This window comes from Staurois parvus, unplaced genomic scaffold (assembly GCF_062004578.1).
Source record: "Staurois parvus isolate SC_StPar_1 unplaced genomic scaffold, SC_StPar_1.0 ptg000988l, whole genome shotgun sequence".
Lineage (NCBI taxonomy): Eukaryota > Metazoa > Chordata > Amphibia > Anura > Ranidae > Staurois > Staurois parvus.
The window spans coordinates 5487803-5631981 of record NW_028318784.1 but is presented as its reverse complement, the minus strand read 5'-3'; the positions used below and the strand labels follow the sequence as shown (position 1 = coordinate 5631981).

Here is a 144179-nt window from a genome sequence, read left to right as displayed (position 1 = left end):
GTAGAATATATCTGCTCTCCTAGCATCCTTCTGATTCGCCAGCTCTCTGGTAGTTGTAGTTCAATCAGCACTCAGAAATACAGGATGTATTGGCTATAGGACTACAGGTTCCATGATCACTGCCGTCAGATGAACTGGATCCACTCTGCTAACATAAAGTGATGTAGCAGTCCCAGTCTGGGCACTAGGTGCAAAAGATTAATCATAGCCTCATCTGTAAATGTCCCTGAATAGCATAATGATGTAGCCGGGACCTGGCTACATAAAGTTGATCCTATTAAGTCGATGTTAAACCAATAATCCAGCTTGGTGTGTTGGTGTCTTATTCTTTGCATGTTTGCTAGATCTGTCTGCCACCTATGGTTCCATGATTATCCCTACACAGTCAGAAAATGTCATGTAACAATATTTTTATGTGGGTTTTTTCTAGTTAGAACAAATACAGTATAGTACTGCTGTATTCTCAGACCAGTTACTGAAATTTAGGAAACTCTAGACCTTAAAGAATATGTTAATCCAACATTTGATATTCCTGATATGTGTCTGCAGTACCATGTACTTGTAAGAAAAAGTATCCTGTTCTCCTGCCAGTCCTCTTCTTTCCTATTAAAACTGACCACACTAGGCATGAGAGCACAGCGTGGTCAGTTTTCTAGCTGTGCTTGGAACTCAATGTGCTCTCCTCCAATAATAAGACTTGTGCTGACAGTCATCCCCATCCCTTTCACAGCCATTCACTGGGAAGTTCATCATGCTGCTGTTTCTCTTCCCCCAGCTCTCTGAATTCCTGAGAACAGATATTGTGTGATCACTTATTAAAAAGGGGGAAAAAAGTGTTAATTATGCTTTTAATATCTATACACAAATGTTTTGCATTTTATTTCTATTTTAAACTGAATGAGTTATTTTACAAGGTAATGGTTCACATATACTTTAAGAAACAGTTCCTGATAATCCTATTCTTAAATCACTATTTAAATAAGATTACGTGTAGACAAACAGAAAGTGGAGTCTAAAGTGTTTGAGGAACTGATAAGATACTGTATGTTCTCCTTTGCATTGGATTAATAGAATATGTCTGCCACGACTGCATATTGTTGGGAATATACATACTGCAGCTCCCAATTTCTGGCAGGGGAGTCTGCTTTATAGGACTCGTCCTTGTTCTCCAGGTGCGGCCATCCCTACTTGTCGGAAGTATGATTATTAGATCAACTTCTGTTGAATGGGAATGTTGAAGAATTTTTCTTGGCTTGCGGCTGCAGCCGTTGATATTATATATTGTTTATTCTGTCAATGAAGAGTCCCAATGTCAGAATACAATGTCCCAGTGAAGAGAATTCTTCCATGGACCTCACTTGTGGGGATGGAGGAATCCGCTAATTTTTTTCATTCAGCCTACTAGCTAATCGATGAAAATGAGTTATCTATTGCCAGCTTGACTTCTGACAGATAGAGCTGGAGCCTGAAATAAAGAATGCTTACTGCCAGGTGATTTACTAAAATATCAGTCCTGGTTGGACTGATACCTTTACTATTTATCATGCATACACCTGTAGCACTAACCCACCGCAGGAGTTGATTGGTACTCTGTACTCTTGCACAACTTCCCCACTCTAACCCCACTCGTTCCTCATCAACATACCTGTGGTTACCCACATCTGTGTAGCCTAAGCGTTAATATTCTACCCCTCTATGTTGGTACACAGAATAGACCACAAGTAATTTACGGATTATTGAGATGAATGTATTATTAAAGGGTAGGCAAATGCAATGCATTCAATAAATAAACAATCAACAGAATATGTTAGATGAACTGATGGGTAAGTTAGCCTCACCTATGACCATTAAATTACACCACAACAAGGCTAAGCCCCATTGCACTAATCCACACAGTATCTATAAAAATAACATGAACAGTGAAAGCATGAATGGCATAAAAGAAACCTCACTGTATTTCTTAACAATAGATACCGAAACAATGCTCCTGAGTGCACCCTATACATACAACCCCAATAGTGTGTGGGTTTATGCATTACTGGCACTGGTCAGGGGTATCCCTGGAGGTAACTGTAAAGTACCTGGCGCCAGAATGTCAATGTTAGAAAGCTTCCGTTGGGACCCTTCTGTCAGTGGTACACCTGTATCTGCCCCTTTAAAACTGCACACAAAGGATGGCCAATGGGATGGTAAATAATGGGCAATCACAGTAAGCATTAACTGTGTTTACAAGGGGTTAAGCCTATAATTCTGCCCACCACTCCAAGTACACAACAGATCAGATCCAGTCCGCTTGGCTGTCAGTTGTCCAAGAAGTCCCAGTCTGCAAGTCTGCATGATAGGTCCCTTATGGTCAGATCCTCGTGATCAGATCCTCTCTGAGATGGTTTTACATGGGAACAGGTCTCCCCAGCTTGGGTCTCAAGGCATAGCAAATCTATCTGTGGCTCAGTCTTGCTCTCTAGTCTTCACAGATACCAGGCACAGACCCTGGCACAGGCCTGCCTCTGTTCAACCCCCATGCTGGTCTGCCTCAGCTCAGCTATTTTTGCATAAGAAAACACTGTATCTCTCCTCCTCTGTATGCAGGGAATTGTGTTCCTGTAGTTTTGTAGCCATTAGTCTCCATTTAGTTGTAATGAGCAGTGCACCTTTAAGGACTATGTATCCCATGATCGACTGCTGCACAGCAAGTCCTCTCTCTGATACCCCCATTGGCTCTCCTGCTCTCTGGCTCAGGTCCACTGCTTGGAGGGGGGGGGGGGTAGTGGAAGTTCACATAGAGCCCACTCTGCTCACACAGAAGGGAAGCTAAGGATATGAGGCAGCTGCTGCAGCACAATGACAAAAGGGAGAGGGAAATGAAAGGAGAGAAACACATGCAGTCAGCAGCACACCCCGATACACCCCTAAGACCATATTTACATGGTCATTCATAGCCATACACCACCCAGATCAGTGTATTTCTGCGCCAATCAGCATCGTTCCCAATTGTCCCTCATTTAAAGGGACTGTCCCTCTTTTGAAACCAAATCCCACTGTCCCTTGTGCAGCCTCAGTAGTCCCTTTTTTTGGTCTGATGTCTACCATACTAAACATGTTATCCAACTTATACGTATATTACTGCTTTTGCAACATGTCTTACTTTTTTACAGTGCACACCAACTGAAGAATTAGAATGTAAGGCAAGTTGCTCTGTCTATGCATTGGGACTGCAAAGTTGTCCAACGAAACCCAATGGGGCTGCTATGAACAATCTGCTTGCTGTCCCTGCATATGTCAAAGACCAGTTTACACAAAAGCAAGGAGTTCATGTAATGTTGCAGCTTCAATGTATTTTCATGTTTTCCTATTTGTTACAGTTTAATGCTTTATTTTTCATGGAAAGCTGTGATGATCTGCAGAAACAAACAGGGAAATGTATCTGCTTTTCAATGAGATATGTCTTATCCAATTACAGGATATTATCCTGACAGACAGGACTGAAGACTTCAGCCATGCTGTAACAAGGCAGCATTATTCCCCATTACAATCATCCTGCTGACTCAGGGCTTTGCAGAAACAAAGATTGGCTCTTAGCACCTAATCCATTCCAGCTCATCATTTTGTTAACTGGAAAAACATCGCTGTGCAATCTGTCACATAAATGAACTCTGATTTTAAAATTTGTACATATTTACTTATTTATTTATTTTCGGAGAATGCATGTTTGCTGACACACTGAGCTATATATTTAAAAAGTATTTAAGACGTATACAAAGAAGATATCTATTATAGCTCCAAGGAGCAGGGCCCTCCTATCCCTCTTGTATTGAACGGTATTGTTGCTGTATTGTCTCCGTTTATATTGTAAAGCGCTGAGCAAACTGTTGGCGCTATATAAATCCTGTATAATAATAATAATTATAGTTAGACTGTTTTACAAGCCCTGGTCTGGTAAAGGAAAATTGTATTGTATGATCAGTGAGTACACATTGTGAATTATTGCAAAGTGTTCACCAATTAAGGTGTTACTAAACCCAGGACCCTGCATTGATTATATCAGGTCTCCCACAGTACACAGAACATGGAAATACAATTATGTTAGTAAATATAAACTGCTAAATACCTTTTCTCATCAACAGTTAGAGCAGTCTTTTGACTTCTATCAGTGTCCAGCAGAGTACTGGTTAAAGCTTGTAGGACGAGTTTTCTTTCTGCTGTAGGAGGATGCAGAACCCCTGACCTCTGTCTGGGCAGTGATGATTGGCCTTGTGCTGATCACATGCAAGAAAAAAAAAACCTCTCTAGCAATACACACTAAACTGAGGATGTGCAGAATGGCCACGGTTCAGTCTGTCTTATCAGGAGATAAGATGTGGACACTTAAACAAGAGGAGGAGCAGATAAGTCAGAATCAAACAGCCTTTTTACACAATGCAGAGGATTAACCCCTTAGGTTCCACAGTGAGTATAACAAGCATGCTTTACTGCATATACAGACTGATTTTATTTTTGTGGGTTTAGTAATACTTTAAGGGACACAGGATTCAGTTATTTTGAAACAATTGGGTCTTGCAGCCACCTTTAGGAGGAAATGGACTCTGGTAAAGAAAAAGTCATTGGCTAGCCACTCCCATCATACTTTGTAAAAAACAAATATTAGGAGTAGATCACAAACACAGGGTGTGGGACCTGTGTCCCTTATTAAGCTCCATTAAATGGATTTTACACTAAGCGTAAAAAAAGCTTGTAGGGGGAGTTTTCATTCTCCCCTGATTGTCCTATAAGGCTACAAGACCCCTGACCCTCTGTCTGGACAGCGATGATTGGACCTGTGCAGATCACATGCACTCTTCCCCCAAAAAAAACTCTCTAGCAATACACACCAAACTGAGTATGTTCAGCTTGCCCCCACGGCTGTGTTCTTTCAGCAGATGGACTGGTGACTATGGAAGAAGGGGAGGATCAGAGAAAACAGGATCAAACATTTTGTATACACAATGCAGAGGATTGCCCCCCTAGGTTCCACAGTGAGTATAACAAGCATGCTTTACTGCATATACAGACTGATTTTACTGTTGTGAGTTTAGTAACACTTTAATTAAATATATTCCTCAGTTGTCAAAAAAGATTTAAATCTGCTTGGTGTGCGCCGAATGCCCATGCAAATCCAGATATTACTGTAAAATGTAGCAGTGACATCATCACTAACTTATTGGATGGATCAATGGGTAATGCAACCATAACTTGTGCAGAGAGCAAAGCTGTGGGAGGGACCCAACAGCTCCACCCAATACAGGCTGCCTGCAGAAAACTACAGGAGGGGGCGGAGACAAGACCAGTCACCCTGCACAAGGAGAGAGAGCAGCAGTGACCGGTCTTTATTACAGGAAGCTCCTGCACGGAAGCAAACATTTAAACTAGATTACTGCCCAGATATGTAAAAAATAAACAAAGCACACCAAGATTCAGGAATAGTAGTAGAATAGTAGTTTTCTACAGGCAGCTTGTAATAGGTGGGGTCTGTTGGGTCCCTCCCACAGCTCTGCTCTCTGCACAGACTATGTACAGCACAGCAATGATGTTCCTGCTATTTTTACAAAATAATATCTGAGTTTGCAAAGACATTTTGTGTACAGAAAGTCAATTTATGTCCTTTGTGGCTATTGAAGAATAAAATGAAATAAAATGTGTCTGGCCAGAGTACAGCTTAAATACTTGTGACAGAACACATCATGCATTTCATTTTTTTATATTCCCTATAGATCTCTTCCAAAAAGGGGGGGGGCTAACTCTTCTTGCACAGCGTCCTTGGTGATTATGTCTGCCATTAGATAGCGAGATATAGTTAGGAAAGTCAAGGACGCACCCACAATGTTCCTTTGCACGGAAGCCCTCTGCTATCTAAGTCTGGTAGGGATGCCTTTTCTACAGCTCCCGGAGAAAAGTGACAGGATCACAGATGGAGGGGTAAAAATGTATTGAATTTTTTTTTAAAATATAAAAAGCAAACAAATGACCCCTTACTAAGATATTGCATTTAGGGTGGTGAAGTTACTATTAGCTTAGAGGGAATGAATGTTCGAGTACACCATGGAGATGTAAAGGAGCTGATTTACTAAAGGCAAATAGACTGTGCACTTTGTAAGTGCAGTTGCACTCATTTTTCCCCAGAGTTTAGTGAATGCGGTGAAGCTCTGCTGATTTCCAACATCCAACCATGTGCAAGAAAAATTCTGTATTTTTTTTATTTTCCTTGCACCTAATTGGGAATTCTTTACACAGTGAAGCTTTACCACATTCACTAAGCTCTGGGGAAATGAGTACAACTGCACTTGCAAGGTGCAGAGTCTATTTGCCTTTAGTAAATCCACTCCAACGTCTCCTGCAGGGCACAAGGCTAGGTATATTTGCATTACAGAATGTAATAAATCTTCTTTGAGTAGTTTTTTTTTCCTTTTTAGAATCCTATGAAGCTTTCCGAAAACCTTTTAAACAAGGAATATGCCCCATAGGCTAACACCCCACCCTCTGCAGTCTGTACTCCACCTCCATGAGACAGATCGCTAAGCCAAAGACAAATCCCTTTTTTATCCTGCTTGTCTAATCAACTGTAGAGTCATATCTGATAATAAGTGCGTGGGAAGAGCCTTGTACCTGAATCCTAGAAACATATACTGCCCATGTTAGAACTTTATTAGGGTTTTTTCACATGAGCGGCCAGGGGACAGTAAAAGCAAGTGGATGAGCTGCAGTTTTACTGCCCTCTGAACACTGACATGCAGCCAGACAGGGCACAAGCACAATGCTGTGCTTTGTGGCACAAATTAAATGGTTAGCACTTCCGCCTGGCAGCCTGGTCATTGGTTCGAATCCCAACCACAACACCACCTGCCTGGAGTTTGCATGTTCTCCCTGTGCCTGCATGGGTTTCCTCCGGTTTCTCCAGTTTCCTCCCACACTCCAAAGACATGCTGGTAGGTGAATTGGATCCTGTCTAAGTTGCCCCTAGTATGTGTATGTATGAATGAGAGTAAGGGACCTTAGACTGTACGCCCCTTGAGGGTTAGGGACTGATGTTAATGTATAATATATAATATATATATGTAAAGCACTGCGTAAATTGACTGCACTATATAAGTACCTGAAATCAGGGCTCTTTTTCAGCAGGAACGCAGGGGGAAATGCAGTTCTGGCACCTCCAGCACTGAAAATATGTAATGGTAAGGAGTTCTGAGATGTACTGGATTGATGCTCACTGCTGGGGGATCAATTGTTTCTTGGGGGGGAATCTCTTGAGGAGGGAAAGGTCTATTGTTGCTGAAGGATCAACTGCTGCTGGAAGGGATCTACTGTTGAGGGAGGGTTCTGTTGGTGCTGGCTTCTGAGAGATCTGTTGTTGCTGGTGGGGGTCGATTGTTCCTGAAATGGGTCTATTGTTGCTGGGGGTGCTTTTGTTGATGGCAGCAGGGGATCTTTTTTTACTGCATTTTATTTTTCCTTTAGTAAATTCCATACAAATGACTTAACACCACAAAATGATACTTGGTTTTGTATTCACTAAAAGAGGTGGTACTGGTAGGTAGGTAGGCAGTGGAACCAAAGGAAGGTGCTTGTAGGTGGGCAGGGGACGGAGACAAGGGGTGACTCAGAAGGGGGGAGTTCCTGCACCTATTATATAGAGAAAAAGGCCCTGCCTGAAATAAATAAATAAATAAATAAAAATATTTGAAAGGACAGCATACTGTAGCAACCAATCATCTTCTTTCATTAAAGCTGAAGATTCATTATGGATATTTTTACATATTTAGCTTGGATCATGTAAGTCTGTCTTGTATCTCTCGCCCCCCCCCCCTCTTAGATTGTAAGCTCTAATGAGCAAGGCCCTCTGAATCCTCCTGTATTCATTTGTATTGTAACTGTACTGTCTACCCTCATGTTGTAAAGAGCTGCACAAACTGTTGGCGTTATATAAATCCTGTATAATAATAATAATGTGCCATACCTGACCCGATGCCCCTGGAAGCTGGAAATCACTGTAGTAGGAACCGCTACTACATGGATCTCCACTAGCTTCCAAATCCCTTGTGCAGCTGCTTCCCCTGCTACTTGGTGCACACAGGAGGTCGTTAAGTAGAAAAGGAGCCATTCAGACAACACTTTGCATTTTCACAGTGACGAGGAAACCCAAAACTCATGGGTTCCAGTAACATTTTGACTGCTGAAGCCGGATTGAAAAGTAGATGTTTATTATACAAGCATGTAGCTAGACCTCCATGCAGGGAGAGCAGAACAATACATGGTGTTGGATTCAAAGAAATGCTCTATCTTACTAAGGTTTTCTAATACAATTTATATGCTCTACAGTGGGTGGTAACTAGCTATCTGATCTTTCTTTGAAGAGTCATCTGTATCTTTGGTGTAACTCATTGAGATGCGAATAGTTAACACATGTTATTGTTACTTCCATTGTCCTTTTGGGTTTAACAGGTCTTCAAAGGCTGTGATAATAATCTTGTAGACAATAGGTGGTATGAATGATGCTGAACTGTAAGTAGGAGTGAAATGTTGAGCCAGCAGGAGAGGGAAATAGGTTGTTAGGCCATCTAATTCAATAAATGGCTGCTCCATTTTCCCTTACAATCCCTCCTCTTGGACATCATATTGTCCAAACAATTATCCCTTCCTAAAAAGAAATTTGAGAAACATGTTTGCTTTACAATTCCTCCCTTAAATTCTCATACATCTCACTTTGTTTGCCTAATATTTCTTTCTAGTTCATATTTCTCCTGATTTATACATCCAATTTACTTCTGCAGAAAAATCTAATTTTGCTTCAGAAAGGCTGAAAAATGCAAAACATTAAACAAAAATTAAAAATCAAAATGTCTAAAAAAAAAAAAAAACTGTGTGTTGGGCTAACTGTTTATGAACGCCAAGTCTGCAGTTGATTCCTCCAATGTATCCCTGACAGCTAGTCCTCCATAAGACTGTACTGCAACACCTAAGAACTCGTACAATGTTCATACATAATATTTTCTTCAGGACCATCGCAGTCCACATGACAAGAAACTTCCGGTAGGTGTGCAGATCTGCTGCAATTATAGCAAATTGAGCTTTGACTTCTATTCATGGACAGCTGAAATGATAAGTGGAAATGTTCTTCAGATACTCAAAAGTTTTGAAACCACTTTTCTCCATCACTGTTGTTTGTGGCTGATGTCAAGAAGTCCAAGAATAAGGGAGGATATTTTTGAAGATGGCGTCATTCAGATTGCTAGACCAACATTAGGTATTTAACAAAAATGCCCATGAAGCCATGGCGTTTTTATTTTTCTGCCGAAGTAAATCTGTGTTCTAGAGACAATAAGACCTAGAAAAAAAAGAAATACATCTTAATATGAGGAGAAACCACTCTCACTTTGTATAATGTGTTACTCAGTCGTCATCTTAAAAAGGGCCTATCATGTATGGCTGGGATCAGTGACCTTACAGTTGACCAGGAACATGTAAATACAGAGACAGGAGACTTGGAGAGCACAGAATACAGGACTTAGAAGAATGGCAGGAGGACAGTTCAGCACTGGGGCACTGGTCTTAAAATCAAGCAGGACACAAAATGCTAGTAAGAAACACTTGTAGCACTGGGGATCAGAAAACTAGGAGTAGGTAGTAAAGCAAGCAAACAAACAGGAGTCTCTAAGAGCAGATAGAGATGTACGGTGACACCAAACAGGAAACAGGATTGAAACACATTCGGAGACACAGAGACAATCTGCTAGGACCTTTAAGGTGTAAAGCCTGAGGCAATGAGCCACATTAGAATGAGAAGAGATGGCCTGGCTGGGCTCATTAAATCAGCAGGAGGTTAAGCAGCCTTAAACACACGTCTTGTGGGACAATAGGCAACAGCAGAACCTTATAATTTAAAGTCATGGAACTACATGTACCAGCATACCCCTGCTGCTCTTTGGAAATAGAGGAGACAGATCTGAAGAAAAGCTGAAGACCCCGACATAGATTTAATTTAAAATCTTGACAATATCTAACTGAGCTTAGCAATCAATATAGTAACACTAACATACATTAATTATATTTCTTAGGATATTATAGGTGTTAAAATAGAGAAACAATTATTCAACTCAATAGTCAAACTTTCACAATAATATAAAAACTTTATAAGATAGAAAACGCTCAGTTCTATTGTCACTGGTATCAGGGGATTTCTGGCTTTGGTTCGTTTGGGGACCTCTCTTAGAGTGTTGAACTCGTTAATACCAGAGCCCATACATGTTAGATCAGAACACACAACAAAGAAGATCTAACACCCAATAAATAGGAAAATAGGAACTTCCAAAGAAGGTACAAACTTAACCAACTACACCGATATCAGCTATTGGGGGTGAAACATTTAAGTATTTACAAAAGAAAACAGAGTAATAAAACAAGGAAGAAAACAATTTGGAACAATGCTTCCATTGGTTGATTTTTTTTATTTTTTTTTTATGAAGGTTGTGATCTTCCGTTCTGAAAGCCTGAAAGAAGTCCTACCAAGGCATTGATCTAATCTGATGAATAAGCATCAATTACATTTAGTAACAAACATGACACTTTCCTTCTAATAAACCAATGGTTAAAGATCTAACAACAAAACATACAATACATACTTTTAACATTTTCTCTTAGTTGTTCTAACAGTGCACTTTTCTAATACCAAAAATTATTGACGTCAAATTAATTATTACCACGTGGATTTTGTTTATGGTATACCATTAAGAAAAAAATTATTATTATACACCATGGTTAAAAATGAGCAGCTCAATGTAAACCTTTTAGTAAGCTACCATTTGTGTGCAAGAGTTATACTTCACCATACTGAACACACTGGAAACTTCCAAAACTGTATCTTCTAAAAAACAAACACAAGATAGTGAATACACATAACAATTCACTATTAACATCTGATTTCCTTTTAGAGTTCACTTGGCTCAGTAAATTTGCATGACCATACAGCTGTTCTCATTCACAAACCATGCAATTAACCTGTGTTAAAGAAAAAGGGGGGTCAGCACTCGGTGGGCTGTCAGCACCTTAAACATATGAGACAGCACTCCTGATTTTTTAAACTTTAAATAAGATCAGTGAAAATGCTTTTTACATGTCACTAATTCTTTTAATATTCCCCTTGACTTTTTATCAATTTTAATAACGGCAATGGGTGTGGCTTAAATGTCCAAACCAATTTTACATGTTTTTTGTTTTTTTTTTTCCTACATTAAATTTATCACATTCCTAAATTGGAAAGTGCAAAACTTCTGCATATTACACTTATAGCTTTACGATTTTAAGTGATTAGTTACCCCAATCATGTCTCAATTTGTTTAAACTTCTAAAAGTCTCAAAAATCAAAATTTAGTAATTTTAAGGTCAAAATGTGTTTATCTTCTAGATGTTGCCATGACCAACATGGTATTGACTCGTTACCTTTACTTGCAGCATCACATCACCTTTAAAACATAAGTAACAAACACAAAACAAATCATTATGCCACTGATATTGAATCAGTATTGTCAAATATTTTGCTGACACGACACTTTAGGCACATTAATACAGTCAACCCAGACAATACAACATACAATCCATGGATCTCACAATCTTATCACAACAACATACTCTCACAATTAGCTTGCTTAAATTCTAGACAAAAATATGAGCACATTTCTCTAATAAGGCTGCATTCTCTCTTGTTTTTTTATTTTTTCTGGACTGTACCTCAAATCTATATATAGATCTCATTATTTCCCCTTTTTTTTTTTTTTTTTACATTCTTTCAAGAGTTTAAGGTGAAATTTCCCTTCTAGGGGTACTAAACCCGTGTGCCTTGGTTCCATTCCTTGAGGGATTCAGCCACTCCTGTTCCAAAGTTATATATCATGTACTTTGGCAATCCAGGAGGAGCTCCCAGTGGTATCACACAGATACCCATTTGGGGTGTACACGGTGGTACAATTCCCCATCTCACACGGTGGTGAGACTTCCTCAAGAATTAATCTATTACTAGGCCCCCACGATCAAATGCAAGATACGATATACCTAGATAATGTCAGAATTCATCTATTACTAGGCCCCCACGATCATATGCAAAGATACGATATACCTAGATAATAGCAGGAACCGTATATCTGGCCCCCAATCCTGGCCAAGGATATATACCAGACTATACTATGCATAAATCAGCCACACAGACTGAACAGGGACACCTCAGTCACATAGGCTGAGGGGATTCGGTTATACAGAGTAAAACAATTCAGGAATGTAAAAAAAAATAAAAAATACTTCTTTCTACAAAAAGAGAGACAGTCCACTTATATGTAAAACACATGGCAGCGCATAAAGAGATCAATACAGTACAACCAAAGCAACCAAAATTTCAATAGGAAAAGATTATAGAACTTTTTAGAGAAAGTATAGTATCTGATAGCTTTGTTTCCCTAAAAAGTCTTTCACATCAGTTTATAGACACTGCTGTAGAATAGAAAGTAGAATAGAAAAGACAGTTCCTCTACTTATGGTGTGACTTTATGGAGAGCCACGCAGAAGAGAAAAAAAGAAGAAAGCTTCATCAATCAAAACTGGTACTAATGTTTCAAGCAGTGCTGTTTTTTAAGCAGCCTGTCACCCATGGCAATGGACCACGTGGCCCCACCACACTTAGTACCTTATCAGTCATACCTCAAGATATTTTGAGTCAGAAGACCTGATCCCTGACCTGCCCAGTCGCCCGGTAACAGGAACTGCAGAGATCCTACCTAACCACACATTGCACCTGAAATAGGGCAAATCATTCAGCAGAACACATTCATGCAAAAGGACAGTAATAAGTAACAGATAGTATAGAAAGTAAAAAGAAAATAAAAAATTCAACAGTCAAGGTTCTTGGAAAGGGTACTTTTCCACAACATCGACTTTACATACAAAGGCACAGCACAAGGGGAAATCATAGTAAGCAGAAAGTTAGCTTACCAATGCCAGCAGAGATGACTTCCCAGGTTGTGCTGTCCTTCTGTGTCTAAACGATGTCTGTAGAGTTTCCCTTTCCGGCTCGAAGGACCAAATTGACGAGGAAACCCAAAACTCATGGGTTCCAGTAACATTTTGACTGCTGAAGCCGGATTGAAAAGTAGATGTTTATTATACAAGCATGTAGCTAGACCTCCATGCAGGGAGAGCAGAACAATACATGGTGTTGGATTCAAAGAAATGCTCTATCTTACTAAGGTTTTCTAATACAATTTATATGCTCTACAGTGGGTGGTAACTAGCTATCTGATCTTTCTTTGAAGAGTCATCTGTATCTTTGGTGTAACTCATTGAGATGCGAATAGTTAACACATGTTATTGTTACTTCCATTGTCCTTTTGGGTTTAACAGGTCTTCAAAGGCTGTGATAATAATCTTGTAGACAATAGGTGGTATGAATGATGCTGAACTGTAAGTAGGAGTGAAATGTTGAGCCAGCAGGAGAGGGAAATAGGTTGTTAGGCCATCTAATTCAATAAATGGCTGCTCCATTTTCCCTTACAACAGTGAATTCAAATCATTCTCTGATTGGACCAGGTAGAGATTGCGATGTCACCACCCCATCTCTCCACTTCGTCCAATCAGAGAACACTTTGCATTCATTTGGGAATATGCAGTATGTTCTCTAAATGGCACCCTTGCTGAACAAGCGACCTCCTGTGTTCACAATGCAGCAGGGCAGCCGCTCAGCACGGGACATGGAAGCATGTGGTGATCATTGGAGTAGCGGTGCTTACTTCTGCAGCATCAGGCAACCCATTCCATGCATATGGTTCCACAGCAAGTACTGGCCAGTCTAGATCAAGCTGGAAAGAACAAATACAGGCATACCTCGGTTTATGAATTTAATGTGTTCTTCAGGACATTTTGTATTGCAAAAAATTCAGAAACTGAAACGCAGTTTCCCATAGGAATGCATTGAAAACCAATTAATCCGTTCCAGAGGTCAGAAAAAAGTAAAAAGTCTTTTATCTGTTCAAAACTCTTTATAAAGTGCACTTTAAAGGCATAAATACTGTACAAGGACATGATTAAAAATGTCCAGAATGGCTCCAAAACTCGATGCAAAAAACGCTCCAAAACCTCCACACTTGACACCATGTGCTACCCACAGACTCCAGCATGCATGGGGCCGGTGCTATAAACCTCCCAGGCGCAATTCATTCCTGGGAAACTTGCTTCGTATTGTGAAAAAAAATCGTAAATGCAGTGAAAACCAATTAATCCGTTCCAGAGGTCAGAAAAAAGTCAAAAAAGTCTTATCTGTTCAAAACTCTTTATAAAGTGCACTTTAAAGGCAAGGGCCGGTGCTATAAACCTCCCAGGCGCAATTCATCCTGGGGAAACTTGCTTCGTATTGCGAAAAAAATGTGGAAACCGAGGCATTATTTTCAATGGATTTTCATTCGTAAACCAAAAATTACTTTACCGAGGCATTCATAAACCGAGGTATAACTGTACACAGGTTTGAAATCCTTCTCCACATAGGCGGACTGCTCATGTCTCTCCTCTCACCTTCGCGTCCGCACACATGCGTGTGTTCAAGTACCAGGATATGGCTCCTGGGAAATACGCCGCAATCTTACATAGGAGAACCCCAGGCACCCATGTGCATGAGGCCTTGAGCCTATCTGAAAGCATAAATATGAAAACTTGTCCAACCAGACTGTGTATGTCATATACCCACTTAGGATATTGTTTCTAATTTGGACTTTGGACTCTATTTTCCTTGGACTCATGAAAATATGCAGTGCTTTTTTTCTGCCAGAATTTGGCGATAAAATCGCCTCTGATGTTACAATATGTATGCACATTTATGCATGCATTTACGCGCCTTTATATTTGTATGGCATTTGAGCACAAATGCATTTTTCTGGCCAGAATATTATTTTTTTCTGGCCATTGAATACATCTACAAGCATTCTCGCACCTTTATGCATGTTTACATGCATTTTTGGCCTCCTGCATACTGGACATTTTTCAGCTGCTCCTAGGGGTATCTGACATTTTTTTACTGCCTCTAAATGCCCCTGCATGCTAGTCTATGTATCCATGCACACATAGCTGTAGTATAAGCTTGTAAGCAGGTTGAATGAGGTGCCGTACAAGCCATGCTGTGACACAGGGATGAGAGCACAGCATGGTCAGTTTTCTAGCTATGCTGGGAACTCAGCTTGCTCTCTTACAATTAGATTATTGTTGACCCCCCTCCTGCACAGCCATTCACTGGGAAGACTAGTGTACTGCTGTTTGTCCTCTCCTAGCTCTCTCAGCTCCTTGTGCAGCTGAGAACAGAGGGAATGTGATCACTTATAAAAAAAAGTATTCATTTTTTTTATATATCTCTACAGAAATGTTTTGCCTTTCATTTGTAATTTAAACTAAATGGAAGTTTTTATACAAATTGAGGGTTCACACACTGTATACTTTAACATTAAAAAAACTGCACATCAGGGGCCCGTTCACAGCCTTGTGTGCTGCCACAAAAATAGTGCATGTTCCATTTCGACGCACATTAGTATTTTGGCTTGTTTTCTCCTGTTGGAAGGCGCATTGGGGTACACGCCTTCTAACAAACCTGCGGTGCACTGCCAAAAAATATGGCATGGTGCAGTATTTTGAGTGCTGGGGTTGTTTCACCCTGCTGCTCTGCGGTTTGGCTGCAGCCCGGGTGCAGCACAGTGTACCCATGGTTTTCACACTGGTTACTCTTGATTTCCCATAGACTTGTATTAACCACTTCAAGTCCGGACACTTTCAACCCCTTCCTGTCCAGGCCAATTTTCAGCTTTCAGTGCTATCACACTTTGAATGACAATTGCGTGGTCATGCAGCATTGTACCCATATACATTTTTTAGCATTTTTTTGAGACAGATACAACTTTATTTTAGTGGTATTTATTCACCACTGGGATTTAATTTTTTTTTTGCTATATAAATGAAAAAGTCCAAAAATTTTGAAAAAAAGTGTTTTTCTTATAAAATTTTGCAAATAAATAATCTTTCTTCATAAATCTTGGCCAAAATGTATTCAGCTATATTTTTAGTAAGAAAAAACCCAAATTAGTTTATAACCAAAAATTATAATTTTTCTAAATTTTTTTACGTTTTTATTTTATTATATATATTATTATTTATGGGGTTTTTTTCATACTGTCACCCTAGCAGTATAGTGTCACCATAGTGACAGTGTACTACTTGTGGGAGGTGATGAAGATTTTTTTTACACTGATTGCTTTTACACACATAAAGGCTATAAAAGCAATAATTTCTCCTCTCTGACTGCATTCTTGCATCCATTGAGAAATACTGTGAGAGCTGTGATTGGTCACAGCTTGTCACATGGTACAAGGCTGTTGTGAATGGCATTGTACCATGTGACCTCTGATCATTCACAGATTTCACAAGTAGTAAGCAATGATGTCAGGAAGTGACATCTTGCGTACTACTATTTTTTGGCCAATCAGTGATCACATGATCAGGAGTGCGCACAGGCTTAAAATGCAGGCTTAAAGTGCCCGCTCCTGCTCTGCTCCAGTCCAGCTGTTTATGTACATGGGCCGGACAGGAAGTGGTTAAATAATGTGTTTTTGGTGCATTTTCTAAAAGCTCACCAACGATGTAGCATGCAGAACTTTTGGTGCGCTTTCTGGAAACACACAATCTAATAGAAGTCTATGGGAAACATACACGAAAACCACAGGTACACTGCTCTACAGATTGGCAGTGGAAACCACCCTTAGGCTTGGTTCACATATATGCATTTTGTGTTTGATGGTTTTTCCAGTGCTTTTATAGTTTGCTTTTCATTTTTAGCACGTTTTGTTCAGCATTTTTTTGTTTTTTGTTAAAGTGGGGGGGTTTTTTTGCTGCTGGGCAGAAAAAAAATGCAAAATGGGGCAAAAGTGCACTACCATGCATTTCAGCAGCTTTTCCATTGAACTGTATTGTAGCAAAAAGGCTGCTTTTTGCTTTTAACTGCCTCCCGCCCATCATATAAGGAAATGACGGGCGCAAGGTGGTTCTCTCGTTCTGGGAGGATGTCATATGACATCCTCCCACTCTAACCGTGCGTGCGTGGCTCTAGGGGCGCGCAGTGCGGCGATCAGTGCTGCGCTGTGTCCACAGCAGATCACCAATCAACGGAAAGAGCCGAAGACTCTGTGTGTTGTTCTATGACAGTCTATTCATGTTGAATGGGCTGCCAACACACAACATTCAAATAAACAGACATGTATAAAGATTTTTTTTTCAACACACACTGCACCCCAATGCACAACTATGCGTTGTAGAGCACCACAATGCATGTACATTTTGGTTAATTTGTTGGGTGCATTAGGGGGTCTTTAAAAATGAATGGCATCTCAACGCATTACACCGTAATTGTACATTACCAAGTGTTGGGGGTAACGCATAGCACACAAAAAATGATTTGCTGTGCGTTACCACATTGCACATGTGAAGTCAGCCTAATACTGGGACAGATAAAATATATGTATGGTGTCATGCATTTCCCAGGTAACCAATCACATATGGAATAATTATTTCCTTGTATTTCCAGTATACCACTCTCGGTATACAACTAAACAAAATCATTAATTATACAATTTTTATCAGGGTTATTTTAGCCTGATCCCGGTGAATCTATCACATCAGTAGATCATGCTCAATGCGCAAAGGACATAATTAGATGTTGGAATGTGCGTTGCTTGCTTTGTGCTGTTTGAATTATACTAAAGCCGTAGGCTATAACAATAATGATATAAGCAGTAAGAGTCTTACTAACCTTTCTTTAAAAAAAAAAAACAGCTGCTTGTTATTTCACAATACACCCACATCTAGTTAGCGGAGGTAGAAGGCAGTTTTGTCTCAATGTGATAGTGTTTTATTTCCAAGTTACTGAAAATAAAATGACAACAGCGTGACATTCAGAAGAGTCACCTCTGATAGTATCTAAGGCAACCGAGGACAGGAGCTGGCTAGATAAATCCCTAAAATATTATTTTGCATAGGAAAACATTATACTACGGAGTGTGTTTAGAAAATAATTCACATAGCTGTTCATCCATTGAAACTGCATGTAAATTGGTTAGAATGGAGCAAAATCAAATGTTCTCACTGTATATTCTCTGCAAATCAATGTTAATAATTAAAAAAAAAAGGAGTGCAAATGGGGAAGATACATCATTATGGCCACTAGATGGTGCTCAGTATAATAGAAAATAAACATGCTACTCAGCTCCATCTAATGGCCATAATGTGGTATTTCCCCATTTTTCAATGAATAACATTCAATCTGCAGAGACTATAACCTGAGAACATTCATTTCGTCCCATTCATACAGAATGAATTTACATGCAGTTTAGATGGATGAACAGCTATGCTAATTTTTTAAACATCCCTATGTATTCAGGCCTGGATCTTTGGGCAGACCATATGACTCTTGGCCCAGGGTACAGGAGTGTGGAGGGGGCCCCATTTGGCTTGAAGACAAATGTTGTCCCCAATCGGTAAATTCTTGGAAACGCTGTGTGCAGCGTTGGATGGTACTGCTGCTGTTCACATGTAACTGCTCACCTGAGTTCATAAAGGCAAATAAAACATCCAACCGACCCTGGATGCAGTTAGTGTGTCCAGGGTCAGAGTTTTGGCCACATACAAATTGGCTGCAACTAATTGGTCCGTTTGTATGCAGCCATAGCACACAGTTTTGCTGTAGCTATTCGGCCGTATCAATGAAGCATTATGCCCCGTACACAAGATGAGAATATTGGACAAATGATTGTCTGTTTTTTTTGTTTTTTTTTTGTTTTTGCATGCTAGTCTCATATCGATAATGAAAAGGTTACTAAAGTTACGAAAATTCTCATAGAACAGAATAAAAATTCGGAAGTGATGTCATGTATTGTAATGTATTTGTATTGTATTTTCAGATGAAAACTGTACTGATAAAATGAAAATTGTACGGTCTAGTCAAATTGTTGTGCTTTTCTTTGAATAGTTTCAGACAAAAGCTGTGTACTAACGATCAGTGTATCATACCATTGCTTCGAAAACAGTATTTTTTATACAATGTTCTCATCGTGTGTACTAAGCTTTAGCCCTCATGCACACGTTAGCTGTGTAAAGTCACATTAAAAACGTGCGTTTTTCAGCTTTTTTAAGCATTTTTGCATTAGCTTTTAGCAGCGTTTTTTTGTGTTTGCGTTTTTTAGAGGTTTTTTTTAACCAAAAAAAAACTTTTTTTGGTCAATATAATGTCCAAAAATGCTGGATTGCGACATTTTACCTCGTTTTGCCTCGTTTTCCGTGTTAGAGCGTTTTTACAGCTAAAAAACTCCTCTAGAAACCCACAAGTCCTGGGGTTTTTTCCAGCCAAAAAACGTTGATTACAGTCTATGTGTGCATGGACATATAGGATACCATGCTGGCGGGTTTTTAATGGATGTAGAAAAAAGCATCAAAAGCTAAAAACAGCAGCTGTAACAACGTCAAATGTGCATGAGGGCTAACAGACGTATCATTGAGGCTCCAGAACATGCTGCGTAGCGTGCTGGGCATGGTGAATGAATGAGCCTGTGTTTTCAGGACAAAGGTGAGCTCCCAGGTGTTGTAGAGCAATAAATCCTTCCAGCCAATAGCCCTTCAGATGCTTTTCACTGCACATTTAAAAACAAAGCCACCCAAAACAGTTTTTAAAGAGCCAGTCCACCCAAGTATGATGTGTCAGCAATACAAAAATGGAAATGATTAATGAGAATTGCAGGCATGATTTTAAACCTGAATCCCCTGGCATGGCAAACTACCGCAACCATGACATGGGAGCAGTGTCAAACAAAATGCTTGAAGATCAAGCCAAATGTCAGATTTCAAATGTTTTGTACGGCCTGCAGAAAATCGTAAAATTCATCCATCACAGTTGCCTGGATTATGAAGCTTTGCATATGTGCATGAAAATATTCAAGTGAACCCAGTATTACTGAATCAGAGATTATCCAGACTTCAACTTCACTACTTGGGAGGTTTTTCACTTGCTTACCAGACCAATTCTGGCATTCCTCTCCTACATGTAAAAAACATCATTTTGTTTCTAGAAATTTACTTAGAACCCCCAAACATTATATATCTTTAAGCAGAGGCCCTAGAGAATAAAATGGTGGTTATTGCAATATTTAATGCCACACGGTATTTGAGCAGTGGTTTTCCAAACACAATTTTTTGGGAAAAAATACGCTTTAATGAATTTTAATGCACAAAAACACAATACAATACCCAATTGGTTGGTAAAATATAAAAGGTGATTTTAAAAATCTCCAAAGGCGACACTTTAAAATCCTTTACTGGTTACCAGTTTACACAGGTCTGGTGCTAGAATTATTGATCTCACTATAACTTTCATAGTATTACCTCACATGTGCGGTGCGAACACCTTTTACATATGGGTGCGGGACATATGTATGTGTTTGCTTTTGTGTGCAAGCATGGGGGAGCGCTTTTTCTTACATTGTTTGTTTTATTTTTTAAAAACATTTTTACACTGTCCCTTTAATTTTTTAAAATCAACTTTATTCACTTTTTTGTTGTTCATCCTTTTTGATTGCAAGGGCCATGACAGGACCTCTTTGTGGAAAGATCTACAGTCTATTAGACCCTGGATCTCTTCTCTGGCCTCCAAAGCAGCAGATCAGACACAGATTGGTCTAATCTGCTCCTTCACTGGGTGGTAACCGGCCAATAAGCACAAAGCTGAAACTGGAAGTGACAAAATACTTGTGTCTTCTGGTTTCTTAGGGCCAGTTCATACCATAGAAACTCAGTACAGATACATTCCAAATGCATTTCTGTATGTGTGTTTTTGCTGCGTTCCAGTGCATTTTTTATGCATTCTAGTTTATTTTTTCCACTTGCTTTTTTCTTCAACTTAAATAAGGACATGTGCCTTTTTTGTGCATTTCGGTACCTTTTTTTGAAGCATTTTACTTTGTTCCAGTACAGTTCAGTGCACTGGAACTGTCCGCACTGGTGTGAAACTATGCCATTGGAAACCATGTAACCTACTATCAATACGTTTTTGATGCAGAAAATAAAACACACTGGACTGCATATGGTGTGAACTGGCACTTAGATCACAGAGATGATTGGGAATGTTCCGCTCTTCGATCATATCTGTGATCAGCAGGCGGAACCATCAGCTGCACTCTCAGGCTACCCAGTGGGACGGGAGAGACCAGGAAAGCATGTAAAAGCAATCCAGAGGCTACTTATCTGCTCTGAATGCTTTTTACAGTGTTCACCATCTCTGCCTGAAAACACTGATACTGGGTTAATGGCTGCAGCTGCAGACATATACCCAGTATCCTTGCTTCAACCAGAGGATGTACAGGTACGTCTTATAGTGTTGAAGCAGTTACAAAAAAAAATTCTTTATGAACCTTAATGAGGAACTTACACCCGGGTGTGTGAAAATTAAAAGCTACAAATACTGTAGTTGCCGACTTTGATATTTACCAGCCCATAAAAGTCCAGCGCTGTATTCCCTACATCCAATTCTTCTCAGGTCTTCGGATCTTCAGTGCTGCCATTTGGCTTCGGAAGAAAGGTGTCACTTCCTGATGATACAGTGTTGGCTCCCCACTTTGTATATTCGAGATTGAGGGGCGCAGAGCCTCCTGGCATGTATGATTTTATACCAGGAGGCTGTGGGCTGCAGTGGCTGAAGCAATGTCATCCTTGCATAGAAGTGGGAGCAGGCACTGTCCAAAAAAAGGAATCATCCCCCCCCCCCCCAAAAAAAAAAAATAGCTGGGATTCAGATAGAAAATGGAAGGAGGAAAAGAATTGCAAATGAAAGAAAAAAACAGATTCCTCCATTCACATTAATGAGATGGATGGAATACCCCCTGCTGGGACATTGTATTCTGATAGCAGGACTCTCCAGAGAATACACTGATCAGCAACTGCAGCTGCTAATCAATAAAAATGTAGCCAGGTGCTTGGCTAAGAATCAAGAGTGAAACACTGGCTACAGCTGCTCTCTGTAGCTGCTGCCATACAGTGCTAAATTGGTTAACCGCTATTTCAGCAAGAAGAAGGAGCGTCTGAAGAGTTCAATAGACTGTGTCAGGCAGCACTGCACTGTGGGAACTGTAGTCCAGAGGAGAGAGACTCTACCATAATCAAGAGCTTTTGAACTGTATTTCCCAGAAGGGGATTGCCAGGAAGAGGGGCAAGAGCTGCATTTTCTCAGGCTGTACAGGATACAGCTCTCTTGCCATGAGGGGGCCCGGACAGTGCACATCACTGCCCAGTGTGCATCACTACTGCTGCATAATGGCTGCCTGAGCAGGATATGGACTGCTGAGTCCTGGTGTGCCGACGGCCAGAGTCACATGGGTGCAGAGCAAAGAGTGTACTAATCATTGTGTGTAACCAAATGGTGAGCTGCAATATCGCTTGGACTGGTAAGCTGCTGCCAGAGAAAGAGACTCTATCTGCTTCTAGATACAGAGACTGAGCCCTTTAGGAACTGACCATACAGCCATCTTGTAGCCCTTTTTGCTGCATGTTGGTGTGACTGGGACTGTACTGATGTGCACCAGTGGCACAGCTGGGCCCCAACACTAGCTATCTGAAGAGTTAGGACTAAAGACTGTCCCTATAAAGCTTCTTCACAGCACTCTTCACCTTTTGCTTATGCTTAGAGGTACCTCTCAGGGGACATTGCACCATATCTTAGTCATTCTCCTAGAGTGTGCACTAAACTAGTTATTGTGTTATTCTTCACTTTGCAGTCAAGGCCGGTGCTACCACTAGGTGAACTGGGCAGCTGCCTAGGGCACAGCCAGGGCAACTGGTCTGCCAATGTTCCCCACCAGAGCCACCATCAGGGAGGGACAGCCCATACACATGGAGCGACAAAGCCTTCAAGAAGTACTCCAGCCAGCCCGCCTCACCAAGTCCCTGCCGGTTCATTCTCAGGAACAGAAGCCCAGTAGTTGTGAAGTTGGAACTAGGGGCTGCTGTTCACTCTCCTCCTCAGCCTCCTGGGGCCCCTCTGCTCAATCCTGACCCACACCACAAGGCTTTTGGAGGCTCCATCCTCCTCATCACTAGCCTAGCACAGCAGGTACATCAGAGTATTAGGGCCGATGCAGGACAGGACCCCTGACAGGACCCCCAGCACACTCAGTCACCAGCACGGAGCCCACATCTCCGCCTCCATCACAGAGCCCTCACTACAGGCTGGGGGATGCATCCTGGCTATACTGAACTCTCGTTCTGCAGCTTTACTCACTGACTTCAAAATGGCTACAATACCATCCCCACCCCACCCTGATCTGCTCCCTGCACCCCTTATTAAAATAAACCTCCATCCAGCACCCTGCTAGAAGCTTCCCACACTCCTCTCTTCAGCTCGCTGGGGAGGAGCTCACTCAGTCATAATGTTGCACCGATCCTCTAACCCCCCACATACCACCTGGACACCTCATACCCCCTATATACTGCCCGGACCCCGTTCCTTATATACCTCACATACCGCCCGTCATATACCCCATATACCGCCCGAGCACCTCATACTGCCTACATACTACTACTCATACCCCACATACTGCCCCCAACACCGCTACTCATATCCCCACATACCGCCCCATTACTGCTCCTCATAGACCTCACATACCTCCTTGACACCGGTCCTCATAACCCCACACATACTGGCCAGACACCACACCTCATAAACCCCTCATACCACCCCCAGTCACTGCTCCTACTAGACCCCACATACCACTCCCAGTCACTGTTCCTCATAGACCCACATTTCACCCTCAGTTACCGCTCCTCATAGACCCCACATAACGCCCCAGTCACTGCTCCTCATAGACCTCAAATACCACCCAAACACTGTTCTTCATAGACCCCACTTAGACCTAGGACACCGCTCCTCATACCAATGCCAATCTGCGAAAAAGAGGTATTCAGCCAATGAGGTGCAGCGCAAGTTCCTCCAAGCTCCCCAGTCTCCACATGCAGCTAACGTTGGCAAGGAGGTGAAAAAGCATCCCTGCACATGCTGCATTTGCAGTCTTTATTTTTCTTTTGGGGGGGATGCAAGTATCTGGTCATACCTAGGGCACAAAATAGCCCTGTTTGCAGTTAATGCTTGTATGCATTGTTATTGCTGACTTTACTGATTCATGAGTTAATCCCAATCTATTGGTACAGAACTCTATTCTAAGTTACCTTGGCTTAGTGATTATACTGGCTAGCGGACTGTGTCGGGACCTACCTTGTGTGTGCTCATTTGCACTCAAACCACCATTTATTCTAAGCTGTACCAATACATTGAGTTCATTTACCACTAAAAAGTATTGTCTGTTTTCTGGTGCTATTTCACTGTCGAATTAAAGGTCTCTGCACTTGTGTTCCTATAAGTGCGTACAGTAACTTTCATTCAGCTAGGTGTGTCAGAGAGGCTGAGGTTGTTCTTGGAGTCAATGCACAGATTTCAATCAGTGTATGGCTAGCTTTAAGCCGACCATACACGGGTCGAATTCCAAAAGAATTTTCTTTCCAAAATCTTTTCTAAGAATTTTCGTTCAAATTTCACACCATTAGTGGGCCACAGAAACGGACGATGTTCGTGTGACCATCGAATTTGAGTGATCGGGCTTGTTGGAAATTTTTTTAAACACTAACCAAATTTCTAATCAATGATGGGAGAATTGTGCAAGACATATACAGTAATCGAAAAAGAAATGAGCATGAGCTGTGACCTGGAAAGAAAAGAAAATTCTTGGCCATGAAAACTCTTTTCTGTAGCAACATGAAGTGAAATTGAAGGCTTGGCTAGTCGAATTTCGAAATCAATGGTGGCACCATCAGGTTACAAAACGCACTAAATGTCCATTTTTATAAAGAAAATTCATTCAGAATTTGTCCAATGTATGGCCTGCATTAGTCCTCATTCACACCTGGGCGATATTATAGATGTTGGCAGACAGCTGATTATCATTGTTTTCTATGGATCTTGTTCTTACCCATGTGTTTCTTTTCTGTTGATCTTTGAAATGCACATATGCGGGAGTGAGGTCATTCTGGCTCAGCCATTCAAGCAGCCGCAGCCCGCAAACCCAGAAGGAAGACCAAGTGAAGATGGAAGCCTCTGCAGCAGTGACAACGCACCACTGGAGGGCTTGGTTTCAAGGTAAGTCTTTCCTAATGTGCTAGCATGCAATGCATACTAGCACATTATGCTATTACCTTGCAGGGAAAGGTTTTTTTGTTGTTATTACAAAGTTTACTACCGCTGTAACTGGTAATTGCGTGGTCATGCAACTCTCTACCAAAACAAAATTTATATAATTTTTTTCACACAAATAGAGAGTTGTTTGGTGGCATTTGATCACCAAAGGGTTTTTTATTATATAAACAAAAAAAGACCAAAAGGTTTGAAAAAAAACTTTTTGCTATAAAGCATATCCAGTAAAGCAATTTTTAAAATTATCTTCATAAATTTAGGCCAAAATGTATTCTGCTACATGTCTTTGGTAGAAAAATCCCAATAAGTGTATATTAATTGGTTTACATGAATGCATAGCCTCTGCAAATGAGGGTATATATATATATATATATATATATATATACATATATACAGTGGGGCAAAAAAGTATTTAGTAAGCCACCAATTGTGCAAGTTCTCCCACTTAAAAAGATGAGAGAGGCCTGTAATTGGCATCATAGGTAGACCTCAACTATGAGAGACAAAATGAGAAACAAAATCCAGACAATCACATTGGCTGATTTGGAAAGAATTTATTTGCAAATTATGGTGGAAAATAAGTATTTGGTCACCTACAAACAAGCAAGATTTCTGGCTCTCACAGACCTGTACCTTCTTGTTTAAGAGGCTCCTCTGTCCTGCACTCATTACCTGTATCAATGGCACCTGTTTGAACTTGTTATCAGTATAAAAGACACCTGTCCACAACCTCAAACAGTCACACTCCAAACTCCACTATGGTGAAGACTAAAGAGCTGTCGAAGGACACCAGAAACAAAATTGTAGACCTGCACCAGGCTGGGAAGACTAAATCTGCAATAGGCAAGCAGCTTGGTGTGAACAAATCAACTGTGGGAGCAATAATTAGAAAATGGAAGACATACAAGACCACTGATAATCTCCCTCAATCTGGGGCTCCACGCAAGATCTCACCCCGTGGGGTCAAAATGATCAAAAGAACGGTGAGCAAAAATCCCAGGACCACACGGGGGGACCGAGTGAATGACCTGCAGAGAGCTGGGACCAACGTAACAAAGGCTACCATCAGTAACACACTACGCCGCCAGGGACTCAGATCCTGCAGTGCCAGACGTGTCCCCCTGCTTAAGCCAGTACATGTCTGGGCCCGTCTGAAGTTTGCTAGAGAGCATTTGGATGATCCAGAAGAGGATTGGGAGAATGTCATATGGTCAGATGAAACCAAAATAGAACTGTTTGGTAGAAACACAACTCGTCGTGTTTGGAGGAGAGAGAATGCTGAGTTGCATCCAAAGAACACCATACCTACTGTGAAGCATGGGGGTGGAAACATCATGCTTTGGGGCTGTTTCTCCGCAAAGGGACCAGGACGACTGATCCATGTACAGGACAGAATGAATGGGGCCATGTATCGTGAGATTTTGAGTGCAAACCTCCTTCCATCAGCAGGGGCATTGAAGATGAAACATGGCTGGGTCTTCCAACATGACAATGATCCCAAACATACCACCCGGGCAATGAAGGAGTGGCTTCGTGAGAAGCATTTCAAGGTCCTGGAGTGGCCTAGCCAGTCTCCAGATCTCAACCCCATAGAAAACCTTTGGAGGGAGTTGAAAGTCCGTGTTGTCCAGCGACAGCCCCAAAACATCACTGCTCTAGAGGAGATCTGCATGGAGGAATGGGCCAACATACCAGCAACAGTGTGTGCCAACCTTGTGAAGACTTACAGGAAACGTTTGACCTCTGTCATTGCCAACAAAGGATATATAACAAAGTATTGACATGAACTTTTGATATTGACCAAATACTTATTTTCCACCATAATTGGCAAATAAATTCTTTTCAGATCAGCCAATGTGATTGTCTGGATTTTTTTTCTCATTTTGTCTCTCATAGTTGAGGTCTACCTATGATGCCAATTACAGGCCTCTCTCATCTTTTTAAGTGGGAGAACTTGCACAATTGGTGGCTGACTAAATACTTTTTTGCCCCACTGTATATATACTTTTTTTTATAGTAGTAATGGCGGTGATCAGCGACTTATAGCGGGACTGTGATAGCGCTAACAGTGACATCAACAGTGGCACTAATACAGTGATCAGTGCTAATAATATCAAAAATGATACTTGATAGCAGTCTGTGAGTACTTACTCATTGGGAAGTGTGTGGCTAACAGTCAGACTCCAGAGCTGGTGGGAACCTTGCGTTATCATTAAGGAGCTGAGCTGGACACCCCTCCTGCATGGGAAGAAAGTTACTGTACAGTGAAAATTAGGTGTACTGGAATACCCAGAACTGAAGTTTGGGACTACACTGGATCTTGAACATCGAGCCATTAGCAGTGGAACTGCCTTTTTGGGTGAATAGATTTGGGATCTGATATGTCTAATGTTATTACCCTTTTGCTGTTTTTGACCACATGATCTGTGATCATTTGTTTCGGTAAGAGGCTGGGAATGGTGATGGTGGAGGATTTTCTATTTTGTCTTCTCATTCGTGGCACATCACTTCTTGAAGATTTGATTTAATTTTGGCATTTAATCACAATTATTAGACTTTTTTGAGGACTCTTATTTATTTATTTATTATTATCATATTTGGTGCAAACATGAATTAGCGCTACATTTCTGTTTTTGTTATTGTTTGCATGTCGCCTGCATTTTGATGTTAGCAGCTTCTTCACTACACTAAGTCTAATTAGAGCAAGTGTATTTCTATATTTTTAGTGCTAATAATATGCACTGTCACTGTACTAATAACACTGGGTTGGAAGGGGGTTAACATCCGGGGCAATCAAAGTTAACTGTGTGCCTAACAAGTGTTCATGAGTTCACTGTGTGCTGATTTTACTAGGGGATGTGACGGTTTTTATTCCCTGATTTGCAGGGAGATAAAAACCGGCACATCCCTGCTATCAGTAGAGAGATCTGTATTGTTTACCAACACAGATCTCTCTCCTGTCATCCACTCCGCCGATCGGTTGGTCCCAACCATGAATCATTGGCCGAGACCCGCTGATCGGCATGTGCTGGACCCAGTGACCCTACCTGAAAATAAACAATCACATATACTGTATATACGTGATTCTACACAGCCGACCTGCTCTGTAGTAGTAAAGCTACAGTGCGCGGTCACGAACTGGTTAAAGATGGGACAACACATTTTAGTGACAATAATAATTTTTTTAAAGAATATGTTACCCCAACATTTTTTATATTCCTGTTATGTGTCTGTTGTACCATGTACATGTGTTAAAAGGTATCCAGCTCTCTTTTTATTGCTTCCTAAACTATGTTGCCAGAAGTATTGGGACACCCCTCCAAATCATTGGATACATGTGTCCCAATCCCTTCCATGTCCACAGGTGTATCAAATCAAGCACCTAGGCATGCAGACTGCTTCTACAAACATTTATGAAAGAATGGGTCGCTCTCAGAAGCTCAGTGAATTCAAGCGTGGTATCATGATAGGTTGCCACCTGTGCAATAAGTCCATCCGTGAAATTTCCTTGTTACTAAATATTCCACGGTCAACTGTTAGTGATATTATAACGAAGTGGAAGTAACTGGGAACAACAGCAACTCAGCCACAAAGTGGTAGGCCACGTAAAATGACAGAGTAGTGTCAGCACGAGTCAATAGCTAAAGACCTCCAAACTTCGTATGGCCTTCAGATTAGGACAACAGTGCGTAGAGAGCTTCATGGTATGGGTTTCCATGGCCGAGCAGCTTCATCTAAGCCTTTTATCACCAAGTGCAATGTAAACCGCCGGATGCAGTGGTGTAAAGCACGCCACCACTGGACTCTGGAACAGTGGGGACATGTTCTCTGGAGTATTGAATAATGCTTCTATGTCTGGCAATCTGATGGACGTGTCTAAGTTTGGTAGTTCCCAGGAGAACGGTACTTGCCTGACTGCATTGTGCCAAGTGTAGGGTTTGGGGGGTATTATGGTGTGGGGTTGTTTTTCAGGGGTTGGGTTTGGCCCTTTAGTTCCAATGAAGGGAACTCTTAAGGTGTCAGCACTCCAAGACATTTTGGATAATTTCATGCTCCCAACTTTGTGGAAACAGCTTGGGGATGGCCCCTTCCTGTTCCAACATGACTGCGCACCAGTGCACAAAGCAAGGTCCATAAAGACATGGATGAGCGAGTTTGGGGTGGAAGAACTTGACTGGCCTGTACAGAGTCCTGACCTCAGCTTGACAGAACACCTTTGGGATGAATTAGAGCAGAGACTGCGAGCCAGACCTTCTCATCCGACATCAGTGCCTGACCTCACAAATGCGCTTCTGGAAGAATGGTCAAACATTCCCATAGACTCACTCCAAAACCTTCCCAGAAGAACTGAAGCTGTTATAGCTGCAAAGGGTGGGCCAACTCAATATCAAACCCTACAGACTAAGACTGGAATGCCATTAAAGTTCATATGCGTGTAAAGGCAGGCGTCCCAATACTTTTGGCAATATAGTGTATATGTGAAATGCCTGGTGATCCTGCTAGACCCTCTGCTTTCCTATTTCAAACTGACCACACTAGGCATGAGTGCACATCCTTTCCAGTGCTGTCCGTTTTTTTGGTTTTCCTTCAATCACCTAGACTTGTGCTGACACGCCCACTTCACAGGTTTGCACTGGGAAGATCAGTGTATTGGTTTCTCCTTGCCTCCTGCTGACATGCCCCCCTGCAGTCTCCACACCCAGCTCTCTAAGCCCCTTATGCAGCTGAGACCACAGATCATGTGATCACTTATAGAAGAAGAAGAAAATTGTGTTTTATAATTTTTTTTATATCTAGACATAAATGTTTTGTCTTGCTTTTCTATTTTACATTGAATGGGCAGTTTTACAAGGTGACGGTTCCTGTATGCTTTAACATGCTGAGTAGGACACAACACACTGGACTGACCACATTGCATCACCTTCCCCTGTCCCAGTTGGTTGTCCTTGGATTAATAGGGCAGGGACGGGAAAAGGGGTCACTTTTTTGCCTTCTTCATGTTGGGTACCAGATGACCTTGTCCTGACAATGCACCCGAACATCTGGATGTTTAAATAAGGATTTATGAAGAAATATGACAACACAAACCAGTAAAAAGTGTTACTTCCTCTTTACTCTAGTGTAAGTATTTCTCTTACAACATGCTTTCTGAATAACTGAATTACTTATAATACTGTCATGAATGACCAGAGCAGGCAACAATCACATGATGATGACATCTCACCCGGAGAGGAGGTGGGATGAGGTCACAGGGTCCAAAAAATGTCTATTAGAAGCTGGCATTCCTAAATAAAGGGAACCTGTAACCAGAGAAATCAGAGACTGACAGTGTTGAGCTGTCTATAAATCTGCCTGTCTGTGCGAACAACACTCTCTGTTTCAGTGACCTAGAACAAGCATGCTACAAGTCAGCATATATCTGCATATTTCAACCAGGGGCGGACTGACAACTCATGGGGCCCCTGTTTCCTTGCCCAAACTCAAAAAAGCCTATGAAAAAGGTACCAGGGTCTTCTCATGTGGCCCCCTACTGACCCTGGCCCTCGGGCAGTGCCCGAGTTTCCAAATGGTCAGTCCGCCCCTGATTTCAACTAGATCAGTGACACCATTGTAGATAGCATGAAAAATGTTATGGCAGCAGATGTATTTCTCACTGTGATGAGAACCCCTGATATAAGAGGGCACTGTGATGGGGACTCCTGATATAAGAGGGTGCTGTGTTGGGACTCCTGATATAAGAGGGCACTGTGATGGGGACTCCTGATATAAGAGGGCGCTGTGATGGGACTCCTGATATAAGAGGTTGCTGTGTTGGGACTCATGATATAAGAGGGTGCTGTGATGGGACTCCTGATATAAGTGGGTGCTGTGATTGGACTCCTGATATAAGAGGTTGCTGTGTTGGGACTCATGATATAAGAGGGCGCTGTGATGGGACTCCTGATATAAAAGGGTGCTGTGTTGGGACTCCTGATATAAGAGGGCGCTGTGATGGGACTCCTGATATAAGAGGGTGCTGTGTTGGGACTCCTGATATAAGAGGGCGCTGTGTTGGGACTCCTGATATAAGAGGGCGCTGTGATGGGGACTCCTGATATAAGAGGGTGCTGTGATTGGGACTCCTGATATAAGAGGGCGCTGTGATGGGGACTCCTGATATAAGAGGGCGCTGTGATGGGGACTCCTGATATAAGAGGGTGCTGTGATGGGGACTCCTGATATAAGAGGGCGCTGTGATGGGACTCCTGATATAAGAGGGCGCTGTGATTGGGACTCCTGATATAAGAGGTTGCTGTGATGGGGACTCCTGATATAAGAGGGCGCTGTGATTGGACTCCTGATATAAGAGGGCGCTGTGATTGGGACTCCTGATATAAGAGGGTGCTGTGATTGGGACTCCTGATATAAGAGGGCGCTGTGATTGGACTCCTGATATAAGAGGGCGCTGTGATGGAGACTCCTGATATAAGAGGGCGCTGTGATGGAGACTCCTGATATAAGAGGGCGCTGTGATGGGACTCCTGATATAAGAGGGCGCTGTGATGGAGACTCCTGATATAAGAGGGCGCTGTGATTGGACTCCTGATATAAGAGGGCGCTGTGATGGGGACTTCTGATATAAGAGGGTGCTGTGATGGGTACTCCTGACACAAGTGGTGACACTTTGGTGAGGTTCTATTTCTTCACAGACATACACTGACTACATAAATGAATTATAACGCGGACATGATATTCGGACTTCTGCTGGAAAAATACTAATGTGATCTCCTAGAAGTGAATACCCCTTCTCCTGTATAGATGCACTATAACATACGTGTCATGGTCTGTGGAGTCCCACAACTGCACTATATATATATATATTTCCAAAATGTGTCCAGCCAACACTACAGTCCCATGTATGTTGTATCAGGTGCACACAGGTGGATCCGAGCCTCTCGGTCCCGCCCCCCCGGGGACACACACTGTACCGGGGTCACCCAAAAGGTGATCAGGTGACAGGTGTCCGTCCTCTCTTCCCTTCCTCACTGGACACGGGGCCGAGGGGGCGTTCCCACCCGGATGTGACGTCACCATTCACCTGCTGCTGGCTGGGCAGTGCTGGAGGCAGCGGCGAGGAGGGAAGGAGAGGATCGGAGGAAGGCACACCCAGACACAGCGAGCGGAGGCCGGGATGGAGCTGCGATATCTCACCGTCCTTATCATCGGTCTGTCCTGTTGGGGTGAGTACACACACCTACCTACCGCCCGCCATTGGAAGCCCCCTCTGTGCTCCCGCTCCGAACTTCTCTGTACCACTTGTTACTGATCAGAGACACAACTAGACTCCGAGTCCGGGAGAGAGAGACCTTGACATGGGATGGGTGCATGGAAGGAATGTCTCCCGACAGTGTCAGATCCGATATATCCGTGTGTGTATATACTGTATATATGTATATGACCCCATAGATCGACCCTCCGTCCACAGCAACTTTATACATTGTATCCTCCTTCTCCAGATATTATGTAGCTCTGCATATAATATGTACACATAGGTGGGTAGAGGTGTCTGGGTGCCTCCAATTGTACAGGAAAGACATAAGAATAAATGTGTGTATGTGTGTGTAAAATATATATATATATTTTTCTGATCTGTCATCTACGATCCCTCTGTGTAGTTGTTAGTCTAACACATCAGTGAAGTTAAGTTCGGTCTGTGTGTCCAGTTGTATAGATTGGGGTGATTGTATATAGGACCCCCACCTATACCATCCGTGAGTCTGTCCCCCATCCACAGCGACTGCACAGAGAGCGACTTTATACATGTCTTGTCATCACCTTCCATGTATAGATCTCCTGTAGATCTTTCTAATGTCTGTAGAGATGGACTGATAGATCCGTGTGTGTACTGCAATTGTAGGGGATTGTTCTATATATAAACCTTTCCTTACCTAGATCTTCTATTAAGCTGCCCATAGCCTTATGTCCGGTTCCCACCAGATGCAATCTGATGTTTTTATTCTGCATCAAAAACACATGGACAGTGTGTAACATGGATTCTGATGGCCCTAGTTCACACCAGTGCAGTCAACAAAAGTAGAGCATGTTGCATTGTTTCTGCATGGAGCGCACATGGCCTGAATTGAGATGATGGGACACACACACACACACCAGAACACATCAAAAATGTGCATGCAGAAATTGGAGTGTGACCTGGCTTTTACTCTGTACTGAGAGCAATTAAATACACTTTCTTGAGTTTTTAAGCACTTTTCCCAACATATGTCTGGTGTGTCTTTATATATATATTCACACACTGATAAAGCGAGAGATATCTGTCCATAGTGCCCCGCAGTGTGAACAGGTTGGGTCGGTTGCACTCTGTTTACAGTCATAAAGTGACAACTTCTTCTGGTTGTGTTCTGCCCTCCCACTATAATCCTTCCTGGTGTGAATTGTCTGGATAACTCTTCTATGGATCCATCTCCTGGTCCTCAGTAATAGCTGACCTCTATGTGTGATCGTTTTTATATGCTCATATAATGTATTGATTTGTATCGGCTGCTTATGCTGGTGCTTTCCATCCCGTCTGCATGGAATGATCTAAAGCCTTCATTTTGGCTTTTCTAGATCATTTATGGACGCTTACATTTCTATATATCTGTATGCAAAGTGACCCCCTCACTTCCGAGCTTCTAATCCACATCCCCTGGCGTAGAGCAAATTTTAAACAATTTTTTTGTAAACTATTCTAATGATTGAGGCTAGACATTCGTAAGTTGGTGATTCCCTGTGGACATACTGCTGATAAGATGTATATCTGCTGTACATACTTCTAGGGGTTTATAGAGTTGTACACATTTCTGAGCTGCTTCTATGACCCCCTCAGTCATATAGGGTAAACTTTAAAATAAATAGAACCCCCCCTTTTAAAAAAAAAAAAAATTTAAATAGTATGTTTATGGATAGTCTAGCCATAAGCTGGTTATTATATATTGCTGCTGAAGATTATTGTTGTACAGGACTTAGGCTGGCCATACATGGGTCGATTTTCAGATGATTTTTCATTTGAAAATTGGACCTAAGAATTTTTGCTTTGTTGGTGGGGCAATGGCACTGGCCGGTTTTCATGGTTCCTCCCCATTTCGTTTATCGGGCATGCTGGAAAATTCGTGAAAAACAACCGATTTTCAAAATCATTGGTGGCACCATCAGATTACAGAACAAACAATGTTCTCGATCGAAAAATCGTTCAGAGTTCGACCCATGTATGGCCCGCTTTATATAGCGCTAACAGTTTGTGCAACACTGTACAATATAAAGGGTGCCCGTACAGATACAATAAAAAACAAAAGGTTTAATAGGACCCTAGTCATAGAGCTTACAATCTAATAGATGTATACATCTATATAATTTGCTGGCCATTAGTTGAAGGGGAGTTTCCTAGGGAGAGAAGTAAAATCAGGGATGTGGGAGGAATGTATTTCTGTGATAACGGCGGTTGTATTCCAAATTGCAGGTCTGTTTTGCTGTCTGATGGCTCCGGACCCTCCCCAGCAGCCTCCATGTGCTTTATCTCTTTCTCACCAGTTAGAGACATGGGGGTTGCTGGGGGGGATGGGGGCTGAGACTTGATCCCATTAAACAATAAAGAGAGGGTCTTCCCATGGAGGCTGGTGGGGGCGCAGGCGGTCAGCCCTTCACTCCTTTCTCTTGTCTCTCCAATTTCCAGGAACAATTAGTTGATTAGCTTTGGTGGCATCAAAGCCAGTTCCTGTATTCTCAATGTGAGTGAAGTAATATGTGAAGTTGCAGGCTGTCAGTGCATTGGGTCTAGTATAACCTGGGCAGCCTTTGTGGATGGGATCCCGTCCTCCCCACCAGCCCGAAACAGGGGATTGTTTATCCAGCTCAGTATTTGTTGTTTAGATTTGATAGATTTGATTATTCGCTGATCTAATCTCATCGGCAGGATGAAGCTGCAGTCTCCATTAGCAGTGAAGCATGGCTTGTCGTTATAAACAAACGAATGCTGTGTGTGGGATTAGTGTTAGTTTATATCACGTGGTGCTGTGTGCTGGGCGGCTTTGTTTAAAAAAAAAAAAAATCTAGTTTGACTTTTTTTTTTTTTTTGATTCACTTTAAGTGAGACGATTTCTGATTGGTGTGAATTTTCACAGCAATCTATTGAGAGCTTTATCTGTGTAACTTTTCCAAGGGGTCTTAAAGCAGTATTAAAACTGTAATATATTGCAGCCTACCAGTCATTAGATATGGTGGCTATGTTCGGTTTCTTTGAGGTTTTACCCTCTTGTTTTCACCTGGTGATCTGGTCAGCAGATAGCAGAATTGTCAGTCATGGGGGGATAGTGTTAGGGCCCTTTCAGATGGGATGGACCCCTCAGCAGGGGATCTCTCCGCTGATCCCCACTGAGCAGGCAGATGACAGGTCTGTGTTCACTCCGCTGCTGCACACCAGACACAGCTCGCTGACTTCTATGGGGCGGTCGGATGGAAACGGACCGCTAGGCCGCTTCCAGTCGACTGCCATCCGATCCTCCGGATGGATGGGGAACCGATCCCCATCCGTCTGTTTTTAGCGTACAGGATCAGGTCGGATGCCGGCGGGGGTCATCGGACACTTGTCCGCTGACATCTGCCAGTCTATAGATGGTCCAATCGGGTCTGCCTGAAAAACCGACTGGTGAACCCGATTGGACTGTCAGTGTGAAAGGGGCCTTAGATGTGCTAGCTGATTTAGATACACTAAGCCAAACTCCAATTCACGCTTTATAATCAGTTACAGCAAACCGTTTTCTCCTTTTGGAATAAAGATCTTGCATAAATAAAAGCTGATCATTGTAAGCCCCCCCCTTTGGTATTAATGGTTTGTCTCATCCATGTAAACTGACACATTCTTCTGGAGAGCTTGAGCTGTTGAAAAGCAACAAACTTACTGGCTGGATCTCCTGATGAAAATGCATGAAAGCCAACAAAAGAAAACTAATGCAGCCATCTAAGAACACATGGTTGTTGGTAGATCTAAAGCTGGCCATACACTACACAGTCTGATTTTACAATTTCTGTAGAATCTCCTTTATACTTACTAAAACTAGTGGTAGGACAAACCTAAAACAATCCATTGCCTTTTGCATTTGTATCATACTAGGCAGGCCCTTGCACTCCTTAGTTGTCGGTAGATCTAAAGAAGATTGTACAATCAGATTGTATAGTGTATGGTCACCTTTATCCTGTTCATACACATTAACATCTGACGATGCAATTTTTGTACAATCAACTTCAGGTCTACTAAAGCTATGTAATAGGTGTTGTACTTGATGCAATGTCCTTCAGGCCTGGTTGATACAAATGCGTTTTTTTTTTTTTTTAGTGCTTTTTGCAGAAACGGACTACAGTCCATTTAACATGGTTTCCTATGGGACACGTTCACATCTATGCTTTTTTGAGCCGCTGCATTTTGGTTCAATAGACTTCAATAAAGATGCTGCAGAGAATGCATGTAGTGCGTTTTTAACTTGTTTTGCATTTTTAATTTGCCCAGCAACAAGTTGGTCCTCAAAAAAAAAAGACGCAAAGTACGTCAAAAACGTCTGTGAAAAATATGCAAAAGGCACTGCAAACTGGACAAAACGCAATTTGCATTGGTGTGAACTAGGCCTTAGCTCTACCAACAAGTATAATCAGATTGTAACGTGCGGTGAGCACATCTGATGGGTGACTGCTGATAGCTTTCCTGCTGCTGGCAATTTGTTGAGATCACAAGTGGCAGTATCACTAAGAAGTTGTCCATTTGTTCCTCTGGAATTGCAGTCTCTGTAGCTGAGGCGGTGAGATGTGGTTCCCATCACTAACATCTTGCTGTGTCCGGGCACAGAGGGAGCGATTTGTTAGGGACAAACAGGCAGATCCAGCCATGGGTGATGCATCGCTAGCAGCAACAGCACTCCTTGGACTTCATTCATGAATTTTTGGCGGCCGATAGATCAGTTCATCACTACGAAATTATAAGCTTGTCTGAGAATTTAGAATAGAGGGGCAGAGAGCTGAGATTACATTCTGCAGAGCTCAGTGTGGCGATCTCTGAGAGCAGATTGGAGGGAAAGGGATACACCGCCCTCTACACAGCTTGCAGGAACAGAACTGATCTGTCAATCTTCTGCTCCATCCCCTGTCACCATTTTAGATCTTGGTGTCAGTAAAACTTGTCAGAAGTGATTCATGCTGATAGCAAAGGAACGAAGCAGCAGACAGTAATGACACTTGATGCTTTGGACTGAGAGATGTACACACTATAGAGGGATATGTTTTGTTCATATTTCATGTCTGACGTTTACAACCACTTTAAAGATTTTAAAAGATTAAAGGATTAGATCTGGCTTGCTACTGACAGTTTCCTGTATCAGATCCACTGTTGGTCTTTTCTGTTTCAATCATTTATTGATTTTTTTCAAACGTGTAAAAGAATTACAGGATACAAAACTAACAGTAGTATTCGTGTATACATCCATTACAACCAGGAAATAAAGTTGGGTGAACTAGAAAAAAAAACACCCCCAGAGTTATTACTGCTAAGCTACACAAAATGTATACCTGATATCGTACAATAGGTTGAGTGTTTACAACTGTCTCCTATGACTGTAAATTTATCAGTAATGCAGTGAGAGCTCCAGTGGCGCAATCGGTTAGCGCGCGGTACTTATACAGTAATGCAGTGGCCACATACCAGCAGAAACCAATAGACCGGAATTGTTAAAAATAGTAAAGTAGGCTGGTGGGAGCAATTGACCATAAAGCCAGGCCCCAATCATGGAAGCTGCTCACAAAGATTACCAATACATGCCTACCATTACACAGGATATCCCCCCTTCAGTCTACTATGAATGGTGCTGCTAGACTTATACACCTTACCAACCGATCAGCGACTGCTGCCCCTCTCTGCCAATCCCTTCACTGGCTTCCAATAACCCAACGTATAAAAGTCAAAATACTAACCACAGCATGCAAAGCCATCCACAACACTGCCCCTAGCTACATCACCAACCTCATCCGCAGATATTGTCCAAATTGCCCGCTCCGCTACTCCGAAGACATCTAGCTCCCTCGTCTTTTCTTCCCACAGTTGCCTCTAGGACTTCTCCAGAGCATCCCCCATCATCTGGAACTCCCTACCCCATTATGTCTGGTCAGCCCCCACCCTGTTTGCCTTTAAGCGATCTTTGAAAACTCAATGATTCACGGAAGCCTACCCCACCACCACCTAAAAACTGTACTTGAGTCACCTCCATCAAATCATCGCCTGCATCAATCACCTTTTGTATCACCTCCCCCTTCCTTTAGATTGTAAGCTCCACAAGCAGGGCCCTCCTATTCCTTCTGTACTGTAATGTATTGTAATTGTACTGTCTCCCTTTATATTTCAAAACGCTGCACAAACTGTTGGCGCTATATAAATCCTGTATAATACCAATAATGCCTAAAGGGAAGGTATCGAGAACTACACTGTATGCAGTGTTGTTGGTAGGAGCAGGGGCGGACTGACCATTTGGAAACTCGGGCACTGCCCAAGGGCCCGGGGTCAGTAGGGGCCCCATGAGATGCCCCTGGTACCTTTTTCATAGGCTTTTTTGAGTTTGGGCAAGGACACGGGGGCCCCATGATCCCCTATTGCCCGGGGGCCCCATGAGTTGTCAGTCCGCCCCTGGGTAGGAGCACTGTTGGTCTTTTAGTTGCCGAGTCACCAGTCTTAGTGACCATATAATATGACTGTAGAATGTATTGCAAAGGCCACCTGATTTGATACAAATGAAATGGATTTATAGGTGTGTCCTAAAGGAGATTGTACAATTAGATCTTTTAATAGGTGACCACGTTACTGGGACCCATTGTACTGTTTAAAGACGAACTGCAGTCACACGCATAATCCAAAAAGATACAAAATTGTATAGTTCTGACATTTTAAAGCTTAATTAGAAATTTGGTAATATTTTAAACCTTACTCGTTTCTCATACCCCATGCTTCTTGTGCAAGCAGCCATGTTTACAAAGGGCAGTTGAAGCTCTGGCAGCAGTTTTCCTGCAATAGCCTGTAATAGGCTCCACCTCACCAGCCAATGAAATCTCTTCAATGCGTAGTATGATGCCTCCTGGTTGTACATGCGCGCTAAGCAGATCGCTCCCGATCCAATGTGTACAGGTTACTATAGCAGAGCAGCCCTTTGCTTACATGTTGTCAAAGCTGCTTCTGACCAAATGTATAGTAACCTTTACACATCGGATCAGAAGCGCTCTGCTTACTGCGCATGCACGACCAAGAAGCATTGTACTCCTATCTCTGCCCTCATCCAGCCCCCTCCAGACCCGTAGCCCTCCTCCATTCTCCCTGCCCTCCTCGCCTGCTAGTAAACGCTCACGAGAGTGAGAGAAAAAAGATACCTGAAGGGTCTATCCTGGGAGTCCTCGCTGTACAACACGTCACTCGACCTAGGCGAATTACAAGAACAAAAAGCAGAAGTAACAAAAATAAGGTATTTTCTGGCACCAAATTTAATGTTTTACTGTCCAAAGTTAACACATCAAGGGCAGAAGATTTAATAGCAGCAAGGAGAAAAAAAACTGAAGGTCTGCTTTGTTATATGGCCAAATATAGCTAAATGAATGACACAAGATATAAGGTGAGCGCAGATAACATGGTAGCTGCTAGCACAAAAGGCAAGGTAACAAACCCACAGTAATCAATTCAAATGTAAGTGCAGCGCTAAAGCATAAGTGACAAATGCAATCATAGAGTGCTTATGTGAATAGAAGTGTTCATACAATAAAAACGTCTCAGATCATAGAATCCTAAATAAACTCTAAAAATCTGAACATAAATAGTCCGTGGCACTACAGGTCACAGAAGTGCGAAGTGATACGTGTGTGCTTTTTAGCAATATTAGTGATTATACATAATGCAAAGAGTGCAGCGCTAATAGACAAATGAGTAAAGGTATGCCTGAGGCTCACCGTGAGATCGTACCGGAAAACAGTACAAATAAAAGGCCACAAAGTGTTAACTGACAGTTCTTTGATACTTAAATGAAATTATAAACAGGCTGGTGACTCCAATATTCCCATCAAGGCGTGAACCTTGGTGCCGTGCAGAAAATGTTAAAATTGCGCACTCTCCAGATGCACAATAAGTAAGCGCAATGATCAGCCAGATGTTCCCTCCTGTCCTGGAAAAAGGTGCAGCTCACACTGGGTACTCTCCCTCTGTGTTGGAGTGACGCCTATAGAGATCCTCTCTAGTTGTGGACTGTAGTAGGGGTCAACAAATTGTGTCCGGTGGCCACACAACTACCCCTGTGTGGCTCCTCCTTCATGGCGCCTAGTAAGCCCATAAATAGCACTGTAATTGATGTCCAGGCTGCTATGGCATCACCCCTTTTGTGAATGCACTAGATGTGCGAAACGCGTCGAGGAGCCACACACACCTGTGGCGTCACGCCACCGGATCAAGGAGGTCCGGTGGCCACACAGCTACCCAGCTGGTTAGTTTTATCAAGCGGTTTCCCGCCGCATGCTACTTATCTATCTTTTATCTGCTAGCGAAGGCCTTTTATGGTTTTATTATATGTGTTCACTTTTAATTCATTTTTTACATCCATTAATAAATTATTTGAATACTTAAAATACTACACTATGGATACTATTTTTTGCTCGACGTCGAGCATTTAATTCCCCAGGACCCATTGGTGACCGCCCTTAAGGCCCAGAGGAGAACACCACAATTTGCTGACCCCTACTACAGCCCACAACTAGAGAGGGCCTCTATAGGTGTCACTCCAACACAGAGGGAGAGTACCCAGTGTGAGCTGCACCTTTTTCCAGGACAGGAGGGAACCTCTGGCTGATCATTGCGCTTACTTATTGTGCATCTGGAGAGTGCGCAATTTTAACATTTTCTGCACGGCACTGTTTTCCGGTACGATCTCACGGTGAGCCTCAGGCATACCTTTACGCATTTGTCTCTTAGCGCTGCACTCTTTTCATTTTGAACATTTTAGAAGGTTTTTAGGTTTCCTTTTAGTGCATTTGCTGCTCCAACTGATTTGCTTCTAGTGCTCGCTGAACCATTCCTTATATATCAGTGATTTTACATAGTCCGCGGCACTACCGGTCACAGCAGTGCCTGGTGATCGTGAAACTACAAGGTGTTCGAGAGTGCTCATGGTCCAACATGGGAATCCACCACCTTATTATTGTTGCAGGTGCTTATATAGTGCCATCAATTTACGCAGCGCTTTACATATATATTGTACATTCACATCAGTCCCTAATCCTCAAGGGGCGCACAATCTAAGGTCTTTAATTTACATTCATATACTAGGGCCAATTTAGGCAGGAGCCAATTCACCTACCAGCATGTCTTTGGAGTGTGGGAGGAAGCGGGAGTACCTGGAGGAAACCCAAGCAAGCACAGGAGAACATGCAAACTCCAGGCAGGTGGTGCCATGGTTTGGATTCGAACCATCGACCCTAGTACTGCCAGGCGGAAGTGCTAACCATTTAGCCACTGTGCTGCCCTATATGGATGTGCACTCCCCAGAACGCTACTTGTTAAATAGCGCTAATTCTGATCCTTTTGGGGGTCTCAGGAAGCCATAAATAGGGACCGGACTTCTCCAGGGTCAGGGCTATGCAAAACCAGCCAAGGATCCTCCTAGGGGGAGACGCTCACCACAGGAGCTGAAGGTATGGCAATTTAGAGTAGTATTTGATTACTTTTATGTAAATAGATAAAACTAATCCACGTGGATACAGCAAAGCGTTAAATGCATAAAAGCACACCAAGATAGCCGCCGCTCTGAACTCCGACCGCGTGATGGCAACAAGTAAGGCTCACCCAACACATTTGTGCGCATGCGCGTCTTCAGGGGCATGCATACTCATGCTAATTTAATATTTATTTAATATAGGTATTTATATATTTTCATCAATTTATGCAGCACTTTATATAACACTGTACATTCAAATCAGTCGTTTCCCCAAGGAGCTTACAATCTAAGGTCTTTACCTCACCTGCATACACACATACTAGGGCCAGTTTTGGACAAGAACCAATTAACCTACCAGCACCTTATTAAGGTACCTGAGGAAACGGGCACAAGCACAGGGAGAACATGCAAGCCCATGCAGATCAAACTGAGGACCCCAATGCTGCCAGGCAAAAGTGCTAAATGCAAGTTATCTTCTATAAGGTTTAAAGAAGTTGTAAAGGCTCAAGGTTTTTTTTTTTTTTTTTTACCTCTATGCATGAAGGTAAAAATCCTTCTGTGTGCAACAGTCCCACCAGCCCCCATCCCCCCCATACTTGCCTGAGCTCCATCATGATCAAGAGGTATGCACTATAGCCTTGGCTCTCCGGGGACACTCTCTCATCATTGGCTGAGACAGCAGCCAGATCCATTGGCTCACAGCCAGTGAGCCAATGAGGAGGAGCAGGGCTTAACCACGGCGCTGAGTATGAATTGACTAGTGTTCTGGGGGCACTTGGCAGGAGGGAGGGGCCAGAAGTGCCCGTGGCGGCACCCGAGAAGAAGAGGATTGGGTCTGCTCTGTGCAAAACCACTGCACAGAGCACGTAAGTATTTCATGTTTATTTTAAATGACTTTAATATCTCGTGTATCTAACACAAAAATATAATATTGCATCTAACTCCCCCAGCAGCTACATAAGAGGTTATGTGAGGAGGGGAGGGTGGAACCTGGGTGTTACCTGGGCCAACACAGAGAGGTATAAGGCCGGCCATACATGGGTCGATTTTCGAACGATTTTCCATTCGAAAATCAGACCTAAGAATAATCGGCTGAATTTCACTCTGTTAGTGGGGCAATGGCAGCGGCTGATTTTTGTGGTTCCTCCCCATTTCATTCATTGCGCATGCTGGAAAATTCGTGAAAAATTACTGATTTTTGAAATCATTGGGGACACCATCAGATTACAGAACGAATTGTATTTTTGATCAAAAAATCGTTCGGAATTCAACCCATGTATGACCTGCTTAAGACATTGCCAGAGTAGGAGAGGGTTATGATGTGCAGAGTGAGGGGACTGTGTTAGGGAATTGGCTCTCCTGGATTAGTCAAATTTCAAAAGGAACATTGCAAGTCAATAAAAAAATATGGAAAGGAACAATGCTGTTTTTAGGTTGGTGATAGGGTCTCTTTAAAGGAAACCTTTTTTTAAAGGAATATGGAGGCTGTTGGTGCTGATCTACCCTCTAAAAATGCTAATTTCTTGGCAAACATTAGAACATATAAACTACCTACAGATTGTGTCCCTGGTGGGGATTGAACCCTCAACTCTGGAAGGTGCCCCCAGGTGGGGATTGAACCCTCAACTCTGGAAGGTGCCCCTGGTGGGGATTGAACCCTCAACTCTGGAAGGTGCCCCAGGTGGGGATTGAACCCTCAACTCTGGAAGGTGCCCCAGGTGGGGATTGAACCCTCAACTCTGGAAGGTGCCCCAGGTGGGGATTGAACCCTCAACTCTGGAAGGTGCCCCAGGTGGGGATTGAACCCTCAACTCTGGAAGGTGCCCCAGGTGGGGATTGAACCCTCAACTCTGGAAGGTGCCCCTGGTGGGGATTGAACCCTCAACTCTGGAAGGTGCCCCTGGTGGGGATTGAACCCTCAACTCTGGAAGGTGCCCCTGGTGGGGATTGAACCCTCAACTCTGGAACTTTTTAAGTGGTAGGAACATTTTTAATTTTCTGATTCAGGTAAAATTAAGTATAGCTGGCATTACAGATGTGAGGTTTGTTTGCTGAAGTGTACATGGCTGCCTGTCACTGGATACCTTCAATTCTCCATCTGCTGCTTGTGAACAATCATTGTGAAAGCAGCAAACTTGTCTTCTGTTGAGCCTCTGGGGTTTGGGTTTTTTTTTACACTGTGGAAAGCTTAATTTTTTTAAACTTTGTTAAAGGTAAAGCAGTCCACCTGTTGGCAGTTTTTGTGTTGTTGCTGGTCTGTAGAACATGGAGCCTGCGGGGACGTTGATCGCTGGTGTCATGCAGGCAGGGAGCGCCCTTTGTACTCTTGCAGCTATAGTTATCTTCCCGGAGAAGGGATCTGTTGACTTTCAGTCAGCAGCACACCGTTCTACGCTGACAAGACTCCCTGCACTGCCTTATCTGTACTGCGCTGATGTCAACCATGAAACGAATGTGCTGTCTGCTTATTTACAGTGCTTTGATAGTATCTGCCAAGAATGTGGAAAGCTGTATTTCTAAAGGGATGTTCCTGGTAGAAACTGTCTTCAGATGCAAATGAGCCCATCCTCCACATTTACTCCCACTGCTGGTGAATATAATAGACCTTGGTGGGTTTTTTTTTTGTTTTTTTACAGTGGAACTACTACGCATTGTGTACCCTGTCCAGTGAACTTTCTTAGACAATAGGTCTCCCATGAGGCTTTGTTCCTGGGATGGTTGGTGGGAATGGTTAGCAGATACTGGGACTATTAATGACTTCAGGAAATGACATGTTCAGCCAAAGCTTAGAATTTACATACAAACTATTAACTTTTTTTTTTTTTTTTTTGGTGACAAAAACACATTAGATGGCAACAGGTCATGTAGACATTACCGACTTCCAAAATGCCTTGCTTGCAAAAGATTTTTCCCAACACCTGGGGTGAGGGGAAGGAAGTCGGTTGGTGGCAATCTTGTGACTGGCAAAGCCCGGCCTGGAGCAGACCAGTGTCCTTGATGGTGATACCAGAATCCACAGTCCCGGGCCAGGATCATCACCATAGGATAAAATAGCCAGCAGTATGAGCGTTGGGCACCATCTTTTTTTTGGCGCCTGGGTGGTCATGGAGGCTGCTCAAGACCCTGACCCCAAGGTAAGGCTGAGATATGAACCCCTCGCTTTTACCCCCCTGGTGGAGGGGGGGGAGCAAGAGCCTCAAGTGGTCCTGTTCCTCAGACACTAAGGAACCTCTTTCTACCTTCCTATGGTCTCTTACCTGTTAATGCTGGATTCTTGCTTGAAAAACATACTTGCCCAATGATTCCAGTGGTGTTCTGCCACTAAACTTGGGTTTCCTGTGGTCACAACCCCGTTTCCCTGCTGCCATCATTTTCAGTGTCATCCGAAGCAATTCTGCAGCTGGCCACCAGTGATGGATGTCTAGGTCCAAAAGGTCAACCGTTTCACCAGACAGGGAGTGATGCAAAATCTGCACAAGGAAAAAAGGCTAGAAAGTAAGAATCTAGCAGGAGGTTTAGCCTTCATCTAAATATTCTTATTTCTGTCTTCAGCTAAACAGGCTCCTTTCACACGGGGCAGGATACGCTTTGCTTAGCAGGCAATCTGTCTGCTGATCCCCCTGAGCAGAGCAGGCAGATGACCGGTCCATATGCAGAATGGCCACCGAGTGTACTCTGTTGTGGGTGGTTGGGGATTGACATAGAGCCCCTTCTGTCTGTCCTCTTCTTCCCTTTTTTTTTTTTTTTGTGGATTAGATTGGAGGTAGGCAGGTGTAGATGGAGATATGTCCATAGGAATACATGAACCATCCAATCAGGTTGACCTGAAAAACCGACGGATCAGATTGCCCGTGCGAAAGGGGCTTAAGTCCTGAAATTTCTCTAACCACACAACTGAGTGGTTACATACAAACAGATGAGCTGCCATGGACTCAGGATGGTCCACATCCCTATATGCATGTAACCACTTGGATGGGCAGCTACAGGAGTAGAGCCGCAACCTCTGACACCATGTCATTGCTGGCCAAAATGGTATGCCATCATCTGTGACACCTGGGAACAGAGACAAACTGAATTCTTGCAATGTTTTCAGAAATGTATCTGTTAGAATGCATCACTTTGTTTATTCCCTTAAACTTTTCTGAAAGTGTCACAAAATGAAACTTAAACTGTATGCACTGCATTGTGCTGTGTAAAAATACATACATGCTGCAATTTTACACAGTACACACCTGTGCACATGTACGGTGCATGCAGGGCATTGCATTGAGCCTGTGTTGATCTGTACAGATAGATGCAGCTCAATGGACACTGCGTGAACAAAGAAATACATTTCATCTTTTGTGTGCACACGCAGTAGCCCTGCATAAACCTATATTCTGAATATTTTCCTCTCCAATTCTTTGTTAATCCGTGCATTGTCCTGGTAGATGATTTAATTAGCCTGCAGCTAAAGAAATAACTGGAGCTTTGCTGATTTACCATAGCAGAGTGAACAACAGAGGCGATTAGATCCCTATCATGTGAGACTCTTGCTCCAATTTTCTGCTCTGACTTTCCCATTTGCTGGCTTGTAACACATGATTGCCAGAAATAATTACCATTTCCCTTCTAGGTACGGACCGATTTCGTCTGATCTCTGTGACCTGCTCGGTAAACACCATGTTGTACAAATTGATGCTGAACACAGGCTTTACAGGATAGGGTCACCTCACCGAGGAGTTATTTTATTACCTCCATTTCACCTCCCAATATTTATCATAATTAATATCTTGTAGCTTTGAAATCACTATTTTGTGCATTGAACTGTTAAAAGTCCAATTTTGGCAAACATAATTTTAATGGTATCTCAATACCCCTTTATCTGATCATCTTATTGAAACTTTAAAGCAGAGCTCCAGGCAAAAATAAGTCGGCAGCTACACAAACTGTAGCTGCTGACTAAAAAAAAAAAAAAAAACCACAGCCACTCACCTGTCCCTCAATCCAGGTGTGTCCTCACCGTAGCCAGTTTTACATGCCGCCCTCTCTCCCCGGTGCCAGGATCTTAACTGTGGGCATATGGCTGCAACAGCTTGCAGCTTCACAGTTGGGTGCCCACTGCGCATGCGCAAGTAGCGCTGCACTGTGTGACTGGTCCTGTTGTCTTCTGGGACCTGTCACGTGTCTGACTACGGGGACAGAGCACAACTTCTGCTTTTGATCGCCTGGGTGAAAGTGGGAGCGGGTACCTGCTAAAATCAGGGCGAGTACAACTGTGAGAATCAGTGGCGGAGAGGGATCTGTGTGTTCAGGTAGATCACAAGCTTAATAATGGCATTCAATGCCAAGCTGCGGTTTCCAAAGCGAGCAAAATCCTCTCTTGTATTAAGAGGAATAGACTGCAGAGAGACGTGGTTTTACCCCGGTACAAATCATTAGTAAGATCTCATCTGAAATATGCAGTTCAGTTTGTGGGCAACCACACTGAGGCATGGAGGAGCTCAGCTATGTGGAAATATTAGAGGAACTGAATTGATCGAGGGAATATCAGATTGCTCTTTGTGGGATTAGGAAGGAATTTTATTTTCCCTCACTGGAGTAAGTTGGATCATGCGTTGCTCTCCCCCCCCCCCCCCCCCCATTTGGATCTACTGTGGTTTTGAACTGAAAGGACTTTTTTCAACCAGAATAACTATGTAGCTATGAATTGGTAAACAATGAGTCAGCCAGGCAGCTGACATTTTCAGGCTTACATTTTGCTATGGTTTCTTTTGGCCTGCCGCACACTAGTGGTGTGTGTGGTTTTTTTTTTTGTTTGTTTTTTTTAGATCTTAGAAGCTATTACGGACATTTGTATTCAGTTCCTAGAAGCTAATTGTGTTATCTTAATGTGTCCATGCACACTGATATGCTAGAAGCGGTTTTAAAGCTTCAACGATTTTTGTAGAGGTATTTTTTTTTTTTCCCTCCATGTACTGTAAAAACGCTAATAAAACGCTAATACTCCTATACGTTACTATAAGCCTATAAGCCTCCCCAAAAATATCAGCGTTTTTTTTTTTTTTTTGACCTTCTAAAAAACACTAGTGTGCGGTGGAGCCTTCTAGGACCACTATACTCCAAAGCAAGAAAGAGAAGTTCTGTACATTGGATAGGGCTGCTACTAGTATTACATATGAGGTGCATTCCTCTACATGAATAACAGGTTTGATGTATAATGCTAGTCAGCTACGTATTAGCAGAAAGGCATCATTATTAAATGTAATACCGTGCCTATAGGCAGTACATATTTGAGCACTAATTCTAGATTCTTGCAGGTCTTGTATAATACAACTTGTATCATAGTGCTCTCCCTGGTTCTAACTCTGGGGCCGTATTCTCTCCCTAATTTGGTGCCTACAGAAGGACCAAGACTAATTTCACAGATGGGTCAGATCAGCGCTGATTCTTTTTTTTTTTAAATCTACTAAAAGGCTAGTCAGGTTTGCACGGTTTACCTGCTACATCACTTTTCCCTCACTTCCTTTAAGGGCAGAAAGTGAGAGAGACAGAGGTAACTGGCTTTATAAGAGTAGAGAAGGACGAGATCCCCTGTCATGTTTTATTGTGTCCAGGTTCCCCCCATACTTTGTCCCTTTCACCCTAACAGGGGCACAGATATGCAAGGTTTACTTCCATTTTTTTTTTTTTTTCTTTTGTCAACTGGCACATGACATTTCTTCCAACTCGCTCCTTATTTCAGATGGGTAACAAATGTCCCCGGTGTGTCTCAGACAACAAAAATCTAACATGTTAAAGCATAACTATACTCTCCAATATTTTAGAGCCAAGGAAGTTGCCATCTTAGCCTTTGTTTGATTTGCAATTGCCATGGTGCTGCATATGTGATTAGTTAAGACACCAGCCATTTGTTGGCTTGGTTTTGGAAAACCGTTAAAGAATTCAGGTTTTTACAAAGCAACTTTGGACCCGCTTGGACCATTATAACTATGCATATACCATACCTGTGGGATCCCTCTAGATCACAGGTGTCAAACGCAAGGCCTGTGGCAGAATCTGCCCCTACAAGCCATTTCATGTGACCCTTGCACCTCTACTGCAGGTACCCCCTTGTCTCCACCCCTACTTTGTCTCAGCAGTCCCCAGCAGAGAGGAAAATAGAACAAATCTGCCAAATCCTCTTCATCCCCACACCCCTCATCTCTGCCTCCCCTGGTCTCAGCATTCAGCAGACTTTTGTAACTGACTCCACTCCTCTGGTCCTTCTCCAGATCCTGCACTTTTTGCTTTCCAGCTGTGTGTTATGGAAGGTGTGGGATTCTTGACATCTGATGTAATGGGGGGTTCTGGACATCTAGTCTTACAGGTTTGAGGGCAACCATAATGCTGATATGGCCCGCGATGAAATGAGGTTTGACACCCCTGCTTTAGAGTGTGACATACCACCCCACCTCCATCAAAGAACATATAGTGGGCAACTTCCTGGGAAGCCGCTTGGCAGGGGTCACAGAAGCAAGTGGAGATCACTGTAGTGTCTACTATGGTGATTACGGCTGCATTCAGACTTGAGCGTTTTGTACTTGAAGCTCCAAAAATGCTCAAACTTAAAAAAATCAATAGTTCTTAATGGTGCCTGTTCACAAGATCAGGTGTGAACAGGCACCATAGAGAACAATTGATTTTTTAAATCTGAGATTTTTGGAGCTTCAAGTTACAAAACACTCAAGTCTGAATGCAGCCGTAATCACTATAGTAGACACTACAGTGATCTCCACTTGCTTCTGTGACCCCTGCCAAGCGGCTTCCCAGGAGGTTGCCCACTATATGTTCTTTGATGGAGGTGGGGTGGTATGTCACACTCTCCACCTCTTCCAATCAAAATATGCGTTAGATTAATTGAGAATGCAAAGCATTTTCTGAATGATGTTCATGCCGAGTTGTCCACCTCCTGGGTTTACAATACAGAAGAGTAGGCACTCTGCATGAGACTCGGAAGCTATCACACTGGAATAGCAGTGCCTACGAAGATGATTCCAGCTTCTAGAGGGATCCCACAGACCTGGTATATGCCGAGTTACAATGGTCCAAGCTGGACCAATGTAACTATTTTAAAAAAATATCCATACCTAGAATTTCTCTATAAAACGATGGGAATAGTTCTATTTACAATAATTTTTCCCAGTCCACTTTTGGCTAGATTTTGGGTTTTTCAGTGATTTGTAATGAGAGTTACTGAACTCAGTAATTTTATATATTGTGAGACCAGGGACCATCTGGCTGGTATTCCATGGTGTCCCCCGGTTTAGGCATGCCCTCACCCTGCAACAGCCAGACCTCTCAGTTGGTAACTCAGGCACTAGGTATTGAACTGTAAGTTGACTGAAACATATGTATGTGTGACAATCGCTCGGGAGTTCAGTAGGCAGTTTGTGACGTTCTCGGGATGTTATAGGAAGATGGTGGTATAGAACACATTCACAAAGTGTATTTCATAATTGGCTGCCAAAACATTTTTTTTTTTTTCCAATTCCTGAACATGCCAAAGAAACAGTTGTAAAGCAGTATACATTTTGCTTTAGAACTCATGAACACTGCTACACTATATTGTATAGTATGTGCCTGTTTTGCTGCATTCAGCTGAAAAAAATCAAAGTAAAAAATTCTGAGTGTGTTTAAATTACACATTAGGGCTCTCCATGCACACAAGTGTTTTTTAAGCTCCTAAAGTTATCAGCATTTTTTTATTTTCTCTGCTCCTAGAAGATAAATAGTGTCATCCTATGTGGGCACGCACACTACTTTTATGATATTTTCATTTTATGAGCTTCAGTGTCTAGGAGCAGAAAAAAAAATTGTTTTTGTAGTGTTTTTTTTTTTTTTTTTTTTTTTGGAGCATTTTTCCAGTGGAAAAAATGCCAAATGCTCCTTTTTTTTTTTTTTTTTCCCCCCCCCCACTCTACATGTACTGTAAACACGCTAATAAAACACCAACACTACTAACTTCAATGTTTTTGAATGCTACTAAAATCCTCTATTGCCAGCGCTTTTTATAAAGTTTTTTTATTCTGTTTTTTACAAAAAACCGCTAGTGTGCATTGAATTAAAAACCGAGCTAGGGGAATGTATGAAGACTTTTACACGTGAACATTTATGAACGTTTAGGCGTCTAATCGCATGTAAGTGGAAAAACTTTACATACATTACACAGATTATTCTGTCATCAAGATCCTGCATAGATGTCAGTATTTTATTACACCCGTGTACATGAACTCCTAAATGTGTTCCAGCCAAACTCATTGGAATGACCTCAAATCCAGGAGGATCTTATCAGTGGCATTGTGCTGGGGAAATGGTTATCATCACACTGTCTGTTGGCTGCTCAATGGGTTCCTCTTCCACATTCCTCTTCTGTTTCCTGTGAAGCTCATCCCATCAGTATACTGCTGGGGCAAAAGAGTGCAAAGGTGGTGGAAGCAAAATGATTTTATATTCCAAAAGAAGGCAGAATGAAATTCAGAAACTTGGGAAACTATTTACTTATCTTCTCAAAAACGTTCAGTGTAGTAGTAGAAGGGGTCAGTATTTTATAAATCGCTTACAATACACAATGTAATTTAGTCTATCTGTAGTTCAGTCTGGCCAAACCTGAGAACACCCGTATTGAAAATCAGCTGTGCGTACCGCTGTCTGCTTACAAACCATTCTAACGACTGGCTTCCGTCAAACAGGCATGCTGGAAAACCAACATTTGATCAGCGCGTTTGGCACTGAAAAGTGTATTCTGTCTGGGGAGGCTAGATAGATTTTTAGATGGTCTGATCCTCTAAATCAGAGGTCCTTAACCTTTCTACGGTTATATACCTCCAATGGATTGCCAGATATATCCCCATACTCATTTTATTTACAAATCATCATCCTCATACCCCCTTCCTCTTTTCTTTAAAAATAATCATCACCAGTCCCATTAGGTAGCAGTAAGACTGCAGATGATCTTGGTATCTAGGGTTTCCTTTACATATAGTTAGCTAGGAATAGAACTGTAAGAACACCAAAATGATTTTCTCCTTTTTATATAACATGGCAGTCCAACGCTACCCCCTTGAGATCTCGCAGATCAACTCAAAGAGCTCACTGGGGGGCACAAGTGATGTAAATTTCCCAGGTGTAGCAGTGGAAGGCACCATCACCCCAGGAGAGGTGGAAGTGAGAATAAAAACAAATGGGAAGTGTGCATAAACCTTAACCATTTGGAATGGCAGAGGTGCATGCAAATGTGGTTTTACTGCTGTGGTCATCAACCAGTAGATCGTGATCTACTAGTAGATCTCGGCCAGGTGACTGTCAGGACTTGCTGACCCGCCATCCCAGATCATCAGAGTGCAATGCAGAGGACTACTTGTAAAGTTGGAGCTGTAGTAGAGAGCAAGAGCCGCATAAGCCGATGTCTCCTCTGTAGTGCCGGCTCCTACACCCTGTCATGGTTGGTGGGTGTAGCACCTGCAAGCATGACCCATTCAAGTGAATGCAACCTTGTGCAGTACAAAGAAACAAGGGGTTAAACAGGCAGCGATGTTCTGCTTTCTCATCACCTGCTTTAACCCCTTGAACCCTGCAGAAGCATGCAGTTACGGGGCACTTGCAGAGTGACCCCATTTTCTTGAACGGGCCGCTATTGACAGACGATGGCATCAACCATAAGCGGTGTAATTCCTGCTGCAGCATGTGCACACCTTTTGGCTGCTGCCTCAGCAGGTAAAGGGGGGGGGGGGGTAAGGATTGGGGGCTAATAAACTGTGACTCAACTGCAGGGTTTTGCACCCCCCCAGCTTTACATGTGAACGAGCCCTAAGAGTGCTGCTGCCGGATGCAACTAAGGGCTCACAAGTGCAGCAGGCACTGTTGATCCTCTGCAAAATGATCGAAGTATGTTTGACAGGTGGTGAGGAGGTGATATTTTGCCTCCTTACCACCTGATTTAAACCCATGAATGCCGTGCAATGCACGCGATTGTGACATGGTAGTACAACAGTTAGAGGTTTAAATCCGTTGTGAGGAAGTGACACTGGGCCCGGTGATCTTTGACTTCTCCAATGTTGTTCAGATGGATCACCTCTTAAGGTTGCCTACCCCTGTTTTAATATTTATGGGTAGAGGTGTGCTTTAATTTTTGGCCATGCCAATATTTTACCGTGCCACACTTCATAGTGGAAACATGTCGGTGTTGAGTGATCTGATTGTTGGTCTTTCTGTCTTAATCTGTATTGATTAATAATCTTACAATCCATGGTTAAGACCTTCTGCTCTAAACATATACCTCAAGTGAGCATGTAATATTGATGAGAAGCTCTTCTCTTTGTGATTGATCTGTGATTCTTTCTTTGATGGTTACACAAGTACTTTTTCAGAAGCATCATTGTGATATGGAGCTGCATTCACTAGATAAGTGGATGGGCTTTGTGATGTTTCCCGGTTGGGAAGCTGTAAGCTCTGACCGGTCTTATCACAATGGTGGTAGTAGTAGGCCTTGCATGCTGGTGAATGGGTGTACTTTTTCAGGCACTATTTTTGTGTTTATGCAAGCTCAGCGTCCTTACAGAAGGCAAATTACTAACCTTAGAGAAGAATAATGTGCTCAGAAATAGAACCAGCCGAATCAGTTGTTCCAGTTATCTGCTTGGTACAGCTGCATTACCATGCCAGCCAATCAAACTGCTGCAACCTGTGAGCCTGGAAGGAGGACCGCGTGAAGATGGAAGCCTCGCGGAGCCGTGACCGTGCTCTAGGAGGGCTTCGTTTTCAGGTAAGTCTTCATAATGTGCGATGCATAATAGCACATTATGCTTTTAACTTGCAGGGAGAAGACTTAAAATTTTATTTTTTGCGATTTACTATTACTTTTACGTAACATGTCACTTTCATGAGGCATTGACGCTTATCAGCCGCCTCCATTGAGTTCAGTGGTAATGCTCTGTAACCACTTCTGACAGCACCTAAAGAATTTACGGCGTGTTGGTAAAATATCTATAAAGTGCTAGCTGGGCGCTGGGGGAAAGAAAGTGGAGGTTCCCGTATCCCCGAATACAATGGTAATTAATAGGGAAGTAGGACAGAGCAGCTCCAGCCATTTTCTGTTTGTACAGGCCCGTGTGGTAACTTTTTGCTGCTGTATTCAAAAACATACAGCAGTACTGACCGTGCCCGATAGGAGCAGAGGCATTGAACATTATTGCCAGCGGCAAAGCTTTTGTCTCAACTTTTTGTTGAGGTGGACAGAGCCAAGTGCCAAAGAGTTCAAAGTATACGAGTACATCTCACAAAAATGTCTATCACACCACAATCTAACCACCCCTCAAAGCAGATCACTTCCCCTTTAGGTACTTCCCACTAGAAAAGAAATACTTCCATGGGCATTTATCATGCATTCTTGACGCTACAAAATACGTCATAAACACATCATAAATGCTATAGGCACAATAATCAGCATTGCTTCATAATTAATGTGTGAATAAGCCCTTAAAGATGAGCTCTTCCCAAAAGGGGAAGTTCCACTTTAAGACTTCGTCCCCCACTCCCTGATAAGGAATGACAATTTTGGGGAGCGGGCACCCATTTTTTGACAGGTACCCACTACAAATTCCACTGCGATCACCTAGGTCCTCTAGTTTTGGGTACTGTGGAGCACTTCATTCTGAGAGTTAATTGCAGAAGCACCGTAAGCATTCCAGTTGTATTAGCATGGCTTCCTCACCCTCCCCTTCATCCTGAGCTTGTTGTAAAAAAAACACCAGGTTGACATGTCTGGTCTACGTTGTAGAGTGCACCATGGCCATTCACAAATCTTTTGTTTTGGACTCTTGGAATGTATTTATATTGTGTGGCAGGAATATAATCAAAAGAGATGCATCAGTCGGGGTAGATGTGACACATTGTGTGACAAATACATTTTATTGCTGACTATCTTTTAAATGTAGAAGCTGCATAGAGAAATATATGTGCCTCAGAGATGCAATACAGTTTGAATTGAATCTATATATTGCTCGAAATTCACAAGCATGCAGATTTTTCAGGCTATGACAAGGCCTTAAATGTGAATACCACTAAACCGGGCTTACACGAAAATCAGAGAATTGAATGAATAATCACAAAATGTATGGCGCTTTTATGAAATGCACAGTAAAGAACAGATGACACAACGGAGAATAGGAATTAGACGTTTGAGAATACAATGTAAACATAGGTTTAAAACATGCTCTTCAAAAATTAAAACGGCCTGGTTGTTGGTTTGAAGTCTAAAGACAAGAATTGTTCAGTGTACACAATTGCACAGTCTATAGGGGACATCCGAAGACTGCAGCATCTTTATTGGTAAACTTTTTTATAGATCTGAACGCAAGTTTGTTTTTCACACAGCTGTGTAAGTATCAGTAACTTATGTCTGGAGCTGTAAAACTAGAAAAATCCCACTTACTGTATTGCCATGTGCCCTGATCCAGCAAGGTGCAAACTTTTGTAGTGTCTCATTAGCATAGCTGACTAGAGAGATACACTGAGGCTCCCAGAGCATTGTAACAGGGCAATTAGAGGTATGCCGGGGCTTCCTAGAGCATCATTTGACAATGACTAGAGCTATTCTGGGGTCCCATATGACAGTGACTAGAGGTACCATGGGGTGCCATGTGCCAGTGATTAGAGGTATGCTGGGGTCCCATATGACAGTGACTAGAGGTACCCTGGGGTGCCATGTGCCAGTGATTAGAGGTATGCTGGGGCTTCCTAGAGCATCATATGACAATGACTAGAGGTATATGGCACCCCAGGGTATCTCTAGTCATTGACTAGAGGTACCCTGTAGGTTCCTAGAGAGCCCTGTGTTAATGACTAGAGCAGGCTTTCTCGACTTTTTCAGCACAGAGGCCCCTTGAAACAACTTCCTGGTCTCAAGAAACCCCTACTAAAAAATACTATATCCACAACTCATGATACATTAGTGTGATGGTCACTGGGAAGAATGCTCCTTTTACACTTGTCATTGTGAAGAATTGCCCCCTTACAGAAACCCTACAAGTAATTTCAAAGTGACCCCTTACATTCCCCAGGCATGTAAAAGTTGTGATACCTTTACAATAGTTTGATCAGTTATTTCAGGCTCGCTTTTCCCTTAAGATGGTTAAACAGTTCTGTTGCCGATTTTTATGCAAATTTTGACTTTCATCAAAACGTGTTCTCTTTGCCATCCTTTCCATTCCTAACCCCTCTCGACTCTCTGATGTATGCATGATTAGTTTTAATTAGCCGAGATATTTTGCTGTGTACACTGTAATTGAAATAATAATTTTAAAAAATAAGTGCTGAAGTCTGCAGCACTATATCTTGTTCGCAGCTTTGCTTGCTTTTTTTTGTTTTGTTTTTTTAATTGTGGCTGCCTTCAATTCCTCTGTTGAAAATGGCCCCTTCCCTACTTGCTGTTTTCATGCCTATTCACATACAGTTAGGTCCATATATATTTGGACACAGGCACAATTTTAGATTTTGTTTCAGGTATTTACCAAAACATATTCAAGCTATAGTTATGTAATGGATATGGGCTGAAAGTGCGCACTCTCACACTCTTAATTTGAGGGTATGTACATCCAAATTGGAGGAAGGGTTTAGGAATTACAGCTCTTGAGTAGCCACCCCCCCCCCCTTTTTTTTTCAAGGGTCCAAAAGTAATTGGACAATTGAATATAATCATAAATAAAATGTTCATTTTTAATATTTTGTTGAGAATCCTTTACTGGCAATGACTGCCTAAAGTGGGACTTTCTACCTTTTTAGTTTTGCCTCCAGCAAGTGAAATGTATATTCGGTTGGGTTGAGATCAGGGGATTGATCGGCCATTGCAGAATATTCCACTTCTTTTCCTTCAAAAGCTCCTTTGTTGCTTTTGCAGTGTGTTTTGGATCATTGTCAATCTGTACTGTGAAGCTCCATCCAATTAACTTTGCTGCTATTGGCTGAATCTGGGCTGACAGTATATCTCTAAACACTGCAGAATTCACTTGGCTGCTTCTGTCACATCATCCATAAACACCAATGACTCAATGCCACTGGAAGCCATGCATGCCCATGCCATCACACTGCCTCCACCATGTTTTACAGATGATGTTGTGTGCTTTGGATCATGAGCTGTTCCAAGCCTTCTCCACACTATTTTCTTCCCGTCATTCTGGTACAGATTAATCTTTGTTTCATTCGTCCAAAGAATGCTTTTCCAGAACTGGTCTGGCTTTTTTAGATGTTTTTGGCAAAGTCTAATCTGGCTTTTCAATTCTTCAGGCTTATGAATGGTTTGCACCTTGTAATGAACCCTCTGTATTTGCTCTCATGAAGTCTTCTCTTGATTGTAAACTTTGACAATGATACCCCCACCTCCTGGAGAGTGTCCTTCACTTGTCTGGATGTTGTGAATAGGTTTTTCTTTACCATAGAGAGGATCTTGAGATCATCCACCACAGTTGTCTTCTGTGGACGTCCATGCCTTTTTATGTTACTGAGCTCACCAGTGCTATCTTCTTTCCTCAATGTACCAAACTGATTTGATTGATTTGGCCACTCCTAATGTTTCTACTATCTCTCTGATGGTTTTATTTCATTTTTGAAGCCTTACAATGGTCTGTTTCACTAGCATGGACAGCTCCTTTAAACACACGATGTAGGTTCACAGCTATAGATTCCAAATGCAAATACTACACTTAGAACCAACTCCAGACCTATTACCTGCTTAACTGATGAAGAAATAATGGAATAGCCCACACCTGGCCATGAAACCGCTTTTGATTCAGTTGTCCAATTACTTTTGGTCCCTTGAAAAAGGGGGGATGGCTACTTTTAAGAGCTGTGATTCCTAAACCCTTCCTCCAATTTGGATGTGCATACCCTCAAATTAAACCTGAGAGTGTGCACTTTCAGCCCTTATACATTATATAACTATAGCTTGAATTTGTTTTGGTCTATGCCTGAAGAAAAAAAAAAATTATGCCTGTGTCCAAATATATATGGACCTAACTGTATATGATGTTTGGATGCAGTGTGAATCTCATGCAATGCGCATGACATGTGAAATAACATTGCTTGCTATGATGCCTGTTCACATATGTCCGGTGCACTGGGATTCAATGTGGTTTGAAAAAGAGTCCTGTACGATTTCTTAGCAGTGCCTTCAGGTTCAGGTGTGGATTACAGGCTATTAATTTCTATGGGAACTGTTTCTAAACAGCATATGTGTGTACAGGATAAAATCTTGACCTACCTGTCCTGAACCTAATGTAAACCTGCCATGAACCACTGAACAAACTGTCAATCATCTGTACAACCTGAGCTTCGATCCACACCGCACATGTGTGAATCAGCTCTTCAGGTTGCTCTGTCAGCCTGCCAGGTCCCATGGAGCCATCTTTTGTGTGCATGTTCCTGGGTGGCACTTAGGATAAGTTTCTTTGTCCATTGAAATGCAAAGTACACAGGAGGGTGCATGCTTGCTTCCCTATCGGAAGTTCAGCAAAGTGGCTCTGTGCAACCCAGAGTTGGTAAACTGCATATTATTAAAAAGTTTGGGATTTAAAAAAAAAAAAAAACCTTTATGCTGCACCTGTCCCCCACTGCCTCTACACGTAGTAATAAGTAATCAAAGGCTGCTATTACATTGACTATCGGTATGCTGGGGCTTCTTAGAGCATCGTGTGACAATGACTAGAGATATGCTGAGGGGCGGTCAAAGACCGCTGATCGCTCAGTTCTTGGCTTTCAGCGAGCAGACAGCCAGTGGCTGTCAAGTCACCAGCTCTCTGTTCTGTCCCTCCAGCTCTCACTAGAGCACTGCACTGTGGAGGGGGCTGCAGCAACTGGCCCAGGTTCTCTGGAGAGATCCAGACTTTGTCAGGACCCACCCTGACTGAGCCACCGAGACTAAAGTCCGCTGTCGGCTGAATACAAGGTACAGAAATGCAGAATGAAGTGTACTCCCGTGATCCCCAGGAAAAGTAGGATCAAAAGCACTTTTGGTCCTACTTCTCAAGTCTGTGAAAAAATACAAGCCATAACCTTTCTGGGTAATGTTTTTCTGCACCCCTAGAATGCATTTAGTGAAGGCAAGATGGCAGCAGCCAATGGAGCGGTCCCTGGGGCTCGGAGGACACACCGGAGCAGTGTTTGTTCACTGACTATACACCAGTGAGGTAATCGGGTGAATTGTTCTGGTTTGGCAGCAGCTCATGTAAACATTGGCAGAGGAAAGGCTCATGTGAATGTAATAGTTTTGTTCTAAAAACCTTTTTCATGGAGGAGACGACTATTAAGCTGCGAGTTGTAATTTTTTTTTTCTTTTATTCCTCGGCATGTTTATAATCTGGTGAGAAGAGCTCAGTGTGCGGATTATTGGCGTGTTGTCCTCGCGGCAGCGTATCCAGTGTCTGGAAGCAGATTGTAGCACACGGCGCGGTGTTGCAGTGTGCAGGACGACTTGTTTTGTTAGCCGTCCCTGTAGAGCGAGGTCATCACTCGACTTGTTGCTAGGGAACCCAGAGACCGGCTAAACATGACTCCAGTGAGTTCAGTTTTCCCTGAAGTCATCTTGACTCCTGTGTACACAGACTGCAATTAACATAAGTCAATGTACAGAAGACAACAATTCAGTGCCCATTCACAGTGGTGTGCGATGCCTTGATTTCTGATATAATAGACCATTGGAGTGGTGGTTCAGTATACTGAATTGAAATAAAAAAAAATTGAACTTGTCCTTTTTTTCATGGCACACCAATGTGATAAAGGTGGTGTGAGCAGAAAGCGGACGTTCGACAAATTGCCTGGTCTGTTTGGCCTGTCGGAGGACACTGCCCAGTGCAGCCTAATAGGACTGGGGTGAACAAGCCCAAAACGGTTTGGAGACGGCTTGTACACGCGGCATTTAGGCGGTGTGCACCCATTCCTGGCCCTTTAGTCCCGGTCCACACTAGCGTGACTTCTGGTTCTCGTACAGAATTGCATGATAATGGAAATCTCCTTTTTTCAATGGTGATCTTTGTGATCAATGTGACTCGTCTTGGTGTGATTTTTGGAAAAGGTTCCTGCATTTTGCTGGTGTGATTTGCAGTGCAACTTGGCCCCAAAGTCTCATTGCGGCAGTTTGAACCAGTGCACCCGGGAGCCACAGATCCAGCCAGGCAAATTCTATGGCAAGCTAGACAGTGCTGAATGCTGTACCAAGTGGTACTCGAGTTTAGGGCCCAATGCGTTCAGGAGCGTATGTTTGGAATGTACACAACTGCTCTCCATGCATTATTGGCATGTTCTTATTATTATTCAGGATTTATATGGCGCCAACAGTTTGCTCAGCGCTTTACAATATAATGGGAGACAATACAGCAACAATACCGTTCAATACAAGAGGGATAGGAGGGCCCTGCTCCTCAGAGCTGATCCTAGTCTGAACCTATCTGGGCTATCCCACCAGGAAGCTGTCATAGCACAAGGCCAATCATAAGCGGCCGAAGCATTCTTCATACCCTTTGTATACGTGCAGTTGCAGGGTGTGGGGTGCCGCCTATGATTGCTGGTGTGCAGCGACAGCTGCCTGGCAGGGATTGTGCATGTGCGTTTGGACTAGGATCCGAACATACCGAGCTCATTCCTTCTCTCCTGCTGAGTTTCTTGCAATATTGTCAAATAACTGGCCTTTTAACTGCAGTATTCTTTCCATCAGATGTGATTTTGCTTCATTAACTCTTTTCAGCACCCCCCTCTCTGTCATACAAATGATTTATAAATCTGTTCAGCCAGTCTTGTGGTTTACCAGCACTTTTCAAACTGCACAGACAGACAGGTGACGCTTGTGGTTCATAGGTAATCATTCATGAAGTCATTTTTTTTTCCTGATTTAAGATATTAAGCTGTGTATGGTCCTTTTCTACGTTTTCAGCCTCATCATTGGAAAATTAATCGGCCTCCTCCCACCTCTTTGTAAAGCACTTGTGGTACTGTAAGTTCTTGTGGAAGAGGAGATAAATGCACTGCGTTGGAGTGCAGTGGTGGCCCCATGTGCTGTACTGCTTCAGATGGTGGTGTGGTATTCTCTAGGCTGGCACGTGTAGTCTTTTGACACCAGAAATCTGGTTAAAGAAAGCTATAGACTAGGCAGTATAAATGCAGTAGGCCTGTACATTACCCACTGTCAGTAGCATTACAGATTTGCTCTATAGCCGCTTCTGTAAACGCACTTTACTTCTGCTATTGTGGAACTTGTGCATTTCAGGAAAATTCAAAGGGCTTCCAGTGCAGTTGGTGGAGTGGGCCAGTATTCACATTACAAACATGAGCTGTTCTGCTCTGCACGCCTGTGTTGTGATATGAGTGGGCGAGTCCAGCTCCATGTTTTATGGTGACCATAGACGCTCCAATAAATGATCCATTTCTTTTGTGACCAATCTATTTTGATTAACAAAATCTTTAGTCAACAATCCATTTGAACGATGTCTACACACAGGAAGGTGGATTTTGATTGATGGTTAAGATGCAGTAATAATTTACTATCGTCTGTATCGATCACATCCCTTTTCCACCTTGTAATCTCATAATGTGATCAATTGAAATACAATTGTTTTCATGAGCAAGTATCTTGGTGCTGGTGATTAATGCAGAACAATCAATAATATTCCGGCCTGGCCAATTAACTTATTGTAATAGTCATATGTGACTCAAGTTTGAAGTTGACCAGAAGAGAAGTTATGGCCATTCAGTTGTGTGCAGATTAGATTTTGATTGAAATACACAATGAACTGATAATACATTTGATGCATGTATGGTGACCATTAGTGAGGGCCAGGTCTGGGACAGTATTGGGTCACAGAGGCTAACGTAGGATATCTGCTTCCTTGTACTTTGTACTCCATGATATTTACACCCTGATTGATCAGAGGAAACTCTAGAAAAGTGGTTTTCAAACTGCAGCCCGGGGGGGGGGGGGGGGGGCGGCAAGATGTTGCCCTTTTGCTTGCTTTTATCTGGCGCTTGGGACACAGTTCTTATCCACTGATGCCAACAATGGGGCATAATTCCCCCCACTGACACCAGTGAAGGGGTGCATTCCTCCCAATGACATCAACGATGGTGCACAGTTCCTCCCAATGACACCAACAATGGGGCCCAATGACATCAATGATGGAACACAATTCCTCCAAATAACAACCAACAATGGGGCACAATTCCTCCTACTGACACCATAGATGGGGTATTGTTTGTTCCCACGACATCAGGACCTTTTCTACTCCCAATGGCCACAGTCTGGCCACCCTTTAAGTGCTACTAAACCCACAACTTACAATCAGTCTGGATATGCAGTAAAGCATGCTTGTTATACTCACTGTGGAATCTAGGGGGTTAATCATTTCCATTGTGTAAAAAGGATGTTTGATCCTGTCTTCTCTGATCCGCCCCTTCTATTGTCCCCAATATAACTCCTGATAGAACAGAGACTTGGAGACAAGCTGCCCATGCTCAGTTTGGTGTCTATTGATCGAATTTTTTTCCCTTGGGAGGGTGCATGTGATCAGCAAAGGGCCAGACAGAGGCTCAGAGGTCTTGCAGTCTCATAGGGGGAAACTCCTACAAGCTTTAACCAGTGCTCTGCTGGACACTGATAGAAGTCACAAAACTGCTCCAACTGCTGATGAGAAAAGGTATTTAGCAGTTTATATTTTCTAAAGTAATTGCATTTCTGTGTACTGTGGAAGACCACAAATAGTGAATGCAGGGTCGTGGGTTTAGTAACACTTTAATTCTGAAGAACCGTAAACTGGAACCTTGTTTAGAAAGTTTGGAGACCCCTTCTATAATGGCTTGCACTGGCTCTATGGATAGTGCAACTTGGGCCCCATTATAGTGCGGAGAGTTGCATGACTGTTGTAAGAGGACAAAACTCATCACCTGTTTCTAGTGAGCAGGAAACTGACCTGGGAACCAAGAAGTGACATAGTGATCCTAATGACCAGCTAAATTGTGTATCACAAAAATGACAGGCCACTGCTACTAATCCTTTGTCAGGAAATATGGTAACACATTTTAAAGGCTAACTCCACCTTTTGCACCATGGTACACCTGTATTTACGTTGTAACGTAACCTGGTGCACAATGAACCCCGCCCCCAAACTGGCTTGCCCGGTGACGGTGTACCGGGATTCTCTTCCCCGGTGACTGTGTACCGGGATTCTCTTCCCCGGTGACGGTGTACCGGGATTCTCTTCTCCGGTGACGGTGTACCGGGATTCTCTTCCCCGGTGACGGTGTACCGGGATTCTCTTCCCCGGTGACGGTGTACCGGGATTCTCTTCCCCGGTGACGGTGTACCGGGATTCTCTTCCCCGGTGACGGTGTACCGGGATTCTCTTCCCCGGTGACGGTGTACCGGGATTCTCTTCCCCGGTGGCAGCTGTCACTTTTTAAAACGGAGCTCTGTGCATGAACTACAAGTCTCATCATCCACTGCAGGGGAAAATGTCACCAGCACACCGAGGATCACCAATATGGGTCCAAACGTTTTAATGAACGATCATATAGTTACAGCAAGGCAACGTTTTGGAGTCTTGCAGGACCCCTTCATCAGGCATGTGACACACCCCTACATCTCTAGGCAATAGTCTTTATCTTCTGTCAGGGACATATATGCTGCTGGTCGTTGTTTCCAGAATACAGCCCTGACACTTTATTACAATCCTGGGAGGACTATGATACACATGGGACTACAATGTTTATATCACTGGGAATGCAGTTTATGCACATCTGATTATTGTTTTATGGTTAATTTATTTTTGCAGTTTGTAATGTTTCTGTTTACATTGATTTTAATGCATTTTTCGAGGGAACATGACATCATGGGGCGGGGCCAGGCTCATTTCACGTCACTCTGATTGGTAGATGGTTTTCTTAAATAGTTCTCCAGTTTCTGTCGCAATTTGTCACATGCCTGATGAAGGGGTCCTGCGAGACTCCAAAACGTTGCCTTGCTGTAACTATGTGATCGTTCATTAAAACTTTTGGACCCATATTGGTGATCCTCGGTGTGCTGGTGACATTCTCCCTTGCTGATTCTGTTTGGTTCCAGCCGACGGTCACTGCAGCACCCACTTATACTCACAGCCATTTTTAACACAGGAATGTGTGCGTTTGGATTGTACACTCATCGTCCACTGCGGCATACATATCTGTACTTCTTAATGGAACACAAGTAGGGTGATCATGGAACTCCTAGCCAATTGACCCTTCCTCCAGCTCACTAAATGGTAGTCTGTACCTCTGTATGGATTAAGGTTGGATTCACATCGGTGCGCTGCTGTTGCAGTGCAATTTCTATTATATTGTGATTTTTCTGAAAGATGCAACACGCTGGACTTTTGATGCGTTTCTGTGAAAATGCACAGTAAAATAGGAGTGCACCTAAAACCACATGTAAAACGTGGATGACTTGCACTGTGCCAAATCCGCTCTTAGAGGCGGAAGGAAAGTCTGCGGGAGCCTGGCATTGTCTCCCACCATCCACTGATCGCGGGTGCAGTGCTTTGCAGGCTTCTATATAATGTGCGTAATGCAATAAATGTAAGTTTATTATTTTCCTGTAGACGTACTTGGCCTTGAATGGTTTATTTCCTGGAGTTGCATTTTAAAGCACCAGATAACCTGCAGAATACATAGTCACAGTACATATAGAGAGCTCTTACCTTTCAGAGGGTTTGTAATTCTGCATGGCGGCCAGGGTCTGGCATTGTTCATCTACGAAAGATCATGGCTACAAATTCCTTTCTCACGAAAGATCATGGCTACAAATTCCTTTCTCACATCAACTATCAACTCAGAATTTTTTCAGACTGCTTTATTTCTAGTAGATGCCCAAGGCCTCATGTTCATGGTCCTCCAGCATGTACCTCAGGAGAAATTGAGCTGGTAAATACGAACAAACTCTTCCCCCAGTACGTTTTTCCTGCATTTAATGTACTTGTGTTTACGTGCGTTAGGTTAGCTGCATTAATCAAGACGAACCCTTTCCTAGCCGTGCACATTTCTTGATGTAAATGCAGCTAGACTGACTGTTTCTACACAATGGTAAGTGTTAGTGTGCATTTAGCCATAGAAAAAAATGCTTATAGATGCATTGAAGTGATTGTAAATCCTCACCTTGTAAAAGAACTCATTCAGTTTAACAGAGAAATTAGAGGCAAAAACCCTTTTATGTATAGCTTTAAAAAAACTTTACAAAGTGATCACTTACCCTCTGTTCTCATCTGCCTAAGAGATGGAGGAGGAGAAACAGCAGCACACTAATCTTCCCTGTGAAACACGTGTCAGCACAAAGGTGTCCGTTTATGAACCAGCGGTAATAGATCGCTGCTCAGTTCCCCGGCATTCTCGGAGAACACAGTTCTCCTGTGAATGCAGTTTATGAAGCAGTTCTCCGAACGAAGGGAGAACGATCTCCAAACGCTGGAGAACGGTCTGCAAACGCTGGAAACCGGCTGATTTTACTATAATCTCGCGAGATTACAGTAAAAGATCAGTTTACTAAGCAGAGGTAAACTATCTCTGCATAGTTTTCGCTCCCTCCGATTCTCCAGCTCTGGGCTGGAGAATCTGGAGGGAGAACACAGATCTCCAGAGAAGGGCTGAACATATTCTCCTGGGTGTTATAAACTGTGAATGACCAGAGAATAGCTGTGATCCTCTGAATCTCAGCTATTCTGTGTGTCATAAACGGACACCTATGTCTGATCATTGGAGGAGAGCAGGCTGAGTTCCCAAGACAGCTAGAGAATTTACCACGCTGTGTGGTCAGTTTTTAATAGGAAAGCTGAGGGACTAACAGGAACACTCAGTATTTCACACAATGGAAGCAATACAAAGAGAACAGGGTACTTTTTAATACAAGTACATGGTACAGCAGGTACATATCAGGAATATGAAATGTTGGGTCTACATATTCTTTAAGACATTGGCTGTATAAACATTTCGACATGTATTTTGATGCCTGTGCATATGAGGCTGTAATGGAGGTCAGATATATTGGATTTTTCTATTTTTGTTTTGGGAAATTGACAGTCTCTAATCCAGATGCAGTGTGTAAGGAAGTCAATTTATCTGCATAATTTGGTTTGCAAGCTCCTGTGTCCCCACAGGGAGTAGATGAGGAGGCACTTAGTAGGTAGTACATAAGTTGTTTTATATGTACCAGAATAAAGTCAGACGCCTTGGCACTGCCAGATTGGAGCGAAGGTCTCTGGCTCAATTCAAAGTACCAGATAACAGAGTGTCAGACTGTTCAAAGCTAATACTTCAGTGATGGACAGAGGAACTCATGGCTGCAGGTCTCACTAGAAGGAGGCTAGAAGATGCATGGAATTGCTCAGACAGTTCCATATGGGCTGTGCTTTTGTTTTCTTCACTGCTGGGACTGGACTCTCCCCTCTGCTCATCCTTGAACTCCTGCCTGTGTGGTCCTGAAGCTGGGGCCTTGACACCCGGCCCTCGGAGGACATGCAGTGGGTTTGTGAAGGACCTCTGCTCTCTGGACTTTCTTTTCCCTGCCACCCTGTGTTGACTTCTTCAGATGAGGCCTCTGTTGGCTGGTGAGTCCCTGAACCGTGCTTACCTTTACATGTCCCTCATTGTGCCTGGATTGTTGCTATGTGACCCTGAACGAAGTCCCTTCTGTAGCAAAATGCTGCCTGTCCCTCCTGCCTGAATTGTTGCCCTGTGACCCTTGGCTTAACCTCTGCTGTACCAGACTGCGACCTGCTACTCACTGTACCTGGATTGATGACCTGTGACTCTAGACGAAGTCCCTGCTGTACCAGATTTCTGCCTTGTGCCTCTGGACCTATTCCTTGATGTGCCCCATTGCTACTCTGTTATATTTCCTTCTGTCTCTAATGGTGTTGGAATTATTGCCCTGTGGCATTCCCCTTATCTGACTCCCAGCATTTTCTACTCTCCCAAATAAAGAACCCCTTGGCCAGGGACCCCAAAACCACTCTTGTTTTCAGTGTGTGTTCTGTTCCTCCTACACCTCCGTCACCTTTATTCTTTATCTGTTGGGTCTGTCTTAGGAACACCTAGCTGTCTGTGTAGCCAAAGTTTTATATTCAGTTGTTGCTCAGTTAGAATGAATGATGGTGGTGAGATACGGGTAACCAGCCAAGGGATACTTTATGGAAAAAACCAAAAATACAGCAGACTGTGCAGAAAAATATAACCAACTAAGGGCTATTCTATTCTGGTCACAAGTAGCCTAGACACCTCACTGCTTTCCATTTGACTATAAATAAGAAGCCTTTGATATCCTGATCCTCTTATCTCAGATCTACGCCACCAGATGAGTCTGTCTGCCCAGAACAATAGACTGCAACCTCAACTGCTATGCATCAACTAGGACCAATCGGGAAAAAACCTATTATGATAGAGTGGCTTCAAACACCAAATTGCGTTCCCACAACACTAAAAAATAAATGAATAGATGAATAATGCTGCGCTACTCGCTAAACCTAACCATAAAGTAAATGCTTGACAGAGCCCCTAACTAAGTGTGTGTGTGTGTGTAATATATATATATATATATATATATATATATATATCTATCGCACACTATCTCACAGAAGTGAGTCCACCCCTCACATATTTGTGAACATTTTATTATATCTTTTCATGTGACAACACTGAAGAAATGACACTTTGCTACAATGTAAAGTAGTGAGTGTACAGCTTGTATAACTATGTAAATTTGCCATCCCCTCAAAATAACTCAACACACAGATATTAATGTCTAAACCACTGGCAACTAAAGTGAGTACACCCCTAAGTGAAAATGTCCAAATTGGGCCTAATTAGCCATTTTCCTTTCCCGGTGTCATGTGACTCGTTAGTGTTACAAGGTCTCAGGTGTGAATGGGGAGCAGGTGTGTTTAAATTTGGTGTTATCGCTCTCTCTCATACTGGTCACTGGAAGTTCAACATGGCACCTCATGGCAAAGAACTCTGAGGATCTGAAAAAAAGAATTGCTCTACATAAAGATGGCCTAGGCTATAAGAAGATTGCCAAGACCCTGAAACTGAGCTGCAGCATGGTGGTCAAGACCATACAGCGGTGTAACAGGACATGTCCCACTCAGAACAGACCTCGCTATGGTCAACCAAAGAAGTTGAGTGCACGTGCTCAGCATCATATCCAGAGGTTGTCTTTGGGAAAGAGACGTATGAGTGCTGCCAGCATTGCTGCAGAGATTGAAGGGGTGGGGGGGGGGTCAGCCTGTCAGTGCTCAGACCATACGCCGCACACTGTATCAAATTGGTCTGCATGGCTGTCATCCCAGATGCACAAGAAAACCCGCAAATAGTTTGCTGAAGACAAGCAGACTAAGGACATGCATTACTGGAACCATGTCCTGTGGTCGGAGGACACCAAGATAAACCTATTCGGTTCAGATGGTGTCAAGCGTGTGTGGTGGCAACCAGGTGAGGAGTACAGACAAGTGTGTCCTGCCTACAGTCAAGCACGGTGGTGGGAGTGTCATGGTCTGGGGCTGCATGAGTGCTGCTGGCACTGGGGAGCTACAGTTCAGTTCATAGATAATCTATTTGCACGTGTTGAAGTTTCACTTATTGATTTGTTCATATTTGGTATTGCCTAGCAGGGCATCTAGTCTGGATATTTTCATTCACTTGTGTTTGGTTATTTTCTAGGTATGCACTTATATCACCTTAGTTAGGGGCTCTGTCAGGCATTTACTTTTTTGCTTTATGGTTAGGCTTAGTGAGTAGCGCAGCAGTATTCATCGATTAATTTATCAATAGAATGCTCTTGGTAGCCAGAGACCATGTGATCTTAGCTGGGAGCTGGGTGACAGCATTTATTTATGGCTTCAAAAAGTTACTCAATGTACAGTATCATTTAGTGGATATTGATAATACTATGGTGGAGATGAGCTTGGCTCTGAGTGCAACGGGGGAGATCCCTGCAGCCACATCTCTTGGGTGGATGCAGGGATTTGAGGGTTTTTTTTTTTTTTTTTTTCCTGCTTAACCCGCTGATTGAACAAAAAAACTGTGTATTACACGCTTTAGTGTGCACTGATGCTAAGGAGCACTAAGGGCTCTTTCACATCTGCTTGCATGCTAAAATATATTGCATGTGTATGGTGTGAACAGGGCCAATAAATGGCGAGTGGCCTCCCTGACCAATGGGTACTCTGATGTGAAAGAAGACACTGAAGGTGACCGCTGCATTAGTGACTAGTGTTCAAGCTTGGGACTTTATCAGGAAAGTAGTGTGACAAATCTGAGAACTAGCTTAGGGGCAGCCCAATCATGATTCATATTTTTTCGTACTACCAGCGGGTTGAGTGAAAAAAAATGAACAGATTCTCCCATTCACACACTGAATGGGGGAATTCCCCAGTTCTGCTATTGTATTTACCTGCGGGGGAGTCTTCCCTGCTGGCAGAGGACAATGATTGATGTTGCTGGCGGCACTGATCATTCAGCAAAACCCCAACAGGCTTGTTGTACACAAGTTGATCGATCGACTTGTGTACCACCAGCTAGCCCATATATAGATCACAATTCGGCCGCTCCCGGCTGAACCAGCCAAATGTCAATCCATATATGGCTGGCTTTAAAGTTCTGCTTTCAGAGTTTAAGCTTGTTAACTATCACACTGCTTAAATCTGAGTGATTCAGTGATAAAGTATTTCTTTCCTAATTAAGTTAAGTACAACAGTGCTCAAATTACTGGTGCGTGTAACTCCATGTCTTTGGAGGAGCCCATAAATGTTTTTATAGCTTTTTTTTTTTTTTTTTTTCTTTTCAGTAGTTTACTTGGCTTTCCACATTGCTTTGCATGATCTTCCGTTTTCGGTGGCAATGTTTTTTTAAAGGATACCTTCACCTTTGTAAAAATAATAATAAATGCACATATTTTTGCAGGTAAGTGTGCATTTATTATTTTTTTTTTTAACTTGAAGCCTGAAAAGCATTGCACCAGCAATCAGCAGCAAGTGTTGATTGGCTATAATCATACTTCAGGCTCCCTTACACTCACATATACAAAAGTACTAGCATTCTGTAAAGCTTTACTATCTGCCCCTCCTTTTTTTTTTTTTTGCCAAATCACAAAACACTTCGCATTCTGCGGACTCATTCACAAAATCCAAAGCTTTCTGTAAATGGACATAGGAGAGGAGGGAGTATGTATTATAAATATATATATATATATATATATATATCATTTTTAAGGCTATTCTATTGGTGCTCAGTGAACCAATAAATTGCAAACAAAAAACAGAGATCCAGGAGGTACGTATACCTTATTGCAGTTAACTTCTTGTCTGCTAGCAGATTTTACATTTTATTTTTTTCTGAAGTGCTTCTTTTAAAAGGGGGTCCAAAAATTGAAATGTAAATAATCATAGTGGAATGCTGAAGCTTTGGCTGAAAGTAAAAACCTGCAAATTAAAACTGCAAGTACCATGTACTGATAAAGATGGTTTTTATGGCTTTTTACCAACCGGTCATTCTACACCACACATCAAAATTCTCTAATCCCAACCTCATCAACTCTTTTCTACCATTAATTCCTTACTTCACTCCCACTGCCTCCAGCCACCAACTTGCTTACTGCCCAGTAGATTGGCAATCATTTCAAAAACAAAATCGATACAATTTGTAAAGAGATATCCAGCGTGCAGCTTCCTCCCCCAATCCAACACACCAGGTCCACACGCAATATTTCCCTCCTTCAACCTTGTTACTACTGAGGAAGTTGCCAAACTCCTTTCCATTGCCCACCTAACCACCTGTCCCCTCACAATTACTGCGACCACTTTCCTGCTCTATCTTAAACTGACTAACCCACATCTTCAACTTCTCTGGTACTTATCCCTCCTCACTCAAATATGCACTGGTTACCCCCATACTTAAACACCTCATTGGACCCCAGCTGTTTGAATAACTTAAGAGCCATCTTTCTGCTCTCGTTTGCTTCCAAGCTTCTTGAACGTCTTGTCCACAACCGAGTTGCCACCTCACCGACAATGACCTCAGTCCTCTACAGTCTGTCTTCTGCCCCAACATTCCACTGAAACTGCCTTACTAAACCTCACCAATGACCTAACTGCTAAAACCAATGGCCAATTACAAAAACCAATTACTCCATATTCATACTCTTGGACCTTTCTGCTGCCTTTGACACAGTTGATCACCTACTCAATAAATTCTACTCCCTTGGCCTTCGTGACTCTGCTCTTTCCTGGTTCTCCTACCTATCTCAGCGTACTTTCAGTGTTACAACACCATCTCCTCCACTCCTCTTCCTCTTGTGTTACCCCAAGGCTCTGAACTTGGGCCCCTCCTATTCTCTTTCTACCTCTTCCCTGTGCCAGTTGATAACCTCCCATGGCTTTCAATACCACCTCTATGCTGACGATGCCCAGATCTATCTCTTGATTCCTCAGCTCACCCCCTCAATCTCCTTCTGTATCACAAACTTACTGAGCAACATTTCAGTATGTATGTCACAACACTTCCTCAAACTCCCATCTTTCTAAAACAGCTTGTAATATTTCCTGCTCCCCATGACTTTACCATTCAGATCAACGGCACGACCATTGGTTCTTCCACACATGCCAAGGTGCTGGGTGTAATCCTAGACTCCAGATGTAGGGGCCAGAAGTAGAGGTCATAAACTGACTAAATCTTGCTACCTTAAAGCGATTTATAAATGTAAATTTTTTTTCTTTTTTAAAATAACAAATAGGTTTATACTTCTCTACTGTGTGTAGCGGTTTTGCACAGAGCAGAGCTCCTCCTCTTCGCGGTCCCCCACAGGCTCTCCTGGCTCCTCCTGTCTGCCATGTACCCACCACAGCAAGCAGCTTGCTATGGGGGCACCTGCTGCTCCATGTGTCCATTCACACGGAGCCGCGGCTTGGCCCTTTCCCCCTCTCTCTCCTCATTGGCTGTGGTTGACAGCAGTGGGATCCAATGGCTCCCGCTTGTTGTCTCAGCTAATGAGGAGGCAGAGCGCTGATACAGTCGAGGCTGTCATTCACATCGCTGGATCGTGATGAGGCTCAGGTAAGTATTGAGGGTGCTGGGAGAGCAGCTGCACACAGAAGATTTTTTTAATTTCATACAAAGAATGCATTAAGGTAAAAAACCTTCGGCCTTTACAACCACTTTTCTGCAACATTCCCAGAATTTGTCCCTTCCTGACTAACGATACCACAAAACATCATATTCACTCCTTGGTTATTGCCCACCTTGACTACTGCAACTCTCTCCTCACTGGCCTACTTTTAAACAGGCTATCCCTCCTTCAGTTTATTATAAATGCTGCTGCTAGACTAATACACCTTACTAACCGATCCGTGACTGCTGCCAATCCCTTCATTGGCTTCCCCTACCCCATTGTATAAAATTCAAAATACTAACCAGAACACACAAGGCTATTCACAACATCGGCCCCAGCTACATCACCAACCTCACCGGCAGATATCGCCCAAATCATCCTCTCTGCTCCTCCCAAGACCTTCTGCTCTCTAGCTCCCTTGTCACCTCCTCCCATGCTCGCCTCCAGGACTTCTCGAGCCTCTCTCCTCCTTTGGAACTCCCTGCCCCAGTATGTCCGGTCAGCTCCTACCCTGTCTGCTTTTAGCTGATCCTTGAAAACTCACTTATTTAAGCAAACCTGCCCCACCTTCTCCTAGGAACTGTACCCAAGTCACCTCAAGTCACCTCTATCAGATCATCCTCTGCAGCTATTACCTATTGTACCACCTCACCCTCCTTTTTAGATTAACTCCGTACGAGCAGAGTCCTCCTACTCCTTCTGTATTGAACTGTATTGGAATCGTACTGTCCCCCTTTTTATATTGTAAAACACTGCATAAACTGTTGGCGCTATATAAATCCTGTATAATAATAATATTGTGCTTTGCTGCCTTTAAAGAGACCATGTCGCCTTCACCACAAAGTGTAGCAATCCCTGTATGCTCTTCTTCCTTCCCTGCAGTCGACACTCCCCCAGTTATGTGAGTGTTGTTCTCTGGCATCTACATCTTAGCCCCACAGGGTTATTGGGCAGATTGTTTTGGATATTTTTGCCAGCTGTGGAGGAGTGGTGAGGGAGTGGAGGTTGGGTAAGTATAAGGGAGCTGGGGATGCCCTTTGCAGGGACGTGGTCACTTTGCGCTGCATGGAGCCTGAGTAATTTTATGGGTTGTGCAGTTCATGACTACATCTACAATTTTGTCCACATGTAAGTTCCTTTGTGTGCCCCATTATTGGTTAGCTCAGGGGTGGGCAAACTTTTTGACTTGAGGGCCGCAATGGGTTCATATATTGGACCCGGGCCAAGAGTAGATGATGTGTATGTGTCATCCATAGTAAGTATTATAATATTCCCCCATAGTAAGCATAGTAATTCATCCCCCATATAGAAATTCATCCCCCATATAGAAATTCATCCCCCATATAGAAATTCATCCCCCATATAGAAATTCATCCCCCATATAGTAATTCATCCCCCATATAGTAATTCATCCCCCATATAGTAATTCATCCCCCATATAGTAATTCATCCCCCATATAGTAATTCATCCCCCATATAGTAATTCATCCCCCATATAGTAATTCATCCCCCATATAGTAATTCATCCCCCATATAGTACTTCATCCCCCATATAGTACTTCATCCCCCATATAGTAATTCATCCCCCTAATAGTAATTTATTCCCCATATTAATTCATCCCCCATATTAAGTTCCCAAGTCCCCCCTGTGTCAATTCACTTACCTTTGCTCCGCGCGTTCCTCTCGCCGTGTTCCCGCGCCGTTCCGGTGTAGCATGAAAATCTGTCTCCTATGAGGATCTGTCCCCCTCGACGTATCTGCGCATGTGCCAGTTTCAGGCATTAGCAGCCGATCGGCGATCTCCGGCACATGCGCAGATACGTCGAGGGGGACAGATTCTCATAGGAGACAGATTTTCATGCTACACCGGTCTTCACGGCGGACTATGAGAGGAGCCTAGCGGGAGCCTAGCTCCGCGGGCTGGATTAAAAGGTCCGCCGGGCCGTAGTTTGCCCATTGCTGGGTTAGCTACAAGGGATCCTGAAATAAGTAGACCCTCTAGTAGTTGCCGGAAGTGGCTCTTCAAGTGAGTCTAGGGTCTGAATGTAAGCAATGCATGTTCCTATGGCTCTAGAACAAACTTCAACACATTGTGCAGAAAAACATACTATTAAAATCCAGTCCTGATCATTTCTGGTCATACCTAGCCTACACCCCTATCTCTTGCAGTCATACGTAGCCTATACCCCCTAAGTGATAGGGGTATAGGCTACATATGACCAGAAGTAATAGGGGAGTAGGCTATGTATGACCATATCACTTCTGGTCAAACATAGCCTACACCCTTATCACTTCTGGTCACATGTAGCCTACACCCTTATCACTTGTGTTCACATGTAGCCTACACCCTTATCTCTTCTGGTCACATGTAGCCTACACCCTTATCTCTTCTGGTCACATGTAGCCTACACCCTTATCACTTGGGTTCACATGTAGCCCACACCCTTATCACTTCTGGTCACATGTAGCCTACACCCTTATCACTTCTGGTCACATGTAGCCTACACCCTTATCACTTCTGGTCACATGTAGCCTACACCCTTATCTCTTCTGGTCACATGTAGCCCACACCCTTATCACTTCTGGTCACATGTAGCCTACACCCTTATCACTTCTGGTCACATGTAGCCTACACCCTTATCACTTCTGGTCACATGTAGCCTACACCCTTATCACTTCTGGTCACATGTAGCCTACACTCTTATCACTTCTGGTCACATGTAGCCCACACCCTTATCACTTCTGGTCACATGTAGCCTACACCCTTATCACTTCTGGTCACATGTAGCCTACACCCTTATCACTTGTGTTCACATGTAGCCTACACCCTTATCACTTGTGTTCACATGTAGCCTACACCCTTATCACTTGTGGTCACATGTAGCCCACACCCTTATCACTTGTGGTCACATGTAGCCCACACCCTTATCACTTGTGGTCACATGTAGCCCACACCCTTATCACTTGTGGTCACATGTAGCCCACACCCTTATCACTTGTGGTCACATGTAGCCCACACCCTTATCACTTCTGGTCACATGTAGCCCACACCCTTATCACTTCTGGTCACATGTAGCCCACACCCTTATCACTTCTGGTCACATGTAGCCCACACCCTTATCACTTCTGGTCACATGTAGCCCACACCCTTATCACTTCTGGTCACATGTAGCCCACACCCTTATCACTTCTGGTCACATGTAGCCCACACCCTTATCACTTCTGGTCACATGTAGCCCACACCCTTATCACTTCTGGTCACATGTAGCCCACACCCTTATCACTTCTGGTCACATGTAGCCCACACCCTTATCACTTCTGGTCACATGTAGCCCACACCCTTATCACTTCTGGTCACATGTAGCCCACACCCTTATCACTTCTGGTCACATGTAGCCCACACCCTTATCACTTCTGGTCACATGTAGCCCACACCCTTATCACTTCTGGTCACATGTAGCCCACACCCTTATCACTTCTGGTCACATGTAACCTACACTCTCTATCACTTCTGGTCACATGTAGCCTACACTCTCTATCACTTCTGGTCACATGTAGCCTACACTCTCTATCACTTCTGGTCACATGTAGCCTACACTCTCTATCACTTCTGGTCACATGTAGCCTACACTCTCTATCACTTCTGGTCACATGTAGCCTACACTCTCTATCACTTCTGGTCACATGTAGCCTACATTCTCTATCACTTCTGGTCACATGTAGCCTACATTCTCTATCACTTCTGGTCACATGTAGCCCACACCCTTATCACTTCTGGTCACATGTAGCCCACACCCTCTATCACTTCTGGTCATACGTGGCCTATACAACTCACTGCTTTCCAGATGCATCTGTTTACATAATTCTCCTTGGCTTTAAAGAGAATACTTCATAAAACTCTGCATCTCTTGACTCCATCTTCGCCAATATTTTTCTGCTGTTTACATGTCTGGCATGAATATATCATTGGTCTACAATCAGAATGTTATCTGTAGATGAGCCATGATTTCCTTTCACTGCGCTGATGGACAAAAGCCTGAAATAGCTGTATGCGTTTGGAATACACAGCTCCTATAGAGGTATTTTTGCACCATACATTAGTAATCCTGGATGTGCATGTTGGCGTGTAAAGAAATTCCATTGAATGAATGTTGTGTGGTATTTAGTCAGGTAAGGGGCCACACTTGGGGCCCAATTCATCAAGTAAGTTGACCATGACTTAAGTAAACAGAAGCCACGGAGCAGCAGATCAGTGTGGAGGGAGCACATTGACCTCTTCATGTAACATACCGAATCCCATATAGCCTGACAGCGGAATGGGTCTACACTGGAAGTGCACTTATCCTTTTAAATGGGGTCCAGCCTGCTGACAAGGTTACTTTTTGATTTTATCTGACAAGAAAAGTGAGCACACTTCCCACGATGTATAGGAATATATAGAAGCCTTAGCAGAAGAGAGGAATGGTTTTGCTAAATTTGAATTTTATTTTTTTTTGTTTATGCTATGATTAGGGAGATTCTTTTCACTTCCTGTCCTGTAGACTCAACCAGAAGTGAGAGGATATCTTTCTAATGTGTTACTTTCATTCCTCGTGTCATTGTTGATGAGCACAATTAGAAAGTGAATTGCCCCAATGGAGACCAGACAGCAATACAAACCTGACAGAGGTTCTAACACCCTCGTCATTCTATCCAAATCTAAACCTAAAGTTTTACCTTTATTTAACAATAAAGCCCAGTACACGCCACTATTTTTATTTATTTTTTTTTCGTTCAACCTACTGGGCCGAACCAAAAACAGCCTGACAGATCGACATACCAACATAAGTGATGTTGGTGCGGTGATATCCCATGGAGTTCCTTTTGTATTCTGATAGAGAGCTTCCCCCTCCATCTCCCCATTGGCTGCAAGCGCTGATCAGACACTGGTTTCCCATCTCTGGGGCTGAGGAAGAGGAGACTGCTCCTTGAAACACGTCCGCCACAAGAGGGTCGAGAAAAGCTGGTTTGTTAGAATGGCTTCTGTCAAGACAGGCTGCTGTACACTTTGATGGAATGTCGGCTGGTTCCTGCGGAACTGGCTGATTTTTGGACAGTGTGTACCCGTCATAAGTGAAACAAACACAGAATGAACAGGTGTATGTAATGTAATTGGCTTCCGTCACTCTTCTGCAGACCATTTTGTGTTCTGCCTTTTGCTTTCTCTTCCTATACATTTTATAGATTGCATTCCTTATGGTGGTAACCTTAGGGTGTGAGAAAGGTGTGGTATATACTTTTATTTTTTGGTCTGTTAAATATACTGTTTGAAAGGTGTTTTTCTGTTCTATCTGCTTGATAAGTGCAAAAACACTCTTGCCAGAAAACGTGAGATGTCAGAGTACTATACTCCCAGTGCTATCTGTGATATGTAGAAGATGAACAGGGAGGTGTTCTGTAGTCCCTGTTCTGTGTTGACAAAGCTGCTTCACTGTAGGGACAGCAAGTGTTACCGGCTGGATCACCAGGCGAAAGTAAGGCATTATGCACACTGGACATTTGTACAGCTGCTGTTTTTGGCATCAGGCTTTTTTTTTTTTTCTTCCAGCTATAAAGATGTTCCAATGTTGAAAAACGCATCTATCTGGCATTTTTGAGTTTAAGACTCAAGATTTTTTTTTTTAAGCAATCTTTTTGAACTTCCATTTTTGTACAGTAAATTCCTACATTTCCCAGTGTACTTTGCTGCTTTTGTCTGACCTGTGCTGTGTGCAAACAGGAACATTTCCCAATGTGATTCGCTGCCTCATTGTCTCAGCTGACTGAACTGTGTGTAAACAGCAAATTCCTTTTATGGAATTTTCCCAGTGTGTTTTCTTGCTATAAAACGCTAATGTGGCAAAACGGTGCAAAAGTCGTGTTTTTAATTCGGCAACACTACTGCCTTTTTTATAACGTCCAATGTGCATAAGGCCTAAAGGGGATAAAACCTGAAAAAAAGAAAACTAATTCAGTCACCACATCTAAGGACTGATGTGATGCGCTATATGTGTGTATGTATATATGTATGTATATATAATTATATTATATTGTATTATTTTTCCTGTGGTATGGACTTTCATGCTTTGTCTTATCTTTTCAGCTTCTCTGAATGCTCTGGAACTGGTGCCACCAGCCAAGACGTCTTATGATGGTGTTCAAGGTGGCAAAATGACTCTGGAGTGCAAGTACACTGTAGGGCCAGAGGACACTGGAACACTGGACATAGAATGGTTTCTAGTGGCAGCGGATTCCCAACAAGCTGACCATATGGTATGTACAGTGTAATCTAATCATCTGCAATATTGTGTGTACAGTGGTTTGTGGTGTTCTGTGTACTGTTACCTGGTATCACTAGACTAGTGTTGCTTATTTTTTCCTTTGATAGAATTTTTTTTTTTTTTAATTCACTTGCAATGTGCCTTTGAACTTGTTGGATAACTTGACTGCTCCAGACACAGCCCCCTCCTTCCTTGTATCTCATAGCCCTCTCACTCTTTTAGGGAGTTTTTTGTTACTCTGTGCTGGCCCAGCTCCTCTACAGCTCCTTGTACCTTCCAAACAAAGAAAACTGTCACGCAGAGGACGGAGGAGGAGAAAAGAGGAAGACTATAGTGTTGCTTGATTGAAAACCCTGAGTCTGCTGAAGTTGCTGACATTGCATGGCAGCACCCAGCATTAGACCCCAGATCTCTCCTCTGCCCCCAAAAGTATTTAATCAGAGATTGGTTTGATAAGAATGCTTTACAAGCCAGGAACAGCTTTTTAAACCACATACTGAGATCGAAAGTGACAAAATCCTCATTACTTCCGGTTTTCTACACCACAGAGATGATTTGTGAACGGATGTTCCTCTTTCATTTCTATGATGTGCCGCATCGACCGGTGGAACAGGAAAGCCGGTGAAGGCAGCAGAAGGAGAGGGAGCATCTGCAGCTCTAAAAATAAATTGGGGTCATGACTGAATCCCATGAATGTACAGGTATGTCCAGGGCTGTGGATAAGGAGGTACCACCAGTCCTCCTGTACGGGGCCCAGGCAGCTGGGCGAATCACATATGGGCAGGGAGGGTGATCGGAATGGTGGCGGGGGGGGGGGAAATTACTGGAACCGATCCCCTGTATGGCTCTCTGCAGCAACTGAAAGCTGGCTTCTTTTCCTCTCCCTCCCACTGGCTTTCAGCTGATGTAGAGAGAGCCATACAGGGGATTGGTTCAAGTAATTGCCCCCCGCCACACCCATCTCCCTCCCTGTGCACCATACATGCCCCCCTACCGCTGCAGTACTTCCAGCTTCCCTCCCCTTTCCCACCAACAGCTGCAAGCACACAATAGGATCCAGCAGGATGGGGAGTGCCATATGTGGCAGTGTCACATTTACCAGCCCCTTTCCTGAATGAACACAATGCGTGATCAGTAGCACTAACTCACTGTATTCATTCCTTGCTGAAGCATAGTAAACAGTTGTGTTTTTTTTTTGTGGGGGGGAGGCCCTGTCAGGTTGGCTGTATGGGGCCCTGTTGTTTCTAACAGCAGCCCTGGGTATGTCCATTTGTGGGAAGTGGTAAAAGAATAGGTCCCCTCTCATGCAAAGTGCTCCAACCTGCCCTGCTTTGATTATATTAATATGTGATTATTATGATGGCTGTGTTCAGGAAGATCATTTTTTTAGGACACATTTCATGATATAAGGTGTTTATATCATGCAATCTGCGACCAGAGCACTTGTGGCCACTGAGTGGCCTGTCACTGGTCAATAGCTCTTTCTTGCCTTGTTAAAGCCGAAGTCCCGCAAAAACCACAAAAAATCAGCAAAAGGGACATAGCTTACAGTCAGTAGGATGTGTCCCTTGTGCTGATTTCTCTTCTGTTAGTGAAAATCTTCCTCTGTCCTGCTCCCTAGCTCTGCAGCCATAATCTTTCTGTGCAGCGAGGGATAGTACAATTAATGGGCTGTCAAAGTGCTCTCATTAAAAAAGCCTGACTATGCCTATGACTATGACTATGACTATATTCCGACCAAATGCTCCATTCATAAAAGACGTACTACAGCTTCTAACAGTGGAATGTGATTGAAGCAACCGAAGCTGTAATCTACACTACTCTGTATGGGAATTGGGTTGTGTGATGCTTATATCCTTTGGATGTATTTCTGTTGCCATGGATGAGCTTACCTGAACGCCGGCACATGATCAGTATTTTGGACTTTTTTGGAAAGTTTCATAGTTCTTCGAGCAACACTCCACGTTCTTTATGCATAGGTCGCAGCTTTAGACTGTGCCGTAAATGTGATGTTAAAGTATATACTTACTGAGCTTCAAAAAGGGCAAATTGTTGGTGCCCGCTTAGCTGGTGCCTCTGTGACCGAAGTTTGCACTTTATTTGCCATGTCACGCTGTACAGTATCAAAGGTTATCATGGCAAGTACAGTTTCCGGGAAACCGTTGCCTGATGAGTATAAACGCGGTCGACATGGTCAACTGACAGAAAGAGACAAACGGACATTGGGCAGGATTGTGACCCAGAATGAGAAAACAACTGCAAAAGACCCGTGGTTGCAGGAAAGAAAATCGCATCATCTATGGCTGACTTAAGATGAGCCTCTATTGTGTGTCAGAGCTGTGTAAATCTCAGAACTGGTTGAATACAGATCCTTTGCTAGGTAAAACAGTTCCCTCATATATACTGCATTTAAGCTTTGCGTTTATTATAATACAGGATTTATATAGCACCAACAGTTTGTGCTGCCCTTTACAACATGAATATAGAAGTTTGTGTAGTGTTTTTTTTAACAGATATCAGAAGTCAGTTCAGAGTTCTGTGATTTAGGGCTCATGTACACTGCAGCTGATAAACTCACGTTTAGGAGCTGTTCAGCATTTTTTTCAGCAGCCCCCAAAATCTCCCTAATGTTTTCCTATGTGTCCATGTACACATCTTCGCTTACAGACATTTAAGTTTACAGTCGTTTTTTTTTTTTTAACACAGAAAACTTGCGTTCAGCAGTCTATTTTATCAGCGTTTCAAACGCAAAACGCTTGTAAACGCTGCAAATCGCGTTTATAAGCGTTTGGACAGCATTGGGAACTGGAAGAGTTAAAAAAAAATTTCAGACGCAGAGTCTTTTTTTTCATCATGAAAAATGCATGCAACGTTTTCAAAGTACTCAGTTGGACAAAACACTTAACACAGGATGTTCCTACCAAGCTTGTCACACATTGTAATGACCAATTCACGTCTCAGACCTCTCCCACCCTTGGAAACAAAATATATGTTAATGACCATTCACACCTCAAATTCCTCATGAAGACCCCCTGCCAGGTAGCCTTAATGACTCCCTCCACCAGACACCTTTCCCACCCTTGTAAACAAAAGAAATGTTAATGAGCAACTCACACCTAATTAATTCAACACATACTGCTATCTCTTCTTCTACTCTGTGTATTTCTCTGAAACAGTCTGAAATAGTTAATAATTTACCATTTTTCAGTACATTCTGGGCATTTGGGAGGTTCTCCTGTGCTTATCTTTAAAAAACACTTCTAAACGCAAACGCGCATTAACGTGCCATGCAAACTTGGCTAAACAGATGTTTTTTGACCTACGTTTTCCAGCAGTCAGTTTCCTTCATTCAGAAGTGTCCCGTGTACATGGGGCCTTATGAAAGTGTTTGATCTTGACTTGCAGGCTCAGGCATTCATGAATTTTTTTTTTGGATTTCTGTTAATCACTGTATTCTACTGTTCATTATGCTTTCGACTGATGTACAGTATGAGAAATCCTATATTCCCACAGATATTTGTCCTTTCTCTCGGTTATACTGTAATGGGAGTGGCCTTCTTGGCAGGCTGCCGTGTTCGGGATGGACGCTTTCAGGCATTTCTCTTCTATCTTTTACCAGGAAGCTGGTTGATATGGAGAGTGAACTTTAACCTGCTATGATAGCAATAATTCTGTCCACATATAGCTATGGGTTGGGGCAACACTGTAAGCGTATCTACGTATTCAGCTCATCACTGCAATATGTACTGAGACTGCTAATGCTAACTTTATACATCAATCAGCCAGAACTTTATGACCACTGACAATATAACTGACATTGGATCATCTCATTTTTAAGTTCTTTTACTAGAAGCTGGCATCTTGCACAGCTTGTCAGCATTTTCTTTGCAGTCTGTTTCATCATTTTTCTGCCGGGGCTGTGAGGTGGACTGGATAGTTTTTATCAACATTTGTCAATGGAAAGTAAAAACGTTTTTACTGTGAGAAGCTTTATCCCATATGATATTATTATTATTATAGGTTGTATAATTCCCTAAAACCTATTTAAGGATGCAAGTGATATTACATTTTTTTTCTGTGATATCACATTTTTTTCTCTGTTTGTATCAGAAAACTGTTTTACTGGTCCTTTCTGTTTTCAATCGAACCAGCATTGATTTTTTTTCTTTTCAGTTTTGGGTGAATGCCAAGGAGTTTAAGCACCTACCCTTTTCTTCTATCTCTTGATGGTTAAATCCTATATCTGGATTTCCAGCTCCTGATTCCAAGCACATGAAGCAAACAAGTCTTTTTATGCAGGTTTCATCCCTGAGGTTCATGAGAGATCTAGTCAGCCAGCAAGTGAATGAACCTGTTGTCCACTCAAAATAATCTGTAATGGGTAAACTTTGCTTAAGCATCAACAAAGACATTGCGTAAACAGAGTTCCCATTCTTATAAGTGTTGGTGAGAGGAGTCAGGCAAGATGAGCTATGCCAGACATAGGCTACCATTGTTGGCCTTTGTTGGAAATTGACAGTTGATTGGCTGTTGTGCTGGTCCTTTTGGCTTCAATACTGTCATTCTCTGATCTGGAATCAGCATGGTACCTATAAAGTTGGACAGCTCATAGATCATTTGATTTTCTTTCGTTCTGCCATGGGTGGAAGGAAATCAACTTGCCAGATTCCCCAATCAACCGAGTAAGTGTTGATGGGGAGATGCCTCCCTCAAAGCTATTCTGTTCTGCTGGTGGGGAGCCTTCCTTGCTGACAGAATACAATGGCTACTAATGGCTATTGCCGCTGACAGTAATCAAATGTGAAAAATCAAAGAGGCTGGTTGTACGCAAAGTTGAACGATAGATCGACTTTGGTACAATCATCCTCCCCATAGATGAATCAAATTTCTGCCAGTCCCTCTGAACTGGTTGATTTTCGATCCATGTATGACTGGCTTTGGAGCGCTTGATCTGCATATTTGTTATTAGTTGCTCACACTTTGCAGTCTTTGAATTAGCATAACATTTTAACTACGATAGTCATCAGAAAGCAATCACAACCTTAAGTCCTCATGCACACTGGGCGTTTTTACAGCGGCTGGTTTTGGCTTTTGACGTTTTTTCTACAGCTAGTATACCCCCCAGCATATTATCCTATGTGTCCATGTACATACAAACTGTAAAATAAAGTTTTTTTAGTTGGAAAACCGCTCTAATGCTGAAAAATGTGACAAAACGCGTTAAAACGCCACAAACCGGCATTTTTGGACTTTTTTTTGGTAGGAAAGAAACGCTAAGCGCAAACGTGGGAAAATGCCGCTAAACGCTAATGCAAAAAAGCTGAAAACCTCATGTTTTTAATGTGACTTTACACACCTAACATTGCCAGCGGTATTAAAACACCCAGTGTGCATGGAGACTAGTTTTGCTCATTACAGACTCCCTTTAGTGCGGAACATTTATATTTGATAATAAATTGAAGCCTAAAGCCAATACTTTTTTGTACTATTGGTTAGAGTAGTAAGTGATTAGAACCTGTCAGGTTTTTATTGATTCCTGGGTCACCACTAGGGAAATTCTCCCTCTTTATATACATTCATGTGACTGTCACTTAAATAAAAGTGAGGGAGAATCCAAAATGTTGCGTTTGTCACAGCAACTGAGTGGAAAATCTTTCAAGGGGACACTTATTCCTTTGACAGCTGTCCTAAAGAGCGGATTTTCCTCCTGCCCTCATATTGTTTGTGCAAGACAAAGAAGTTAAGTAAAATCTCCCCATTGTTTCACACAGCAAAAAAAGAGAGGACTTAACCCTTCAACACAGTTCAGAATGGGAATTGGAAATAATTTGGCTCCTGAGCTGCAGTGAGCCTCTGTTAACCCCACATTTGTGCACTGTATGGCATAGACTCTCCTGAAAACACTGTACACGCTACGCTTGACCCCAATTGGGCCCACTTTTCTTCCAAAACACCTGCGTCAAATTCAGCCTGATCCCTCCTGTGCCCAAACTCTTTTCTTAATCTATGGCTGGATGCAAACTCGCAAACTTTCCTACGCTGTATCAAAAATCATGAGCTTGGTACCATTACTGACTTGGGTGTGAATGATTAAATGTTTTTTCTTCTCTTCCCGTTTTGTAACAGATTATTAATTACAACACGGGTGTAGTGTACCAGCACACTGGACCACTGAAAGATCGAGTGCACTTTTCATCTAGTGACCCTGGAAGTGGTGATGGCTCTATAGAGATTACTAACCTGCAGGAATCGGACACTGGGACATATCAATGCAAAGTAAAGAAGCTTCCCGGCTCCCAGAACAGGAAGATGCGTCTGACTGTGTATAGTAAGTCTTGTCAGAGATTAATATGATGGCATGGCAACAGCTGTATGAAAATGATGGTGTCTCTTTTTTGGGTGGGCAGCTGAAGAGGATGAATGTTGGGATTTCGGGTCTGGAAATTTTGACGTTACAAATATAAACCTAATTTATTGTTTGTTTATACAGTTAAGCCAGGAAAGACCAGGTGTTTTGTTGATGGAAAACAGGAGATTGGAAGTGATTTTGCCCTTAAATGTGACGCCAAAGAAGGGTCTGCTCCACTTACCTACGCCTGGGAGAAGACCAGTGGGCTGGAGAAGCTTCCACCCTCAACACCAGGTGAGAGCCTTTCAGTTCTCTCTTCTGTATCATCAGCAGTGCTACAAGCGTGTAATGCTGTAGTCTGTCACTGGAACGTCTGAGATCTCAATTACTCTAGTTGTATGTTTTTCCTAACAACCAGTTTCTAAGGACTAATGCAGACCTGTCATAATGCAGGAAATATTGAACTAGGCTTAACAAGCAGTTACCTTTTGTGAAAACCAATCTTTTAATAGTGGAGCCTTGTCATGCCCATGTAAACCTTCCATCTCTCGCTTAGATCTTGATGCTGCCTGGCACATTAAAGGACCAATAGATGGGCTAGAAAATTTTGATTGGGGAGGGGGGGTTCAGCAATTATAAAGTAAAATTGTGCTTATAATGCACACTAAAATATTATACACATTTTGTACAAATCACAAAATCACATTTAAACAAGCTTCTGTTAACCTCTGTAGCTATTGGCATTTTGGGGAAATTTTAATTTTTAAAGTTCACAACAGAGGCACTGAAATATCACCTTTTTCCTGTGAGAGTTGATGTAGGCAGCCTGCCACCACTCTAATGGAAATGCAGAGCAGATGTTTCTAAGATGTTAGAAACCGACTGAAAGCTAACTTCTGGGTCTTTGTTGTGATCTTTGAGAGTGAATAATTTCACAGTACAAGCAGCTAGGGGGGTAAGGGGGTGTTTTTTGGTTAAAAGCTTGTTTCTCTGGAAAGTAAAAACCAACCCTTGCAGTGGGATTGCCCCCCCCCCCCCCATACTGCAAGGGTGAATGCTTGTTTAGGTCTCGGGGACAGGAAAAGCATGTTTTTACCTGAGTATCCAGTGCAGTCATGTGGCTCTGCATCATAGTTAATGCCATTGGGGAGCCTGCCAGAACAGAAAAGAAGGGGCTGCAAGGATTGGTTTAGCAGCTTGGAGGGAGCCTGCCAAGGATCAGGTAGGAAAAATAGCCTTTCCTAGTCTTCTAGACCTAAACAAGCATTTAACCTTTCAGTGCAGGGGCAGCCCCACTGCAAGGGAGGACATTTACTTTCCTAGGTGCACTTTAAACTCCATGTTTACAGAAAAAGTATCTCGGAAATGCTTTGACATACTGCTACTTCATGACTAGATTTTTATCATCCAGCTTAAAATGTGCAGACTTGCAACACATGTCGGGAAGAATCTGCCTAGATTTATCCCCTAATTTTGGGATTCACAGAGGTTTTGCACCAGTCTGTGTTTTTTATCTGTAAAATCCCTGGTAGGGATAATTTTGGAGGGTGGATATTGATGATGTTATTGATTTTTCACTACATGAGGTCCTGATTGAGGACCAGTTTGTCATTTCACGTTGCTTTGCACTACGTTTTTTGTGGCACTAATTAGATCCTTATTGGATCATATCACTATAGTTTTGCTCATCTGCATGTTTAATTAATTTATGTAATAATAATTATCACATATTATGGTATATACATTTTTATTTATTCTGTATTAGCGCTACACTATTATTATTATTCTTATTTGCACATTTACTTATAAGGTTTAAGGTAGAGTGTTGGCCGCTTATCTACATATTGATCACCATATAGAAGCGCAGGAGGAACCCTATATTTATTCATGTATTATAACAAGTATTTTAAGCCTGCTATGGTCCTAACTCTGTTCATTTATGTTTTGCTTAGATGTATCAGGAGGTGTTCTCAGTGTGAAAAATGCTTCTCAGGAGTATAGTGGAACATACAGATGTACATCCCGAAATAGAGTTGGAACTGATGAGTGCTTGCTTATCCTCAATGTTGTTCCCCGTAAGTATTCCATTGGTGTTCTGTTCATAGAATAGACTAAGTTGGTTTCTTTCCATTTACTGGACACTCTACAATGCAGCCAAAAAAAGTCATTCACAGCTTTCAGGGTTGACCCATGCGTTCTGTTAGCACAAATCCAAAACGTTTTGATCAGTTAACCCTTCGCTGGTGCTACCAGGACCTATGCACAGGTTGGAACTTCTGTGCACCTGGTGAGCTGCCACAAACTTGCAATAACATATTACCTGACCACATTGTACACAGTGCACATGCCAAATCATGAGGGAGTACAGAAACAAATAAGACCATTATGGTCTTTAATGTATTTTTCTAAGGTGTTTCTCAAAATTTGTATTTATTTCGTAGCACATTCAGTTTAAAAATAAAAGGCAACTATATTTTTTTTTCAAGTAGACTTTGAAAAGGTCCTTTTTTTTCTTCTAACTTCCTGTCACCTCAACAGTGCCAGGAAGGGAAGCATCTAACCAGCCACAGACAGTGATGAAAAGCTGACGGAGGTTCTATTCTATATAAACTCCATTAGCACTTCGTTATTTGCGATATATGAAAGGGACTTAAAGGGGATAGATATGTGTGTGTGTGCGTGTGCGTGTGTGTGTGTTTTGGCTGCAAATGTTATATTAACCGTTACAAGCTTGATGGCAAATTTGACAACATTTTTTCCTCCTCTGGCATCAGTTGGAACAAAGTGAACTGGTTATGTCGTGGGCTTCAAACTGGTTAAGAAATGTAATCGTTTTAGCGGTTTTGTTCCTTCCATGCCGGACATCACTTTACTCACTGGGCACACCACTGAGCCTGCACAGCTGCCTTCTAGGCCAGACTTGCTGCACATGCATGCGCTGTTTTGGGAAATGCATGCCATTTTGGGGCATATGCATGGGGCTGACTTGGCCCCTCCTGCATTTTCCAGTAACTGCACCAACAATCCCTTGGGAAATGTCCCTAGCAGATCATAGGTGTAAAGGCTGTGGCCCTGGGGGTGCTGACAATTGGATAATAAGGCAGGGGTTGTCTGCAGCGAATATGTCAGTCCAGATTGCTGCCCTCTTAACCCCTTCTGGGGTGGCCTGATCCTCTGGTTTGTCGAGGAGAATTTTCTACCTCCGTCAGAACTGGTCAGCTCTCAGTCTGGTTAGATTATTCAGCCAGCAGGGACCACAAGCCCTCTACCTTTCCCAGAGACTCTCTCTCCATATTTTTTTTGACCTTTGCCCATCTAGACCCAGGCATTTCACATGCTTGGTCCTGATTTTTTTTTTTCCAGGGGATTACAAACTAGAATTTTGTCCCTGCCTCCACCTCACTTTGTGTTGTCAAACTTGCCAACATCTCCACAGACATTGGCGGACATCCATGCTGCTGTGGAGCAGGTCCTCTTCCAAGGGGTCATAGCTATGGTGCCGGAGGGAGAGAGGTTTCAGGCTTTCTATTGCAACATCTATTTTACTGTCCCCAAAGCAATGAGAAGCATCTTTCCCATACTGAATCCAAGTTTCTCAATAGCTTTCTTTTATTTAAAAAATGATGTATGAAATCTGCCAGTTAGTCATTACTTTGCCCTTTCTGGACATCAGGGATGTGTACGTCCACATCCCATTTTCCTGGTGCATCTACTCCACCTGCGATTTACTGCGATTACCAATCTATGGCCCTCCCGTTTGGCCTGTCCACTGCTTCTTGTGTTGTCACTAAGGTGCTAACCCCTGTTCTTTCTCTGCTTTACTCTCCTGGCATCCACATTGTGGGGTAGCTTGATGGACGGCTTCTCTGTGTGGGTCCTAAATCTCAAGAAATTGGTGCTAAAACCCCATCATTTAAAAACTCCCTCTGAGGAAGTGTTATTTACACGAAACGCGTTAGGGAGGTGCCCCTGACCTGTGTACTCATATCACAAGGCTATCCTGACTGACACCCTGGTGGCCAGATTCGTTTCTGGATGTACGTTTATCCTTAAACTGTACATGCTGTTAGTTTTGCTTATTAAAGACATACTACACTATTAGAAGCTTCTCTGGGTCTCATCTATTGCATGGGAGCCCGCTTTTGAAGGTTCCTGTTGGTTTGGAGTGATGTGGGATTACCCCCTCCCCCGCTGATGATTTTTCTGGTGGATGATTTACGAATATACCTGGATTGATGACATCTGGTGGCCAACCTGCAGATGACATCCTCCTAATATCACAAGTCCAGAGCACCGGGAGCGGGTCTTAATTGCTCCATGCGCATCTCTTGCGCTATCTGGTTAGTGCATTATTTGTACAATCACGAGATCACAAGAGTCACGTTTATCTCTGACCATGGATTATCTGGACAATTGCACCTACCACTTTATCTCACCATGCGATATGGACTGAGTTCTTTCACATATGTTATAATGTCATTCATGTTCTGATTTTTCTACTTGTTCCTATTAATTTTATTAGCGCTGCATATCTTGTTTTTATATGTTCTCATTTGGGTTCCAAAGGTGACCTTTTATGCTAGGTGCTTTATTCCTACGTTCCCAGCGCTCTATTATCAACTTATACAAAACCCCATCATTGCTTGGAGAATCTAGGAATCTAGGCCTGGTCCTGGATACAATCCCAGGATGACTTTCATTGGAAAAACTCCAGGCTCTCAATTTCCATGCTCATACTTTTTCTTTTTTTTCTGGCCACTCTTCCATAAAGCCCTGCTCTTTTGAATGTACAGCTTAAAGTGGTCCTGTGGACAGATCGATACTCATATCTCTGCTGTGGATCTTTGCAGCTACCTTAAACTTCAAACCTGTAGGCACATTGTGTATATTACACGGTGCAACGTCCCCAAAACTCCATTTAATTATATATTGTAATACAACAAACCAGAAAATGCACATTTACATTACATGCCACAGGTATTCCAAAAAGATTTTATAGGCAAGACAAAAATCTTTTTTCTCCCCCCCCCCCCCCCCTCCCCTCATTTGGGTAGGAAATGTACTATAATTCATTTTTACTGTAATATAATGAATAAGGCTGACATTAAGTGCTTCTGTTAATTTAAATTGTTTCCCCTGTTTAGCTGCAAACACAGCTGGGATTATCGCTGGAGCCATTATTGGGACATTACTCTTCCTTATTATTGTGGGCATTTTGGTCTTCTGTTGCTGCAGAAAACAAAAAGAAAAAAAATATGAGAAGGAAATACAACATGAAATAAGGTGGGAATATCAATCTGTTTTATTGGCTGTTAGAAACCATGCATATACGGTGTTTAGATTTGGCTAGTACATAGAAATACATGGGTAACCCAATGTGGCCCAAGTATCAAGTTATGAAGCAGTATGTGACCAAGCCCCGGTGGGTGGGGTGAAACGCATCAGAGGCGTGGCCAGAGTGGTGGCTGAGGCCATTCCTCAACATTATACTCCTGGGGTAGGTTGAGAAGCATCCATCCCTTCACTTATGATGCAGTATGTATCATGGAGAAGGGTGTATGTTAGGGCCCCTTCACACCAAGTAACACAAAGTTATTTCAATACGCATGAATGCATGCAGCACAGTGTGATTCATTGTGAAGCCATTCCTTCTGCATAAAACCCCAATACACCTGCGCAATGTAGTGCACCACAATCCAAAGACCTAAACATTTATATACATCTTAACTCTGTATTTAAAGTGGTAGTAAACTCTGCTTTATGACTTGTACCTATAGGTACAGTGAATATCTCCTAAATATGTACCGTTTGAAAGATATATTTGTAGCAGCGGGTGACGTCACCGGCACGTGGGCACTTTGCACTGAATAGACGGCACGCCAGATTATGCCTTCCATTTAGAGTGCTGTGCCGTGACTGTGACTCGCATGCATGCATGGAAGTGACCTCATTGGAAGCTGGCCATTCAAACAGCTGCAGAGTGCGACCCCCAGAAGGGAAGACTGGGTGAAAATGGAAGAGGTGACAGTGCACCATTAGAGGGCTTAGTTTTAAGGTTAGTCTGTCATAATGTGCTAGTATGCGGTACATAAATTATGACTAAAACTGCCAAGGGCTCCATTTTATTTTATTATTTTTATTCCAGAACTTTGCTACTGCTTTAACTGCTTGCCTGGTGTTTTTTTAAAATGATTGTATAGTGGGTTCTTATTTCCGTACACACAAACATATCAACTGACGTGGAGGAATAGGCTACATAGCAGATGTTGGTACTTTATTATGTTCTGTTTATGTGTGTCTTAAATTCATTGTACTCTTGCAGAGAGGACGTTGCTCCACCAAAAAGCCGGACTTCCACTGCTCGGAGCTATATAGGAAGCAATCACTCCTCACTGGGATCCTTGTCCCCATCAAACATGGATGGTTATTCAAAGGCCCGTTACAACCAGGTACCAAGTGAAGAGCATGAGCATCCAGCAAGCCAAAATCCAAGCTTCAACGCTCCCAAGGTAGCAGGTCCAAATCTTAGCAGAATGGGGGCCATTCCTGTCATGATTCCAGCACAGAGCAAAGATGGCTCAATAGTGTGAAAGGTTCATTGTGTATCCTGTATATGCAGGTGACACCACATCCATAAGACTTTCTTGGTTTTGTTCCTTCCCTGCACATTCCTTAAGGATCCACCACTGGCTGAGGTCACTTGTACATTCAGCTTAATAACTGGTTCTGCACAGCGGTTACTATTTCACTTATGTGCTTAGTCATATCATAAGAAAATCTATATATTTTCAGGCAGAAAATCCATCGTTTTTTTAGCAGTTACTTGGGGGTAAGGGTATAAACACAAGCTGAAGTGCAGAAGATGTTGGCATGTCCCCATATTTCAGATTTCTTTGGAAGGTACCAGTCAAGTATTAGGCACTCTTGTATAGCTGTAAACTGATGAACTGTTGGATAAGTTGGTCATGTTTTTAGGAAAGCCACTGATTATGGCATGCATCCAAGTGCAGGAATGTCAGGCAATGCTTCAGTCTTTGTAATGTGTTTTTTTTATTTATTATTTTGTTTCATTACTAATTAGTAGTGCATAATAAACAATTTGTGTGCAGTGTAGCACACATCGGGCATGAATCCAATTCTATATTAAGTTTGAGTAGCTTGCACAATGTAGTCAGCACATGCAAGGGCAGTTGTTTACTATAGCTACTCCTGTGTATGTATTATGAAGGCAGCTGTTGTCCCCTGGATTAGATGCAGATGATCCCTTGACAAGTGCAAATGGTACTTTTTCCCATGCCACCCACCTTTTCTTTCAAGATTGTTTTAAGTGCATTTCAATATTACGTAGAAGAGATAACTAGAAGACAAACTGTTGTCAGGAGTGGACGAGTATGTGTTTTTGTTTTTGGGGGGGGTTTGGGTTTTTTTTCTTTAACCACTCAGCTGAACAAAACATCCTGTAACTCTGTGTTTGCACAGGTCTGTATTGTGATCCAGTTGGCTATATCTGGGGGGGTTCCATCCTGATTGCCTAACCGCTGTTCTTGCAGGTAGATCTGTCATTGTGTAAAGTGTGGAGTGCTGGCATAAGGATTTGACTGCCCCATATATCTCCACTTGGCAGTCCCTTAACATTTATATTGGCTGCTTTCACGTCTTAGCTGCTCTGTGGGACCCTGGCCAGGATATCTTCTCCACCTCCAGGATTGGATCGTCATTAGACCTTAAAGGGAATCAATATTGGTATTGTACACGTTTTGTGTCATTTTAATTAGGACTAAAAAAAGGTTTACATTTCCTAGGATATGACAAAGTGCTCCCTGTAAATTTGCCTGTCCCCGTGACTCTGTTTTTTGGTTTTGTAAAGCGCTGCCACTCATAAGAATCTTCTGCATCCAAACACATTTCAGTTTCTTGATCCCACTTTATGCGCTTTTTTCATCCGCCGCCTCCTACAGGACACAGTAGAGCCATAGCTGCCAGAGGGGGGACCAGGCAAACAAAACACTCAGAAGATTCTTTGGCAGTCTTCAAGAGAGTGAAGGTTAGGTTTGTGCAACAGACAAGTATAAAGTATTTTACAAGAAGAATCTTTCAGGTTTTTTTTTTCCTTAGGTCGTGACAGCATTGCTTTAAAATCGGGGAAATATGCATATTAATATTATGTAGTCCTCTATCTAAACAGCAGGTGTAGCTCGAGTCTCCTTTTTTCATGTCAATTTCAATTTTTTTTTTTTTTCAGCTGTGCTATAAGAAGCCTGTTATCTATAGAACATAAACTAAGAAAATAAGATTACATTTACCCAAAACCAATAGTTTCCCTTTAAATTAATTCTAGATGTCCTCAATTAGAGCATTCACTTGAGGATGAATGATATGGAAATGCTGCCATCTGCTTTCTAGTAAGAATTGCATCAGAATATATGGTACATTGACCAGGTGATGACAGATGCAGTAAAAGGCCAAGCCATGATCTCTCTGCCAGGGTTCCCTGGGGCGGGGGGCTGTAAGGTTGTGGCATGGATTTATTTTTCACTTGTCCCACTCATTCCAGATTGGAGAAATCTGTTTCAGGAGGAGTGATTCTTTAAGTCTTGTAAACCTTTTAAAATATTAGTCTATCAGAGCAAGTCTTAACTGTGGTTAAGTTTGTGGTATCATTAAGAATTAACAAAGTGCCATTGCAAGTGTTGGTCTAAGTTTCATCCTTGGATAGTCCTGTTGTGCTGCCATATGGATGGGTGCAGTACAGACCCATTTCACACCTGCTCCAGATTGCCCCGATGGTGCCTTTATAAATCAAAAACCTTATGCAGGAATGTATCTCTGAAGACGCGTGTGCCTACATTTGTCTTTCTGAAGGTGCTTTAAATGTGAAGGCACTGACTGTCCTTTCTAACTACACTGAATGATTCAATGTTTCTATGTCATAGCCATCCTCGTACTCGAGTTAATGAGATACAGTGCAATATGACTAAATGTATTCTCCATTTATTGGGTTATAAGCCCGAGTATGACGATGAGCTTGCTGTATTTTTCTGCTTTATATTGACACGCTCCATCACGGCTATATAAGTCACTCACTGCATTGTATTTATGTTTCTAGGAATTATGCCGATTCCTTACATTACAGGCTAGTGTGTTAAAGGACCAATAAAATTTAAAGTCTGTGACCTTTCTGTAACAGAGCAATCGAAACCACTTATGACTACGGATGTTGTAAGCTGCTACAGCTGTAAAGATTTTCTACTATCAACAGACCTTTGATAAAGGGAGTTTCATGAGTTGGCCTTAAGGGCAGTTCAGTGGAATTAATAAGCAGTAGGACAGCTACGTTGAGGGGTGGGCGATTTGCTCCCTCCACATTTTGGTCTTGTTTATCCAAAATGTACTTTTTTTTTTTTTCCCCCAAATACATTTGTAAAACCTTTCAAACCTATGTTCCTGGAAACCTCAAATTATATGATCTAAACTCACCACTTGCATTTATTTGACCTTTTAATGGGGGTTTATTGGGGATTGTTTAAAGACACTAATTTTGCCTAATCGGAGCAAAGTGACAGTGTGTGCAGATAACCCCCCACCACCAGGTGGTGCCTAGCTGCTTTCCTTTGTCCCCTCTTGCTGCAGCATCCCAGCGGGTCTAAGCTCAGTTGTCAGGACTTAGGCAGCCCATAGATGATGCAGGTTTTTTTTTTTTCCTTTTTCCTGCAACCTAGGGTTGCACATTACAAAATCGCTTGATTCACACATCAACACAGTGTAGATGGGGGAATCCCTCCCATGGAACAATTGGGTTTTCCCAGTGGGGACGCAGGGAGCCGTTCCTTCCAAGAGAACACAGCGATTTGTTGCTGGCATCTTTAGCTGCCTGCAATAATCACATACTAAAAATCCGATTATGCTGGTTGTACCCAGCTCTATCGAGAGACTGACTTGGGTACAATCAGCCTGGCCATAGATTTGTCAAATCTCAGCCAGTCCCTGCTGAACTGCTCATTTTTTATAAAGGGGAAGATTTTAGCGCAGTGGCAGTCGTGCGGATCTTTTTTCCTATTTGTGTCTTACAGTACAGCAGCTGTGGATCGTACACCTGCCCAGTCGCTGAGATGGACTCCTAATTGGGCTGTAGCACTTTTTTTTTTTTTTTTTTTTTTTCTGGTGTTAAACCATCTATGGCCAGCTTTAGACGGGGGATGATGCCACAATCCACCCCCTCCCCACATGATAGTGTTCAGGCCTAGTTTTTGGCCGTGTAGGGTCAAGTATTGCAACATGGGAATGGTCATGTGCTCTGTTGGCTAGTTCTCTGATGGAGAGGGAGGTGGCTTGGTAGCGTGGCTCAGTAAATGTAACCCCTTGGGGGATGGGCTGTCTGCAGACACTGGGTGAAAATGACAGTATCGCTTTAAGATCACACAGTGCACATTTAGGTATTTAACTTTGGTTTTTAAAAAGTTTTTCTTTTCTAGAACACATTCCATGTTGACCAGTCAGCAGCAGACTTAGTTTTCATTTGTTGCAGGAGTCACAGCTCCACCCCCTGGAATTGTCTTTAGAAGCTAGGGGTTGGACTGCATCCTTATGAACTAGGATTGTGGGGACCATTGGCATATAAGTTGCACTTTCAGAAACCAATATATTGCATAAAATTAATAATTTTGCAATGGTAAAGAGCTGTATTCTTGAAGAACAAGGTTCTAGCTCCATAATTTGTTTCCTAATTTCTAATAAAATGAGAGTCCAAACTACCGTGTCCACTATGAGTATACTACAAATTAATTTTAGGGTTTCTTAAGTTATGTGATGGACCGTGTCAATATTACAAATGTTCTAAAATTCTAATTGGGTGGAAATGTGTGTTTTTTTTGTCTAACGATTCCACTGTTTTAATTGCTAACAAATACATACCTGTTACAGATTTTCATTTCTATTGTTCACTGGCTAGTTTTTCAAAGTGTTGAATTGAGCCAAGACATATTTTACCCTCATATCTGATTGCTGACATCCCAAAGCGAAGAAAATGAAATCAATTTACTTTTATCTACTTTAATGCAATGATGAAATCCAATCAGTACATATCGAACATAATATGCCTTTTTAATACACCTTATCAGAATGGAACTTCTGGCGGTTGTGGTACAGCGGAGCTGGCCCTTTTTTAAAGGGGTTTCCTTCAGAAGGTCTGATTGAGCACAATTTAATTATCGCTTACCGTTTTTATATCTTCTTAATGAATTTGAACAACACACTCGTGTTCAGTTTTCTTTTTTATGTACACTAAGGGCTTTCAGACTTGTAATATTTTTCGTAGTTTTGTGAAACTTCTGTACTTTTTAAAATAAAAACTTACGGTGAAATCCAGACTTGTCTCTTTCAGCTTTTTGTCAGCAGTTTGATTTTCTGACTTAAATCTTTGAATTAAAACACTAACTGATTCTTCCTGATTCTTCCCTTCTGCTTAATATCTTTACAAATCAGATCATTTCCAGCTTTTGTCTGGATTACTATGTCTAAGAATTATTTCGATCAGGTAAAAATAAGTTACTTTTTCAGTGTATGGTTTCTAGTGAATGTAAAGACTTTTTTTGGGGGGTGGTAGTTAAGGGTTATAATATTGTAAAATAAACATTCCATACACCCCTTTTTATTCTATTTATGATGCGGTATTCAAACTATATACCATGCAATATGAACAAAGCATATATCACTCTATAGTGTGTACTTGTCGCAATGTTGAACACTAACTGCTGGTTCACATATGTGCGGGCCGCGTTTTGAATGGACTCCTGTGCCCCTTGACACGCAGGGAAGAAGTCCCTGCACTTCTCCTGAAAACGCAGCCTGCACAAAGAACCTCTGTTTCCAGTACGGTTCCGTGGTGGTGCAGCTGCACGGATTTTCGTGTGGATCCGCAGCCGCACCACTCGCACATATGTGAACCTTGGGTAGATTTACTAAAACTGGTTCACTCAGAATCTGGTGCAGCTGTGCATGGTAGTCATCAGCTTCTAACCTCAGCTTGTTCAGTTACGCTTTGGCAATAAAACCTGGCAGCTGATTGGTTTCTGTGCTGAAGTGCGCCTGATTTTATACTCTCCAGGTTTAATAAATAAACCCCCCAAGTGTCATTTTTGTCTGCTTCATTCCTCTGCTATCTGCATAAATCACTTCTAACAGGTATTCCTGATACCAGGAGAAAAATTATGATGGGGAGGGACCTCCAGCAGACTGACAACCTCAGCTCTGTTCCTGTGAGCTGTGTGAAGGAGGGTGTGTATCTCCCTCCAATCAGCTCTCAGAGCACTCTTCACTGAGCTCTTTCAGCTGTTCGCCCCCTTTTTTCTGACCTGTCAGACAAGCTTTGTAAATTCAGTAGCTGTAGAGAAGGGAAGACTGCAGATAAACAGGTACAACTTATGTAGGAGGATTTATTTTATCTCTATCACCTGCGGCCAGTCTATTCACTGGGTATAGATAAGGGTTTACAACCACTTTAACTACTGTAAGTAATGGGAAATCCAAATATCTTGAGTTGTCATGAGAGAAAATGTGAACGATGCACATAGAGTAGGGATGAACTCGGGCATGTTGGGACATGAGTCCAAACCTGCCTTAGCCGCCCCACCAAAGGGACAAAGCGGACAGCCAATCATATGTGGCAGACATGCCCTGCAGCTGCATGTGTACAAGGGATGTGGATATAAAGTCTACACACCCCTATTAAAATGTCAGGTTTCTGTGATGTAAAATAAAATGAGACAAAGATAATTTCAGAACTTTTTCCACCTTAATGTGACCTATAAACTGTACAACTCTATTGAAAAACAAACTGAAATCTTTTAGGGGGGGGGGGAGTAAAAATAAAAAAACAAAATAATGTGGCTGCATAAGTGTGCACACCCTCTTATAACTGGGGATATAGCTTGTGTTCAGAATTAGGCAATCACATTCAAAATCATGTTAAATAGTAGTCAGTACACACCTGCCATCATTTAAAGTGCCTCTGATTAACCCCAAATAAAGTTCAGCTGTTCTAGTAGGTCTTACCTGACATTTTCTTAGTCGCATCTTACAGCAAAAGCCATGGTCCACAGAGAGCTTCCAAAGCATCAGAGGGATATCATTGTTAAAGGGTATCAGTCAGGAGAAGGGTACAAAAGAATTTTCAAGGCATTAGATATACCATGGAACACAGTGAAGACAGTCATCAAGTGGAGAAAATATGGCGCAACAGTGACATTACCAAGAACTGGACGTCCCTCCAAAATTGATTAAAAGACGAGGAGAAAACTGGTCTGGGAGGCTGCCAAGAGGCCTACATCAACATTAAAGGAGCTGCAGGAATATCTGGCAAGTACTGGCTGTGTGGTACATGTGACAACAATCTACATATGTCTGGGCTATGGGGTAGAGTGGCAAGATGGAAGCCTTTTTTATTTATTTTTTACCATTATTATTAGTTTCAATATCTCAATATTACAAAATTCAATTATCACATCATTCAACAAAACAAAGAAAAACTTCCCTTTTCTCATTGCACCCAAAGTCACCCTACCCAATCCTAATTGTACCCACCCACCAAATTTTTACCCCTATTTTTCCCCCAGTTCCCTCCCTTCTATTAATCTCAGGATCTCCTTCTCTTCTTTCCTATCTTCCTACCTCCTGTTTCCCATCTTTTTCTTTTTTTTCTCACATTTCTTACCGTTTCATTTTACCTTTTCCTTCTTTTTATCATTCTCAAATCTTTGCAATTCAGCCTATTTATTTGATCTTTTAAACCCATCCCATAGCCTGTATTGAGGTAGGCTGGCGAGGAGGGAGTTACAGTAGTCAAGTCGTGATTTAATAAGGGAGTGAATGAGTTGCTTTGTAGTTTCAGGAGTTAGGAACGTGCGTATTTTGGAGATGTTGCGGAGGTGGAGTCTGCATGAATTTGTCAGCGATTGGACCTGGGGCTGGAAAGACAGATTGGAGTCTAGAATGACACCTAGTACTCTGGCTTGCGGGTTGGGGCTGATGGTGGCGTTGTTGGTTGTGATGGAGAGGTTAGGCGGGGGGGGGGAAACTAGGAGCTTGGTTTTGGCAAGGTTTAATTTGAGGAAGTGGAGTGACATCCAGTCTGATATGTCGTTCAGAAGGCTAGTGATTGCCCTACTAGGTGTATTCTACCACCTAGTTAGGCATTTGTAATTCGTTTCTACCACCTTCATATCTATAGCCCCTTGCATTAATGTAAATATTTTTTTTTGTTGCTCGTTAAATGATATTCTAAGCTCCCTTTCCCATTTTTCTATATAATTGCGGTAAGGTACCGTGTTTCCGTGTCTTGCTTTCACTAAACAGTTGTTCTAATGGGTTTAAATTCTCCATTGTTCTTAATGGTGTTGGGAGTGTTGCAACAAAATGACTTAATTGAACATATTTTCATTCATCTAATATGAAAAACACCTCCTTGTTATTTTTAAGCTCTAGAAAGGGACATATTTCTCCTTTTTTCATTATCTTTTTTTAATTGTGCATTCCCTTTCCTTATCCATATACGAGAAGTAACTTCCCTCCCAGGTGGGAAATATGTTCCCACTAGTGGTATTAACTGAATTAAATTTCAAACCCATTTGTTTGTGAATTCTCTCCCAAACCTTGATTACGATCCATGTATAAGTTCTCATGCCAATTTACGGTACTGCCGTGGCAACCAAACAGTCCTCTCTTACTGTGTCTCACAAAGTGTATGTTCTATCTTAACCCAACTTTTCCCTATTGCAAAGTATGTCCAATCAAAAATGCGTGACAACAAAACAGAACAGTAATATCTCTTAAAATCTGGCACATTTAAACTCTCCTCTTTTTCCCTACAAAGCACTTCATAGCTTATTCTGTTTTTTATTTCCACAAATGTACCTCAATATCATTCTCTTAATCACTTTAAAATCGCTTCCTGGAAGCTGTATGGGTAACATGAAATTTTATATAGAATTTTCGGGACAGTAATAATTTTTACTAAATGTATCTGTCCTATCCTGTAGAGTGGTCCAACCGCCATTCTCCTCAGTCCATGATTTGGATGGGTTTATTTTGAAATTTGATATATCTCCATATTGTTTTAATAGTCTCAATAAATTAGGTAATGTCAGCCTAGGGTTTACAATGTAAAATAGCATATCGTCATTACATGCTGCCACCTTATGTTCGATCTCAGCTATCTGTATCCCTTTTACATCTAGACTATATATCGCACTGTTGCCAAAAAAGGCTCTAGAGATATAACAAACGGGCAACAATGGGCACCTGTCTTGTTTCGTTATACATTTTAAAATACTCTGATAACGAGCCATTAAATTTTATTGCGGCGGATGGGCAACTATAAAGTTTTTGGGTGGGGAAGCAGAGGCGGAGGAGAGTGGGGGAAGAGAGAAACTTCTCGTGTTGATCCTGTCGGTTGATGTTGAAAAGGCTTTCGATAGGGTAGCCTGGGGCTTCATGATGGATACACTAGGGGTTTTGGGAAAGGGCCCAAAAGGGGAAAGGGCCTAAAAAACCTATTTTCTGTATTTCTAGTCTCTCACAAAATCCAATAAATCTTCTGGGAACTTCAATCTTGCAGAGTGGCCATCTCTCCATCCAATTTAAACATACAGGAAATCCCCAGCTGTAGCATACATTGTTTTCTCAATTGTTCTAGGAGTGGTTTCAATAATCTTCTGGCCAGTGTTTCTGATGTTATGTCAGCAAAAATCTGTAAACTTGTATCTTTGTATTGAATTACTGGTCTCCCTCTTAATATCTTCCATAAATCCACTCTATCCTTATAATAATGACATTGTATGACCACATCTCTGGAGTTTCCATTTGCAGTTCTTTGAGCTCTTCTTATTCTATGTACACTATTTTTAGATGCTTTGTTACTGGTCTGTCCATTATGTATGTAATGTATTATACATTTTCCTCGTTCTCTCCATCAAGTCCTCTCCTTGTGAAATCTTGGGAGGGTCTCTTTAGTCTTTTTCCTTTTTTCTTCCCCTCTCCTCCTCTCGGATGTCTCCACTTCACCTCCTCTAAGCCCACCGGGTGATCCTCCCCAAAAGATCCATAATCAGATCTAGCCCTTATAGATTTTGTGACTTACCCTCTTCAGTGGCTCGTCATGTTTCCTCTGCTTCACCTTCCTCCGCCCTTGCTGCTGCTGCTCTGGACACTGCACCAGCCTCTCTGGCCTTCTTCCCAGGAGTGTTCCAGGGCACTGACAGGTGAGCTGGTCGAATATGGGGCGGTCGCTGTGGGGGGATAACCTTCCGTGGGGTTCACAATTGCTTCCTAAATGGATTGGATGAGCAGGCTCTCCTCCACGTTTCACTCAGACCGGTGTCCGAGCCTCTCAGTCCCTCTCTCCGTCCGCAACGTGGCCGCCTGGCAGTCACCACACTGCTCCCCCTCCTCATATACCGGCATCCGAGACCCCCTTCACCCACCCGCACTCTGGCTCAAGCAGACGGCCTCACTGCATCTCTCTTCAATAGGGCTCTTCCAGGTGGGGCATTCAGAGGCACCCCAAGAGCCCACACCCTCCTGGGCATGGCTATGGCTAATGGGACGCAGGAGCTCCGGTGATCCGGAGCTCTCATCACAAGCACTCTGTCGGTGCCATGATCAGGCACCTCCCCCCAATTCGGAAGCCTTTTTTTTACGAAGAAAAACATCCAAGCCCAGCTAAATTTTGCAAAAACACATCTGAAGTCTCCCAGAAGCATGTGGGAAAATGTGTTATGATCTGATGAAACCAAGGTTGAACTCTTTGGCCATAATTCCAAAAGATATGTTTGGTGCAAAAACACTGCACATCATCAAAAGAACACCATACCCACAGTGAAGCATGATGGTGGCAACATCATGCTTTGTTGCTGTTATTCTTCAGCTGGAACTGGGGTCTTAGTCAAGGTAGACAGAATTATGAACAGTTCCAAATACCAGTAAATATTGGCACAAAACCTTCAGGCTTCTCCTAGAAAGCTGAACATGAAAGTGAACTTAATCTTTCAGCATGACAATGACCCAAAGCATCCAAATCAACGAAGGAATGGCTTCACCAGAGGAAGATTAAAGTTTTGGAATGGCTCAGCCAGAGTCCAGACCTGAATCCGATCACAAATCTGTGGGGTGATCTGAAGAGGGCTGTGCACAGGAGATGCCCTCACAATCTGACAGATTTGGAGTGTTTGTACAAGGAAGAGTGGGCAAGTTTTGCCAAGACTCATACCCAAAAAGAGTGAGTGCTGGAATAAAATCAAAAGGTGCTTCAACAAAGTATCAGTTTAAGGGTGTGCTTACGTATTCAACCATATTATTTTAGTGTGTTTTTGTTATTTTAACTTTCCACCACCTAAAAGATTTTAGTTAAAGGTGGAAAAAGTTCTGAAATTCTCATTTTTTTACATTACAGAAACCTGACATTTTAACAGGGGGTTTAGACTTTTTATATCCACTGAATGCAACTGTGAGGCAGGGAATGCCTCCGCTGACTTTAATTGACTGTTTTCTTTGCCAGCTTCATGTTTGTATAGATCAGACTTGTGCCCAAACCTTCCATAGCTCATCTCTAATAGAAAGCAGTTGTATTCTTTTGTGCCCTTGCAAAGAGCCTGCATTGATCTATTCTGATTAATGTACCTGCTGAATGAAGAGCGAAGGTGCTGCTTCAATGCTGAACCCTTAGCTGATCGAATAGTACAATGTGCACACGTGGGGGGAAAAAGACAGTTCCTACATAAATTTTATGGGAATTGTGTAGTATTAAGGCTGTCAAGTGAATGTCATGTTTTGATTTATCTTTAATTAACAGTCACCTAATATCCTATTGTGGTAGATTTAAACGCCCTGTGATGTAATGCAGCCACATGATCCACTGTGGTCTCATTATTGGATTATTGGCAATAACACAAATGGTTTCCACAATTTAACCCTTATGATACTAGTTTCTAGAAATCAAGACAAGATAAAGGCATGCAATGTAATCGTGTGTGGCATTGTTATGCTTTGTTAATTATAGCTTGGATCTGTTTATTTGGGAAGTAATTATTGTGCTCTGTACGTAGATGTAGAGCACTGGCAACTGCTTCATTTAAAGCTACATCCCAGTCTAGATTTGACAGTTATGTTTTAATAATGTCTAATCCTATCTGCACAAGTCGGTTGAAACTAATCAGACATAACTGTATTTCCCCATGCTATACAACTCAGGAGTAATCTGGCATTCTTGGGACACCAAATATTGTTCAGAATATGAGTGTAGGCATTCTGAGCCTTACGTATTGTAGATACCTTGCTAACAGGGGAGATGTTGCATGGGGCGACTTGTTACATGTATGAAGAATGTACACAATCAAGCTGTAGGGGGGTGTCGTAAACCTTGTATTTGGTTAAAGAATAGCTATACCCAAAAATAAAAATGTAATAAATTTGCAGCTTACCGGTCTTTAGATGTGGTGGTTGCATTTCTTTTTGAGACTAAGAATATTTTTGGCAAGTACAGACAAAACCTGGAACATTGAAGGGTAAATGATTCAGCAAAGGAGTCAGCCTGTCAAGTGAATGTTGCCGCACCCTGAATGGGCAAAGTTCAAGCTCTTTTTAAGAACTTGCCCAAAGCTGAAGTGCATACAGCTTGTAGCAGGGGGTTCACCTGGTGTTCTGGGTGGTATACCTTGATGGAACCATTTAGCAGTAGCTTTCCACAGACTGTGATGTGGGGCACTTCAGGATACATATATATTTTATTTTCACAAGTGGTGACAAAAGCAGACACCATATCCTTACAGTGAGACTGTGACCTACCAGTGTAGGGTAAACAGACACTGTGCACAGACCTCCCTGACCCACTGATAATCTCCAGCTACTCCTTCCTCTGGGCCACCATCAAAATATTTGCCATTGTAGCAATACCAAGGTACCATCCATCATATGATGGTGGTTTGGGCCTGGCATTGGCCGCTAGACTGCAGTATTGTATCATGAGAGGTTACATGTTCCCCCATACCCAGAAGAACTAGATATTTTGTGATCCTGTCACTTTACCCCCTTTACACTTTAGTTTTGTGGTGTTACCCCACAATCATTCGTACGGACCATTTGTTTTAAATTGTATGCCAACACACTATAAAAATCAACCTAGAGCCAATTTTTTAAGCAAGGCATAATGTGGTGAGCTGCAGCACCAGCCCTTCAGAATCTTCCATACATGTTCATTGGGGAGAATGTTCCCCTATATTCGGGAGTACCAGCTACATCACAGGGTGCCAACAGTCAAACATGGAAGGGTAAATAATGTAGCAGAGGTTGTGGCCTGTTAGGTGCCAATTCAAATGAACGGCACAACAACCGATGTAAGAATGCATTACAGCATTGCATAGGTGTGAATTCGGGGAAAAAAAAAAAAACTAGTCTTACTGTACAAAAATTGTTAATTTCCAGTTTGGCCCATTTTATAACATTAAAGTTGCACTAAACTCTGGTTTAAAGGAAAAATTGATGTACTGAACACCAAAACATACCTTCTATTGATCTACTATTTTTTTGCTGCAGTGTGGCTACATTTCTTGTCCATGGTCCCACTGTATGTAGGGAGCCACTATCTATTCATATCTTCTCGATCCGGAGTTAACTAGAAACTATGGGGTTTGAAGTGTGAATACAGAAGTGCAGGATTGCAGCCAGTGTGCAATGCTTGATCCAATCAAATGAGGCAGAAAAGGGAGTTTTCAGGGGTCCACAGAGATGAATGAAAAATAGGTTGCAGGACCATTAAACAGTGGATGTGTATGAATATTCTATATATTGTTTATGATCACTGTAACATTATTTTTGGTGCAAAGCATGAAAGTTATACACCAACCAGCTACAGCATTATGACCATGGACAAGTGAATTTCACTGATTATCTTGTTACTTTGGCACCTGAAAGTGGGTGGGATATATTGGGCAACAAGTGAACATGTTCTTGAAGTTGATGTGTTGAAAGCAGAAAAGAGAGAAAACAATGGGCAAGCATAAGGATTTGTGTGACTTTGAAGGGCCAAATCGTAATGGATAGATGAATGGGTCAGAACAACTCCAAAACTGCAGTTCTTATGCGATGTTCCTGGGCTGGACCAGAAGTGGTCCAAAGAAGGAAAACCAGTGAACTGGTGACAGTCATGTGCAGCCAAAGCTCATTGATTCACCGGGGGAGCGAAGGCTGGCCTGTGTAGTCTGATCCAGTAGAAGAGCTATTGCAGCTCAGATTGCTAAAAAAAAAGTAATGCTGGTTCTAATAGCTGTCAGAACACACAGTGCATCAGGGTTTGCTGTGTAGCCACACACCAGTCAGGGTCCCCATACTGACCCGTGTCCAAAGCCAAAGGTGCGTACAATGGGCATGTATTGTAAGCATCAGAACTGAACCACGTAGAAATGGGAGCAGATGGTCTGGTCTGATGAATCACGTTTTCTTCATGTGGATGGCTGGGTGTGTGTGTCCTGGGGAAGAGATAAAATGAGGATGCAGAATGGGAAGAAGGCAAGCTGGAGGAGGCAGTGTGATACTTTGGGCAATATTCTGCTGGGAAATTTTGGCTCCTGCCATTCCTGTGGATATCACTTGACATGTACCACCTACCTAAACATTGTTGGTGACCAAATACACTCCTTCATGGAAATGGTGTTCCCTAATAGCAGTGGCCCTAAGCAAATGCGCCCTGCCACGCTGCAAAAATGGTTGAAGAATGCTTTAAGGAACACAACAATGAGTTTGAAGTGTGGACTTGTCTTCCAAATTGGGTCCTGCCTTTCATATGGATGTTACTTTGCAGTCCATTCAGCGATAGGTCAGGGCTGTTTTGGTGACAAGAGGGGGATCTATTCAATATTAGGTGGGTGGTCATAATGGTATGGCTGATTTATGTATTTCTGGTATCTGCAGGGAAATCATTTGAGCGCTCGGCCATGCAAAGTCAGATGCTGCAATATTTTTTTTGTAGACAAGGTCATTTATCTCCTCATAAAAGGCATTTACAAAAATCCCAGTCCTAGGCTCCATCTCCACAAACAAAACACAGACATGACTGTTCATAAATATTCCACATATTGCTAAATTCAGTTCTCCCTGAAGATAACACTTGAAAATGAGTTGGGCTAGGTATGAGGGAGTAGCCATCTTGTCATGTAAAACTGAACTCACGGTCCTGCTACACCTTATTATCTGTTCCTCTGACAAGATGGCCACCTTTCATGTGGTAAAATGGCTACTTCCTCTGTGCTTAGGGGGCAGAGGTTTCCACCAACAATTCTGGTCACAAAATCCTGCTCTGCCATTTACAGTGTACAGAAAGTGCAGTATAAACAACCGGCCTCTTATCTCATGAGAACACAAGACTCTTTAATTACAGAGAAGGGAGGGGGCTGTTCAGTCACAGCTTTCCTCAAATAAAACACAAGAAATCAATGCCAGCTCATGAGAGGTTTCCTTTTGTTGTTTGCTGACTAAAGTAGAAATGTTTGTTGACTTTCCCATTTAAATATGAATAAAATGGTGTTTGGTCTGCTATCACAGAAGATTACTTATATCAGCTTTTGCTTGTTTAGTACATGAGCTGTAATAGCTGACCTGGCCTTTTTCCATTTACCCAGCACAGCTGCCATTTTGTCTGTTATCAACATGGCTGAACATGTACTCAACCTTTAATATTTACCACCTTTGCAGCCCAGTTAGGGTTACACCTCTTTAAGGCCCTGTTCATATCTGAGCACCCCAAACACAATAAAAAAAACAGGTATTTTGTTGTTATTTTTGGAGCAGTGGGCAGCCCATTCAAGTGAAACGTGAAAAATGAAACACTCCTCGATCACTTAGATGTCAAAAGGGCCTTAAAGCTTAAGTCCGTTTTTCCTTTCAGCCTAGTTTAGGCTGAGCTGACACAGAAAAATAAATTTCCGTAACAAAGATTTTCTGCTGCAGGCAGTGCTGTCATACTGTAGTAGCACCAGCTTCATGCAGCATGCAGCATTGTTTTCAACAGCAGTATGAGGACTTCACATTGTCAGCCATTCAACGGAAGCCTTGTATTTTTATCAATGAATACAAGGCTTCTTGTAAATGGCTGAGAAACCCTCAGCTCCACTCATAATTTTCTTCCAGCTGCAGCCGGGAAGTTGCTGATGCTACTACAGTATGATACATCAGTGAAAGCAGCAGAGTAACATAGTTATGGAAATAGTTAATTTGGGTCAGCTTGCCCCAAAAAACTATTTAAAGGAGTTGTAAACCTCAGACTTTTCTCAAATAGGAGCACTAAGTGTAATTTCTGTCTGCTGCTGTCTTCCTCTATCAGCATGAATCACTTCTGACAAGTTTTCCTGACACTAAGAGAAAATGGTGATGGGGAGGGATCTTCAGCAGATTGACAGCCTCGGCTCTGTTCCTGTGAGCTGTATGAAGAGGGCATGTAACTACCCTCCAATCAGCAATCGGTGCTCTCACTGGGTTATGCAGTGTGTGATTTCAACTCTCTGCCCCATTTTCTGAACTCTCAGACAAACTTAATAAATTCTGTTCTTTGAGCAGATGTAGAGAAGACTGCAGATAGACAGGTACAATTTATGTAGGAGGATTTGTGTAATTCCTGTATCACCCAATCACTTCATTGAGTCTATGGAAGGGTTTACAGCCACATTAAATTTGTTCAGTTTCCATTCACATAACTTGAAAGCTAGTCTTCACCTGACGGTCACAAGCTGGCTCAAACTATTTTCTCTAACAGGTGTGCCCTCAGGGTGTGCTGTACAAACTGTACATAGCCTCAACTATATATATAGTACACAGCACTGAGTTCCTGGAAGTGAGATAGGAACTTCTTTTCTTACACCCAGCACAAAATTGAGCTGGATTGAGTGCTGCTCAGCCAGTCATAAGCAGCTCTGTATTCTATGAATACAGTTTCCCCTGATTGAGGCAGAAAGGTGGGAGGGTGATTTCAATCTCCAACTCAGCCAGTCAGTGGAAGCTTTGCATTCGTTCAGAGAATGGCTAAACAGTGCTCAGACCGATTTGATTTAGTTTTAGAATCTGGATGGGAAGTTTTTATACAGCACACCTGTTAGCGTAGAAAATTGTTTGGGCCAGCTTGGCCCAAATTAAGTAGTTGGAGTGATAATAAATTGCTGTTTACCTTTTACATGCTCTTGTCTGAAAAGATGGTCTAGTGAGCTACCTGCTTCTATGTAATTTTGGGTGGGAGGTGCTGGCAGATCTCATCATTCATGTGATAGACCAACACAAAGTGGCACATAATTGTGTAATGGAAGGAAAATGATAAATGGTTTTTAACATTTTTTACAAATAAATATCTGGAAAGTATGGTGTGCATTTGTATTCAGCCCCCTTAATGCTTAAACTCCTAACTAAAATCTAGTGGAACCAATTGCCTTCAGAATTCACCTAATTAATAGAGTTCACCTGTGTGTAATTTAATCTCAGTATAAATATAACTGTTCTGTTAAGCTCTCAGAGGTTTGTTAGAAAACATTAGTGAACAAACAGCATCATGAAGGCCAAGGAACACAGCAGATGAATCAGGGATAAAATTGTGGAGAAGTTTAAATCAGGGTTAGGTTATAAAAAAAAAAAAAAAAAAACCCAAGCTTTGAACATTTCACAGAGCACTGTTCAATCCACCATCTGAAAATGGAACGTGTATGGCATAACTCCAAACCTACCAAGACATGGCCGTCCACCTAAACTGACAGGCCGGGCAAGGAGATCATTAATCAGAGAAGTAGCCAAGAGGCCCAAGGTAACTTTGGAGGAGCTGAAGAGATCCAGATGACAAGTGGGCGAACTACTAGTCGTGCACTCCACAAACCTAGCCTTTATGGAAGAGTGGCAAGAAGAAAGCCATAAGAAGTCCCGATTGCAGTCTGGGAGAAGCCATGTGGGGGACACAGCAAACGTGGAAGAAGGTGCTGTGGTCAGATGAGACCGAAATTTAACTTTTTGGACTAAAAGTAAAACGCTAAGTGTGGTGCAAAACGAACAATGCACGTCACCCTGAACACACCATCCCCACCGAGAAACGTGGTGGCTCCATCATGTTATGAGGATGCTTTTCTTCAGCAGAGACAGGAAAGCTGGTCAGAGTTGATGGGAAAATGGATGGAGCCAAATACAGGGCAATCAAAGAAGAAAACCTGTTAGAGTCTGCAAAATACTCCACTGGGGTGGAGGTTCACCTTCCAGCAGGACAACGACCCTAACCAAAGTCTGTGGTAAGACTTATAAATTGCTGTTCACAGACACTCTCTATCCAATCTGACAGAGCTTGAGATCTTTTCCAAAGAAGAATGGGCAAATTATCACTCTCTAGATGTGCAAAGCTGGTAGAGACATCCCCAAAAAGACTTGCATCTCTAATTGCAGCAAAAGGTGATTCTAAAAAATATTGAATCGGGTGCTGAATATGAATGCACGCCATACTTTTCACATATTTATTTTTAAAAAAATGTTGAAAACCATTTATCATTTTCCTTCCACTTCCCACAATTATGTGCCACTTTGTGTTAGTCTACCCAATAAAAAATACATTTGTTTTTGGTTGTTACATGACAAAATGTGGAAAATTTCAAGGGGGATGAATACTTTTTCAAGGCGCTATATACACTATATAGTATTAGGATGCCTGCCTTTACATGCACATAAACTTTAATGGTATCCCAGTCTTAGTCTGTAGGGTTCAATATTGAGTTGGCCCACCCTTTGCAGCTATAACAGCTTCAACTTCTCTGGGAAGGCTGTCCACAAGGTTTAGGAGTGTGTCTATGGGAATGTTTGGCCATTCTTCCAGAAGCACATGTGTGAGGTCAGGCACTGATGTCGGACGAGAAGGCCTGGCTCACAGCTTCTGCTCTAATTCATCCCAAAGCTGTTCTATTGGGTTGAGGTCAGGACTCTGTGCAGGACAGTCAAGTTCCTCCACCCCAAATTCGCTCATCCATGTCTTTATGGGCCTTGCTTTGTTCACTGGTGTGCAGTCATGTTGGTACAGGAAGGGGCCATCCCCAAACTGTTCCCACAAAGTTGGAAGCATAAGATTTGTCCAAAATGTCTTGGTATGCTGACGCCTTAAGAGTTCCCTTCACTGGAACTAAGGGGTCAAGCCCAGCCCCTGAAAAACAACCCCACACCATAATCCCCCCTCCACCAAACTTTACACTTGGCACAATGCAGTCAGGCAAGTACCGTTCTCAAGGCAACCACCAAACCGAGACACGTCCACCAGATAGCCAGACAGAGAAGCGTGATTCGTCACTCCAGACAACATATCTCCACTGCTCTAGAGTCCAGTGGCGGCGTGCTTTACGCCGCTGCATCTGACCCTTTGCTCTGCACTTGGTGATGTAAAGCTGGATGCAGCTGCTTGGCCACAGAAACCCATTCCATGAAGCTCTCTACGCACTGTTGTTGTGCTAATCTAAAGGCCACTCAAAGTTTGGAGGTCTTTAACTATTGACTCTGCAGACAGTTGGCGACTTCTGTGCACTGTATACTTCAGCATGCGCTGACCCTGCTCTGTCATTTTACATGGCCTACCACTTCGTGGCTGAGTTGCTGTTGTTCTCAGTTGTTTCCACTTTGTTATAACACCACTCATCGTGGAATATTTAGTAACAAGGAAATTTCACGGATGGACTTATTGCACAGGTGGCAACCTATCACGGTACCATGCTTGAATTCACTGAGCTCCTGAAAGCGACCCATTCTTTCACAAATGTTTGTAGAAGCAGTCTGTATGCCTAGTGTTTTTGCTACATCTGTATGCAGTTAAAGTTGCAGTATAATAACTGGACTGGTTGGGTAGTAATATAATCATACAGTTTCTATCTGACTTTTTGTGCTAAAACAGAATCCCCCCCCGCCGTAAAAAAAAATTAAATGTCAGCTGCTAACCTTTATTACTAAGGCACTTACCTGTCTAGGCATCCAACAGTGTCCTCAACCCGAGGCGATTCTTCAATTGGGAAACTGGCAATGATGTTGAGTTTCACAGAGAGCTACGGAGGGGGCCCAAAATTCCTGCTCAGTTTTCCGCAAAGAACTGAGCCGGAAGTGGGAGCGTGGGTACCTGTCAAAACCAGGTACCAGCTCCCCCCTCCCCCAAAAGGTGCCAAATGTAGCAGCAAAGGGAGGGAGGAGGCAGATAAGTGGAGCTTCCACTTTTGGCTCCACCATGCTTGTTCTACTCTCTGTGGAACCTAAGGGGTTAATCCTCTGCATTGTGTAAAAAGGATGTTTGTTCCTGCCTTTGCTGATCTGCCCCTTCTTCCAGTGTCCCCCTCTTATCTCTTGATAAGACATATCATGTGGAGTCCCTCTGCACATGCTCAGTTTGGTGTGTAAGGGTAGAGTTTTTTTTTTCCTTCTTGGGAGTGCATGTGATCAGCACAGGGCCAATCATCACTGTCTAGACAGAGGTCAGGGGTTCTGCATCCTCCTAGGGCAGAATGAAAACTCCTCCTACAAGCTTTAACCAGTGCTCTGCTGGATACCTGATAGAAGTCACAAGACTGCTATATACTACTGATGAGAAAAGGTATTTAGCAGTTTATATTTACAGTAAAACGGTTGCACTTCCATGTTCTGTGTACTGTGTGAGACCAGATATAATGAATGCAGGTCGTTTGTTAAGTAACACTTTAATATCGGTATTGTTCAGGGACTGATCTGTTCTTGTGACTCCCAATCCTGTGCAGTTATCCCAACTGCAGTATTTCATCTACTGATTACCTATAGTATAACTAAAGAATGGAGAGGGATTAAAACCCCTGTCTATTTTTATGGCTGTCTGTGCCCCCATTACGGAGATTCTCCCTTTCTATTTGTCCTGTTTACCATTATCATTGACAGTGAAATTAAAAGTCCCCAATCTTTGGGTTGTCCCCAGAAAAGTAATAGAAGAGAAATCTTTCAATGGGGATACTAGTTCTGGTGACCTGGGGGGTCTCCTTCTTGTTTGGCTATGGGAAAGGAAGTGAAGGGAGATCTCCCCAATGGGACACAGATGCCAAACAAAAATCTGACGGGTCATAACCCTCCCTTACTCTATCCAAAATGAAGAAAAAAAATTGCCTATAATTCTAATTTAACAATGTTGGAATGAAGATAAAACGAAAAGCCGTGTCTATGATTTTGTTGTGCAGCGCCATGATCTGGGGTCACATGCAGGGAATCTGCTTCCATGTCCCCATTTACTTTTCTTCCTCCCAGACTAGCAGTGAAATATTTATTCATGTATTTGCTGCCACCTTGTGGTGATTTTGTAGATTGCCAGAAATACTGTTTAAATCAAAAGTGCTGTTCAAACTTTTGAAATACCCTGAAATCAGCTGTAGAGTTGTAGGTTATAGCCACATATCAATACTGATCCTCAAACTGTACTGTCCTGACAGCTGCATGTCAGCACAGCTGGGTAAGAGCCCCACACTCCCATGCTTCCAGGACCTAAGTCATAAATTTGAGCCCACCTGCAGCCTCAGTGTTCCTCTTTTTTCCTCCCATGTGCAGGACCTAGGTGTGCTCCTCTACCTGGCCGGTCTAAATAGCTGGCTGTCCATCCATGTGTGTGGGTTTCAGGTGGATGCTGTCCCTAGTGTACTGGCTAAATGACCCATTATCCACGGAGCCCCGCTACCGGTCCTCAGGGTGGCTTTTATCATGGCTAACAGCCTTGTCTGGGGTCTCCTCTAGGCACACGTACCCGCACAGTGCCAGTGTTTATAGTCAGATGGCGGAGGTTGGGTGAGCTAAATGTAAAAATGCTTTGTATCCAAATGAATGCTGCATTGCTGGCTATTGTGCCTTGCTCCCTGCTGCTGCTGTGCATACCCTGAACTCCTCCGCCGATAATACTCTGCATAGTAGGTGTACAAAGTAATACTCTGTACACACATGGCATTACCTGTTGGTGGCTTCTCATGGTTGCTCTACTATTGTGCCATTATGCCAACCCCCTCAAAAAAAACAGCATTCCCAGAGAAGGTAGAGGAGTCGCCTGTGGATGACTACCATAGCCAGCATTGGAGCGTTGGAGTATAGGACATCCTTTTAATATTTGTGACCTCCAGTTTCTCAAAAAAAAAAAGAGAAGGTCTTTATGTCGTCAATAAATCCCTTTGATGGTTTGTGTACATTGCAGAATATTGTAATTCTGATGCATATTCCTGCCTTTTTGTTGCTTTTCTTAACAAAACATTTTCATCATATCCTGTTCTCTGGCAGGGCAAGGTTTGGTTCATTAACCACCTGGTGACTGCAGGGCTATGCCTGGAAGCTGAAGTATCGGCATCCCTCTAGCAGTGGTTAACCCTTTAGGGTTTGTTACTAAGCAAGCTATTTTCTACTTTATTAAATTATTGGGGTTTTATTTTAGCTGCTTTAAGCAGCAGGCAAAACCCTGTGAAAGGATTATCTAGTCTGGCAATGAGCAGTCTCAGAGCTTTCCCCAGCAAGACAACCCTCTTCAGACTTTTCAAAAAAGAAGACACAGATAAACATGACTGTAAATGTTTTACACCCTGTGAAGGGGTTGTGTGTTCTAACAAGGAGCAGTCTCATAGCCTTCTCAGGCAGAACAGCATCTTCAGACTCTCCAAAGAGGAAAAGACAAATGGACATGATGATATGAATCTTGCTTTGTTCAAGCAACCAAAAATGAAGATGACACCCCAATGGCCAGTGCACTCAAAGGGAGTTGTTTCCACTCACCCTGTGAAAGAGTTATATGTTATGGCGATTAGAAGTCTCATAACCATGCCAGGCAAGACAGCCTCTTCAGACACTCTGAAAAGGAAGAGGTGAACGAGCATGACTATGTTTCGTGCTGGTTTAGGCAGCCAGGGATAGAGATGACACCTAACAGGATGTCCCATTCAATGAACACATTGTCAATACATGAGAAGCTGCCTAGTCTTCCCAGGAGAAGCATCCCTCTTCAGACTTTCTAAAGAGGACGAAGTGGATGGACATGACTGCATGAATACTGCTTTGTTAGAGCAACCAACGATAAAGATGACACCTAACAGGTTATCACATGAGGCTAATACACTCTCTAAAGGATTCTTTTCACTCACACTGTAAGGGTTTTCTGTTCTATCAATGAGCAGTCTCCTAGCCGTCCAGGTAAACAATGCTTCTCAGAATCTTCCAAAAGAAGATTCAGGTGAGCATGACTTTGTGAGCCCTGCTGGTTCAAGCAACCAGGGATAAAGAAGTTGACAAGTAACAATTTATCACATTCATTGACCATGTAGTCAATACATTCTAAAGGAGTTTCTTCCACTCACCTTGTGAAGGGGCCATATATTCTGCCAATCAGCAGACTCAGAACATTCTCAGGCAAATCAACCCTTGCCAGATTCGTTCAGAGAACATGTGGACATCTGTTGAGTTAAAGGAGACTGGAGTTCAAGAGTTTGTTTCCACGCTCACTCCAGAGAGGATAGCTTCTGCATTTCTGTCTAGGAGTCAAAGAAAATGCCAGTACATAATCCAATAACTCTGTGAAGAGCTTCATGTCAGGATGGTTTCTTCTATTTTGGGAATTGTGCATACATGTCTCATGGGCACTTGGTGGTCCCTCCTTTGACATAGGTAGAGCTTTGGCAATGGACACATAGTCACTCAAGGTAGGCATTTCAGGTCATAATTGGGAGATCTTTCATCCTTCACATCTTAGATCCAGCAGGTCAGGTAGACTCAGTTGAACTCTCACCCTCTATCAAGTTGTGTTTCTGGACTCGAAGCATTCAGAGAGCTGACGTCAGAAGATATGCATTATACCCTGTATGGAAGCGAGCCAAAACTTGTAGTTGAAAAAGCAGAATCTTCTATGTCATTCCCATCTGATGAGCTAATGGCTGGTGGTGCAGTAAGACACCAGCAAAGTAGGATTTAAGAACAGAATTTCAGGTTCTCCTAGCCTTCAGTGACCTCATCCAAGGTGGACCTGCCCTGGTGAAGTTAGACAGCACACCGACTGTGGCCTACAACTGGAAACAAGGGGGCACTTAGTGTCTCCCTCCTGAAGGAGGTTTCTCTGATTCTAGAGTTGGCTCAAATCAATATCCTGCGGCTATCTGCTGCCTATATGCCTGGTCGGGGGAATCTTTAGGCAAACACCTTCCAAACTTCCAGAGGTAGACCTGTTCACATCCTCAGTCAACAAAGTTGCTTTCTATTCTAGAGTCCAGCATCCATAAGCAATGGGGGTGGAGGTGCTGATCACAGAGTGGATCTCCAGGACAGCCTATGCCTTTCTGCCTCTCCCTCTGATTCTCAGCTTTTTGCTGTGGCAGGGGAAGGTGATAGTTCTGGTGGTGATCCCAGATTGGCTGAAGGGGCCTTGGTACCCTCTGCCCTTCCTAATGAGTGCCAACGATCCACTCCCTCTGCCGGTAGGATCGGATTCTCCAAAGTCACATTCATCTAACACCTGACAGGCTGAAGCTCATGGCTTGGGTCTTGAGAGGCAGAGGCTAATGGATCTTGGGGGGGCTCTGTAAAGGTTGTGAATACTCTTATGAAAGCATAGAAAAACAGCAATAACAGTGCCTATAGTAGAATATGACGTAAATTCACAGGATTGCTGCTGATCAAGGTTTTACACTGGGCTCTCCACAAGTCTGTCATATTCTGAAGTTTCTGTAGACTAGGCTTGATTTAGGTTTATGCGTAAGTACGCTATGGGACCACCTTTTAGCTATCTTTGCCTTCACTGGCATACAGTGGGCAACCAGTGCTCAATTTTACTGTCTTTCAAGCTACAACTTGGTTGGAATCCACCTAAGGGATTGTTTGTGAAATGGGATCTCCCATTGGTGTTAGACTTGCTTGCATCAGATGTCTTCAATCAAAGTGGTCCATTGTGGTACCTCTTGCTGAAAACTGCTTTCCTGGTGGCAATTACATCAACCAGGAGAGTGTCCATATTAGCTGCCCTGGGGTTTAAAGAACCCTGTCTTACGTTCATCCTGGATAGGGTGGTATTCATGCTGACGCTCAAGATCGTGCCTCAGTGGCCTTCATAGCCCATATCACATGGAAAGTTGTCCTTCCTACATCCCTCTTGGGGAGTACCCAAGAAGTTAGCCAATCAGATGTGGGTCAAGCTTTAAAATTTAATCAAGGCGACATCTGGCATCAGGAAGTTGGAGCAGTTGTTTGTCATTCCAGGTGGACCGTGTAATGATTTTATGGCTTCCAACAATATTATTGTCTCCTGGTTTGTGAAGCTCATCTCCTTGGCCTACAAGTTGAAAGGGTTGCTGTGCCAGGGGGGGGATTACTTCTGTCCACCCAAAGGGTCTTGACTTTGTGAGGGGCAGCTGGCTGAATGCTGAATGTGCCCAGACACTATCTGCAAGGCAGCTACATGGGGGTCAATATATACGTTCGTGGCTCATTATTGTATAGAAGCAGTCTTAATGACAGTTGAGTTTGGCAGAGACATCCTGGCTTCTGCTTTTTAGACAGAATTGAGGAGTGTGTAGCATCAACTCTTCCCTGTGTAGCTAGTTAGTTCCCAGGTGTGCTGACATGAAGCTATAACGAAAACGGAAAATTGAATGACAGATATTTACGGTTCCTTTCATGACGGGCTCCATGTCAGCACAATTCCCACCCAGTTTGGTGTCCGAGTTGTGAGTTACAGAACACTGTGCTTGCAGGTGGGCTCAAATTTATGAGTTAGGTCCCGGAAGCATGGGGGGGGGGCTTACCCAGCTTTGCTGACATGGAAATCAGGAAAGGAGAATTACGGTAAGTATCTGTCATTCAATTTTACATTCTATGTGAACAGCGTAAGTTAAAGCAGACCTATAGGAAAAAAACTTTTTTTTTTTTTTCCCTCCTTCATTTTGGGTAGAGTAAGGGAGGAATTGAGAGGCAATCCCTGCAAATTAAGGGAATCCCTTGCCTAACATAAACCCCCCGGGTACCCTCCTAGACCCATGTACTATTGGATTTTAAGATGCGGCAGTGGAAAATATGTTATGATTTAATGCAGCCCTCCCACTAAAAGGCAATGTCTTCTTATTATATGGTACCCCAATGTATACTTACCTTACCACCCAGCTTCTGTCTGTAGGTGAAATCACAGTCCTTCCAGTGAAATCCTAGTAATGTTGAGGATCTCAAATCTTAAAGGAAAACGCTCATTCTTTTTTTGCCATTTTAATGCAGCTATTTGAGTTGGTGGGAGGGGACCTTGACTTTTGGGGTACAACAAAGAAATTGATTCACAGCATACCGGTATTCCCCTCTCCCCTCTCCCCAACAAAAAGCAAATGCACACTGCAGAGAGTTGGAATAATACAGAGGATCCTTAATTCCCCAATCATTTTGTAATCAGTAGGTCTCCAGTTACCTGTACTTGCAGTGTTTAGTTCAGTTTTTCTGAGAAAAAAAATCTGTACATCTTTGTAATATATGCAAATTTAACGGTTTTTTGTTTGTTTTTTTTTTTATCCCTTTTAAACATGCTGCAAGTACAGAAAAATACCTATTTGCCAGAATTCCAATGAACCCTTATTTCAATCAGTCTTTGCTCTCTGCCATGAATAAAGCACATCCCGTGTGCTGCATTATTACATGGTAGCAGGACTGATGAGCAGCAATATGTTCCTACACACCCCTATTTATAAATATACACTCACTGGCCACTTTATTAGGTACACCTGTTCAATTGCTTGGTAACACAGATTGCTATTCAGCCAATCACATGGTAGTAACTGAGTGCATTTCAGCATCTAGTTGTGATAAGATGACTTACTGAAATTCAAACCGAGCAAGAAAGGGGATTTAAGTGACTTTAAAAGGGGCATGGTTGTTGGCGCCAGATGGAATGGTCTGAGTATTTCAAAAACTGCTGATCATCTGAGATTTTCATGCACAACCATCTCTAGGGTTTACAGAAAATGGTCTGAAAAAGAGAAAATATCCAGTGAGTGGCAGTTGTGAGGACGAAAATTCCTTGTTGATATCGGAGAATGGGCAGACTGGTTGCTGTGAAATTCAGATGGTAGAGTCAGAATTTGGCATAAACAACATGAAAGCATGGATCCATCCTGCCTTGTATCAATGGTTCAGGCTGGTGGTAATGGTGGGGGAGATTTTCTTGGCACTAGCAAGGTGTACCTGTTAAAGTGACTGGTAAGTGTATTTTTTGTTAGGGAACGCAACTGATCTGCTGTAAATTACATTTGGTAAGAGACATTTTGCATATAATATCTAACATCATTTTTCTCTCCTTCATTCAAGTATCATGGCTTAACTGTTGTATAGAGTGGACATCTCCTTCAACACAAGCTGCGCCTAGGACACAGAAAACCAGCCTTGCTTTACAGATGCACTTTTTTATGGTTTGCGTTTTAACCACAAAAACTTGTTTACCTGGCCTGTGCAGTGTCACTGCCTTACCAATATGGAGCGTATACCCTGAGCCTGTGAATATTTGTGGAGGACCAAAGAATTCAGGCTTCATTGTACTGCATCTGCCTCAATTTTACCATTGCTCACCTTCGCTCTTCTCTAATGTACCTGATGCTTATTTGAAGAGGCACATTTGTATCCACACACCCAAGCCTTGCATGATCTGTATGATGGCAGTTTCTTGAAATCCAAAATCCGGTGGCCTAATGACGAAGCAAAAGGACAGTACTACTGCAAGCCACATCTGGATTTCACCTTCAGCATTGTGGGGGCACTATACAGCAAGAGCTCATCCCAGCTCACTATATGCAGATCTGCACACAAATGTGCACCTGGTATTCTTACAAAATTTTAGTGAGTCACACTGTCAGGACAAAGCCCTACCTACATCCTCCCATTCTGATGCACTTCACCCATAACCTGGGCTTGGCAGTAGAGCTGTATCTCCATGAGTAGGGTGTTGGGTGAAATGCATCAATGCGGGGGGCTTTGTTATGACCCTCTGGATCAAGAAAGTTTGTATACCACCAGGAATCCTGCATGGGTTTTTTTTCTTTTTTTATTTTCCACCAGGTGCCTGCTTTCCTCCAACCAATCAAAGACATACTGGGGGAGATTTACTAAAACTGGAGCACTCAGAATCTGGGGCAGTTGTGCATGGCGGCCAATCAGCTTCTAACTTAAGCTTGGTCAATAAAACCTGGAAGCTGATTGGTTTCAATGCAGAAGTGAGCCTGATTTTGCACTCTCCAGTGTTAGTAAATAACCCCCACTGGTAAGTTGGCAGATAATAATTCTGGCAACAAGTAACTTGTAAAAAACATGGCTAAGGCCCGAAACATTGTGTTAAAAATTGGACACGTAAGTAAAAAATATAATTGGAAAAATGAAAAACATAACATATCTTACTGTTGAAAATGTAGTAAAGGTAACCTGCGCCTAAAGTTACCACTCTAATACTGGGAAATCATCTTACCCATATTATAAAATCAAAGTTACATTGGGCTAGCTTTACTAAAACTGGAGCACTCAGAATCTGGTGCAGCTGTGCATGGTAGCCAATCAGCTTCTAACTTCAACTTGTTCAATTGAGCTTTGACAATAAAAGCTGAAAGCCGATTGGTTTCTATGCAGATCTGCATCAGATTTTGCACTCCCCAGTTTTAGTAAATAACCCCCCATTGTGTTCTTCAATAGTCTTTCTTCTACCAATCTGCTAATTTTGCAATCAAGACAACGCATTGGAGGAGGGATCCCTGATGCATGCATTGCCAGATTTAGGCTAGGTTCACACCTATGCAGTTTGCATTTGATCCGTTTCTGCTGTGCATTTTGAGTTGCGTATTTGCCACATTTTTTATGCGGTTTGCTTTTATTTTCTTGTTGCTAGGCAGATTTAAAATGCATAAAAAACGCACTACATGCTTTTCTGTAGTGTATCCATTGTAGTCTATAGAACCCAAAACACAACTTTTTGTATTAAAAAAAAGTCCCTGACCCTTTCCAAAAACGCATTGGCTGAAAACGCAGAGATGTGAACATGTTCCATAGGAAACCATGTTAAATGGACTGTAGTGTGTTTCTGCAAAACACTGCGGAAAACGCTTAGGTGTGAACCTAGGGTTACACTGTTCCTTGTCCATGGTAGTACACATGTGTAGATGTGAATGTTCCCATAGAGTTTCCCTTTGTCTTTCATACTAAGCTGCAGCACATAGCTGTGATCCAGCCACATCGGAAAGAACAAGATTTCTATTTGACACGTATTTGTATGCAGCAAACTGCAAGGATTTTGCTGTGTCAAAATCTAAAAGTGTGAATAAGCCATTAAAAAAAAAAAATGGACGTGTCAAAGTGTTCGTAAATAATCAGGTCACTATTTTATATACTGACAACTAGTTTGATGGATCGCCATGTAATATGGTTCGTGTGTATGGATCCATGTCAGTCGGTGTTCTGAGATAAGGACATGAGAGCTATGCTGTAGCCATTGCTCCCTAGCCAGCAACAGTTCCTTGGTATGGTGATCACTGACCGGAAAGAAGAGGAAGATCTGATAATCTGGACACATCACAAGGCACTACTGTGGTTAAAAGGTACTGCTGTGGTACTATGCAGGATTCCCCCTCTAGCACACTTCCAGGCAATGTTACCCCCCATCCTGGGCACTCTGATATGATGGCAGCCATGTTCACTGTGGTTACAAGAATTCAGATTGACACTTGAACTTTATATACAAATGGGGTAGATTGACTAAAACTGGATTGTGCAAAATCTGGTGAAGCTCAGCATGGTAGCCAATCGGCTTCCAGTTTTTTTTTTTTGTCAAAACTGACTTGAACAAGCTGATTGGTTACTATGCACAGCTGCACCAGATTCTAAGTGCAACCATTTTAGTAAATCTCCTTAACTGGCTTCAGCTTGTATATGGGTTCCTTTGCACTAGCAGCTGGGGGATGGTAAACATGCTGCAGTAAAAATTATACCCCTCATCAAGTTCAGCAGGCAATATTGCCGTCGAATGTGACAATTTCAAGTAAATGGGGCTGTTCCATGTGAAATGCATGCAGTTTAGGTGCAGTCCTTAAAGGAATAAAACAGGTGGTGAAGAAGTGACACATCACCACCTCACTGCTTATCAAACACCTCTGAAAAGTGATCCACCTCAAATTGCTTTGCAGAGGTATGGCAAGGTCTGCTACAAGGGTAAACTTAGCCTAGTAGTATGTATAGTAAAAAGTTTAACAAAGAAACTTGCAATAAGGGAAACATGAAGGCTGGTTGAGACTGCTTCAGATAGTAGCATTTTTTGGCTGTCATGCTGATGCAATGGTTTTAATACCCTGAGACGCTGACCTGGAACATGTATGCCGAGAAGAACTTGTGATTTGCTTTAGGGCAGTGACTCAAACTACTGAAGCCAAAACAGCATGACAGCCAGACAATCATTTTCAGAAAGCAGTCAGCATTAGCAGTCCCCATATTTCTTTTCTGAAAGTTAAATGTCAAGAGACTTCCTAAGGACAAGTACTCACAATATATCCAGACAAAGCGTTAATTACCAGAAGGAGCAAAGGTAAATCATTTATTATAGTATTGATTGCTGGAAAGAGCAAAGAAAAGATCAATATATATTTTCCCCCAGTCTTTAATGTTGTTCTTTCTAGCAATCAATATTATATCAAATAATTTACCACTGCTGCTTCTGGTATTTAACACACAAATACTGTATAGAAATATATACAGCGGGTAAAATAAGTATTGAACGCGGCTCAGTAAATATATTTCTAAAGGTGCTATTGATAGTAAATGTTCACCACATGTCGGTAACAACCCATGCAATCCATACATACAATGAAATCAAAACAAACAAGTTCAGAAATAAAGTTATGTGTAATAAAAATGGAATGACTTAGGGAAAAAAGTATTGAACACGCTAACTGAAATGTAATACTTCGTATATGGCAGCTTTAAGACACCTCCGGTATGGAGAAACTAGTCGCATACATTGCCCAGTTGTGATTCTGGTCCATTTTCCACACAGTCTTCAAATCTTGAAGGTTCCGTTGGCCTCTTCTATGAACTTTGATCTTTATTTCTTTCCATAGATTTTCTATTGGATTCAAGTCAGGTGATTGGATGGGCCACTCTAAATTTTATTATCTTTGTTTGGAATAGAGGTGAATCAGGAAAATCCTGCACTAGATGGAGCTGACGATCATAATAAATATTTCCTATGATCACCAGCTCTGCAGTTTCACAGGACAAGTAGATTAACCAGGGAAATGCTGACAGAGGCAGCCATATTTGTCATTGCCCTATTTTCACCAGTGCTGCTTGCTAGAAAGCTGGCCGGGCCAAACAGTATCATTGGTTACAGCCACTTGCCCCATAACAACCCTGTGCGTTCCAGGGGATGAATATGTACTGAGGATGGAGTGACTGGTATAAAGACTCCAGTCTCAATGCTGCCCCCACTGTGCCTGCATGAGTATTACTTCAATGCCATACTCTAAAACTTAAAAAACAAATGATCAAATCCCAATTATAAATATTGCTTTGGCATTAAAAAAAAGTGCAAACAATGTTATGTTCCTTGTGTAAACTACTATTCTTCCACCCCTCACATAGTAGAGATGGAGAGGAAGACATGTTTGATGGCCACTCTGGGTGACATCTATGACTCCCTCCATAGATACAGTGAGTGTTGCCACCCTTGGACAGGTGTATGCAAACAATTACCAAGTGAAAATAAAGAGAAAAAGAAAACTAATGCAGTCACCTAAAAAAAAAAAAACCCAGGTAAGCTGCAATATTATTCATTACAGGTACTTGTATAGCACTGTCAATTTACTCAGCGCTTTACACATATACAGTATATTGCCAAAAGTATTGGGACGCCTTTACATGCACATGAACTTTAATGGCATCCCAGTCTTAGTCTGTAGGGTTCAATATTGAGTTGACTCACCCTTTGCAGCTATAAGAGCTTCAACTCTTCTGGGAAGGCTGTCCACAAGGTGTGTCTGCCTCCTTGAGGACAAGGACTAATGTGATTGTACGATATACACTATATTGCCAAAAGTACTGGGACACCGGGCGGCACAGTGGCTAGTGGTTAGCACGTTTGCCGTGCAGTAAATGGGTCATGGGTTCAATTCCCAACCATGGTGCCTCCTGCATGGAGTTTGCATGTTCTCCCTGTGCTTGCGTGGGTTTCCTCCAGGTACTCTGGTTTTCTCCCACACTCTAAAGATATACTGGTAGGTTAATTGGCTCCTGTCTAAATTGTCCTAGTTTCATCTCTGGCCATGCGGGATCTCCTGCATCGTAGGGGTTGGGGAAAGACCTGGCAACCTACCCTGTAAAATAATTGCTAAGAGAAATTATGGAAAAAGTTGCTTACGAGTGATGGTGCATGCAATCGCCAAGGGTCAGATACGACTGAATGGTTAGATAAAGACTGGGACACCCCTTCAAATCATTGGCTTCAGGTGTTCCAATCACCTCCATGGCAACAGGTATAAAAAATCAAGCACCTAGGCATGCAGACTGCTTCTACAAACATTTGTGAAAGAATAGGTGCTCAGTGAATGCAAGCGTGGTACTGTGATAAGTTGCCACCTGTGCAATAAGTCCATCCGTGACATTTCCTTGTTACTAAATATTCCTCGGTCAACTGTTAGTGGGATTATAACAAAGTGGAAGCAACTGGGAACAACAGCAACTCAGCCACAAAGTGGTAAGTCACATAAAATAACAGAGTGGGGCATGCTGAAGCATACAGTATGCAGAAGTCGTCAGCTGGCTGCAGAGTCAATGGCTAAAGACCTCCAAACTTCGTGTGGCCTTCAGATTAGCACAACGCAAGGTAAGTGTGTCTACCATGGCGTTTGACTATTCTTCCAGAAGAGCATTTGTGAGGTCAGGTACTCATATCGGATCAGAAGGCCTGGCTCGTTGTCGCTGGTCTAATTCATCCCAAAGGTGTTCTATCGGGTTGAGGTCAGGAATCTATGCAGGCCAGTCAAGTTCCTCCACCCCAAACTCCCTCATCCATGTCTTTATGGGCCTTGCTTTGTGCACTGGTGTGCAGTCATGTTAGAACAGGAAGGGGCCATCCCCAAACTGTTCCCACAAAGTTAGGAGCATAAAATTGTCCAAAATGTCTTGGTGTGCTGATGCCTTAAGAGTTCCCTTCACTGGAACTAAGGGGCCAAGCCAAACCCCTGAAAAACAACCCCACACCATAATACCCCCTCCACCAAACCCTACACTTGGCACAATGCAGTGAGGAAAGTACCGTTCTCCTGGCAACCGCCAAACCCAGACACATCCATCGGATTGCCAGACAGAAAAGCGTGATTGGTCACTCCAGAGAACACATCTTCACTGTTCTAGAGTTCAGTGGTGGCGTGCTTTACATCACTGCATCCATCGCATTGCACTTGATGATGTAAGGCTTGGATGCAGCTGCTCGGCCATGGAAACCCATTCCATGAAGCTCTCTATGCACTGTTGTTGTGCTAATCTGAAGGTCACACGTAGTTTGGAGGTCTTTAGCTATTGACTCTGCAACAAGCTGACGACTTCTGCACAGTGTGTGCTTCAGCATGTGCTGACCCCACTCTGTTATTTTATGTGGCTTACCACGTCGTGGCTGAGTTGCCTTTGTTCCTAGTTGCTTCCACTTTGTTATAATAGCACTAACAGTTGACTGTGGAATATTTAGTAGCAAGGACATTTAATGGATGGACTTATTACACAGTTGGCAAATCAATCACAGTACAATGCTTGAATTCACTGAGCTCCTGAGAGCGACCCATTCTTTCACAAATGTTTGTAGAAGCAGTCTGCATGCTGAGGTGCTTGATTTTATACACCTGTGGCCATGGAGGGGATTGGAACACCTGAATCCAATGATTTGGAGGAGTGTCCTAATACTTTTGGGAATATAATGTATATTGTACATTCACATTAGTCCTTGTCCTCAAGTAGCTTACATGCTAAGGTCCCCAACCAACATTCACACATACTAGGGCTAATTTAGACATGAGCCAATTAACCTACCAGCATGGCTTTAGAGTGTGGGAAGAAACTGGAGTACCCAAAAGAAACTCCAGGCAGGTAGTGTCATGGTTGGGATTTGAACAGACGGCCCTAGTGCTGCCAGGCAGAAGTGCTAACCACTGTGGTTTTGGGCTCAGATGTGCTTTAACTTAGAAAAGCCTGGTTTCCTCAATCATTTTTATTCACTTGGTGATATACCTGGAGATGGTTCTTTTTCCTCCTCTCATGAAAAGGCACCTCATTAAAAAAAACATACATTGTCATAATCTTTGTGATTTGACCTTTACAATCAAAATGCATTTAATTAAACAGGAAAAGCAAATAATGCACAGCTATTAAAAACACATTGTAGATTTGTGAATTTACAACCTTTTGTAAATACTAGTCTAAGTCATGCTAGTTTTATGTTGCAAACTTGACATGACTTTCTTGAAGCACTCTTCTCTTTTACTATGGGAGTGATATATTCAGATCTCAATAAATGTACTGGCTGTGGCTTTAAAAATCTTTTCACACACTTCAGACAGTGCCAAAGCTTGCTACAGCTACAGCCAGCATACCCCTTAAGATGTGTTTGCCATGCCCAGACTGGAGATGAAGGGTGCTTCCAGAAAGCTGCTCCTAGTTTTCTAAATGCTTGGCAAATATTTGCTGAAGAAGATGATGGCCTTTTAAGCAACAGCATTTGGACGACATCAGTGTGTTTAGGGCCTACGGGCATCATTACATCAACCCCTACTGCCATTTCAAGCAGAGACACATGAAATTCTTCCGATTGAAGTGATATGGTCTTGAAGTCATTACTATGCAATATTCATAACATTTGATAGAAAGAAGTTTTCTTTTTCATGAAAAACTTTACTTTTTTTTTAATTTCGGGTTGAGAAGTGTCAAGTGTTTCTCCAACCATGCCAAGATTTCTTTTACTTACTTTGAATGCCTCTAACCTTTTCCATTTGACAGAACTAATTTCCTCCTTCCTTAATTTGATTGGCTGCCTCATATGGCCGACCTCTGAGCAATTTCTGAAAACTGCCAATCAAACAAAAGCAATAAAGAGAAGAAAGCCTGATATCTGCATGGAAACCAATTTCAAGCAATAGCCTGCTCCTACGAAGGAACAGACTCACCAATAATGAGCAAAACATGTCGTTTGCTAGAGATATCAATATTTTTACTTTCAATTCTTGGGATAATGAGAATCTGATTTGTATTATGGAAAATGAAAGCAACCAGTTTACTGTGAATGCGAAAGTATAAATAAATCTGTATTTTCTCATTTTTCTACCTGGTTATGTACTGAAATAATACAACTGGAAAAACTGCATCTAGAACGGTCATGCTGATCCCAGATTCACGGATCTTGAAAGTCATAGGCTTGTAACAATCATGTAACCAGCAGTGGCTGAAAAAAAGCTGTATGTTTGTTCCAGGTCACAATGGCAAGGCAGTAGTTGCTGTACCTCCATTATTTACCAATGGTTCCCTTCATATATATAATTTTTTAATTGATTAAAGCGGTTGTAAAGGCTGAAGGTTTTTTTCTGTCATGCATTCTAGGTAAAAAAAAACCTTCCGTGTGCTGCTCCCCCCCACAGCCTCCCCTAATACGTGAGCCACCTCTCGACCCAACGTTGTGCACAAAGCCTTGACTGTCCCGGGTTTCTCTCTCCTCATTGGCTTCTACTGCTGTTAATAACAGACAGTGAGCCAATGAGAGAGCAGGGGACAAGGCCAAGCCACAGCTCTGTGTCTTATGGATGCATAGAGCAGGGCTTGGGAGCGAGCAGACACCAGTGCACCCTAAGCAAGCAGCTTGCTATTAGAGGCACTGGTCAAGGGGGAGGAGCCAGGAGCACTGGCAGGGAACCCGAGAAGAAGAGGATCGGGGCTGCTTTGTGCAAAACCACTGCACAGAGCAGGTAAGTATGACATGTTTGTTATTTAAAAACAAACAAAAAAAAAATCCCCTTTAAAATCACTTTAATGCTTAGAGAGCTGCATTTGTTTGCATCGTTTAGATCTGCTTGGAGTACAGCTTTAAAGTGATTCTAACAGTTTAATTTTTTTTTCTTACAAAAAATACAACTGTCTATACTTACCTACTGTGTGCAGTGGCATTGCACAGAGCAGCCAAGATCTTCCTTTCCTCAGGTCCCCCAGTGGCGCTTCTGGCCCCTTTCTTCTGTTGGGTGCCCCCACAGCAAATAGCTTGATAGGGGGGCACCCCAGCATGCGCACTCCCCCAGCCATTGTTCCATGTGTCCATTCCCATGCAGAGCTGCGACTCAGCCCTGCCCCCTCTCTCTTCTCAATGGCTACCGCTGCTGTCTCAGCCAATGAGAAGGGGGAGTCCCGGGATAGCCAAGACGCCAGTGCACATCGCTGGATCGAAAGGGGGGTGAGTATTAGGGGGGCTGGGGAGATGCTGCACAAAGGTTTTCTACCTTCATGCATAAAATGCAAAAAACCTTCAGCCTTTACAACATCTTTAATATATATTTCAATTTATTTTTTTAAATGCGAGCAGAGTAAGTACCTAAAACTGGCCTGGTGTCAGCCTTTTGCAGTCTACTGTACAGCAGAGCTCAGGAGAAGAGGGAGCAGCACAATGAGCCAATGAGGTGTGCTGCAGTGCAAGCAGCATGCTGATTGGAGCACATCAGCCTGCTGCTTCTCTTTTCACTGTCCAGTCACAGAGTGGGGAAAGGGAAAAGACCTAAAAGTGAAAAGAAAACAGAAAATTTAGATCCTCTTCCCTACCACACAGGGCTATACTCTGATTAAAAACTGTGGCTATGGTTGCTAAATAAAAATAAATGACCTGACGCAACCACAATAAGGCCCTGTTCAAATCTGAGCACAGTGAAAACATGCAAACGTTTCTGGAACATGGCAAAAATGAGCCACAACATGGAACACTTTTGGAATGGCACACTAAATGCACTAGGCAAAAGGCATTGTGTTGCACGACAACGCGCCTGAAAAACGCACAAAATTGCCCTGTTCAAAGACACCTCAAAAGTAAGCTCAAAAGAAAAAAAAAAAAAAAGGAAGGAAGAAGAAGGGGGTACAGGAGCTATGTTTTGGCGCATTTTGGGAGCATAGGACAACACATTCAAGCGAATGGGATGCCATACACTGTTGCACCAAAAACACATTACTATTCTTAGACATGAATGTAGCCTAAGGAATGATGGCTGCCAGCTTCCTTCTTGTATACCGAACTTCTTAGCTCAGAACACTAATCAATCCTGGCAGTTGGGGGCGCTTGTCAGGGGTCAGAAGCACTGACCAAGTGCTTCATATTTAGTGTCCATCTGAACATAACCTAAAACGTGAAAAGCATACACGTCATTGTAATTATAGGGGATGCAATGTTTTCTTACCCAAAACGAGTCATCTCAAGGGCTATTTAACTAGGCAGATCCTAAAGTGAATCTTCATCTTTAAAGAAAGCGAATATTGAGCTGGAAAAAAAAATCTCTACAGAAGTACTAACCTTACAGTACTTATGATAGTCATAATCATAATGCCCCAATACCTCCCCTTTGCTCTGATTGTCTTATAGGTTCTGTGGACTTTGATCTGTATTATTGTGGCCCACAAAGATTGTGATGGGCTGAGGACATTTGTGTAGTTGTCTGGTCCCCCAGTAAGTATATATTCCCAAACTTAGGTTAATATGCCACTCAGGCTACTTAACATCTGACCTTGTGGTTTCTTTTCCCAGTTCGGATTGTGCGTCCCCACATCCACGTAGGAGATAGGCCCGCTGCCTGTCCGTAGAGCTCTTTTCACCATCCCGAGTATACACAATAAGAATTTTTATTCCATTGTACCTAGAAAGTGTATATTGTATTATTGGATTTAAACATACAGTAGTCAATATGATTGTATTCGGATATTACCTTTATATACACTGCTCAAAAAAATTAAAGGAACACTTTTTAATCAGAGTATAGCATCAAGTGAGTGAAACTCCTGGGATATTGATCTGGTCAGTTAAGTAGCAGAGGAGGTTGTTAATCAGTTTCAGCTGCTTTGGTGTTAATGAAATTAACAACAGGTGTACTAGATGGGCAACAATGAGTCTATCCCCAAAACAGGAATGGTTTTACAGGTGGGGGCCATTAACATTTTTCTCCCTACACATCTTTTCTGTTTAGCACTAGTTTTGCATTTGGCTAGGGTCAGTGTCACTACTGGTACCATGAGGCAATACCTGGACCCTACAGAGGTTGCACAGGCAATCCAACTCCTCCAAGATGGCACATCAGTATGTGCTATTGCCAGAAGGTTAACTGTCTCCCAGCACAGTCTCAACAGCATGGAGGAGATTCCAGAAGACAGGCAGTAACTGTAGGAGAGATGTACAGGACCGTAGAAGGCCCTTACCCATCAGCAGGACCGGTATCTGCTCCTTTGTGCAAGGAAGAACAGGGTGAACACTACCAGAGCCCTACAAAATGACCTCCAGCAGGCCACTAGTTTGAATGTCTCTGACCAATCAGAAAAACAGACTTCATGAGAGTGGCCTGAGATCCTCTAGTGGGCCCTGTGCTCACTGCCCAGCACCATAGAGCTCAATTGGCATTTGCCATTAAACACCAGAATTGGCAGGTTCACCACTGGTGCCCTGCACTTTTCACAGATGAGAACAGGTTCATCCTGAGCACGTGACAGGCATGGAAGCGTTTCGAGAAGCTGTGGAGAACGTTATGCTGCCTGTAACATCGCTCAGCATGACCGTTTTGGTGGTGGGTCAGTGATGGTCTGGGGAGGGGCACACAGATCTCTAAAGGCTAGGCAATGGCACCCTGACTGCCATTAGGTATCGGGATGAAATCCTTGAACCCATTGTCAGACCCTACGCTGGTGCAGTGGGTTCTGGGCTCCTCCTGGTCCACGACAATGCCCGGCCTCATGTGGCAAGAGTATGCAGGAAGTTCATGGAGGATGAGGAAATTGATACCATTGAATGACCCCCCACACTCACCTGACCTAAATCCAATAGAACACCTCTGGGGTATCATGTTTCAGTCCATCTGACACTACCAGGTTGACTGTCCAAGAGCTCAGTGATACCCTGGTCCAGGTCTGGGAGGAAATAGCCCAGGACACCATCCGTTGTCTCATTAGGAGCATGCCCTAATGTCGTCAGGCATGCATACAAGCATGTGGGGACCATACAAACTACTGAGTACAATTTTGAGTTGCTGCAATGAAATTTCAGCAAAATGGACTAGCCTGCTGTATCATGTTTTTAATTTTGATGGAAATGAAAAATTATCAGCCTACAGCGGACTTAATTCAAAGACACCCCGAAAATCAAACAATGGGGCATCCTTACATTCCTAACATTACCCAGTCCATATCAGTATAGATATCCAGCATATTTTTCCCTATTGAGATCTGATGTGTTTTCAAAGTGTTCCTTTAATATCTTTGAGCAGTGTACTTTATGGAGTCATAGACTTGACGTTCTGTTTTGCAGGATGTTGCTGGTCTTTTTTTGTACCAAAAGGGAAGGAGAGTAAGGCTGCACAATGCCACGGCTTTTGGGGAGAGAGGCAATTACTTTTTCAGCGTTACCAAGCATCTTAGGTTAAGCGCCTTCAATATGGTGGCAGTTTGGGGAAAATCTTCTGCTGCTTCCTCCAATACTACCTTCAATATCTTCTTTATTGCCTTTGGTGTATGAGTCTTAGAGCAAACATGTAGGTATCATAGGTGGAGAAATGGGACTAGGAGAAAGCCCTGGACAAAGATGGCTGCATAAAAAAGGTCATAATCTATCCAAGAAAAATGTTACAAATATGCAGAGAATTCTGCTTTAGTCAAATAGAGCAGCCTTTCTCAACCAGGGTGCCCAGGCACCCTGGGGTGCCTTGATGTTTCTTCAGGGGTGCCTTGGCAAAAAGGTCTAAAAATTGCCCAAAATTTGTAAACAAGCCAGCGGGTGGAACAAACTTGCCTTTTAGTTACATAAAGCCACAGGGTGCTCCATTAGGACCTTCTAGCCCAGCAATGGGCAAACTACGGCCCGGCGGACCTTTTAATCCGGCCCGCGGAGCTAGGCTCCCGCAAGGCCAGTGGTCGGCAAGCCGCGGCTCTTTACAAATTTAGATGCGGCTCTCCTGTGTGCCGGGCGCCCGCTCCCCTCCCTCCTCTCCCCTCCCTCCTCTCCTCCTCTCCCCTCCTCTCTTCTCGGATGGCCGCCCCCCCTCTCGGATGGCCGCCCCCCTCCCTCCTCTCGGACGTCAGGACTCTGCAGCTGTCAGGATGTAGGCGGGGCAGCCAGGATGTAGGCGGGGCAGCGTGACGAACTCCTCTCACAGTCCTCCCTGAAGACCAGAACGGCGCGGGAATACGAGAGGAGCGCGCGGACCAAAGGTAAGTGAATTGACACAGGGGGGGGACTTACTATATGGGGGATGAATTACTATATGGGGGACTTACTATATGGGGAATGAATTACTATATGGAGGACTTACTATATGGGGAATGAATTACTATATGGGGGACTTACTATATGGGGGACTTACTATATGGGGAATTAATTACTATATGGAGGACTTACTATATGGGGAATGAATTACTATATGGAGGACTTACTATATGGGGAATGAATTACTATATGGAGGACTTACTATATGGGGAATGAATTACTATATGGGGGACTTACTATATGGGGGATGAATTACTATATGGGGGACTTACTATATGGGGAATGAATTACTATATGGGGGACTTACTATATGGGGGATGAATTAATATGGGGGATGAATTACTATGTGGGGGATGAATTACTATGTGGGGGATGAATTACTATGGGGGATGAATTACTATAGGGGGGATGAATTACTATGGGGGACGAATTACTATATGGGGGACGAATTACTATATGGGGGACGAATTACTATATGGGGGATGAATTACTATATGGGGGATGAATTACTATATGGGGGATGAATTACTATGGGGGATGAATTACTATATGGGGGATGAATTACTATGGGGGATGAATTACTATATGGGGGATTAATTACTATGGGGGATTAATTACTATGCTTACTATGGGGGAATATTACTATACTTACTATGGATGACACATACACATCATTCATCTACTCTTGGTCCGGCCCCCGGGTCCAATATATGAACCCATTGCGGCCCTCAAGTCAAAAAGTTTGCCCACCCCTGTTCTAGCCACTGGTGTCCTGACAACCAATGACATCAGTTGATGAGGATGTCAGTTGCCTGCTCAGCATCCTAGTTTGCCCCTCCCCTGCCCCTTTCATTCAGTGCTGGGGTCACATTAGCTCAGTGATGGAGAAAAACTGAGGGAGAAGAGAAACACTGGAATACTACTCAGTACCAGTGTGCAAACATGTATTTACTTTGGAAGAATAAATCACCTCTAATGTTGGGTGTCCTACATGTGTGGATGTTGCTGCATTATATAAAACTATTGGAAAAGAATTTTAAAATGGGGTGGCTCAAGACTGTCCAAAATTTTAAAGGGTGCCTCAGGACTGTCCATGATTTAAAAGGGTGCCTTGACTGGAGAAAGGCTGAGAAACACTGAAAAAGAGCACTTGTTTGCCTTAACTAGAGCTACAATCAGATGTAGAGACCAGCGTTGAACTGAGGTTGAACGTTGTGCAGGCCTTTGGCAGAAAGATACTTTGCCTGTGATTTGGCATTGGTCTCCCTTTTGTCTGGTCTGCCATAGCTACAAGTGAGGGTATTCCCCTGTGGGCTACTTGAAAACTAAAAGGGGCAGAGTATAGGACATGCATGTCCAGAAGGACACTACGCTACGAGGTTAATACATTCCAAAACACATACATACAATTTTTTTTTTTTTTACTTCAGGTATGCTTTAAATCCCCTAAAGATGAAAATCTAGACAAATTAAAACTGCACTTAGGGAATTACACAAAAACTACCCTTGCAGTGAGATCGCCATCTCTGTAAAGGTTAAATACCCATTAGGTCTAGGGGCAGAGGAATAGATTGCAATACTTACCTTATTTCTCACTCCTGCAGTTCACCTGTTCTCTCTGGATGTTGTGATGTGGGCAATCACATACCGCCCTCGCATACAATGCAGAGTTATTAGTCCTTCATGGTACATGAGGACATCATCATGCGACTGCCAGCTAAAAGGGTCTCAGAAAAGAGGCTTCGGAGGACCAGTTGCATGTGTGGACAGTCTGCTAGAGTGAGTAATAAGGCCTTTTTTCTCCACCCCAAGACCCATCTAGCATGCATCCTTACAGTGCAAGGAGGAGGGGAAGAAGGTGCACTATAAGGATAGGTGCTGTATTAAAAACCCAACTCTGGGAATTATAAATCATTAAAGGCAGGCAGTGCAAATACCTGGATTTGACTTTGGTACCAACCTCTTGTAGTCCCTGTACAGCAGGGCTGAAGTATAAGAAGGAAAAAAAAAAAAAGTACAAGGGGCCAATCAGTTCATGTACTGACAAGAAGAAGCATACTGATAGGAAGAGAACGTGCCAGATGAGGTCACCTGCTGCTTCTTTTACTGTCCTATCACAGATTGGGATAGGTACAGCAACACCAGGGCTCAGAAGTGGGTTTGATGGTGCTGGCTATCAGATCAAAGACATCTAGTTACAGAAAAAAAAAAAAAAGTACCAATCTCTAGATTAAAAAGGCAAATATTGCAGAAGCTGTATTTTGTTTGTAAAACGGCCTATTCATTTTATCTTTTTTTTGGCTGGAGGTCTGTTAAAAGGTTAAGTTTAGAGTCCAAATCCTAGCAGTAGTGAGGACGTTATCTCATAGCCTGGAAATTGACAAATGATACATGATCCAAGATATGTGGTGTTATTTCAATAACTTATGTAGTATTATATCAGTGTTACAAATGCATAAAATGATACAAATAGCATCTTTGTAATAGCTGCTTAATAACTTCAACACTGTTCAATGTTGCTGCAATACATTTTTATTATTACTACATTAAAATGACATTTATTAGTCCAATACATAAAATATTAAATTGAGCTTGTAAATAAATACATTTGGTATAGAAATTTCTAGGACAACAATTGATTAGCAGTTTGTGCAAGTCACAATATATAAATATTAAAAAATACTCAGGCACTAAACTAGAACCCTAACCACAACAAGAGTGTTTCTCAAATTACTTGTACAAAAAAAAAAAAAAAAAAGTAGAAAAAAAGGATGCTTATGCAGTTTGGTCCAGCATCAATGTTAGACTCAGAGTTCATATACATGCATAGAGAGATGTAGTCAGGGTGTAGTGAATGCACCCTGAATTACAAATATCTCTATGGTGACAACATACAGTTTTGCAGTTTGGAAAATTCCTTGTGTCAACATGAGACAAAAATAACTTCAAGGAAAAAACAGAAACCTACAATCTGCTTGAAACATCTTTGCGCTAACACAGAAGACACTGCACCCCCCCCTGGCTGGACAACTACAGTCCAACCACTGCAATATTACATGTGGCCAGAAGATGGTGCTATTAGGGGAAAAAAAAAATTCTGGTTGGGTGCTGCTGGAGGAGGAAAAAAACCTCCATGTACTACACAGAAAGGTGCTAAATAAAATATGGGAGGGGGGGGGGGGGTTCTAATTGCTCTGGAGATAGTACACTTAGGGTTGTACAATACAGTAGCATTTCAAACTGTGCTACACACGTGTACATTCCCTACATATTGCGACTACACTTGATCCTTAGGCTAAGCACTGGCGGCCAGCACTCAGCATTTGAAGATTAGTCCAGTGGTTCTGTTCATTCTGCATCATAGACGGCATCCATGGTACTTGCCCATATAGCTTATTCCTTCCTTGTTGAAAGCTAGGCACCAGACGTGGCTGATATTGGAAGTGGGCGGTCTGCCTCCTCTTTGGGTTCTTGTTCCAAGTAGGAAGAGCCAGTTGTGGCACAAACTCTGGCACCTGGACAAAAATTATAAAAACAAAAATGAAAAAAACTAACAATGTAAAAGGAAATCTGTCAAGGAAGATGCTCACTACCCTTTGGTTCTATTACCATTGTCTCAGAACAAGCCTGCATACAGTGTTCAAAATATTGAAGACAAAGTATCAGAATGAGGATCAGGCATCTCCCTCATGTATTCGTCACCACAGAGTGAAGCCCCCCCCCCCCCCCACACAAAAACACACAACTATTACACATAGTAACCATCATCTAGAACAGTGGTCTCTAAACTGCGGCCCAGGGGCTGGATGCAGCCCTTTGCTTGCTTTTATCCAGCCCTTGGGGCATTATTCTCCCCACCATCAGCAACAGTGGGCATAGTTCACCCCCACTGACACCAACAATGGGGCACTATTCCACCCACTGACACCAACAATGGGACACTATTCCTCGCCAACAATTGGAAACTATTCCTCCCATTGATACCAGTGATGGGGCACTATAGCTCCTGTTAATACCAATGTTTTTGCACTGTTTACTCCCACTGATGCCAGGACATTTTCTACTCCCACTGGCCACACTCTGGCCCCCTGTAAAGTCTGAAGGACTGTAAACTGGCCCTTTGTTTATAAAGTTTGGAGACCCCTGATCTAGAACTACCTTTCCAGTGGCATGTCTTGCTATGCTGCCGCTTCACTGCTCCCTTTCACATGCCGGTAGCCAATCCTTTTGTCGGGTGTGGAATTCCCATTTCCTGCCACACACTATTTCCTCGAACACCTGCAGTTACAGGGAAGCAGTGCAGCAAAGGCATTTCAAAGATGTCGAGCCCCTGCCTTTATGTAACCCTACAAACAAAAGCCCGGTGAGGCGTGTCAAGGTGTTGTCGGGCATATTGTAACATTAGTGCAGTAAAGGCTGCTTTCTGGCAACTTGATCATGCATCTCATTTTTGTTCAAGTATTGTCGTATTAGGCTCCTAGATACAACCACACTGTTTTTTTTTTCCAGAGCAGCCTGTAACTCTCCTGTGGATTTTTCTTTGTAGCCACAACTGCCAGAAAAAATGTTTAAGATACAATCTTTCTACCTGACCTGGGCATCAAGCGATCCCTGAATCTTCTTAAGTGATTGAACAGCCCTGACTGGCATATTCAAGGTTTGGTTATCTTTTCACATTCTTTTCCATCTTTATATAGTCCCATCACCTTTTTTCTGCAGGTCTTTTGACAGTTCTTTTCTGCTCCCTATGCCTCAGTATCTAGTCTGCTCAGTACATTAACATGAGAGCTAACAAATTCACTGACAATTTCATTGACTATATATACAGACACTAATTGTAATTTACAATCTCACAGATGTGGGAAAATTACCATTAATTTTCATTTTAAACTGTGCATGTCAACTTGTATTTTGGTACCAAGGCCAAACATTGCAGGGTATGTAAAATTTTGATCAGGACCATTTGTGTGATTTCTATTAGGATTTTAAAAGCCAAAAACAACCATGTGATAATAAATGGCTTCATGTGATTGATATCCTTACATAAAAGACAGGGTTTTTTTTGCCATAATCAGTCATATTTTCAATATCAATGCCAGAATTTCACACTTTCTTCCAGAAAATGCAAACTTTTGAGCACAACTGTACATATGAGTGTTCCAGGTCAAAGGCTTATCAAGGACAAGTATGACGGCCTTGAATCTTTGACCTTCAAAAAAAAAAAAAAAAAAGTCCGCAATGGCAATTCCCATATATCTGCTACTACAGGTTTCCCTTATGTTCTTTACTGATATCTTACCACAGCCAACACGTACAGCAGATTCCTCATGGATACAGAATCATGTTTATTAAGGATTAATTTATCTACACCAAGCTTGTTCCAGGTGGCAGGTTCACACTACACTACTGTGTACCAAGGCAGTCCACAATAGCCACAGCTTATTTTAGAAATAGTTACTGTTGCTTAGGAGCAAATGAGCCTGACATTCAAATGCAGAAAACAAGGAAATGAGAAGATATGATATCAGATTTAAACATGACCTCATCTCCACTCACTGCACGGCTTGTTAACTCTTCCTCACCCAGTAACGTGTTCACATACAAAATTGCCTTTGTGGCCAGTGTGGTAAAGGATTTTCTTACACACCACCCTTAAGCCTAGTACAGACGATCAGAAAATCATACGAAAAATACTGCTTTCAAAGAGATCTCACGATAATCTGATAGTACACAGCTTTGGTCCGAAATTATTCAGAGGGACAAGAACAAAAATTTCTCATATCAGATTGTACGATTTTAATTCAATCAGTTTTCGTCTGAAAATACAATTGCATCACTTTGGAATTTTTATTCTGTTGTACAAGAATTTACTTAAAATTTAGCAACCTCTTCACTTTCAAAATGAGACTGGCATGCAAAAAAGAAAGAAAAAATAAAAATTCGTCTGATATTCTCATCGTGTGTACGGGGCTTTAGGCAGGTCAAAGACAAATTGCAAATCTTTCCTGAAACCACAGGTTGCAGAAAAGAAATTCGTATAATTCCCCAAACACCAAACAGTGCTGACAGGGGAATCCCTTCTGCCGAGCCATTGTTTCCTCCCTGTGGGGAGGTGGGCCAGGGAAGCTGTCCCTCCCAGGAAAAGACAGTGATATAGCTATAGCTGCCGCTAGCAATAATCGCAAATAAATCTGGCAGGCTGATTGTACCCAAGTTGATCGATCAACTTGGTATGTTCAGCCTGCCCATATATGGTTCAAAGTCCATCCGATTCCTGCTGAACTGCCTGAGATTTGAACCATCTATGGCCGGCCCTATAGGAGAAAATGTAAGTGTTTAAAAAAGGAAGTACATGTTTAGCACAAACAAATGTGGTCAGAAAGCGACACATTGGCATATCCCCTAAAGGTCCCTATTTTGGAGCTGGCTTATTAAACTAGGTACATTTTGTCTAAATGTGGATAATTTACAGACAGGGATTCATGGATAAGGCAGGAGATATAATGCCTTTCTTGTAGTTTTTAAAATGCTGAAAGGCACTACATGTGCAGAAATGATGAGGCAGATGAGGAAGCATCAATCATTTTGTCCTATATACTCATAAGTCAAACTGCCTTGATATGATCGAACTAACTAGATTAGAGTGATAAGTTCTTATTAGGGGTAGTGAAGTTGTGTCATGCTGGTCTTATACTGGCGATTTGTAGATGAGAAGTGAAACCACACAGGGGAACCAATATTGCTGCTCAGAAAGTGCTTAGCTTAGGACCCCCTTTCACACTACAGCCTGGTTGTAAGACACAAAATTTATCATGCAAGGCAAAAGTAATACACAAAACTAAATGTACTTGCCAGTAGACCTACAACTAGGATTGTTGAACCTACTTCCTCTGAGCCCAGGATGACAGACACACCTTAATGGGGAGGAGGATGGTGCCACTGCAGCATTGCACAGTGCCTACACGTCATTATATGTGCACCATACAGTAAGGATTGCTCAAGACCAAAGTAGATGTCAGACTAGCCAGCAGACAGCTGGAATTGAGGAAGGAAGAATAAAAGGTAGGTAGGTCTGTAACACACACACACACACACACACACACCCAACAAAGTTAGAAAGTAACTGGAGAACCAAGACTAACTAGAGTGTACCTTTTAGTAGCCAAGCACCTAATTTTAAAAAGGACAAGTTCACCTTTCCCTTCATGTTACACCCGTGTTCTGTGTATAACACATTTCTGAATCAGCAGCCCCTGTACCCTCCCAATCCCCTATAGTGACAGCAGGCCAGGGATCTTCTCTCTGCACTCACAATTAAAAAAAAAAAAAAAAAAAAAAGCAGCCATGCAGGGCTCCAGCAAGCTGGCCACATCTTTCATTCACAGAGTTCTGTTAATGGGAGGACAACTATAAAATCAGCCAATGAGGCGTATGACTTGTAGTTCTCAATGAACTACCAGCCTGCTAATGAGCGCTCTAGGTAGTTCATTGATCCTTCCTACCATTCAGTAATTGCCTGCCCGACCGTGGTATAGGCAGACAGCTACACTGACAGTCTGCAAGAGCCTGACTTTGCATGCTTTACAGGCGCTTAATAAAAAAAGAAAATAGATACACATTTTTCTTACCAGCAAAAAGATGTGCATTCATTTCATTCATTTTATTTAACAAAAAGTGAACTTGTCCTAGCTTGTTTAAGCATCATTTGTGGTGATCTGGCACTGTACTTGAGAAGGAAAGATCTGAGTACGGGCTTGGTTGTAGAGTTTTGCTATCATGCAGGAAAAGATCAGACATGTGTCTATAGCAAATATGGAACAGAAGTTACATTTCATTTGACAAAGGAAAAAAAAAAAAAAAGCAACTCATGACTAGTGTAGATCATGCAGCTCACTTAAAGCCCTACCAACCCCCCTCCACCAAGCAATAAAAAAAAAAAAAAAAAAAAAAAAAAACACACACACACCGATCCAGTTAAATACCTGGTAAATGTCACATGTTCTGGGTATTACTGGAGTGGGCGGGGTCTTATGACTTATATACACTTCATCTTCTGATGAAGATCCTGAATGATAATCTGATGTAACTTTCTCCATGGCATAGTTCACTTTCTGAGAAATCTCCATCTTTTCATCATCTTTGCTGTTAAAGCTGGCCACCACAAAAGAAGGGTTCTTCTCTCCATACCTAGTATGACAAGAAAAGTAAAAAAAACATAAAAGACACTCAACGCAACCACTGCCATTGGACCCAAGTTGGAGTTCTCTTTACCCCCCCGCCATTCGCATTCTGCCCACACATATATTGGTAATAGCAGACCATATCCTGAGCAGAATTCTGGTTGGCAGGAAGAACGATTGTTCTGTCTGTAAAAGGAATTATGAAGTCATCTGTTACACTAAGAATTTAGTAGGACTTAGGAATTCCACCAAGTTTAACAAAACAGGCCTACTTTTGATAATTAACAGAGACATAACCCCTTCTCCATTTTCAGAACACAGGGTCACCTGCTGATCCAAGTTAGTTCAAAATCCTCAAAAAAGTGTGTGTACATACATACATATATATAACAAATCAATCACATTGGCTGCTATGTTCTCATACAATACAAACCTTACCCAACCATGGCCCAGAGATTTCAGAGCCTGCCTCCCCACCAGCAACAGATCTCAATCAATGCAAGCTTAGTTCAGGTGTGCCTCATGTTAAATCACCAGTACCCATGAAAGCACCTTCTAGGACAGGGGTAGGCAACCTGCGGCTCTCTAGCTGTTGTGGAACTAGATTTCCCATGAGACATTGCAAGTCATAGCTGTAACTGTCAATTTTGCAGAGGCATGATGGAACTTGTAGTCCTACAACAGATTGAGAGCCGCAGGTTGCCTACCCCTGTCTTAGGATAAAAGACCAGCAACATCCAACTCAGTTTCACAGTTCATTAAAATTTAAGGTGCCCATAAACTAGACAACAAATCTTTCAAAAATCTGTCATGTGGACAGTTCATTCATTTTTCGTCCAGTTAAAGTGGGACTTAAGGTAAAATAAATATTTAAAAGAAAAAAAAAAAAGGCAGACAGGCAGGATTTTTATTGCAGAAGAGACACTCTTCTCCACTAAAGCTACCCACCTTTTCACCCCCGTACGGTGAGTCGCGCAGGTAAAGCTCACTGTACAAATTCGGCAAAACTTCCGTGCATGAGCGATGTCACTCTCACCGGGGTCAATGACAATGGCCAGCAGTTGGGACCCGGAAGCCAGTCGCCCGAATATGTGAGCAGCCGGGCAGGGAGCTTCGAATAGTGCATCGCTGGATCAGAGGGGAGTACAGTTCTACTTTAATATGCACAAACAGAAAATTGGTTTTCACGTTTGTGAGTCAAAACAAAAAAAAAACAAAACAAAAAAAAGTTGGAAAACCTCTGCCAAAAATGGACAAAAAATTAAAAGAGGTTAATGGGTTTCATCCCAAAAAAAATTAAAAAACCACACCACATAAACTGTTCGTACTGCGCATATGTGACAAAATCGAAAAACTGATTAATTTATGTCCATTGATTGCTTTATCGTTCAAATTTCGGTTATTACACAATGACAATATTGTTTGTTCTCACGACTGAATGTTCATTATTTGAAAACGAGTTCAAACTATTTTTCAACTAGTGTATGGCTAGTACAAGCACCCTTATTTGGTCTTGGTCCCTATACAACATACAGTGACATTGAACACACCTTTAAATGTGGTTTCCTTCTTTTTAAGCACGTTCATAGTAATACAGGATAAACATGCTAAACTGAATGTAGATCATTTCCCAAGACTGCACATGATTTGGTGCCATGCCTCCAGCCTCAGCTCATACTCATAGCATTCACTTTCACTGATCACAGCTACTTGCAGGCTTTGAATCTCCTGGAATAACTGCTCACCTCTGATCTTTGAAATATACATACACACACCTATATATAAATAATGGGAGGCACTGCAATGCCACTTAGTGTTCACCGGGTGATACTATAGTGCCAGTGTCATGGTGTTGGAATCTGGATTGTGACACTCTTTGGAGAAGTCGCCACTTGGTGTGACTTTATAGAAAGTGTGATCACATTGGTTGGTTCTTTTATTATCTTTATACACTAATATATTTTTTGTTTTGCAACATGGACACATTGTGAACTTTGACAATTTTTTTTTCCCCCTAGAATAACTACATATTTGGGTTTTTTTCCCCCCCCCCCCCATTTGAACGCGCTGGATTTATTGCAGTCGATTACACTGTATGGTTTCTTTTATACATTAATTTTGTGATTATATACAGTTGTGGCCAAAATTATTCAACCCCCACTGAAATTGAGTGTTTTGGCCAGTTTGACATTGCTTTTGATCATTCAGTCATCTTGCTTACATTTACATTAAAGAGGCACTTGTAGGTCAGACAAATATAACATAACAGTTATAATGAAATAACCACAAATGTCTTTTCTGTGCTCACAGCATTATCAGTTTTATTCAACCCCCAAGTGACATTCAATCTTAGTACTTAGTACAGCATCCTTTTACAGTTATAACAGCTTTTAAACGTGAAGCATAGCTTGACACAAGTGTCTTGCAGCGATCTACGGGTATCTTCGCCCATTCTTCATGGGCAAAGGCCTCCAGTTCAGTCACATTCTTAGGCTTGCGCACTGCAACTGCTTTCTTTAAGTCCCACCAGAGGTTCTCAATCGGATTTAAGTCTGGTGACTGCGATGGCCACTCCAAAATGTTCCAGCCTTTCCTCTGCAACCATGCTCTAGTGGACTTGGAGGTATGCTTGGGATCATTGTCCTGTTGAAAGGTCCAACGTCTCCCAAGCCTCAGGTGTGTGACGGACTGCATCACGTTTCCATCCAATATCTCCTGGTACTGAAGAGAATTCATGGTACCTTGCACACGCTGAAGCTTCCCTGTACCTGCAGAAGCAAAACAGCCCCAAAGCATGATTGACCCTCCACCATGCTTCACAGTAGGCAAGGTGTTCTTTTCATCATAGGCCTTGTTCTTCCTCCTCCAAACATAGCGTTGATCCATGGGCCCAAACAGTTCTAATTTTGTTTCATCAGTCCACAGAACACTATCCCACAACTTTTGTGGTTTGTCCACATGGCTTTTGGCATACTGCAGTCGACTCTTCTTATTCTTTGGAGACAGCAAGGGGGTACGCCTGGGAGTTCTGGCACGGAGGCCTTCATTACGCAGTGTGCGTCTTATTGTCTGGGCTGAAACTTCTGTACCCACATCTGACAAATCTTTTCTCAGTTCCTCAGCAGTCACACGGGGACTTCTCTCCACTCTACGCTTCAGGTAGCGCACAGCAGTCGAAGTCAGCATCTTCTTTCTGCCACGACCAGGTAGCGTTTCAACAGTGCCCTTTGCCTTGAATTTGCGAATGATGCTTCCTAAGGTGTCTCTTGGTATGTTTAACATCTTTGCAATCTTCTTATAGCCATTGCCCTTCCTGTGAAGAGAAATCACCTCTTCTCTTGTCTTCCTGGACCATTCTCTTGCCTTCACCATGTTTGTAACCACACCAGTAAATGTCTAGAAGGAGCTGAGTATCACAGTCATTTTAAAGCTGCCTAATTGGTGCTTATTATGCTTGATTGCTGCTCGGTGACATCCACAGGTGTTTTCAATACCTGATGGAAAGCACCTGTATGAACCTCTGTTCTTCAGAGTGGTAGTCTTTAAGGGGTTGAATAATTGTGGCAATGAAGAAACCACATAAGAACCATTTACTACTGTATTACATAAACAATTGATGTCATTTTAGTTGCATTTGGGTAGTTACAACGTCCTTGTAGGATTTGATTCTGAATACAATTCCAAATGTACACTATAGTCCCTAAACCCCTTTACAGCATTGGGGGTTGAATAATTTTGGCCACAACTGTACACACACACTTTATATTGGAAAGTACTTTCACAGATAATTCATTAGGTAGGCTATCTTCGAATACTGAAGTAGGAGGGGAGTGCCACAAAAAACAATCCACTGAATTTGTGAACTAAATAAATGAGACGGGGGGGGGGGTCTGCCCTGTTACAGTAACAATGCATCGTTGGTGCTTTTTTTAATGGGGTAGTAAATCCCATAAATGTAATATTTTGCAGCTTACCAATCACCAATCATTAGGGGGGGTGTGGTGTGTGTGTGTGTGTGATGCTAGATGCACTAGCAGATTTAGATGCGCCAAGCTCTTTTTAAGCAGTTACAGCAACGGTTTTGTTTCTTTTGGGATGTTTTATATAAATAAAATGCTGTTCATTGTAAGCACCCGTCTTTGTAAAATGGTTTGTCTCAACCCTTTAAGTCTGTAGAACAAACTATTTTGCAGATGTAGCAGTTACTTTCAGGATCACCCAATGAAAATAGAAGCCTAAAAAAGAAAAAAACTAATGCAGCCACCATATCAAAGAACTGGTAAGCTGCAATATAATAATTTTGGTTTTAATACCACTTTAAATCTAGACAGTTTTTTTTATCACCAAGAGAACTATTTAGCTTTTTCTTAATGCAACTACTGCCTGGGCCAAACTCTCTGGACTCCAGTGGGCATTTGTAACGTGGCTGCCAAATACATTGTTACATGCTGTACCTTTTTAATCCTGCCATTATGAGGCTTTGTAAGTGCCTCATTACAGAATTTTCCATGCAAGAATATTAGACTTGGAGACATGCGCCCGATTGAGCAATGTTCCAGATAGAGG

At 42.5% G+C, this 144179-nt stretch overlaps 2 protein-coding genes across 4 annotated transcripts in view; one reads left to right on the top strand and one right to left on the bottom strand.

Moving 5' to 3' along the window:
• The first annotated feature begins 32384 nt into the window (after positions 1–32384).
• On the top strand, positions 32385–120257 carry CXADR (CXADR cell adhesion molecule). 3 transcript variants are annotated; one of them, XM_089657384.1, is made up of 8 exons: positions 32385–32538; positions 78376–78545; positions 84680–84881; positions 85044–85196; positions 86855–86977; positions 90047–90185; positions 91225–91351; positions 118242–120257. In XM_089657384.1, exons 1-8 carry the CDS (start codon positions 32490–32492, stop codon positions 118263–118265), a joined length of 987 nt encoding a protein of 328 aa, XP_089513510.1. In that variant the 5' UTR covers positions 32385–32489; the 3' UTR covers positions 118266–120257. The 3 variants fall into 3 exon arrangements, with proteins under 3 accessions (XP_089513510.1, XP_089513509.1, XP_089513508.1); XM_089657383.1 differs by having other exon boundaries at positions 91225–91411; XM_089657382.1 differs by lacking the exon at positions 118242–120257 and having other exon boundaries at positions 91225–96266.
• A 13685-nt stretch (positions 120258–133942) lies between these two features.
• The window catches only part of BTG3 (BTG anti-proliferation factor 3), a 53406-nt gene continuing 43169 nt past the window's right edge, over positions 133943–144179 (bottom strand). Inside the window, exons 4-5 of the mRNA XM_089657380.1 lie at positions 139416–139620; positions 133943–134948 (exon numbers count right to left, since the gene is read on the bottom strand). Coding sequence (XP_089513506.1) covers positions 134724–134948; positions 139416–139620 — 430 coding nt within the window. The 3' untranslated portion in view covers positions 133943–134723. The remainder of the gene's footprint in view (positions 134949–139415; positions 139621–144179) is intronic.

Coding starts and splice junctions, on each gene's coding strand:
- CXADR (XM_089657382.1), top strand. CDS start 32,490: ATGGAGCTGCGATATCTCACCGTCCTTATCATCGGTCTGTCCTGTTGG. Junction 84,882..85,043: donor GATGCGTCTGACTGTGTATA/GTAAGTCTTGTC, acceptor TTGTTTATACAG/TTAAGCCAGGAAAGACCAGG. Junction 86,978..90,046: donor TATCCTCAATGTTGTTCCCC/GTAAGTATTCCA, acceptor TCCCCTGTTTAG/CTGCAAACACAGCTGGGATT.